At 42.2% G+C, this 132,173-nt stretch overlaps 1 protein-coding gene across 1 annotated transcript; it reads right to left on the reverse strand.

Annotated features, from left to right (window-relative positions):
• Positions 1 to 37,204: 37,204 nt before the first annotated feature.
• LOC129811410 (doublecortin domain-containing protein 2-like) lies at positions 37,205 to 121,408 on the reverse strand. Its single transcript, XM_055862693.1, has 13 exons — positions 120,840 to 121,408; positions 120,633 to 120,681; positions 120,232 to 120,308; positions 119,771 to 119,902; positions 119,305 to 119,457; positions 119,126 to 119,183; positions 113,951 to 114,110; positions 112,196 to 112,296; positions 111,807 to 111,923; positions 110,617 to 110,718; positions 106,161 to 106,239; positions 97,774 to 97,828; positions 37,205 to 42,734 (listed from the first exon to the last, which is right to left on the reverse strand). Exons 1-12 carry the CDS (start codon positions 121,127 to 121,129, stop codon positions 97,812 to 97,814), a joined length of 1,335 nt encoding a protein of 444 aa, XP_055718668.1. The 5' UTR covers positions 121,130 to 121,408; the 3' UTR covers positions 37,205 to 42,734; positions 97,774 to 97,811.
• Positions 121,409 to 132,173: the final 10,765 nt, after the last annotated feature.

Consider the following 132,173-nt stretch of genomic DNA (forward strand, 5'->3'; position numbering starts at 1 on the left):
TAAAAAAAAAGTTGGGAATGAAATTGTGTTGAGGAAAGCGTTGAGTTATTGACTAGACTGGTTGGGTGTGCAGGCAGCTTGGGAAGGCTGGGCGGTCTGACTGAAATGTAATATAGAGGATGTCTTAATAAAGATAATCAAAAGTCTTTGTACTCTATTTGGAAGAGTTGTTCATTTGTTAGGCTATTGGTTAAAGGTCCAACACAATATTGATTATTGAATTATCATTGATCTAGTTTAGTCTTATAAATCACTTAAACATACTGTTGAAGTCGGAAGTTTCAATACACCTTAGCCAAATACATTTAAACTCAATTCTTGACATAAAATTCCCTGTCTTAAGTCAGTTAAGATCACCACTTTATTTTAAGAATGTGAAATGTCAGAATAATAGTAGAGAGAATGATTTATTTCCGCTTTTATTTCTTTCATCACATTCCCAGTGGGTCAGAAGTTTGCATACACTCAATTAGTATTTGGTAGCATTGCCTTTAAATTGTTTAACTTGGGTCCAATGTTTCGGGTAGCCTTCCACAAGCTTCCCACAAAAAGTTGTGTCGATTTTGGCCCATTCCTCCTGACAGAGCTGGTGTAACTTAGTCAGGTTTGTAGGCCTCCTTGCTCGCACACGCTTTTTCATTTCTGCCCACAAGTTCTCTATGGGATTGAGGTCAGGGCTTTGTGATGGTCACTCCAAACCTTGACTTTGTTGTCCTTAAGCCATTTTGCCACAACTTTGGAAGTATGCTTGGGGTCTTGTGTCCATTTGGAAGACTCATTTGTGACCAAGTTTTAACTTCTTGACTTAAGTCTTGAGATGTTTCTTCAATATATCCACATCATTTTCCGTCCTCATAATGCCATCTATTTTGTGAAGTGTACCATTCCCTCCTGCAGCAAAGCACCCCCACAACATGATGCTGCCACCCCCGTACATCACGGTTGGGATGGTGTTCTTTGGCTTGCAAGCCTCCCCCTTTTCCCTCCAAACATAACAATGGTCATTATGGCCTAACAGTTCTATTTTTGTTCCATCAGACCAGAGGACATTTCTCCAAAAAGTATGATATTTGTACCTATGTGCAGTTGCAAACCGTAGTCTGGCTTTTTTATGGCGGTTTTGGAGCAGTGGCTTCTTCCTTGCTGAAACACTGAGCGATTAGATTTGCTTTTAGCCAAATCCTTTTAGTGCAAGCCAAATAATTTCATGTTTTAAAAGTTATCCTAGATCAGGATTCATTGTTGAATGTAAGATGCCAATCATTTCAAAAACGAATACATTCTAAAAGCTTTAACAAGAGCAAGGTATTGCGTTTCATTTGAAAACAGCATAACAGTTTGTAAAAGCAGAATATTTCAGGTCATCAACAAGAAAGCTAAATCATTTTTTGAGATGTTTTTCTGTGATTCTTAATGTAAACATTTAGGGCAGTAGTGTATGTGTACAGACACTCCAGTTATCAGTTCCTTCAGTTTATGTCTAAATAGGACTCGTTTTACTGTGGATATAGATACTTTGTACCCGTTTCCTCCAGCATCTTCACAAGGTCCTTTGCTGTTATTCTGGGATTGATTTGCACATTTCACACCAAAGTACGTTCATCTCTAGGAGACAGAACACGTCTCCTTCCTGAGCGGTATGATGGCTGCCTGGTCCCATGGTGTTCATACTTGCGTACTATTGTTTGTACAGATGAACATGGTACCTTCAGGCATTTGGAAATTGCTCCCAAGGATGAACCAGACTTGTGGAGGTCTACAATTATTTTTATGAGGTCTTGTCTGATTTCTTTTGATTCTCCCATGATGTCAAGCAAAGAGGCACTGAGTTTGAAGATAGGCCTTGAAATACATCCACAGGTACACCTCCAATTGACTCAAATGATGTCAATTAGCCTATCAGAAGCTTCTAAAGCCATGACATCAATTCCTGGAATTTTCCAAGCTGTTTAAAGGCACAGTCAACTTAGTGTATGTAAACTTCTGACCCACTGGAATTGTGATACAGTGAATTATAAGTGAAATAATCTGTCTGTAAACAATTGTTGGAAAAATTACTTGTGTCATGCACTAAGTAGATGTCCTAACCGACTTGCCAAAACTATAGTTTGTTAACAAGAAATTTGTGGAGTGGTTGAAAAACGAGTTTTAATGACTCCAACCTAAGTGTATGTAAACTTCCGACTTCAACTCTATTTAATAACGATCTCTTACCTAGCTTGATGACTGGGAATTGTTGTTCATTTTATGTTGTTCTAAATGAGAGACGGCTAGAATGACCATAGGTCATATTAGATTGTGTAGAAAAGCAGGAAATTGGCTTTAGATGCCCCAAAAATGGGAGGACCCCAACTTCTAAACTTCTAAAACCAAAGTTGTGCCCCTGGTTAACCATTGTGTTCCTCTCTTTCTTTCAACAATCCACATCTCTGCATTCTTGGTTTGACTGTTTCATCTGAAAGTAAAAATGTGAGGGATTTGAGGTTATGAAGTTTTGAGGCAGTCTCAACTTTGGTTTATGGGCCAACATCCTTTTCCCGGAGCAGTTTGTTTCGTGACAAACCGCCACCCTGATGCCCGATGAAATCAAGTTATTTTATGTAAGTGTTTGTCTGGGTTATGAATGAGGTAGCCTAAGTGCAAAGAGGCTAATGTGCATCTGCCTGAAAACCAAATCTGTGACCTCTTCCACCCCCCACCAGTGTTTCATCACAGAGTCAGTATCCTAGTTGGGCCCAAGGTCGCGGATAAGTTGTGATGATTACAGTACGCTGCACTCAGTGAAGACACGCAATAAAGTGAACTTCTCTGCAGAACCATAAAACTGTCACAAAACATCACAGTAGTGCCAGTCGACATACGCTCCCGATCGCTTCAAGAACATTGCTAAAATAAAGAGCAGAGGAGCAGAGACCACTCTCCTCGGAGAGCAATCATCCCTTCCTCTTGGCACAGGCTGAATATTGCATTACATGGATATGTGTTTAGAGGAAGAAGAGAGACTAGGCCCTACATTGATTCCCATGGCTTTCCCCTGGTTCTGCTATTGGGCTTTTCACAGCATTGATCAATTGTTTGCCTTTCTGACTGATACAGTTCCTAGAATTCCTTTCCTTTAACTGGTGACTTAGCAGAATACCAGGAGAGAAAAGGAAGACATTGATTTGATCCTCGACTGGTCTGTCAGGTCCTACTTGGTCCAAAATGTTACTAAAATCTGCCAAACTGGGGATATGTCATTGGTTTTGACTCTGTGGAAACCAGCAACATACAGTTCATGAAACTGGGTTGGGAAATCTTTCTCTTTGCAAATGGAATCAATACAAATAGGTGTCAGCACCTCTGCATGTATAGCCCCTCCGCACTTGAATAGCGCTCACCAACTGAGGCAAATGGAAATGTCAAACACAAAGTAAGAACCCAACTTGATAAGTACTTGGGTGGAATGTTGTGTTAGAGAAAATATTTGCACTCTATAATCAATTATTCTTACTGAAGTAGTGCTTTATAGAATACCAACAAACAAAAAATATGTATTGGCAAGTATGCATTGAGTGGGTATTGCCCTTATGTATGGTCTTACAATAGAAGCATTTGAGTTCTCCTTTGCTTTCCTTAGTTCAAACTCAAGCAAAAGGTACATTGAGCTCTGATTGCACCTGTAGTGATTTAATTTCAAGGTAATTAAGATACTCCAGAAGAAATCAAGTAAGAAGCATACACATTTTTTTTACAAGAAACGATATGGTGATAAAACGTTGGACTTTGCAGTGACACATTTCTACACACAGTTTGAAAGCACCATTTCGAGATGAGGGAAAATCACACCACACAACAGGAGCTGCACAGCAAACAGCACTCTGGTCCAATGTCTAAGCCTCTCTCACCCCCATCTACCAACCCTGAAGAGGGAGGCAGCCAAAATGCACCATCAGCATTGAGCCGCTACATGAGTATTATGTTCCAAATTGTCTCCAGCTGGAGTGGGGAAGGATAACCCTCTGTCTCTTTTGCCTCTCACCAAAATAACAAAAAATTACCTCCACCTCCTCCTCCTCCACTCACTCACCCCTCTCCTCCCTTTATCCCCTCAATCCCCACTTCAATATCTTAGCAATCAGGTGCCTACGAAGTAGCCGATATTTGGGGAGCTTCAGGCAATGCCTTAATTCAGTGGAGAGCGAGAAAGAGAGAGAAAGAGAGAGTGAGAGAGAGCAAAGCGAGCAGAGAGAGAAACAGAGCTCTTGGGTGGGCGATTAGGGGGAGAGTGGACCTGTGTGAGGCGAGAAGAACATCTGGGCGATTAGGGGGAGAGTGGACCTGTGTGAGGCGAGAAGAACCTCTGGGCCTATTACGGCACAACACGACAGAATGGAGCGGAGAAGGGTGTAGGACCGCAGGCTTTCCAACATGAGCTGGGCCTCACCAAACACCACAGGCTGAATTGCATGTCTCATTTTGAGGCTTTCAGCGCCACTCGTCATTAGCATTTGAAAACCCAGGGCCATGAGTGCTGCTCGCCGGGTAACTCGTGGGGTTTGAGTGAGTGACTTAAAGCTTGGAATAGGAGATGCCCAAGTGCCTAGCCACAAAGCCCAGCGGAAGCATCCTACTGTCGTGTACTGCTACTGTACTGCTATACTCTCCTGTGGAATGGTTTGGACTTTTAGGGAAGAAACATTTGCATAATCTGTGTTGATATGAACTGTGTCCTCTAAAACCTGATTAAATCATGTAAAGTAATGTTCCCTGAGGATATACCCAACTGGGACTCTCTAAGTCACATTATTAATATTTTTAACTATCATTTTGAAGCTATCCCTATGGAATTCTCACACCAGTTTGCCACATGAAAGAAATCTGCTATCTGTTATCTAATCAAAATTCACGGCCAAGTGTTTGAGTTTACTTATAAAAGTTGCTTCGTCAGGAATGGGAGAAAAATCTATCCATCGTGAACAATTTGAACAACTGTACCTTTGGAGTGTGTCAAGTTAGTTGAAAAACATGAATGTGAATGGATGGTAACAGCATGAAAAATAAAACACTCAATGGTATGTGGTGCATCAAACTTGTACACTGGATTGCACTCTTTTCAGAAGTGAAGACTCTTGGGATGAGGTATTACTTATTTAAATGGCACAGGCGTGTATATCTGTTTGCTTAAATATTCCAATTCATTCCAAGACTTTAAGTGCCTTGCTGAAGTGAATTATGAATGATAAATCAGTATTCTGAGTTATTAGTTATGACATCATCCAGTTCTGTCTGAGTCAATCAGTCTTGCTCGTAAACAGGTATCATTTGGCGGGTAAGAGGGAGCGATTGGTGATCACTCCAGACCAGAGAAACAAGGCCTAACACCTACATTTACCGTGATGCAATAGGATATGTTTATGAGGGAAAAACTGCATCTCAGACGCAACTTCGATTGCATTTGTGGGGGGACTCAGTGGATCAAAACGAAAATGCTTTTAGGAATACTAACATTTGCTTTGAGGAACTGCACATGTCACAATAATAAATTCAGAATCCACCATAGATAATCTTATTTAACATCCAAGGCGAAACACTATAGAATATTGACTTATTATCATGTCCACTGGACCAGACAGAGCATCAAATGTACTAGACAAACAGAGATTCCTCTCATCCTACAGGGAAGCCATAGTGTTATTGCAGTAGTATTAGTTGCTAACCTCTCTTGTAGTATGGAGGGTCATGAGTTCCCAGTTCCTGGCTACACATCTAAAAATGAAATGACCCTCCTTCCAGTCAGGAGGCCAGTACCCATCACTCCCTCTGCTGATATAGGGGACCCATGATGTGAGAGGAGAACATTCCCCTATCTAACCTCCTACAGTGCTGCCCAGAAGCTCCACGAGGAGGCTAAACTACGTGCTTAGTCGCTCAAACTCAATATTCCCAGAGTTCCTCAATTTGAGGGATGCTCTTCTTCTAAATTCTTCCAATGAATGCCCCTAAATTCTCAAAACGGTTCTATTTATGCTCCCTGAAGACAGGTTTTTCCCACAGTGAGGTGAAATCACTTCAGAATCAGGGGTGGCAGAGACACTCAGCGGAGACAGTGAAATAGTTGACCATTTTTCTTTTACATAAGTACACTTTCCTGATCTTGAGTCAGATGGGTAAAGACATAACAATACATTATGCATGTCGCAGAAGTAATTTTCTCCTATCTGATGAAAGTCTGCATTAGTGAACATTACTGCAGGTGAGTTGAAGAGCAGGTCTTCACGCAACTCTAATCATTCTGTCACGGCTGTTGAAGGAAGAGGACCAAGGTGCAGCATGGTGAGCGTACATATTCCTTTATTATTGGAAATGCCGACAAAAACAATAAACACTACATAACAAACCGTGAAGCTAAAGGCTTTGTGCCCTAAACAAGTCAACTTCCCACAAAGACAGGTGGGAAAAAAGGTTACCTAAGTATGGTTCTCAATCAGAGACAACGATAGACAGCTGTCCCTGATTGAGAACCATACCCGGCCAAAACATAGAAATACAAATAATAGAACATAGAATACCCACCCCAACTCACACCCTGACCAAACCAAAATAGAGACATAAAAAGGATGTCTAAGGTCAGGGCGTGACACATGCATGTTGAAACAGATACATCAACATGGGACTTAGCATTCCCCATTTCCCATTCACATTCCCCATTTCCCATTTCCCATTTACATTTCCCATTCACATTCCCCAGTTCCCATTTCCAATTTACCATTCACATTTCCCAATCCTATTTCCCATACTGGCTTTGTGACTATCTTATAAATCCTTACAAATGAGGTATACTGGACTGATCGGAACATTATCTAGATTCTACTTGATCAATATCTACACATTGTATTGATTTAAGTTGATATGTATTTAAATTATGGGGTTCACGCAAAGTAGATTTACAAACAAAATAAAAGTTACATTATAACTTATCTTGAATATATTAACTAATTCACTTGATTAATCAAATGATACTTTTAAACTGGACGTCCATTTTCAGGTGGTACCTAGTTTCCTTTCTGAATGATGCATGTGAGGACATTGTAAACGAGTTGCATGCAATCTGAAGGTCATCATATCTAATTGTCAACTTGGCCGGCACTTGATTTCCCCATTCAATCCCCAGAGAACAGGAAAGGCAGAAATAAGGAAATTGGTACATTGCTTGAAGTCAGCACATTTCATCATTTACTGAAGATAAAGCAAAAAGGGGTGCACACGGGTCAAGTACTGTAACAGAAAGCCGATGGAATTCAAATATGGTGGCATGCTTATTAATAAAAAAGTCTGCATCAGCTTAGACTATACTATGAAAAGCACTGGAGCACGTTGAGAGAGATAGAGAAAGAAAGGGAGAGAGAGAGACAGAGACAGAGAGAGACAGAGACATAGACAGAGACAGAGAGAGACAGAGACAGAGAGACAGAGACAGAAACAGAGACAGAGACAGAGACAGAGAGAGACAGAGACAGAGACAGAGACAGAGAGACAGAGACAGAGAGAGACAGAGAGAGACAGAGACAGAGAGAGAGAGAGAGAGACAGAGAGAGAGAGAGAGAGAGAGAGAGAGACAGAGACAGAGACAGAGACAGAGACAGAGACAGAGACAGAGACAGAGACAGAGAGAATACATTTTGGGTTAAACGCCTTACTGTAAATAACATAAAACAGTGCATCAGTACAAGCAATGATCAATTTGTGCTGTTGTACACATGCACTCTTTTAAGGCCTCCATTAGAGCAGCAAAGTAGCCAGTGACTCAAATAGTTTGAACAGAGATGATGTCAATGGGATGTCATTGTACTATCGACTTTCAGGAATGTACTGGGGGCCATGGCTGATTTGTTTAATATCAGGATGAGAGGATTTTATGGACTCTCCAATGATGAAAACATATCTCACCAGTTCTGACCTGAAATCCCATGCTGGTGTATTAAAAATGTGCGTGCTCGTGGAGTGTGTGGGTGTGTGTGTTTGTGTGTGTGCGTGCGTGTGTGTGTGTGTGTGCGCGTGCATGCTCATGGAATGTGTGTGTCCATTGAGGACTTATATTGATATGAGCCAAGGCTTAATCCTTTCACTCTGATGGCTTCACTGACAGAGGCTCACCATCAGATAAGAGGTCATTGAACTGCAGCCGCCACCTCTTCCTTCAGAATAAATGGACTGCACAGAAACTATGAGTCACAGTGCTGTTGTCATAATGAAAATCTAATGCATTTTGGGTTCCTGCTTCCATCAACATTGTGGCAGACAGCCCTGATATTGTTGATATTGCTTGAATAACTTGCAAAATGTGTTCTTTGATATGGTACACTGAGAAGCATTTTCAATGTATGAGAATGCCAACTGACTCACAAGCGATGATGATACCTTTTCAAAGAAGGCTATTCCATGCCAAATCCTATCTGTAATTTTTTCTGGACGTTTTTTTCTCACTATATAATAATTCAATTCAACCTGTTTTTGAGCTGTGGCCAGTACAGCTGTCTGCCCATGTTATTACTGCGCTGAACCTCAGCAATGATATTGACTCGTTCTGATTTTTCATATTGCAAACCGACATCTGTTGTTACAGTTCATGTATAAAATTTGAACAATGCAATGGGGAGTCCAAAATATTCCACACCAAAAGAATCCATCAACTTTGGGTTATTTATACATCTCTATCAATGAGGATACACTCTTAGAAAAAAGGTTTCCAAAGGGGTTCTTCCGCTGTCCCCATAGGAGAACCGTTTTTGGTTCCAGGTAGAACACTTGTGTGTTCCATGTAGAAAGGGTTCACATGGAACTCAAAAGGGTTCTACCTGGATCCAAAAGGGTTCTACCTTGAATGAAAAGGGTTTTTCAAAGGGTTATCCTATTGGGACAGCCGAAGAACCCTTTTTGGTTCTAGATAGCACCTTTTTTTTCTCGAAGAGTTTATGATGTAATTTCAATCCTTTTATCAGTATTATCCCAGCATGAACATGTGAGATGACTGATGATCTGTTTTAGTTTTGCTAACCCTGCTAGGTTCAAAGAAACCCAACGTAGCAGCCATAGAAAGACGCCTGAGCGGAGTAATCACATACGTTTTTTAGGGGAAACAGAAGTCAGGTTGAAAATAGTGTATCCCTGAAAATCGGCAACATTTGCTTTCTTCCAACGTGGCTAAGGGTGGGTTGAAAGGGACAGGAGAACAGGTTGACCGGGAGGAGAGTAGTCCTGGTATCCGTCTGACAAGACATGCTTTATTCTATGTCTGTCTCCAATTCCACTGAGGAGACATGAAAGGCAAAGAGAAGCACAGAAAACATTGATTGAGGCACAGTTGAGACATGCTAATATTTTGTTTTCATTTGGCAGGACTTCTGGCTGTGGGGCATCATTTGATTTCTGCATGCATGGAGTCACAGCGCGTGAACCGTCACAACATGTGTTTCTGTCTGCTGAAGCCTGAATAACTGCCTTTCATTGGACAATCATCTGGGGACAACGGTTGGATGTTTATTTTGGCAGAAATCCCATCATGTGTTCATGCCCATTTCCTTTGGTCTGTCTGGTGGCCCCGTGTATCATTGTAAAACCAAATAGAAACAGAATATACTGTAGTGTAGATATTGTAGTGCACGATAGTAAAAACAGAATTAAACCTTGACTCAAAACACAGTACACAATTTGCAGTAAACTGATTATGAACAAATGTTCTTTATCTCTCTCGTATCTAGCTGGTTTTAAGAGCTAGGCCATTAAAACAGCGAGGACTTTTAACACCATCCCGTTAACACATCTTAGCAAAATACTCTGTCCGCCTGTCTTTTCCTCATTTAAATTAAATTACTGTGGAGAAGCAATTTAGACAGCCAGGGGAATAATGAGGAGAGAAAGTGCACAGGAAACATAAAGGTGCCTGCATGGTGACATCTTTTGTTCCGTTTTCCCGGATTGGCAAGATAATGGCGCGAGGAGCCGCGAGGGGGGCAGGGAAAAGTGGCGCCCACCACACAGGTTATCTTTCACACTGTACAGGATAATCATGGTGTAGGGAGGCTGGGAGTAGCAGGAGAGGCATATCTGCTTTGATATCAAGGTCAAAACAACTCACACGGAACAAGGTGGAAATTCCGTTTCAGAAACACTCATAGCCTCCTGAAACCGTATTGATCTAGATTCTAGTTCCTCTTCCCCTCCAGTTCCAAAGTAATTTCACTGATAAACTCAAGTAGAAAAATATATTATTTTCTTGTCATAAGTCCCACAATGGATCACTGTTAAGAATGTACTGTATTGCAGAGGAGAAAGGAGGCTGTAGGGAGGAATTTTAAGAGGCTCATTGTATGAGACGTTTCAAAGAGAAACAGTGACCTACCCATCAAGTGTTCAAAACGCCCTGCATTCCCAAGACCTGAAATTTACATCACTCAAGACTGGAACATGGTAAATTGTCAGTATTTTATTGTGAAATTTCAACACAGACTCGAAATACCCCTGTATTATAGGTTTAAATAAGACACCTGAAAGATGAACGAATGTTGAGCAAATGTTTGTCCAGAACTATTACCATGTGGATTGAAGGAGATTCATTTTTTGGTTTCAAGGCTAGACAGCCGTTAGCCGCTATCCCTGAGAATACACTCCTGCTTTCTACATGCAATCAGTGGGCTGAAACTTTACACACACAGATCAATACCCCCCTAGCATAAGGTCCATTGAGGCGTTGCAGTGAGCTCAGCCCTGAATGCAACCGAGCCAAAAGCACTTTACAACAATGTGAGAGCTACTTTTTCTTATTTATTCATTTGATTTATGCACTTTGCCTGTAAGGCATAGAACCCACATATCGGCAGTCCAACTTTATTTAAGTAATAGAGTTCTCTATCTATATACAGTACTAGTCAAAAGTTTGGACACACCTACTCCTTCAAAAAATTATTACATTGTAGTGAAGACATCAAAACTATGAAATAACACAGATGGAATCATGTAGTAAGCAAAAAAGGTGTTTAACAAATTCTTCAAAGTAGCCACCATTTGCCTGATGACAGCTTTGCACTCTTGGCTTTTTTCTCAACCAGCTTCATGAGGAATGCTTTTCTAACAATCTTGAAGGAGTTCCCACATATGCTAAGCACTTGTTGGCTGCTTTTTCTTCACTCTGCGGTCCAACTCATCCCAAACCATCTCAATTTGGTTGAGGTCAGGTGATATTAGAGGCCAGGTCATCTGATACAGCACTCCATCACTCTCCATGGTCTTATAGCCCTTACACAGTCTGGAGGTGTGTTTTGGGTCATTGTCCTGATGAAAAACAAATGATAGTCCCATTAACCTTTCTAGCCCAGGGGTTCCGCTAGCGGAACACCCACAACATTCCGCTGAAAAGGCAGAGCGCGAAATTCCAAAATATTTTTTTGAAATATGTAACTTTCACACATTAACAAGTCCAATACAGCAAATGAAAGATAAACATCTTGTTAATTACCCATCGTGTCCGATTTTTTAAATGTTTTACAGCGAAAACACAACATATATTTATGTTAGATCACCACCAAATCCCAAAAACACAGCCATTTTTCCCAGCCAAAGATAGAGTCACAAAAGCAGAAATAGAGATAAAAATTAATCACTAACCTTTGATAATCCTCATCAGATGACACTCATAGGACATCATGTTACACAATACATTTATGTTTTGTTCGATAATGTGCATATTTATATCCACAAATCTCGGTTTACATTGGCGCCATGTTCAGAAATGCCTCCAAAATATCCGGAGTAATTACAGAGAGCCACGTCAAATAACAGAAATACTCATCATAAACTTTGATGAAAGATACATGTTTTACATATAATTAAAGATACACGTGTTCTTAATGCAACCTCTGTGTCAGATTTTTTTTTAACTTTAGGAAAAAGCATACCATGCAATAATCTGAGACGGGGCTCAGAAATACACAACATTTCTCCGCCATGTTGGAGTCAACAGAAATACGAAATGACATCATAAATATTCCCTTACCTTTGATGATCTTTCATCAGAATGCAGTGCCAGGAATCCTAGTTCCACAATAAATCGTTGTTTTGTTCGATAATGTCCATTACTAGTGTCCAATTAGCTACTTTTGCTAGCACGTTTAGTTCACATGTCCAAACGCTGGCGCCGGTCCAGGCAAACTCAGACGAAAACTTCAAAAAGTTATATTCCAGGTCGAATAAACTGGTAAAATTAAGCAGAGAATCAATCTTCAGGATGTTGTTATCATATATATCCAATAACGTTCCAACCGGAGCATTCGTTTTTGTCTACAGAGTAATGGAACGCATGGCCATATCATGACTAGCGCGCATGACCAGGAACTAGCATTCTGCCAGACCACTGACTCAAATAGCTGCCATCCGGCCCCACATCACACTAGAGGCTTTATTCCACGTTCTACTGACTGTTGACATCTAGTGGAAGGCGTAGGAAGTGCGAACAGACCCCTGTCTTTGGCTGGGAAAATGACTGTGTTTGTCTGTGATTTTGCGGTGACCTAATATAACCGTTTGTGGTGCTTTCGCTGTAAAGCCTATTTGAAATCGGACACTTTGGTGGGATTAACAACAAGATGACCTTTAAAATGGTATAAGATACATGTATGTTTGAGGAATATTAATTATGAGATTTCTGTTGTTTGAATTTGGCGCCCTGCACTTTCACTGGCTGTTGTCATATCATCCCGTTAACGGGATTGCAGCCATAAGAAGTTGTGTGCCTTGAATTCTAAATTATTCACAGACAGTGTCACCAACAAAGCACCCCCACACCATCACACCTCCTCCTCCATGCTTCACGGTGGGAAACACTAATGCGGAGATCATCCGTTCACCTACTCTGCGTCACACAAAGAAAAAAACAAGGCGGTTTGAACCAAAAATCTCATCAGGCCAAAGGACAGATTTCCACCGGTCTAATGTCCATTGCTTGTGTTTCTTTGCCAAAGCAAGTCTCTTCTTATTATTGGTGTCCTTTAGTAGTGATTTATTTGCAGCATTTTGACCATGAAGACCTGATTCACACATTCTCATCTGAACAGTTGTTGTTGAGATGTGTCTATTACTTGAACTCTGTGAAGCATTTATTTGGGCTGCAATTTCTGAGGCTGGTAACTCTAATGAACTTATCCTCTGCAGCAGAGGTAACTCTGGGTCTTCCTGAGCGCCAGTTTCATCATAGCGCATGATGGGTTTTTGCGACTGCACTTGAAGAAACGTTCAAAGTTCTGGAAATGTTCTGTATTGACAGACCTTCATGTCTTAAAGTAATGATGGACTGCCGTTTCTCTTTGCTTATTAGAGCTGTTCTTGCAATAATTTGAACTTGGTCTTGTACCAAATAGCGTTATCTTCTGTATACCCCCTTACCTTGTCACAACACAACTAATTGGCTCAAACGCATTAAGAAAGAAACAAGGCACACCTGTTCTCTAGCATAGGGTGCAGCATTTTCACGTTTGGATGAAAAGTGTGCCCAGAGTAAACTGCCTCCTACTCAGTCTCAGATGCTAATATATGCATATTATTAGTAGTATTGGATAGGAAACACTCTGAAGTTTATAAAACTGTTTGAATCATGTCTGTGACTATAACAGAACTTATTTGGCAGGCAAAACCCCGAGGACAAACCATTCAGATTTTTTTTCATTGGGAATCCAGATTTCTAAGGGACCTTCCTGCCGTTCCTATCGCTTCCACAGGATGTCAACAGTCTTTAGAAATTGGTTGAGGTTTTTCCTTTGAGAAATGAAGAAGTAGCAATGTTCAGAATGAGGCTCCAGTGAAGTGTACTGTTTGTTAGAGGCGCATGACCAGAAAGCATGCTACACATTGTTTTCCTCCGGTATTGAACACAGATCATCCCGTCTTCAATTTTTATTGATTATTTAAGTTAAAAAATACCTAAAGTTGTATTACAAAAGTAGTTTGAAATGTTTGGACAAAGCTTACAGGTAACTTTTGATATATTTTGTAGTCACGTTGTGCAAGTTGGAACCGGTGTTTTTCTGGACTAACCTGTCTAGGACTGGGGTGCCACTAGCAGCACACCCCCCCCACATACCACTGAAAAGGCAGAGCACGAAATTCAAAAAATATATATTTTTTAAATATTTAACTTTCACACATTAAAGTCCAATACAGCTAATGAAAGACACAGATCGTGTGAATCCAGCCAACATGTCCGATTTTTTAAATGTTTTACAGGGAAGACACAATATGTAAAGATGTAAATCTATTAGCTAAACACATTAGCATAAGACACATCTTTTATTTGTCCACCAACACCAGTAGCTATCACCAATTCGGCTAAACTAAGATATTGATAGCCACTAACCAAGAAAAAAACTCATCAGATGACAGTCTGATAACATATTTATGGTATAGGATAGGTTTTGTTAGAAAAATGTGCATATTTCAGGTAGATGTCATAGTTTACAATTGCACCCACCGTCACAAATGGACTAGAATAAATACATAGAGCAACGTGTTTACCTAATTACTAATCATCAAACATTTCGTAAAAATACACAGCATACACTAATCGAAAGACACAGATCCTGTGAATACAGACAATATTTCAGATTTTCTAAGTGTCTTACAGCGAAAACACAATAAATCGTTATATTAGCATACCACATATGCAAACGTTACCAGAGCATTGATTCTAGCCAAAGAGAGCGATAACGTAAACATTGCCAAAATATATAAAAATTTTCACTAACCTTCTCAGAATTCTTCCGATGACACTCCTGTTACATCATATTACACAATACATATACAGTTTGTTCTAAAATGTGCATATTTAGCCACCAAAATCATGGTTAGACAATGACAAAAGTTGCCCAGCTGGTCAGACAATGTCGTGCGCCATATTAGACAGTGATCTAGCCGTATACATAAATACTCATAAACGTGACTAAAAAATATAGGGTGGACAGCGATTGATAGACAATTTAATTCTTAATAGAATCGCTGATTTACATTTTTTTAATTATCCTTACTTTTCAATACAGTTTGCGCCAAGCGAAGCTACGTCAAACAAGATGGCGTCATAAGCGATTAACATTTCTCGACAGAAACACGATTTATCATAATAAATTGTTCCTACTTTGAGCTGTTCTTCCATCAGAATCTTGGGCAAAGAATCCTTTCTTGGGTCTAATCGTCTTTTGGTCGAAAGCTGTCCTCTTGCCATGTAGAAATGCCCATTGCGTTCGGCATGAACTGGAACCGTGCCCAGAGATTCACAGTGTCTCAGAAATAAATGTCCCAAAATCGCACTAAACGGATATAAATTGCTATAAAACGGTTTAAATTAACTACCTTAACTTACCTTACCTTACCTTATGATGTTTTTAACTCCTATAACGAATAGAAACATGACCGGAGAAATATAACTGGCTACACTAGTGCTTGGAAAAAGAGCAGGTCGGTGTCCACCGCGCGCCCGACGCAGCTGGAAAGGAGTTCCTACCTACACGTGTTTTTGTTTTATAGGGGCTGTGATTGCGCAATCGATACCATTCAAATCGTCATCACGTAAAGGCATCCAGGGGAAGACGTAAGCAGTGTCTGTATGCTCATAGCCTTCACAGTGGCCTTTAAACTGACTCCAGATCAGGGGCCAAAATGTGTGAAATCTGACTCCATGTCAGGGAAATTGCTGTAGAATGAGTTCTGTTCCACTCAGAGACAAAATTTCAACGGCTATAGAAACTAGAGACTGTTTTCTATCCAATAATAATAATAATATGCATATTGTACGATCAAGAATTTAGTAGGAAGCCGTTTAAAAATTACACGATTTCCATAAATAGTGACAACAGCACCCCCTAGCCTCAACAGGTTAAACGCGCCAAATAAATGGACATTTTGGATATATATACGGAATGAATCGAACAAAAGGACCATTTGTGATGTTTATGGGACATATTGGAGTGCCAACAGAAGAAGCTCGTCAAAGGTAAGGCATGAATTATATCTTTATTATATTGCGCCGGGAGGGTTGAAATATGATGGTCTGTGAATGTTAGCTGGGGTGCTATCCTCAGATAATAGCATTGTTTGCTTTCGCCGTAAAGCATTTTTGAAATCTGACACGTTGGCTGGATTCACAACAAGTGTAGCTTTAATTTGGTATATTGAATGTGTGATTTCATGAAAGTTGAATTTTTATAGTAATTTATTTGAATTTGGCGCTCTGCTTTTTCACTGGATGTTGGCCACGTGGGATGCTACCGTCCCACATATCCCAGATAGGTTAATTGAAATGCATTCCAAGTGACTACCTCATGAAGCTGGTTGAGAGAATACCAAGAGTGTGCACAGCTGTAGGCAAAGGGTGGCTACTCGAGGCAAAGGGTGGCTACTTTGAAGAATCTCAAATATAAAATATGTTTTGATTTTTTTAACACTTTTTTGGTTACTACATGCTTCCATATGTGTTATTTCATAGTTTTGATGTCTTCACTATTATTCTACAATGTAGAAAATTGTAAAAATAAAGAAAGACCCTGCAATGAGTAGTCCAAACTTTTGACTAATCTGAAATAAATTAAGTGTTGTCCTCTTTTCTGAGGACTTGATTAAGTCATTTAATTAATTTGTCAATGTCAAGAGTAAGTGGCGCTACTGTGCTGTAGCCTACGTCGTTTTCATTGTTTTTCAGTGGTTAATATATTGACTGAGTGCTTAATTGATTAACTGAAGCCTTTTGTTCAAAGTCACCTCACCTGGATGTTCATGGGGAAACACATCCAATCATCCTCTCATCCACGCATCAGCACCATGGTGGCTTAATCCATTAATTACTCCTGTTAATCAGATGCGGACAGACCTAATCAACTGTTAACGAGATATCTCCACTATAATGACTCTCTAATAGTTGCATTTCAGTACACATTATTGTTGCGTTATCATTTTATTTTAATCCTCCAAAGTATTAAGTACCAATGCTTACTTGTTGTATATTTATATTAATCTCAATAAAATGTGGGACTTTTCTCAAAGTTAACATGAAAACTACATTCAACATGAAAACTCTTCAAAAATAAAGCAGGGCATAAAATAAAATAAAAAGTTATTCAGAAACCAAATGCCCAAAACAGAAAGCAAAGCATTTTGGGGAAGTGAAGCCATGTTGATGAAGCTACCCTGTGTTTGGGCCTGGCTGTGTAGTTTGAAAGAGTCACACATCAATCATTAATAGGAAGAGTCGTGCTGTCTGGCCATCCTGGTAGGGAGTTACAGGAGCTAGACATATACACGCACACTCAAGCCGCTCTCTTCGCTAGGCTAGAATAATTGGCTGTCGCACCATGTCAATGTCTCGTTAGCCCCTGTATTGGCTCCTCTGTAGGTCAGAGCAGTGTCAGTGTCACACTGAGCTGAGCCGAGGGCAGACATAGCCAGGTGCAGCTCTAATATGGGCCAATAGGAAGACACCAAGGCTGTGAATGACGTGAGCTGTGATACTCAGAACCATACTATTATTGAAAGCTATTCAGACAAGATCAGTGACCAGATTTCTGGGATTAAGTCACAAATCCTACCAGGGCAAGACGAGATGTTTAAGCTTTGATTATTCAAAACTTAGCCGAAATGTGATATATAGGCTACAATGTGCATTATCTGTGCTTGATGAATGTTGTTTTTCTTAAAGAGTTTCTCCGGTTAACTTTTTAGCCAGTAGATGTGAAAGTAGCCTTCAAAAGTCAAAATTGGTCCCCGAAAACTGATCTCTCTCTCTCTCTCGCTCTTATGTATGTGCATCTTGCTAGCTGTCACTCAAATGGCGAAGGGCTGAAGCTCATTCGCTAGAACTCAAATTGCTAGGGGGCTGGCCCACGTGGGGAGGGGGGGGGGGGGGGGGGGGGGATTAAGGGAAAATAGCGCCGCACAGCTTCCAGTAAACAGTCGCTTTGAAACTAGGGATTTTGTGGCTAATTGAGGCAAGACAGTAATTCTGCTCATAGATTATGCATGTATGATCTACACATTGACACATCCAGCCCAAAGCAGGAGTTTCAAAAATACTTACTAGTTTCCAAAGTTTCGGGGCATATCTTTAACTTTTCCTGGACATTTAGTTCCCTGTTTTGATTGAACAGGGCTTGTCATGGTCCTTCGAGGATCAATTATCAATGTTGCTGCTATGACAGAGAATAGGGGACAGATAGCACTGAACCACCTTTACTATCCAACTAGTCTATCCTCATCACCCAATGTTACTACTGACAATGTGGGGCAGATAGGTTGCATTGAAGTACTTTTACTAACCAACCATCATTGCAACATACAATGTGCATAGCTCAGAAGTCAGAACACAATAAATGACTGTCGTGAATGAACAACAACGACAATGACATAGCCATATGGAACGTGCTTTACACAGTATTAAAAGTGGCTATCTGCTGACCTTTCAATCACTTCTATACAACATTTCCACCTCTAATTCCACAAGACATTTCTGCCGTAATTGTCCCCTACAAAATACAGGGTATGAAAACCACACGTCACTCGACAGTCTTTTGTATGTTGACTTGAAGATGAGCCTTAACAGCTGTGACATTTACCAGTTCAACGAAATAGGATTTGCAACACAAATTACACATCCTCGCCTGACACGAATCCTCGACTGACCTATTCTAGTCTCAGGAATATATTTTGCAGCCTCGTGTGATTGTTCCTTTGTCCTGTTTTCTCTCTATAAACCGAGTTTGATTCCGTATAAGTATCCCGGTATCCATTTAAGGTTTTTGACAAGCCTGATAACGGTCTTCAGTGGAAGAGGGAAGGGATGAGAACTGACAGGTGATGAGACACAAACAGGAAATTCAGCCGGTGCCCTGTCTACCGTGCACTCTAATACGTCCAGGCATAGACAGAGCTGAGATACAAAACAATATGGCACATTTCTTACAGTCCGCCGACAGTCTTTCATTTTTAGGACTGTGCAGCGGTGCTCAGCAATTGGCGGAACTATTAGCCGAATCACATCAATGTGTTTCTTTTCTCCTCCTCTCGTCAGACAGGTCAGATATTATAAACCTGTATTAATCTGGTTATCCCAGAGATACCGGTGGAAAGGTTACAAAGCCCAATTGAATCTCCTTATCCTTCATCCCCATTCAGCTGTCCTGGCAGACTGAACACAGAGACAGCTAGGCTAGAGCCCGATGGGCTATCTGCGCCACAAGAAGGACTAAAGGAATAGTAATTATCTATCTAGAGTGGTGAGAGAGGCCAGTCAGCGCACATGTCACTGCCTGGAAGCTGGGGGAGTGTATAAATCTTCAATGCTACCCCCCCCCCCAACCCCCCTTTTCCAAACCTTTATCTATTGCCGCCATTACACCCATTTATCAACCAGTAAACAAAACCTGTTACCCCCCCAACAGTTCAACTCTAAAGCAAACCATCAGACAAAGCTAAGTCATTTAAAGGAGAACCGAAGACTGAAGGTCACCGAGGACATTCATTAAAATACTGTAACATGGCTAATTGAAGCCAACTCCTGATAAAGGGGAGAAGAAAATATATATTTTCTGTTGACTGGGCCAGCCGTCATGGCTGAGTGGCCGTCAACGGCACAAAGAGACCCATTATAGCTTTTTCTGGATAAATAGAGGAAAAGTGAGTCTTGGCTAGGGGGTGGGGATAGAGGGAGAGGGAGGTAAGGGAGAGGTGACGGATGAGGCCACTGTGGAGCTGTGGGGAATGGGAGAACACACGCAGTGGCAGCAGAAGGATACTCAATCCGGAATGCCTAGCCTTCATTAGGGGTGCTATTTGTGAATGCAATTACGTCCCCCGCACTACAATCAAATCACATAGAACTTATGTGGTGACTATAGGCCTAGTTTCATTCCATATGCTCTTCACTCATGTGAAAATTTGTGTTTGTAGCCTACCAGTTTGTAGTATACTGTATGTCCCCCCCCCACAAACGTAGACCAAATGTACAGTAACTAGGCTATAGAAATAACATAATCCATACATTATTTACCAAAAGCTCCAAGTGCATTCTACTAAAGTGTATACGTTAGTGCTCGGTTTGTTTAAATTAATGAAAAGACGGCTGACAATTTGTAGCACGTTGCCGGACTGTGTGTTCATGGGTTGAACAGAGTGTAACCTTTACTGAAGTGCACAGTTAATCAAGTCTTTCATCTTGGAGCATTCACTCCCTTTACCAAATTCCAGCCACATAGAACTCGCTGCATTCATCGGATTGGTTGCACCTTCAAGTAAAGTGACAAAGACAAACTCCATTACTATCAATGTACCTTAGGGTTTTCCTGCTTGCGCTCTCCTTCATCCGAACCAAATAATGTTCGACTTTTCAGCTTTGGAAACTTTTAATAGAGTTCATTCCGCAATCAACCTCAGTTGGGAGCAGAGTGAACTGTGACCTCATAGTATTGATCCTCTCATATGTTTTCTGGCCGAGGTCACAAGAATCCGTTTCCCCTTCCAGAGGTCAATAATGTCAATACAGTAAATTAGGTCATTTTGCTGGAAAACATCCCGAGATGGGTCTATTTCCATTATACCAAACTTTATATGCAGGATAGACAATTACGGCCACATTTCAACTTGTCAAGTTGCCACACTTCCTGGTCTGAGAAGAAACCTGCGGTTCGAGATATATCTAAGGAAGATAAACAAGCTACCTATTGTCAGGACCAATGATAAATCACTTGCTCATTGGAGACAGAGGATTAGTGGCATTTAACAATTTTCTCTCCGTTTGAAATGGAGAGCTAGAGAAGCCTGAGAGGATACAACAGCTCCACCACAGGAGGTTGGTGGCTCCTTAAATTAGGAGAAAAGGTTCATGGTAATGACTGGAGTGGACGGGTGGAGGTATCAAATACATCAAAAACATAGTTTCCAGATGTTTGATGCCATTCCATATGCTCCGTTCCGGCCATTATTATGAGCCGTCCTCCCCTCAGCAGCCTGCTGTGACCTCCACAGACGGTTCTATTTGGTCAAATAACCTAGCTACTACTGACTCGTAATTCCACTAAAACATAGGAACGGCTAGTATTTAGGTTAAAATGACTCCCTGAGTAAAGTTTCATCTAGCACATTTAAATCATGGTCAGTATACTTAGAAAAAGGCAGAAGTACTTGTAAGTGTTTTTCTTTTAATATATATCAAAAGGAAGTAGGCCCTAAAGCCCAAATGTTACAATTAAGCTGTAGTGATCTGCTTCAGTCTTTTCCTTGAGGTTGCCTACTTGCAATAATAGGGCATGAAAAAAACTACAAAAGAGCAAAGAAGAAATTGACTAACGCAACAAATCCTTTGAGAGCAAGAATTCATCACTGGAGCTGAACTACTTTTTTTTGCTAATGCCATGCACGATATCCCTCTGGTTTAGGTCAGTGAAGTAAAAAGTAGTAGTAAACAGTTTGTCAAATCGCTCCCCTCATTTTGTTCAGGTTGGAGTGGACGCCAAGGCCTGACCTCCAGTGCATATTGGAAAAGCTCACCGACGGGATAGTGTAATCAATGGGCATGATCGGGGCGGAAAGAGGAGAAAGGAGATATAGATATAGAGAGAAGATATAGGGGAGAGAAGAGAGTAAATATAGGAGAGAGGAGATATAGGGGAGAGGAGACATAGGAGCGAGGAGATATAGGAGAAAGGAGATATAGGGGAGAGAGAAGATTTAGGAGAGGAGAGAGGAAAGAGGAGATAGGAGATATAGGTGAGAGGAGAGGAGATATAGGTGAGAGGAGATACGGGGGAGAGGAGATATAGGTGAGAGGAGATATAGGAGGAGATATGAGAGAGGAGATATAGGAGGAGATATGAGAGAGGAGATATAGTAGAGAGGAGAGAGGAGATATATGGGAGAGGAGATGTAGGAGAGAGATATAGGGGAGAGGAGATGTAGGAGAGAGGAGAGAGGAAAGAGGAAAGAGGAGATATCGGGGAGAGGATAGAGGAGATATAATAGAGGAGAGAGGAAAGAGGAGATAGGAGATATAGGAGAAGATATAGCGGTGAGAAGAGAGGCTTCAGACTTGGCTAAAGGGCTGCAGACAGACAGAGCACCAACTCGGACCACTGAGATGGAGTCCAAATAGACCCTAAATATGCCCCGTGAAACAGGAAATATATTTTATTGGAGAACTAAGGGGGTAGGGCACAATTTAGATTGGATTCCTACTGACGTCAGTGTTATCAATGTGTCTCATAAGTCCACAATGCAGTCTGATGAATGTTCTGGTGCATGGTTGATGTGTTTAATCGATTGGTTGTTTACTGTGTAATCTGCATTGCCATTGGCTAGTTATGACTGGTTAATCACTTCGTTTTTGTCATGATTTGTATTTGTCGTAACAGTACCATGCATTGTGACAAATGCTCAAGGTGCCTAAGTTTTAGAGGTACTTCTGTGTTTTGTTGATGGATTTTAGATAACCTACAGTGCAACTTGAGGTAACCACATTCTACATCACGAGCAATGCTCAAATTCTAATCTAATTGCATCATTATTTGAGAAGGTAACTCAATTTGCCACAGCAGGCAATATAAAACATATGATGGCATACACTTACATGATGATGAACAAGTCAATATGTCAAGTTGTTTCACATTTTATCTCTAACAAAAAAAAAGGTTTGTCACGGTCTTGGAAATGAGCGGACCAAGGCGCAGCGTGAGTATAGTTCCACATATTTATTTTAGTGAAACTAACAAAACAAAATAACAAAACTTACAAAGACCGTGAGGACGTAGTGCCCAAACACACTAACAATCAATCAATATCCCACAAATGCAGGTGGGGAAAAAGCCTACCTAAATATGATCCCCAATTAGAGGCAATGTTGACCAGCTGCCTCTAATTGGGAACCACACAAACCACCAACCTAAAAATCTATGAACTAGATAACCCCCCCAGTCACGCTCTGACCTAAACACCATAAAAAAACGAGGGCTCTCTATGGTCAGGGCGTGACAGTACCCCCACCCCAAACATGTGGACTCCGGCCGCAAAACCTGAAACCAAATGGGGAGGGTAGGGGGGTGACTAGTGTCGGTGGCGGATCCGTTGCGGGTCTTTGCCCCCACCCAGACCACGGGTCCGGCCATGGAGCCGGGTAGAACGCCTTGCCCGGACTGGACATTGGCGCAGAGGAGGACCCTGGCCATGGAGCTGGGTTGGACGCCGCAACCGGACTGGGCACCGGCGCAGAGGAAGACTCTGGCCTTGGAGCGGGACTGGAAGCCGTGCCTGGACTGGACATCGGCGCAGAGGAAGACTCCCGCCCTGGAACAGGACTGGACGCCTTGCCTGGAAGGCAAGTTCACGTTTCACTGTTCACCGTTGCTGGAGGTTCCGGACCGTGGACCGTCGCTGGAGGATCCGGACCGTGGACCGTCGCGGGAGGTTCCCGGACCGTGGACCGTCGCCGGGAGGTTCCGGACCGTGGACCGTCGCCGGGAGGTTCCGCACCGTGAAACGTCGCCGGTAGGTTCCGCACCGTGAAACGTCGCCGGTAGGTTCCGCACCGTGAAACGTCGCCGGAAGCTCTGGACTGGGAACCGTCGCCGGAAGCTCTGGACTGGGAACCGTCGCCGGAAGCTCTGGACTGGGAAACGTCGCCGGAAGCTCTGGACTGGGAAACGTCGCCGGAAGCTCTGGACTGGGAACCGTCGCCGGAAGCTCTGGACTGGGAACCGTCGCCGGAAGCTCTGGACTGGGAACCGTCGTCGGAAGTTCTGGACTGTGAACCGTCGCCGGAAGACCTGGACTGTGAATGCGCACTAGAGGCCTGATGCGTGGAGCCAGCACAGGTGGCACCGGACTGGTGACACGCACTTCAGGGCAAGTGCGAGGAGCAGGCACAGGATATACCGGCCTGGTGACACGCACTTCAGGGCGAGGTCGAGGAGCAGGCACAGGATGTACCGTACTGGGGAGACGCACTGGAGGCCTAGTGCGTGGAGCTGTTACCGGTGGTACCGGCCTGGTGACACGCACTTCAGGGAGAGTGCGGGGAGCGGGCACAGGACGCACCGGACTGGGAAGGCACACTGGAGAGCAGATGCGTGAAACCGGTGCAGATGGCACCGGACTGGTGTCACGCTCTTCAGCACGCCTGTACGGCAGCATTCTCATCGCTACCACCTCTCTCTGGAATCTTTCATCAAATTCCTCCTCTGACTCCCAAACAAGCTCTGGCACTCACCGCTGCTCGACCGCCAGCTCCATGTGCCTCCCCCCAAAACAATCTTGGGGTTTCTGTGGCCGTGGTCCCCGGTGTCGTCGCTGTCCTTCCATGCTCCTTGGCGACCTCCGCCAAGGAAGGGACTCGTGTCCTTTCATGTCCTCCCAAGTCCAAACTTCCTTACCTCATTTTCACAATGCTTGGTCCTTTGTTGGTGGGATATTCTGTCACGCCCTTGGAAATGAGCGGACCAAGGCGCAGCGTGAGTATAGTTCCACATATTTATTTTAGTGAAACTAACAAAACAAAATAACAAAACTTACAAAGGCCGTGAGGACGTACTGCCCAAACACACTAACAAACAATCAATATCCCACAAATGCAGGTGGGGAAAAAACCTACCTAAATATGATCCCCAATTATAGGCAACGATTACCAGCTTTCTCTAATTGGGAACCACACAAACCACCAACCTAGAAATCTATAAACTAGATAACCCCACCGGTCATGCTCTGACCTAAACACAATAGAGAACTGAGGGCTCTCTATGGTCAGGGCGTGACAAGGTTAGAATGTTGCCTTTTGAAATATGTGTATTACTTACAACCTGCATACAAAACATTGTGATGAAAGCCTTTCTTTTAAATATATATACATATATATTTATAATTGCTTTTTCCTCATCAATCTACACACAATACCCCATAATGACAGAGCAAAAAAAAAAATTTTTTTTTTTATTAATTTAAAAAATATATAATAATAATCAGTTACATAAGTACTCAGACCCTTTACTCAGTACTTTGTTGAAGCACCTTTAGCAGTGATTACAGCCTTGAGTCTTCTTGGGTATGATGCTACAAGCTTGGCACACCTGTATTTGGGGAGTTTCTCCCATTTTTTTCTGCAGATCCTCTCAAGCTCTGTCAGGTTGGATGGGGAGCGTTGCAACACAGCTATTGTCAGGTCTCTCCGGAGATGTTCGATCGGGTTCAAGTCCAGGCTCCGGCTGGGCCACTCAAGGAAGTTCAGAGACTTGTCCGGAAGCCTTTCCTGTGTTGTCTTGGCTGTGTTCTTAGGGTCATTGTCCTTTTGAAAGGTGAACCTTGGCCCCAGTCTGAGGTCCTGAGCGCTCTTGAGCAGGTTTTCATCAAGGATCTCTCTGTACTTTGCTTCGTTCATCTTTGCCTCGATCCTGAATAGTCTCCCAGTCCCTGCAGTTGAAAAACATCCCCACAGCATGATGCTGCCACCACCATGCTTCACCGTAGGGATTGTGCCAGGTTTCCTCCAGACATGACGCTTGGCATTTAGGCCTAATAGTTCAATTTTGGTTTCATCAGACTAGAGAATCTTGTTTCTCATGGTCTGAGAGTCTTTAGGTACCTTTTGGCAAACTCCAAGCGGGCTGTCATGTGCCTTTTACTGAGGAGTGGCTTCTGTCTGGCCACTCTACCATAAAGGCCTGATTGGTGGAGTGCTGCAGAGATGGTTGTCCTTCTGGAAGGTTATCCCATCTCCACAGAGGAACTCTTGAGCTCTGTCAGAGTGACCATCGAGTTCTTGGTCACCTCCCTGACCAAGGCCCAATTTAAAAAAATAGCCGAAACATTTCTAAAAAACAGTTTTTCTTTTTCTTTATGGGATTTTGTGTGTAGATTGCTGAGGAAATGTTGTTTATTTAATCAATTTAAGAATAAGGCTGTAGCGTAACAAAATGACATTTTACATACACATTTTACATATACATTTTACATACACATTTTACATATACATTTTACAATCCTGGTACTTTTATATACAGCAATCACATAACAAGAATACATTATCGAACATAAACTCTTTAATCCCAACCCTCAGTCACTCTCAACCCATCCCACCTATCATCATTGGCCACCCTCGTTTGGTTTCCTTGTGCCATATATTTTTCAATTGTGCTGTGACGTTTTACATACATTTTTTACCTTTCTAATCGCATACTATCTACAGATTGCGAGCTAAAAATGAAAACCTTCCCTACAAGTATTATTATATTATTGATTGATTTACTATGGCTTTCCAAATCACCCAACACTGCTATTTGTAAGGTCAATTTGAAGTGAAAGTTGTGATTTTTTAAACTTTTCTCAATAGGGGGTGCTGTTTTCACTTTGTAAAAATTTCGTTCCCAAATTAAACTGCCTCGTACTCAATTCTTGCTCGTACAATATGCATATTATTATTACTATTGGATAGAAAACACTCTCTAGTTTCTAAAACCGTTTGAATTATATCTGTGAGTAAAACAGAACTCAAGTTGGAGCAAACTTCCTGTGAGGAAGTGAGAAATCTGAAATCAGGCAGGCTGTTCTAGGGTCAGTTTATTAATTTGCATGTCTTCTATTGGTCGACATGCACTGCATACGCCTTCCCCTAGATGTCAGAAAATAGTGAGAATTGGAATGGAGTTGCTAGGCAGATCTGAGGCCATATAAATGGTCTGGGTGGGGGGTACACTCTTTTCAACATTCGCCATGACGCAAGACAGACCTCAGGATGGCGTTCTGGAAAGCTCCCGTTATAGGCCTTAGATATATCCGGCTCTGATTTTATTCGATATAGGTTTAAAGACATCATAATGTAGTTTATATCAGTATATTGCGATTTTCGGATATTTCTTTGTGCTGCGTAATAGTGAGTTGGGCACGTCTTCGCCACATGGCTAATGTTTACTGCTAATTCCAAAGTTGAAGGCGACAATCTACAACCGGAGCAACGATTCTTCTGGACAAAGGACAACTTGCCCAAGATTCTGATGGAAGCACATCAAAAAGTAAGAAGTATTTATGATGTTAATGCATGCATGCACTTCTGGTTGGAGCGAGTAGTCGCATCCCGCTTCGCTCCACAGGTAGTATTACATTTAATTTAATTTCATTACAGTACAACGGTTTGATTTGTTTGATCTTAGCTAGCTACATAGCCGTCTTTGTATCAAAGATAATTGTGCAGTTTAGAGTAACTATCGAGGTTCGCTAGCCAGCTATTTTCGTCCTTCTAACGTAACGTAACGTAGTCAACACTGCTAGCTAGCCAGCTAGCCAGCTAGCCACCGAATAGCAGCACTGTAGAAACTATTACATTACAACGGAACAACGGAACGACTTGAATAGTGTAGTGTTAGCTAGCTACATAGTTGTCTTTGCTGTCTTTGTATCAAAGATAATTGTGTAGTTTAGAGTAATTATCGGTTAGCTAGCCAGCTATTTTCGTCCGCCGCGCTGCCGTTCTCCTACCTAGTCAACACTTCTAGCTAGCCAACTTCTACCGAATAGCAGCACTGTAGAAACTATTACATTACAACGGAACGACTTGATTAGTGTAGTGTTAGCTAGCTACATAGTTGTCTTTGCTGTCTTTGTATCTAAGATAATTGTGTAGTTTAGAGTAATTATCGAGTTTACCTAGCCAGCTATCGAGGTTACCTAGCCAGCTACACTTTCAAACAAAGTCAACAACGCAGCCACTGCTAGCTAGCCTACTTCACCAGTCAGCAGTACTGTATCATTTTAATCATTTTAGTCAATACGATTTTTGCAACTTTCTGAACATTCGAGACGTGTAGTCCACTTGTCATTCCAATCTCCTTTGCATTAGCGTAGCCTCTTCTGTAGCCTGTCAACTATGTGTCTGTCTATCCCTGTTCTCTCCTCTCTGCACAGACCATACAAACGCTTCACACTGCGTGGTCGCGGCCACCCTAACCTGGTGGTCCCAGCGCGCACAACCCACGTGGAGTTCCAGGTCTCCGGCAGCCTCTGGAACTGCCGATCTGCGGCCAACAAGGCAGAGTTCATCTCAGCCTATGCTTCCCTCCAGTCCCTCGACTTCTTGGCACTGACGGAAACATGGATCACCACAGATAACACTGTTACTCCTACTGCTCTCTCCTCGTCTGCCCACGTGTTCTCGCACACCCCGAGAGCTTCTGGTCAGCGGGGTGGTGGCACCGGGATCCTCATCTCTCCCAAGTGGTCATTCTCTCGTTCTCCCCTTACCCATCTGTCTATCGCCTCCTTTGAATTCCATGCTGTCACAGTTACCAGCCCTTTCAAGCTTAACATCCTTATCATTTATCGCCCTCCAGGTTCCCTTGGAGAGTTCATCAATGAGCTTGATGCCTTGATAAGCTCCTTTCCTGAGGGCGGCTCACCTCTCACAGTTCTGGGTGACTTTAACCTCCCCACGTCTACCTTTGACTCATTCCTCTCTGCCTCCTTCTTTCCACTCCTCTCCTCTTTTGACCTCACCCTCTCACCTTCCCCCCCTACTCACAAGGCAGGCAATACGCTTGACCTCATCTTTACTAGATGCTGTTCTTCCACTAACCTCATTGCAACTCCCCTCCTAGTCTCCGACCACTCCCTTGTATCCTTTTCCCTCTCGCTCTCATCCAACACTTCCCACACTGCCCCTACTCGGATGGTATCGCGCCGTCCCAACCTTCGCTCTCTCTCCCCCGCTACTCTCTCCTCTTCCATCCTATCATCTCTTCCCTCTGCTCAAACCTTCGCCAACCTATCTCCTGATTCTGCCTCCTCAACCCTCCTCTCCTCCCTTTCTGCATCCTTTGACTCTCTATGTCCCCTATCCTCCAGGCCGGCTTGGTCCTCCCCTCCTGCTCCGTGGCTCGACGACTCATTGCAAGCTCACAGAACAGGGCTCCGGGCAGCCGAGCGGAAATGGAGGAAAACTCGCCTCCCTGCGGACCTGGCATCCTTTCACTCCCTCCTCTCTACATTTTCCTCTTCTGTCTCTGCTGTTAAAGCCACTTTCTACCACTCTAAATTCCAAGCATCTGCCTCTAACCCTAGGAAGCTCTTTGCCACCTTCTCCTCCCTCCTGAATCCCCCCCCCCCTCCCTCTCTGCAGATGACTTCGTCAACCATTTTGAAAAGAAGGTCGACGACATCCGATCCTCGTTTGCTAAGTCAAACGACACCGCTGGTTCTGCTCACACTGCCCTACCCTGTGCTCTGACCTCTTTCTCCCCTCTCTCTCCAGATGAAATCTCGCGTCTTGTGACGGCAGGCCGCCCAACAACCTGCCCGCTTGACCCTATCCCCTCCTCTCTTCTCCAGACCATTTCCGGAGACCTTCTCCCTTACCTCACCTCGCTCATCAACTCATCCTTGACCGCTGGCTACGTCCCTTCCGTCTTCAAGAGAGCGAGAGTTGCACCCCTTCTGAAAAAACCTACAATCGATCCCTCCGATGTCAACAACTACAGACCAGTATCCCTTCTTTCTTTTCTCTCCAAAACTCTTGAACGTGCCGTCCTTGGCCAGCTCTCCCGCTATCTCTCTCAGAATGACCTTCTTGATCCAAATCAGTCAGGTTTCAAGACTAGTCATTCAACTGAGACTGCTCTTCTCTGTGTCACGGAGGCGCTCCGCACTGCTAAAGCTAACTCTCTCTCCTCTGCTCTCATCCTTCTAGACCTATCGGCTGCCTTTGATACTGTGAACCATCAGATCCTCCTCTCCACCCTCTCCGAGTTGGGCATCTCCGGCACGGCCCACGCTTGGATTGCGTCCTACCTGACAGGTCGCTCCTACCAGGTGGCGTGGCGAGAATCTGTCTCCTCACCACGTGCTCTCACCACTGGTGTCCCCCAGGGCTCTGTTCTAGGCCCTCTCCTATTCTCGCTATACACCAAGTCACTTGGCTCTGTCATAACCTCACATGGTCTCTCCTGTCATTGCTATGCAGACGACACACAATTAATCTTCTCCTTTCCCCCTTCTGATAACCAGGTGGCGAATCGCATCTCTGCATGTCTGGCAGACATATCAGTGTGGATGACGGATCACCACCTCAAGCTGAACCTCGGCAAGCGGAGCTGCTCTTCCTCCCGGGGAAGGACTGCCCGTTCCATGATCTCGCCATCACGGTTGACAACTCCATTGTGTCCTCCTCCCAGAGCGCTAAGAACCTTGGCGTGATCCTGGACAACACCCTGTCGTTCTCAACTAACATCAAGGCGGTGGCCCGTTCCTGTAGGTTCATGCTCTACAACATCCGCAGAGTACGACCCTGCCTCACACAGGAAGCGGCGCAGGTCCTAATCCAGGCAATTGTCATCTCCCGTCTAGATTACTGCAACTCGCTGTTGGCTGGGCTCCCTGCCTGTGCCATTAAACCCCTACAACTCATCCAGAACGCCGCAGCCCGACTGGTGTTCAACCTTCCCAAGTTCTCTCACGTCACCCCGCTCCTCTGCTCTCTCCACTGGCTTCCAGTTGAAGCTCGCATCCGCTACAAGACCATGGTGCTTGCCTACGGAGCTGTGAGGGGAACGGCACCTCAGTACCTTCAGGCTCTGATCAGGCCCTACACCCAAACAAGGGCACTGCGTTCATCCACCTCTGGCCTGCTCGCCTCCCTACCACTGAGGAAGTACAGTTCCCGCTCAGCCCAGTCAAAACTGTTCGCTGCTCTGGCACCCCAATTGTGGAACAAACTTCCCCACGACGCCAGGACAGCGGAGTCAATCACCACCTTCCGGAGACACCTGAAACCCCACCTCTTTAAGGAATACCTAGGATAGGATAAAGTAATCCTTCTGATCCCCCCCCCCCCTTAAAAGATTTAGATGCACTATTGTAAAGTGGCTGTTCCACTGGATGTCATAAGGTGAACGCATCAATTTGTAAGTCGCTCTGGATAAGAGCATCTGCTAAATGACTTAAATGTAATGTAAATGTTAATTCGTTGTTCTGTTGAAAAATGTGAAACTACTATTCCGCCATTAATTTTGGTGCGGTCTCGCTTTAACGCACGCTGTATGTCGTAGTAACGTTAATTTTAAAAATCTAACACAGCGGTTGCATTAAGAACTAATGTATCTTTCATTTGCTGTCCAACCTGTATTTTTTAGTCAAGTTTATGATTAGTTACTGATTAGATTAGGTGCCTCTCCCAAGAATTCTCCCGACATTTTGTTGGCAGCTTGGCTACTATTCTCATTGTATAACCACGATTTGTGCCGCTAAATATGCACATTTTCAAACAAACTCTATATGTATTGTGTAATATGATGTTATAGGACTGTCATCTGAAGAAGTTTGAGAAGGTTAGTGAAAAAATGTATATCTTTTGCTGGTTTATTCGTTATCGCTATTGTTGGCTTGAATCAATGCTGTTGTGTGGTTGGCTATTGTAGTAAGCTAATATAATGCTATATTGTGTTTTCGCTGTAAAACACTTAAAGAATCTGAAACATTGGCTGGATTCACAAGATCTTTGTCTTTCATTTGCTGTACGCTGTGTATTTTTCATAAATGTTTTATGATGAGTATTTAGGTAATTCACGTTGGTCTCTGTAGTTATTCTAGTTGCTTTGGCGAGAGTTGTGATGGTGGCTGCAATGTAAAACTATGATTTATACCTGAAATATGCACATTTTTCTAACAAAACATATGCTATACAATAAATATGTTATCAGACTGTCATCTGATGAAGTTGTTTCTTGGTTAGTGACTATTTATATCTTTATTTGGTCGAATTTGTGATAGCTACCTATGCAAAAAAGTTGTGTCTTTTGCTATCGTGGTTAGCTAATAGAAATACATATTGTGTCTTCCCTGTAAAACATTAAAAAAATCAGAAATGATGGCTGGATTCACAAGATGTGTATCTTTCATCTGGTGTCTTGGACTTGTGATTTAATGATATTTAGATGCTAGTATTTACTTGTGGCGCTATGCTAGGCTATGCTAGTCAGCTTTTTTACTGATGAGGGTGCTCCCGGATCCAGGATTGTGACCAAGTAGAAGCCACTCCTGAACCTGTGACCATAAACAAGCTTCATAGGGGCAATACCAGAATAAATGATCTAGTGATTGTCTCTTCGTAGTGCTGAGATTGTTGTATGCCCTATATATAGCATTCTGCTGATGGCAGAATTTTGTATAGTAATTTAAATTGAAGAACTCGAAGTGTTGAATTAAGTGTTGTTTTTTGTATCAGTTCATGTGCCATGGAATCGGTACATCGAAAATCTCTTCCCATTTATTTTGCAACCTGTATGGCGCAGCTGCTAACATTTTTGTCCTCAAATGAAACTGGTATATATTTCTATTTATACCAATTATTTTCAGCCAAGTTCCCTACCTTCTCCCTCTTCCACTTGCCTCCTCCATTTTTGTGGTAATGCTGCAATCAGTCAGTTGTACGTCTGGATTGAGCAGACGTTCACATATATTTTCAATAGCTGCATATGTGATATAACTCCACCGTTTCTATTCATAATATCTTTAATAAATATAATACCTTTTTTTTTTATTCCCCATTTTTTTAATGAATGATTATATTTATAGTTTTTTGTGATATTTCTTCTATCTTTTCTGGTGGAAAACCCGCTTTGTAACCCGCTTTGTATGGCTTGCTTAAGAAAAGATGGTACTTTAAACAAAGTTTCATCTTCAATTAGTCGGAAATTAGACTTTCTAATCTGTATAAAGGCAAAAATACACATTTTTAACAAAGGATGAACCTTTCTTAATAATCTTAATAAAGGCCTTTCTTTAAAGCTGGACCTAACCCCTGCCTCTCCAAGTCCCATGTCACGTGTGTCCCTCTCCGGCCTCTAGGTCACCAGGCTGCTCGTTAGGGTGCACACCTGTCACCAGCGGTATGCGCATAACAACACTCACCTGGACTCCATCACCTCCTTGATTACCTGCCCTTTATTTGTCACTCCCTTTGGTTTCTTCCCCAGTTGTCATTGTTCCTGTTTCATGTCGGTGCGCTGTTTGTGTATCTTGTTTTGTTCATTTATTTATTAAATGTATTCACTCCCTGAACTTGCTTCCCGACTCTCAGCGTACAACGTTACACCCCAGGACTCGCCTCTAATCTGTAGCAGCACCCCACTCCAAATGTTATCATACAGACACTTTATCACTCCAAGTTCAGGTTGAAAAACTTACTGAGGGAGTGCAAACTGTTTTCCATCAACTTTCTTTCTCCCTCCCTAGCAATTAAACATTTGGGTCTAACCCAAATAACCTCTACATTTCAGCCGCTCATTAATCTAGAGAATTTCATTTGGATACACTACAGTAGCACAACCGTCACCTTAGATCAATTTCACGACCCAGTCCCTAGCCATTTATATGACAATAAATAGGAGTGAAATGGTAAGTGAAATGGTAGTTAGTAAACAATGTAAATGAACATCTGTGAACAGTGTGTATTGATCTTGTTTTCATTTGAATGTTGGCTCATACCCTTCATTTGTCTGTTTCGCCTCCTCCATCAGGTATAATGAAAGTGTTTTATTGAATTTAGCATCTGGTATGCTAACTAGCAATATCTGAACCCAATTTGGCCTGTAATAACATTGGCAAGCAAACAGCATTCATGTCAGGTTCTCTCCAACATGGTATGGTGTTGTTGACTGTAGCCTTGGGGATTCTCTGTTCTTTTAGATGTTTTAGCTAAAGGTGTGGTTCAAATGGCTATAGCATGAAGTCATTGATACAATATAATATATGATATAAAAGTATGTTAAAACGATCCATAAGAGTACATACAGGCAAGGGAACAGCTAAAGGGATGAGAGTGCATGCAGGCAAGGGAACAGCTAAAGGGATGAGAGTGCATGCAGGCAAGGGAACAGCTAAAGGGATGAGAGTGCATGCAGGCAAGGGAACAGCTAAAGGGATGAGAGTGCATGCAGGCAAGGGAACAGCTAAAGGGATCAGAGTGCATGCAGGCAAGGGAACAGCTAAAGGGATCAGAGTGCATGCAGGCAAGTGAACAGCTAAAGGGATGAGAGTGCATGCAGGCAAGGGAACAGCTAAAGGGATGAGAGTGCATGCAGGCAAGGGAACAGCTAAAGGGATCAGAGTGCATGCAGGCAAGGGAACAGCTAAAGGGATCAGAGTGCATGCAGGCAAGTGAAAAGCTAAAGGGATGAGAGTGCATATAGGCAAGGGAACAGCTAAAGGGATGAGAGTGCATGCAGGCAAGAGAACAGCTAAAGGGATGAGAGTTCACGCAGGCAAGGGACCAGCTAAAGGGATGAGAGTGCATGCAGGCAAGGGAACAGCTAAAGGGATGAGAGTGCATGCAGGTAAGGGAACAGCTAAAGGGATGAGAGTACATGCAGGCAAGGGACCAGCTAAAGGGATGAGAGTGCATGCAGGCAAGGGAACAGCTAAAGGGATAAGAGTGCATGCAGGCAAGTGAACAGCTAAAGGGATGAGAGTGCACGCAGGCAAGAGAACAGCTAAAGGGATGAGAGTTCACGCAGGCAAGAGAACAGCTAAAGGGATGAGAGTGCATGCAGGCAAGAGAACAGCTAAAGGGATGAGAGTGCATGCAGGCAAGGGAACAGCTAAAGGGATGAGAGTGCACGCAGGCAAGAGAACAGCTAAAGAGATGAGAGTTCACGCAGGCAAGAGAACAGCTAAAGGGATGAGAGTGCATGCAGGCAAGAGAACAGCTAAAGGGATGAGAGTGCATGCAGGCAAGGGAACAGCTAAAGGGATAAGAGTGCATGCAGGCAAGGGAACAGCTAAAGGGATGAGAGTTCATGCAGGCAAGTGAACAGCTAAAGGGATGAGAGTGCATGCAGGCAAGGGAACAGCTAAAGGGATGAGAGTTCATGCAGGCAAGTGAACAGCTAAAGCGCAAATACATTACTTGATATGCATTTCCTACTGTATATTAAACTTTCAGGTATGAATTTTTTGTTTACCTGTGTTTTGGCACAATTTCAAAGTAATGTTTTCTCACCCTCACCTACTAATCTCTACATGTTCATAATTTTGATTGGGTGTTGGTTTTGACATTGAAAATACTTAGAATATCCTCTTATGTGGAGATCAAGAGGGATACTTTTTAATGTGGCCCACTCTAAGATAGCTCAATGCCAAATACCATCAAAACCAGCCTTTGATGCCCGAGCCAAAGATATTAAACATTGTGGAATGTGGTAGTGGAGTGCAAGTGCCAGGTGTATACCACAGTATAATTAGGTCTGAATTGAATTAAAGCAACATATAAAATACAATGTCACTTACTTGTTAGGTTCATCTTTACGGTCGGTATTGGTATACGTTAAGGTTTGGGTTATTATAGCTGATATAGTTTATGGTCAGGTGTAAATCAGGATTTTTTGAAATAATTTTTCTCCACATCAAAGGATTTCCTATGAGACACATAGTTCATGAGGTATGTATGTGAGTAGGTGTTTCAAGTTTCAAGTTTTTATTGTCACGTGCACTAGTACAGTCTTTCTTGCTTGCTCTTTCCCAACAATGCAGTAATCAATATCAGTAGTACTATAAAAAAAAATCATTAAAAGTAGAACAAAAACAGACGAGAAATAGAAATAAGAAGAACACAAGAAAGTAATTAAGCTATATGCAGGGTCAGTTCCAGGGCAAGTGCTAATAACATATTTACAATTAGCAAAGTTTGGTCGGAGCTCGCAAGATGGCAGCCATACAGTACAGCGCCAACTTTGTCTTAAGGTGTCAAGAATCTGTCGTATTAAGGTTGAAGAATGTCAACCTTATAATGACCTAATGAGGGAAGTGAATGCTTATGCAGGGATCAAAGATAAAGTCTTCAAAAACACACTCACACTCATTGGCTTACTCTGACATTGTAACTTACTCTCCCTGCCCACTCATTTTCAAAAATATTTGAAATATGTATTTACTGCATGTAGGAGTTTCACAGTATTGCATGCCTCTATTGTGTATGGATGTGAGGATGAGAAGAAGGAGATACAGTGCATTTGGAAAGTATTCAGACCCTTTGACTTTTTCTACATTTTGTTACGTTACAGCCTTATTCTAAAATGGATTAAGTAAAAACATTTCCTCATCAACCTACAAACAATACCTCATAATGAAAAAGCGAAAACAGGTTTTTAGAATTTTTTTGCAAATGGGGAGAAGGCCCTTGGTCAGGGAGGTGACCAAGAACATTATGGTCACTCTGACAGAGCTCCAGAGTTCCTCTGTAGAGATGGGAGAACCTTCCAGAAGAAGGACAACCATCTGTGCAGCACTCCACCAATCAGGCCTTTATGGTAGAGTGGCCAGACGGAAGCCACTCCTCAGTAAAAGGCACATGACAGCCTGCTTAGAGTTTGCCAAAAGGCACCTAAAGGACTCTCAGACCATGAGAAACAAGATTCTCTAGTCTGATGAAACCAAGATTGAACTCTTTGGCCTGAATGCCAAGCGTCACGTCTGGAGGAAACCTGGCACCATCCCTACGGTAAAGCATGATGGTGGCAGCATCATGTGATGGTGGCAGCATCATGCTGTGGGGATTTTTTTCAGTGGCAGGGACTTGGAGACTAGTCGGGATCGAGGGAAAGATGAACGGAGCAAAGTAAAGAGAGATCCTTGATGAAATCCTGCTCCAGAGCGCTCAGGGCCTTAGACTGGGGCAAAGATTCACCTTCCAACAGAACAACGACCCTAAGCAGACAGCCAAGACAACACAGGAGTGGGTTCGGGACAAGTCTCTGAATTTCCTTGAGTGGTCCAGCCAGAGCCCAAACTTGAACCCGATCTAACATCTCTGGAGAGACCTGAAAATAGCTGTGCAGTGATGCTCCCCATCCAACCTGACAGAGCTTGAGAGGATCTGCAGAGAAGAATGGGAGAAACTCCCCAAATACAAGTGTGCCAAGCTTGTAGCGTCATACCCAAGAAGACTCAAGGCTGTAATTGCTGCCAAAGGTGCTTCAACAAAGTACTGAGTAAAGGGACTGAACACTTATGTAAATGTAATATTTCATATATTTTTTATTTTATTTGCAAAAATTGTCTAAATAACAGTTTTTGCTTTGTCATTATGGGGAATTGTGTGTAGATTGATGAGGATTTTTATTTAATCCATTTTAGAATAAGACTGTAACGTAACAAAATGTGGGAAAGGTTAAGGGGTCTGAATACTTTCTGAATTCATTGTAGTTGCAGCCTAACTCCTGATAGCAGAGTATTCAACCTTGACATTGCCTCTCCTCTCAATACATAGCTGTGCAATGCTTGATGTCGATAGCAAACAACCTATTGAATCCCGCCGCTAAAAGCAATCAAATGAAGTATGTAATTGTGAAGTCAAGCGTTAATCGCCAGCATAACTATAATACCAGAATAATGAAGGGTGTTAGTTTTCTTAAGGATTGGCGCACAATTATTATACCTCTCATCACAGTGGCATACAGAGACATTAAATAGAAGAGATGCATGCTAATAACAATAACGACAGGGACAATAGAATTCAAACATGGCTATGAGTGATACAATACAGTACTAATGGAGTACTGCTGCAAGGCTGTATCCAAGAGGGTTGCCATGTCTCCAAAGTCAATTTGCATGCCTATTATGTCCAATAATAATTTTTAGGTTTGCATTCTAGTCTTCACACATAAATTAAATCATAACAAATGAGATCCATCTAGAAACAGTGTTAAACAGAAATGTGAGGTCCATTATATTTTGTTTACCGAGGTAGCTTGTTTGTATTTGTATGCAGGTCATAAATGCCACCTACTCAGTCGTTCTGATGAAGAAAATAATCACCATGGCTGATATGGGTGTCTTTCCATTCCCTTCTCTACCAACTAAGATGTGTTTCCCTATGTCACCCTGACAGTTAACTAGTTGCAATGTCAATAGCTATAGCAGTGGATTTTGTGGTAAGTAATTCAATTTAAGTCAAATTATTCATAATTTCAAAATGGAAATCCCCAAGGCTGCTATATGTTGAGCTCCATTCTCAGAGGGGTGCAAATAACTAGCACCAAACATCCCTAAACAACTAGCACAAAACTTCCCTAAACAACTAGCACCAAACAACCCTAAACAACTAGCACCAAACATTCCTAAACAACTACCACCAAACATTCCTAAACAACTACCACCAAACATCCCTAAATAACTAGCACCAAACATCCCTAAATAACTAGCACCAAACATCCCTAAACAACTAGCACCAAACATCCCTAAACAACTACCACCAATCACCCCTAAACAACTACAACCAATCATCCAAAAACAACTACCACCAAACATCCCTAAACAACTACAACCAATCATCCAAAAACAACTACCACCAAACATCCCTAAACAACTAGCACCAAACATCCCTAAACAACTACCACCAATCACCCCTAAACAACTACAACCAATCATCCAAAAACAACTACCACCAAACATCCCTAAACAACTACAACCAATCATCCAAAAACAACTACCACCAATCACCCCTAAACAACTACAACCAATCATCCAAAAACAACTACCACCAAACATCCCTAAACAACTAGCACCAAACATCCCTAAACAACTACCACCAATCACCCCTAAACAACTACAACCAAACATCCCTAAACTACCACCAAACATCCCTAAACAACTAGCACCAAACATCCCTAAAAAACTACCACCAAACATCCCTAAACAACTACTTTACCACCAAACATCCATAAACAAATATCACCAATCATCCCTAAACAACTCACCAAACATCCCTAAACAACTTCTACCAAACACCCCTAAACAAATATCACCAAACATCCCTAAAAAACTACCACCAAACATCCCTAAACAACTACTTTACCACCAAATATCCATAAACAAATATCACCAAACACACCTAAACAAATATCACCAAACATCCCTAAACAACTACTGTACCACCAAACATCCATAAACAAATATCACTAATCATCCCTAAACAACTATCACCTAACATCCCTAAACAACTACAACCAAACACCCCTAAACAAATATCACCAAACATCCCTAACAGCTACATGTCTAACAAGCTACTACCTTCTCATCCCCAACCAGCTGTCCTGCACGTAATATAGGCTTGTGTTAGAAACACTGGGAATGTTTATCCTAAAGAAGGCCTATGTAATTTAGTCAAGAGGCCCCAAGTCATGCTTTAACCATCACAGAGTGCTAATTAGCAAAACCGAAAGTACAGATATTCTGTCTTGTAATTCAATGTGTAATGTAAATGGGAATTGTGAGGATCTGTGTTTATTGCACTATAACCCAATACTATATCACATGTGATATAATATTAGCAACTGTTAGCCTGGGCGCCTGGGTGTCTGTGTGTGTGTGCTGAAAGTAACATTGTGCCCCAGATAGTGTGCTCAGAAGCTGTGGTTAACCTTGAGCGAGAACAGTATGCTTTCTATGCAGGTGCAAATAGCTCAAACAATGTTACAGAACTGTCTGACCTCAGTCTCCAGGGTTTGGGAGCGTAATCTACACAGCAACAGCGCCGGACACCAAGGAGTGCCAAGAGGCTGGGACCAGCCTGAGCGCCGGCGATAGGCTGAGCAAGTTTAAACCACGCTCAGCCTCTACTGTGATAGGCCAACAGGCGGGTTGGAACTACGTCTATCACAGTATAAGAACAGCTGTTTACTTACATCCTGCCAGTTCTCTGTTCTGCCCTGCGAGGTGATACAGAGAACCCTTATATACGAAAATTGCATTTACCATTTATCGATTGAGTTTAATAAAAATACTTAAAGTATATTCGGTGACTCTGAATCACATTATGTCCTGATACCAGATTTGAATTGACGCAAATCCTTAATAGAATATTATGAGACCCAGAAAGTGCCCCGTTAGCCAAACATTTAGGAACTATTTCTTGGGCCAATGGTCTTTGGCCTGACACATCTTAATAACAAGTTGATGATAATTTGAATAGTACTCTCACATCAAAAAGTTACACTTTTTAGTCTTGTGTTAACTTTGACTGTATGCAGCGCCTGCCAGTTTTAAATATGAATGGAGAGAATGGTTAGCCTGTCACACCCTGATCTGTTTCACCTGTCTTTGTGCTTGTCTCCACCTCTTTCCAGGTGTCACCCATCTTTCTCATTATCCCCAGTGTATTTACAGCTGTGTTCTCTGTTTGTCTGTTCCCAGTTTGTTTTGTTTCGTCAAGCCTATCAACGTTTTTCCCTTGCTCCTGTCTTTCTCTAGTTCCTGTTTTCTAGCTTTCCCAGTTTTGATTATTCTGCCTGCCCTGACCCTGAGCATGCCTGCCGTCCTGTACCTTTCTGATTCTGCTCTGGATTACTGACCTCTGCCTGCCCTTGACCTGTTCGTTGCCTGCCCTCCAGTTTTTGTAATAAACGTTTGTCACTTTGAAACTGTCTGCATCTGGGTCTTCTCCTGAGGCGTGATATAGGCTTAAAATGTCTTAAAAGCAATAATAAATATTTATGCATTTACTTGCAATGTAATCACCTAAAGCAATCACAACCCTGTTTAGAAAGAAATATGAATAAATCAGTTTAGCCACACACACAATCCCTGAAGTGCTATACAAATATTTTTTTAACACCAAAGTGGCTCCGTTGTCTTGTTGTATTTACATAAGTGTATTAAAAATAATAAATTGCACTTAAGTGAAAAACAAACAGTGTGCCATTACACAAGTATCAGGAGCTCTTCAACACTCTTAGAAACACTCCTAGCTTGGATGGTAATACAGCTGTTGTAGCATCCTTCTCACACCCCCTCCTCTGGTCAGAGGAAGATCCAGCATAAGGGACCCGCTGTGCCTCTATCAAGATGCCATTCTCTGAGGTCACCAAAGGTCACCGAGGTGCCCAGAGTTCATGTGCACTTTTAAGTAACGTGAAACTCTACTCAGGCTCCTTATCAACTTTCTAATTGGATTAGAGCTCAAAGCAGAGGCCCTCTTTTGACTCTTTTGTCTGCTTCATTGACGAATGGAGTTTAAGGGCCATGCTGCTCCAAGGTTCCAAGGAGCCGACCGACTCAGGGATTAGGTGAGGTGTCTCGACCAATTAAATCCAGGGGCCAGGTATCATGCTGATTTGACAGGGGAAATTGAGATTTCTCTCCACATCTGTCAATTGTACCCCTTGTTAGCCCACAACCGCTTGTTTGAGGGTTTGAGAGAGACAAATGCCTTTTTTTTCAAACCTTTCTCATTCTCTTCTTCTTCCAAGGTAATCCGAGCTGCCATGCTTTGACCCCGTCTCCAACGCCTCTTCCATAGAGAACTAATCAGATTCACTTGGAGGTTCCCAGCGGCAAGCAGGCAGAGCGCCCAGTCAGAAACCGCTGATCCTGGTTGATCCCATGGGCAAACTGGCGGGCGTCGCCTCCCCTCGCACCCACCAGGCCCCTGACTCAGGATCAGGGATGGAGGGATGGAGGGATTTTCCAACAAGTAGTTCATTGGGCCCAGAGTGAGATCACCTATGATAAGGAGGTGAATATAGGGGAGGATAGGAGCTTCTCTCCACTCATGCACAACAACAGCAGGTGTATAGGATTTGGATCAGGCCATCAGGAAGGAAACATTACCCAAGGCACTCCCTTACAGACTACGTACCCGCCCAGAAGGCTGTAGGAACACCAGGCACATCAGAAAACTCAATTTACTGTAGGAACTGCAGATCCTGTACTGTTGCAAGCAACATGGCAATACATCAAAGGAAATCATTATTCCCATGTCCCATCTACTCTACTCTGCCCGACAACAAGCCAACTGTGTGCAAAGGTATGGGGCACAATTGTTCAATCAGTGCCATGTCTCATTTAAACAGACATACTGTACATAATACATGTTGCCATGATCCTTTTAGACATAAAAAAAGCAATAATGATAAAAGCTTTTCCCTGATATGCGGAATTAAATTATTATAATATAGCCAAAGGCCACCAGTAATGGAAACGGTGACATTCGCATTCAGTCCTTTATAAATTGTTAAACATTGATCTATGGTTTAATATTTGCTTCCCAACAGCGTTGACAATGTGATATTACCTTGACAGAGGGCCATAATGTGTTCCGACGTGCAAGTGATTATTTAAGTAAGCTGTGACAGTAAATATAGCTATATATGACCTGAGAAATCAGACTTACGGCTAGCGTGTAGCGTTACAGAGGGAGGAGAAATGAGTAATATGACTACGGTATTAGACAATGCGCTCATTATCATTATAAGGTTACACACAAGGTGATTTAGTACAAGATCACAGTCGAAAATGAATGCATCGCAGTAGCCAATAAATATTGTTTTCTGCATGAAATAAAGGGAGCATCAGTAAAGGGAGAAGGTAATAATTGCATCATCCTAGGGGCTGATGAATGACTTAAACCTGTGTGACCACATTAACGGAGATTGAACAGCCCACAATGGTTGTTGGTGTGCCCCTGAACCAAGCCCCTACATTACTTCATCCCTGTTGCTTACATTAAGTATACTGACTCCATAGCATGGCCTCCTCTTCTACAGTATGCAATATATTTCAATGTATTTATTTACTGTAAGGATGCAGCACTATTCCCCGAAGAGACCAAAGACAATGAGTGGCTTCAGCTGAAAACATATACGACTCTCCATATGCTGGATTTGGTGAGAGAGTTGGTGCAAAGAGCATGACAGCATCATCTCCATCTGGATCTGAAGAGAGAGGAAGAAGAGCGATAGAGACAGAAGAAAAACAGAGAGAGAAGAGAGAAAGAGAAGAAAGAGAGAGAGATAATCAACTATTAAAGTATACCAGAACCCACTGGATTCTCCAATTACATTGAATGAACTACAGGACAAAATACAAACCCTCCAACCTAAAAAGGCCTGTGTTGTTGATGGTATCCTCAATGAAATGATAAAATATACAAACAACAAATTGCAATTGGCTATACTTAAACTCTTTAACATCATCCTTAGCTCTGGCATCTTCCCCAAAATTTGGAACCAAGGACTGATCCCCCCCCAATCCACAAAAGTGGAGACAAATTTGACCCCAATAACAACCATGGGATATGCGTCAACAGCAACCTTGGGAAAATCCTCTGCATTATCATTAACAGCAGACACTCAGTGAAAACAATGTACTGAGCAAATGTCAAATTGGCTTTTTACCAAATCACCGTACGACAGACCACGTATTCACCCTGCACACCCTAATTGACAAACAAACAAACCAAAACAAAGGCAAAGTCCTCTCATGCTTTGTTGATTTCAAAAAAGCCTTTGACTCAATTTGGCATGAGAGTCTGCTATACAAATTGATGGAAAGTGGTGTTGGGGGGAAAACGTACAACATTAAAAAATGAATTTACACAAACAACAAATGTGTGGTTAAAATTGACAAAAAACACACACATTTCATTTCACAGAGCTGTGGAAAGAGGGATGCAGCTTAAGCCCCACCGTCTTCAATATACAGTTGAAGTCGGAAGTTTACAATCACTTAGGTTGGAGTCATTAAAACTCGTTTTTCAACCACTCCACAAAATTCTTGTCAACAAACTATAGTTTTGGCAAGTCGGTTAGACATCAGCATGACACAAGTAATTTTTCCAACAATTGTTTACAGACAGATTATTTCACTTATAATCTGTAATTCACTGTAATTCCAGTGGTTCAGAAGTTTACAAACAATAAATTGACTGTTCCTTTAAACAGCTTGGAAAATTCCAGAAAATGATGTCATGGCTTTAGAAGCTTCTGTTGACATCATTTGAGTCACTTGGAGGTGTACCTGTGCATGTATTTCAAGGCCTACCTTCAAACGCAGTGCCTCTTTGCTTGACATCATGGGAAAATCAAAATAAATCAGCCAAGAACTTAGAAAAAAAAATGTAGACCTCCACAAGTCTGCTTCATCCTTGGGAGTACTTTCCAAACGCCTGAAGGTACCACGTTCATCTGTACAAACAATAGTACACAAGTATAAACAACATGGGACCACGCAGCCATCATACCGCTCAGGATGATGAACATACTTTGATGTGAAAAGTGCAAATCAATCCCAGAACAACAGCAAAGGACCTTGTGAAGATGCTGGAGGAAACAGGTACAAAAGTATCTATATCCACAGTAAAACGAGTCCTATATCAACATAACCTGAAAGGCAGCTCAGCAAGGAAGAAGCCACTGCTCCAAAACCGCCATAAAACAGCCAGACTACGGTTTGCAACAGCACATGGGGACAAAGATATTTTTGGAGAAATATCCTCTGGTCTGATGAAACAAAAATAGAACTGTTTGGCCAAAATGAACATCGTTATGTTTGGAGGAAAAAATGGGAGGCTTGCAAGCTGAAGAACACCATGCCAGCAGCATACCACCCTGCATACCACCGCTGGCTTGCTTCTGAAGCTAAGCAGGGTTGGTCCTGGTCAGTCCCTGGATGGGAGTCCAGATGCTGCTGGAAGTGGTGTTGGAGGGCCAGTAGGAGGCACTCTTTCCTCTGGTCTAAAAAAAAAAAAAATATCCCAATGCCCCAGGGCAGTGATTGGGGACACTGCCCTGTGTAGGGTGCCGTCTTTCGGATGGGACGTTAAACGGGTGTCCTGACTCTCTGAGGTCATTAAAGATCCCATGGCACTTATCGTAAGAGTACGGGTGTTAACCCCGGTGTCCTGGCTAAATTCCCAATCTGGCCCTCACACCATCATGGTCACCTAATAATCCCCAGTTTACAATTGGCGCATTCATCCCCCTCCTCTCCCCTGTAACTATTCCCCAGGTCGTTGCTGCAAATGAGAACGTGTTCTCAGTCAACTTACCTGGTAAAATAACGGTAAAATAAAAATAAAATAACCGTAAAGCACAGGGGTGGCAGCATCATGTTGTGGGGGTCCTTTGCTGCAGGAGGAACTGGTTCACTTCACAAAATAGCTGGCATCATGAGGTAGAAAATGATGTGGATATATTGAAGCAACATCTCAAGACATCATTCAGGAAGTTAAAGCTTGGTCGCAAATGGGTCTTCCAAATGGACAATGACCCCAAGCATACTTCCAAAGTTGTGGCGAAATGGCTTAAGGACAACAAAGTCAAGGTATTGGAGTGGACATCACAAAGCCCTGACCTCAATCCCATAGAAAATGTGTGGGCAGAACTGAAAAAGCGTGTGCGAGCAGGGAGGCCTACAAACCTGACTCAGTTACACCAGCTCTGTCAGGAGGAATGGGCCAAAATTTATCCAACTTATTGTGGGAAGCTTGTGGAAGGCTACCCGAAATGTTTGACCCAAGTTAAACAATTTAAAGGCAGTGTTACCAAATACTAATTGAGTGTATGTAAACGTCTGACCCACTGGGAATGTGATGAAATAAAAAAAGGCTGAAATAAATCATTCACTCTACCATTATTCTGACATTTCACATTCTTAAAATAAAGTGGTGATCCTAACTGAACTAAGACAGGGAATTTTTACTAGGATTAAATGTCAGGAATTGTGAAAAACTGAGTTTAAATGTATTTGGCTAAGGTGTATACAAACTTCCGAATTCAACATATATATCAACGAATTGGCGCGGGCACTAGAACAGTCTGCAGCACCCGGCCTCACCCTACTAGAATCTGAAGGCAAATGTCTACTGTTTGCTGATGACCTGGTGCTTCTGTCACCAACCAAGGAGGGCCTACAGTAGCACCTAGATCTTCTGCACAGATTCTGCCAGACCTGGGCCCTGACAGTAAATCTGACTAAGACAAAAATAATGCTGTTCCAAAAAAGGTCAATTCGCCAGGACCACAAATACAAATTCCATCTAGGCACCGTTGCCCTAGAGCAGACAACAAAAACATATATACCAGGAAACTTCCACAAAGCTGTGAACGAGCTGAGAGACAAGGCAAGAAGGGCCTTCTCTGCCATCAAAAGGAACATAAAATTTGACATACCAGTGAGGATCTGGCTAAAAATACTTGAATCAGTTATAGAACCCATTTCCCTTTATGGTTGTGTGGTCTGTACAATGTAAAACCCCAAAGAATGCATGCAGAGCAGAATTAGCTAATTATCAAAATCCAGATAAGAGCCGCTAAATTCTACAATCACCAAAAAGGAAGCGATTCCCAAATCTTCCATAACAAAGCCATCATCAACAGAGAGATGAACCTGGAGAAGAGTCCCCTAAGCAAGCTGGTCCTGGGGCTCTGTTCACAAACACAAACACACCCCACAGAGCCCCAGGACAGAAACACAATTAGACCCAACCAAATCATGAGAAAACAAAAATATAATTACTTGGCACATTGGAAAGAATTAACAAACAAACAAATCAAACTTGAATGCTATTTGGCCCTAAACAGAGAGTACACAATGGCAGTATACCTGACCACTGTGACTGACCCAAACTTAAGGAAAGCTTTGACTATGTACAGACTCAGTGAGCATAGCCTTGCTATTGAGAAAGGCCGCCGTAGGCAGACCTGGCTCTCAAGAGAAGACAGGCTATGTGCACACTGCCCACAAAATGAGGTGGAAACTGAGCTGCACTTCCTAACCTCCTTCCAAATGTATGACCATATTAGAGAGACATATTTCCCTCAGATTACACAGATCTAAAACGAATTTGAAAACAAACCCAATATTGAGAAACTCCGATATCTACTGGGTGAAATACCACAGTGTGCCATCATAGCAACAAGATTTGTGATCTGTTGCCACAAGAAAAGGGCAACCAGTGAATAACAAACACCATTGTAAATACAACCCATATTTTTTATTTTTTTATATTCCCTTTTGTACTATTTGCACATCGTTACAACCCTGTACATAGACATAATATGACATTTGAAATGTCTTTATTCTTTTGGAACTTCTGTGAGTGTAATGTTTCCGGTTCATTTTTATTGTTTATTTCACTTTTGTTTATTATTTACTTCACTTGCTTTGGCAATGTAAACATATGTTTCCCATGCCAATAAAGTCCTTAAATTGAATTGAATTGAGAGGAAGAGAGAGAAGCAAGAAAAAAACTGCTGCCAGGCTGGGACGCCCACACCCACCTGTTTCTCCTCCTGAGCAGCTTCAGACTGTTGTTTTGTCATGGTGCCATCTTAGTTAGACCCTGCCTGCTCTAATGAGATGAGATGGCCCCGAAATGAGCCCGGCGGTGGGGAGAGTCAACTGTGAAAAGATGCTATTAACAAACAAATTATTTACGGGAGCTGTGGTATTTTTGTGGGCCCCCCGAGGGATTCCACCATCTCTCTCTCACCGTCCTTTTCTTAATGAGCGGCAGAGTATGGAAGTGATATTCAGACGCTGTAAAAATGTATAAGGTGGATGATATTGATTTGGAGGCATGGATTCAATTTAAACGCAGATGCTGAGTGTTTTTTAAGTCGTAAGTACACAAATTAAGTGACGTGATTCTAAACTCTTGAAATATGATTAAAAAGTTTTATGTAGGAGAGGGAATTAGGTGGGCATGTGAGTTTTCAGCTAATTGAGATGCAGTTGCACATGCAAGCATGTTGTTGCTGAAACACAGTGTAAACCATTCCAATAACTGTTTTTTTATCTACAGAACCTCTACCAGATGCCCCAATGGTGGAGCTCGTACAGGCCAGAAAGGGTATGCATGAAGGGTGGATTTAGCTGCCGGCCTTAATAATGTGCTGACATGAAGTCATACATGTTTAACGAGGTAATAGGAGTGGATAAATTAATGATCAATATCGGCTTTTAAGACAAACTGTTAATCTCTGGCTTCCCTTTCAAATCAAATCAAACCCTTTTCCCCTTTTCCTGTGTCATTTTCTTTGGACTCGGGTTAAAACAGATTGACCTTCCTTCAAAATGAAATGTATTGTTTCTGGTGCTCATTTTATTTGTTGTGAAAAAATATGCTGATGAAATGTTTACCCAGGTGTCAGCGTTTTCCTTTATTGGCACACACCTAAATATATGCATTTTTATTCCGTAAGGGTTTTATATTATGTGTAATACCCTGTTAACCAGTGATATTTCATTTCAGCAGTATCTCGGAGATGTAATCAACATGCAATTTGCTAAGTGCACAAAACTATCATTTTTGTTAACATTGCATATTTGCTTGGGAAATATTGCCCCGCCAGAGTGTATTAATAAAAGGGCCCCCAATACATCTTCCCATCAGACCTGCGAGATTCTTGTCATCACTATCTCCCCTAATCTGTTTAATACTGTTGATGTCCGCCCGAATTGCAGATACTCTTGGGAATTACTAATGTCATTCTTCTCATCATTTAGTCATAGCACCGTTCCTAGGGTCCCTTACATGGGCGGGTTGTACTGTCAAATAGAGCACGCCTCCTCTGTCCTCCCTTTACTCACCCCATGACCAATCACCCAATCCCATCTCCCTATTATACCTGGGTCTGCCATACTAAAGAGAAGACAATAAGGGTGTGATCTGGAACCTGTGTGTGCCATGTCCAGGCAGCCCATCCCTATGGATGATCTCATTGACCTCCTGCTGTGAAGGAGACAGGTTGTCCCAGCCTGAGACTTCTTCTACTGTTCACTTAGGGAACTTTGACTTATGAGGTGCACCGCATTTAGCCCAGCTAATGCAAGTGAGGGCTTTGCCATTAACCTCGGGTGGGGAGGGGAAAGGGAGTTTGATGCATTCAGATTGGCAGAGGAGAATATTTCACCATGACAGGCATTACCAATGAATAATTAAGTGTTTAATATAATGATCTCGGGGATAGGGAGAGAAAGAAAGAGAAAGAGAGAGTGAATGAGAAAGAAAGGGAAGGGATCGGAAGAAAATGATAATTCCACAATTCATTGCTCTTAAACCCTATCCGGTATTATTACCCAGTATTGCATTGGGGGGAAACTGGGTTTTTGTTGAAACAAATAGGTTTTTGATGGCTCTGCCAGAATAGTTACGGTTATTAGGTTCGAGAACTCTTTCATGATGGAAGTGGCATCCTGCAGTGCGGAGATCATGAAATTTTAAGTGGGGAATTTACGCCAGAAAGACTGTGGGACAGTGCAGTCTGGGGCATGCCGGGGGACACATGTGTTTTCATTGGGCGTAATGCTAGGCTAATGTCACTGGAAATAAATAGTTAACAAGACGGGGATATTTGTGCTACAGTAGCCTGGTGTGGTAGCTAGATATGTTTTTCTTCAAGCATTCAGAATCTGATGAGACACGTTTAGCAATGAGCCAATTGAAAAAAACCCTGTGCCCTGACACAAGGCTATGATTCAGTCAAGTAGTTTTGCAATGTTTGCAGCAGTTGTTGTACACCAGTAATGCAAACCAATAGTCTGTGGCAAATAAGAGTCTCAGCTTGAATGCTCAGAGAAAAATGTAATAATGCCTATCCACAATAGGGAGAAAAAAACCAGAACAGTGTTATTTGAGGAACATTTACGTGATCGTTTGTTATTCCTGCAACACTCAAAATATGCCGTTTAGAGTAAATTGTACAAATTCAACGCAGGGACAGTCTTATCCAACCTTTGAGGTGTCCATTGTCAAAATCGGTCAATGTGCCCTTGAGCAAGGCACGTAATCCTAATTTGATCCAGGGACGCCATAATACTATGGCTGACCCGGCAAAACAACATTTCAGTGTACACTTATTCGGTGTATGTGACAATACAATATATATACATACTTTATATATCATCTTTTTTTATTATATACTACCGGTTTGCTACTTTTTCCGATATAACAAAGATGCTTCCTCGAACTCTCAGCAAAATCATAAGTGGTAAAATTTCTCAATCAATGTTGTCCTCCAAAAGTGAGTCAAGGACTACATTTCCATGATTCTCAGTCCACCCACGCGTACTGATGCCTGCCCAGCAGAGAGCCACTTCCCGCCTCACATTAGTGACCTATGGCATCATATACGTCCCGCTTGTTGTCTGTATGACAGATTCACATGCATATTCATGCATACATATGGTTAGCCAGAATGAAGCGTGACTCTTCCCTGTAGCCTCTCCCATGTCCAGCTGCATGAAGTCAGTTCATTAAACTGCAGGTTCTAAAACCGGTCCGGTCGAACCCTAAGGAGTTGTGTGTGCATTTGTGCATGTTTGTGTGTGTGTGTGTGTTTGCGTGTATGCCAGCATGAGTGTGTGTCAGTGTGCGCGCCTGTATATGTGCGCGTGTGTGTGCATGCCGTGTGTGCCAGTGTGGTTTTCAGTGTGTGAGGTGAGAACAGAGAGTCCCACAACAGGCCTCCACCTTCTCTTGCTCCATCTGCCTGTTTCACTCAGTCCTCCATAAATTAACAACATTGTACATCTGCTTTGGGCTACATTGTTACTTGTGTGCATTTGGTGGTTCCTCTGTTTATGAAAAATGAAACACTTTTTTAATTTAACTAGGCAAGTCAGTTAAGAACAAATTCTTATTTACAATGACAGCCTACCAGGGGGTTAATTGCCTTGTTCAGGGGCAGAACAACAGATTCTTACCTTTTGAGCTCGGGGATTCGATCCAGCAACCTTTCAGTTACTAGCCCAACACTCTAACCGCTAGGCTACCTGCTGTCCCAAATAATAGGCCTGTAGGGGCCCTCTGCACACATCGACAATAGTCACCCACGAAGCTCAACAGAAGCCGCAGCACTTTGCTGCATTTCATTATTTCTCTCCCCCCGAAACCCCCTCTGCAACAATTTTTTTGTTGGATGTCCCACTGATTCATTGTTGGAATAATGCAACAAAAGTCAGTTTTTGTTTGATTTTGGTTGTTTTGAATACTTTCAAGTCCAGGGGTGTCAAACTCATTCCATGGAGGGCCTATTGTCTGAAGGTTTTTGTTTTTTCCTTTCAATTAAGACCTAGACAACCAGGATGGGGAGTTCCTTACCAGTTATTGACCTTAATTCATCAATCAAGTACAAGGGAGGAGCGAAAACAAACAGAAACTCAGCCCTCCTTGGAATTAGTTTGAAACCCTTTACTTTAATGTAATGTAAAACTATTGTATTATTAGTTCAGGAAAACAGTTAATTTCCAAGGATATTTTGACATTTAACTAGCATACCCAATTTGAAAACGCCTGCTCGAAGTTCCCTGACCTGAGTGTTGCAGCTGCCTTGGCCCATTCAACATAACATGCTACAGATACATGAATCAGGCTGGTTTAAACACAGAATAATTAGCTAGTTAGTATAAGTTTGTCATTTCCAATCAACAATGTAGTTATGAATACAAGTGGGTCGGATTTAGATTTTGTCTACAAGTAGTCGAACACCGGAGCTAACGAGTAACGTTCATAAAAGGTTCATATTCCTTCCGATGTTGCTTGATCAGTGGGTATGCCTATTAGCTGGCCAAAATGACATGAAAAGTGATCAAAATATATGAACAGTATTGCAGTAATTTCTCCAGTTCAGAATTGTTTTGATTTTAGAAAGCAAAGCAATCGATATCCTATCCTAAACTTGCATCCCATTACTTGCTAGCCCTGGCCACTCGCATTCACTCCGCTCAAAGATGTAAAAACATTGGGTAGGTATAGATGAATTGTTCGGTGAAGTGTTGCTTTAGCTTTTATTTTTTTATTTGTTTTGCTGTTCATGTGAGCAATCTTTGTTGGAAGGGAGTTCCATGCAATCATGGCTCTATATAATACTGTACGTTTTCTTGAATTTGTTTTGGATTTTGAGACTGTGAAAAGTGTAATTTGACAATGCAAACAATTTCGCATTTTCAACACTAATGTTTCTTACAAAAACAAGAAGTGATGCAGTCAGTCTCCCCTCTGCTTTTAGCCAAGAGAGACGAGCATGCATTATAATGATATTAGCCCTCTGATTACAGTGAAGTGCAAGACATGCAGATGTGCCAGCTGTAGTATCTCTAGGTCCTTCTTTGCAGTACCTGACCATATGACACGACAATAATCAAGATAAGATCAAACTAGAGCCTGCAGGACTTGCCTTGTGGAGTGTGGTGTCAAATAATCTGAGCATCTCTTTATCACGGACAGACCTCCCCCCATCTTCACAACCATTGAATCAATATGTTTTGACCATTAAAGTTTACAATCCAAGGTAACACCAAGTAATTTAGTCACCTCAACTTGCTCAACAGCCACATTATTCATTATCCAACATCTAGAACTTGGGGAATGATTTGTACCAAATGCAATGCTCATAGTTTTACAGATGTTCAGGACTAGTTTATTACTAGCCTCCCATTCTAAAACTGTCAAACTCTGTTTAGGGTTGCAGTGATTTCACTAGCTGTGGTTTAATCATAAGGGTTGAATCATCAGCATACACAGACTTTGTTTATTGCCAGGGGCAGGTCATTGGTAAAAATAGAAAAAAGTAGATGGCCAAAAGAGCTGCCCTGCGGTACACCACACTTTATATGTTTAACATTAGAGAAGCTTCCATTAAATTAAACCCTCTGTGTTCTATTAGATAGATAGCTCTAAATCCTTGATTTGGCAGAGGTTGAAAGGCTATAATAAATATATTCTTTCAACAACATATTATGGTCAATAATATCATAGGCTGCACAGAAATATAACAGTACAGCTCCCACAATCTTCTTATTATCAATTTACTTCAACCTATCATCGATTTCTTTCAACTCAACATGATAAGAGGCCCACGCATTACCCTCGCTGTGCAGGCAGACCAGCCAGGCATATAGCTAGCTACATACTGTGGATGCGAGATGTGAGATGAAGGGAGTGTAGATTAACCTCTTCGGCAGAATGGAGGCTGTGTGTGCAGTCTAGAAATGCAATTCGTCATGAGTATGATGCTCTATTTCCACTGCAGTAATCATCCGCAGCGCAAAACTGTTCGATAAACATTGGCACAAGACAGAGCTAGGCTAGCTAATTGTGTTAGGGTAGTTTCAGGGGTTTGGGTGTGGTGGTAGACTAGAGGACATGCAGTTCAGTCATCATCGTCATCTATTTATCCACAGATCGGGTGATTGTACGTTTGAGAGCCAAGAAACTAAACATCATGATGATTGTCTTAGCCGGGAAACGTGAACCAATTGCAATCAACAGAATTTATAGACCAAGATTACAGTTTTATGGGGTCCACTGTACCTTTAGACACCACAAGACATTCCTCCACATTTTATTTAACCTGTAATTAACCAGGAAGTGCCATTGAGTTCAGAAGAAGTCTTTCTCAAGGGAGACCTGTTCAAGAAGGGCAGCTTTGCAAAACAAAAATCTGTAGACATAATAGCACCAATGGCCACTTCTTGTAATTGGACAACAGTTCCTCCGGTGCATGCCCCCTAGAACAGCCCAGTCCCAGTTGAAATAATGACCATGCTCAGAGGTTGTGTTCACACCGTTGCCCAATACAAAACAAACAGTGTGTGTGTGTTTGTCTTTGACATTATTGCACTGGGCTCGGGCGGTCATATTCTGTAACTGGGAGCTTCCTAGTAGAACAGGTGTTGTGGGCCGACCAGACCATCAATCTCCCCGTGACCCGTTTCTGTTGGATTCAGGGTTAATTATCGTCAAATAACCCACGAAAGAGAGTGATGAAAATGGAGGAGTTGGAATGCTAACCTTCGCAAAAGAGCTAGCTAGCGCTGATGTGGTTTGAATAGTGAGGCATCACTGGATATATTCTTGGGACTACTGTGTAGTTGGGACTACTGTGTGGTTGGGACTACTGTGTGGTTGGGACTACTGTGTAGTTGGGACTACTGTGTGGTTGGGACTACTGTGTGGTTGGGACTACTGTGTAGTTGGGACTACTGTGTGGTTGGGACTACTGTGTAGTTGGGACTATTGTGTGGTTGGGACTACTGTGTAGTTGGGACTATTGTGTGATGGATAAAGAGTGAGTGAAAAGAGGCAAAGAGGTGTTGAAACAGCAATTCACATTCAAATAAAATAACTTTCTAAAAAGCAGCTAATTTTATGAAGCAATGTCTTTTCCTGATCTTAATCTATATTACTGCATGAATGCCATTAGGGTTTCTCTTAATTCCGTTAACATATTAATTGACATTCGACTGTATGTGAGATCATACAGTAAATTGGATCCAGAGGAGTCAGCGACACCTGACCTATTGGAGATTTCACAGTGTGCTTATACCTTCATTTATCCACCCAACGTGCCCATGAATATTTAAGATGGCCAATTAAACCCCAGGCTGCTGTCACACCGCGACCACACACACACGTGCATGCACACACACTGACACAACCCATATCTGACAGACACATCACACACACATAGAGGCACACACACTTTCTCTCTCTCACACACACGCACACGCACACACACACAACGTGACAGTGACATTGTCCAAGTCTGACAGTCACGTCACACGTGTCATGTTTATGAGGGCATCTACAGCCTGGGTTTGTGTTTTCTTTATGTAAATGTCTTTGGAGGGTCAAAGTCAATGGATGTCAGTATGCTCATTCACCTTGCTGGGGCAATATAGAACACTGGGGAATCAGACGCCACTGTGCAACTATGGATATCTCTTATACATGGCAACGGCAGTCTAACAGATGTTTACCACAAAGAATATATGGCACTTCTAAGATATTATTCCTTCCAATTATATATACTTAATAGTGATTAAAAAGAGAGGATATGTGTTACTTAACATAAGACGCTTGTGACATATCTTGCCTGCTGAATATTTCAAAATATCCAAATTAAGTGAATGATCTCATAAATGCTTAAAAGGAGAAGTGATGTGTTAGCTACTTAGCTAATGTAAAGACTATATTGAAAGTGACGGAACTTAACATGTCTAATGCATGGGGTTCAACCAACGTCACTCCGCTGTCAAACACAGATGATATTTTATGTGATTCCCTTCTAAAAGCATGCCATTTTATTTGACAGATATACAGTATACAGTCAGTACATAATACACATTACGCAAGATTGACTGGGCTGATCTAAGATATCTAAGAAGAAAATGTTCATACTGTCGCCCATATTTGATCCCTAAGCTTTTATTAGTGCAAATGTATTAAGTAAATGGGTTAGACCTATACATTTTCAGGCACTCGACATCAATGATTCTTTTGAAATTAAGCATTTGGACTAAAAAGATTCTATTGAAGTAGGCCGGTTTGGTTCTATCAGCCATTGTGAACTACTGTATGGGTCAGATTACTATTTCATATGCTATATGAAATAGTAATGAACAAAAGGCTTGTTCCTACCTAATCAGATTCTTGTGTATCTATCACCATTGTGTAATGGAGGTGGAATGACTTCCTATGCTAATCACATTACTATACCCTGAGGTTAACCCCACTATTACAGATGTCTATAAAAAAACAGTTTTTCAATGTACTAGAAAACGTATGATCCAATGTATAAGCATCTACTTCACATGTCCAATCAAATGAGCTAGTGATAATGTGTAGCCTAATTAAAATCCATCCATTTGTGTCAAATAAACATCAACTTTTAAATAAAGCTGCCAGAAACTACTCTAACTACTTTGCAGTAGTCAGTCATTGTTTTTGCAGTACTCAATCATTGTCTTTGCAGTAGTCAGTCATTGTCTTTGCCGTAGTCAGTCATTGTCTTTGCAGTAGTCAATCATTGTCTTTGCAGTAGTCAGTCATTGTCTTTGCCGTAGTCAGTCATTGTCTTTGCAGTAGTCAGTCATAGTGACCTTATTCATTTAAAACATCTATGAGTTGCCTTGAAGCGCCCAATGCATCCATGCAGCAATTTAGAATAAAGCGTCTCTAAATTGTCCGAGAAATCATACCATATGGATGCCTTCTCTCATAAGGGGCTCCCAAGTGGCGCAGCAGTCTAAGACACTGCATCTGAGTGCTAGAGGCATCACTACAGACCATGGTTTGATTCCAGCCTGCATCACAACCGGCCTTGATTTGGAGTCCCATAGGTCAGCACACAATTAGCCCAGAGTCATCTGGGTTAGGGTTTGGCTGGTGTAGGCCATCATTGTAAATAAGAATTTGTTCTTAACTGACTTGCCTACTTAAATAAAAAATAAATCCAAGGTTCCATTTATGAAAAAATGGCAAATAGTACTCTGTCATTCTTTCGCTGTTGTATCGTTTCTTTGTAGAATGCATCACTAAAGGCCTCTGCACTGGTATTAAAACAATATATATATATAATTTCACTCAGACGGGCAATCTGCCTCTAGTAGTAGTAGGGCACGTCTGCATTTGGGAATAGGAACCAGACACCTGTCGGTCGCAGGGGGACTCTTTACAGCGTAACACGCTGGAAGCAGACAGGCATAACAAAGCAGTGGAGAGTGAAAACGCATCCCGGAATGAGATAAAGGGAACATATCATACCTTCCAGGCTTTTGGGACTAATAATCGTCATGCTCTTCTTTGTGGTTTTCATCACTACTGACATTTGACTGGGACAGTAATCACACCTTAAATGTGATCGCTGGGGCCGATGACAACTTTAAGATGGATAATTTCTCAAAATATCCTGATATCACAGTGTATTAGGGGGATAGGACGGCAGTTTGACGTTGATGTTTTCTTTGTCTGGTAGGCAGTGTGGCAGTCAGTGAGGTTACAGTATAGTCAGCTTGGATGTTCGTCTGCCAAATAAGTCCCTGGAGGATCATTAAAACGTCTGATTTCAAGTCCTAGGGGAAATAACATCAGTCTTACTGCTGTGTGCCAAATTGACGATGTGCCTGATGTTTGCACTATAGGCAACTGTAAGACATGAATGTGTTATGAGAGGAGGAAAACTGAATGGTGCTATCGGGGCAGACTGAACATGATATTGGATTTAAAATAGATTTAAAATCAAATACAATTTTATTTGTCACATACGCCGAATACAACAGGTATTCACCTTACACGGAAATACTTTAAATAAAAATAAAATTGTTCAACGGACACTAAAGTACTACTGGCAGAATCCTAAGCCAACCACTTAAGTAATGCTTATTGATTGTCACAACTCGGAGTGTATAATTGTCTTATTGACTTTAATAGTGGGCACATGAACATTGAGCAAGGATTCATACACTCCATGCCATAATATGCTGTATGTAAAAACACATATAGAACAGCGGGATTTTTCTTTCGAAATCTCCAGTCCAATGCATTCCTTCAAATAAGTGTTTTTCATCATCTAACACCCTTTAAGACTGTGTTGTAGTCAAGTCACTAATCCTCCAGTCCGAGTCGAGTCTCAAGTCCTTAGTGTTCGAGTCCAAGTCCCAGTCCTTTATACTTGAGTCACGAGTCAAGTCACAAGTCCCTAGTGCTCGAGTCCAAGTCTCAGTCCTTTATACTAGAGTCACGAGTCAAGTCACAAGTCCCTAGTGCTCGAGTCCAAGTCCCAGTCCTTTATACTAGAGTCACGAGTCAAGTCACAAGTCCCTTGGTAGGGGAGAGTGGGGTATGTTGAGCCATTTGTTACATTCAGCATCACTGCGTCAAGGAAATATAGTATTCTTTCTAACAAAGATATCTACATATATTTCAGGATGTTGTGTATCCCTGGAAATAATCAGAAATCATGTTAACAGTTTTTAAAACATTGCTTGTCCAAAAAAAGTGGTCACTTGGCACAACTTACCCCGGATATGGTATAAATTGAGCATAAGGATAGGGTAAGTTGAGCCACCTTGGGGTAAGTGGGTGATGGTGTCCTGTGACAGTGGGGGATGGTGCTGGTCGGCCAAAGTTGAATTCATGGCAGAGGAGGCTGGTGGGAGGAGCTATAGTAGGACGAGCCAGGGATATTGAATGGATGTGCCAATTTGTAGGCACCTTCTCTGCATTTGAGACTACTAAGCCCATTAAACTGGTCCGCGAGATTCTTGATATGTTTATCAAGCTCAGACTCCAACTCATCAGAAAATATGTTGTGTTCCTCTGCTACTCTATCATAGCCTCTCTTTCGCACAGGTACATGGTCGCTTTATTTTTAACAGTGTACCTCTTCAGTGTCATTCAGTCGATTATTTCCTCCCTTGCTGCTGCTCAAATGGACTTCTTCCCTTCTCTCACTGCCTTGGCTGCTCTCTAAAGAACCTCGAGGGGGGCTAGACCCCTGCTTGTTTTACATTGGTATACATGGGGCATGATGATGTCTGCTCTGTAACAATAAAAATGGACTAACTTGAGTTCATATGCATGACACATTGTATACCCCAAGGCAAACATTATGACTATATTAGTCTACACAGCTACAAGGATGCACTTTCATGCTTGGTTTAGGACCTCATATTGTAGCTTATTGAGACCCCAAATGATGAACAAAACAATGTACGTTGGTTTATTTACAAGCACAATTAATCATTTGACTTTGTGAAAATCTGTTTTCGGACCTAGCTTGCCACTTTTTCCATGTGAGTTCTTCCTTCACAGACTCCATGAAATGATGACCTCTTCCTAAATATTTGGTCACATGATTCATCTTGTTGATGGTTTACTAGAAACAAGGGGTGGCTCAATCAACTTACCCCACTCTTCCCTAGTGCTTAAAGTTGCTGTCCAACCATTGAATAAGCTACATTTAATTAGTGTTGCACATTTGTAAGGCTAAATAGATTATACAGATTAATAACATTTGTTGTTGTACAAAGTATATTAAATTATGCAAAAGATAGTCACAAGTGGTCAAGTCCGAGTCCGAGTCACCACTGATATAGTCCGAGTCGAGTCACTAGTCATGAGTCTGAGCCAAGTCCGAGTCCTGTACTAGAGTACTACAACACTGCTTTGAGATATTATATTTTATTAATCAGTGATTTTATCCATCTGGAGTGGGCTTAATTTCTAGTTACTTCCTACTACTGTACTCTTTAATCAACCTTTTTCAGGGAGGAGCAGACGCTCAATGTGTATCTTGCCATCTAGTAGAGGATGAGTGTAATTGGATTGCAAACTACTTATCTTGAACAGATGCTGTTAACATCCCCCATGCACTGTTTTTCATAAATATGAGTACATCAAGCTCTACCATACCAGACCCTTCGAGAGGGGAAACTAAATGGGTAGTGTACTTCTCACAGTAATTTCTCAATGTATCCGAGGGCCTTTTAGACTTCATTTTTAAGTATCCCACTATTATACATATTATAAAAAATGTTTATAAGATTCCCCATAAATTACAGCAAAGAGCCGGAGTGCGGTAGGTATCCAGATGGATACCCTGAAATCTGTCTTCAATTGCTCTCAACTAATTTCGTATTCCAGTCGAATTCTGATTAGCTGATCTAGCAATTTAGTGAGCTGCATGGTGCTACAGAGCACTTGTTCCCTCTCTTGAGTGCAACCTCAAATCAAAATCAAATACAATTGTATTTCTCACATGCTTCGTAAACAACAGGTGTAGACTAACAGTGAAATTCTTACAGGCCTTTCCCAACAATGCAGAGAAAAAAATAAATAATAATAGAACAATTAAAATACGAGGAATAAATGCACAATGAGTAACGATAACGTGGCTCTATATACAGGGTACCAGTACCGAGTCGATGTGTTGTGGTACTAGGTAATTGAGGTAGATACACGATATGTGGACACCTGCTCGTTAAACATCTCATTCCCAAATCATGGGCATTAATATGGAGTTGATCCACCTATGTTGCTATAACAGCCTCCACTCTTCTGGGAAGGCTTTCCACTAGATGTTGGAACATTGCTGCGAGGGCTTGCTTCCATTCAGCCACAAGAGCATTAGTGAGGTTGGGCACGGATGTTGGGCAACAAGGCTTGGCTCAGAGTAGGCATTCCAATTAATTCCAAAGGTGTTCGATGAGTTTGGGTTCAGGGCTCTGTGAAGGCCAGTCAAGTTCTTCCACACTGACCTGGACAAACCATTTCTGTATGGACCTCACTTTGTGCACGGAGGAATGTTCATGCTGAAACAGGAAAGGGCCTTCACCAAACTGTTGCTGCAAAGTTGGAAGCACAGAATCATCTATAATGTCATTGTATGCTGTAGCATTAAGATTTTCCTTCAGTTGAACTAAGGGAAGAACCTAGTTCGAACCATAAAAAATAGCCCCAAACCAATATCCCTCCTACAGTTGGCACTATGCATTGGGGAAGGTAGTGTTCTCCTGGCATCCGACAAAACCAGATTCGTCCATCAGACTGCCATATGGTGCTCGTCTGTGGAGATGGCATCGCTGTGTGCATTGCTTATACACCTGTCTGCAACGGGTGTGGCTGAAATCGGTGAATCAACTAATTTGAAGGGAAGCCCACATACTTTTGTATGTACAGTACAGTTGAGGTCGGAAGTTTACATACACCTTAGCCAAATACATTTAAACTCAGTTTTTCACAATTCCTGACTTTAAAAAAATTCCATGTCTTAGGTCAGTTAGGATCACCACTTTATTTTAAGAATGTGAAATGTCAGAATAATACTAGAGAGAATGATTTATTTCAGCTTTTATTTCTTTCATCACATTCCCAGTGTGTCAGAAGTTTACATACACTCAATTAGTACTTGGTAGCATTGCCTTTAAATTGTTTAACTTGGGTCAAACATTTCGTTAGCCTTCCACACGCTTTCCCCAATAAGTTGGGTGAATGTTGGCCCATTCTTCCTGACAGAGCTGGTGTAACTCAGTCTGGTTTGTAGACCTCCTTGCTCGCACATGCTTTTTCAGTTCTGCCCACACATTTTCTATAGGATTGAGGTCAGGGCTTTGTGATGTCCACTCCAATACCTTGACTTTGTTGTCCTTAAGCCATTTCGCCACAACTTTGGAAGTATGCTTGGGGTCATTGTCCATTTGGAAGACCCATTTGCGAACAAGCTTTAACTTCCTGACTGATGTCTTGAGATGTTGCTTCAATATATACACATAATTTTCCGTCCTCATGATGCCATCTATTTTGTGAAGTGAACCAGTCCCTCCTGCAGCAAAGCACCCTCACAACATTATGCTGTCACCCCTGTGCTTCACGGTTGGGATGGTGTTCTTTGGCTTGCAATACTCCCCATTTTTCCACCAACCATAACAATGGTCATTATGGCCAAACAGTTCTATTTTTGTTCCATCTGACCAGAGGACATTTCTCCAAAAAGTATGATCTTTGTCCCCATGTGCAGTTGCAAATCGTAGTCTGGCTTTTTATGGCGGTTTTGGAGCAGTGGCTTCTTCCTTGCTGAACAGTCTTTCAGGTTATGTCAAAATAGGACTCGTTTTACTGTGAATATAGATACTTTTGTACCTGTTTCCTCCAGCAGCTTCCTTTGCAAAGGTCCTTTGCTGTTATTCTGGGATTGATTTGTACTTTTCACACCAAAATACGTTCATCTCTAGGAGACAGAACGCGTATCCTTCCTGAGCGGTATGACGGCTGTGTGGTCCCATGGTGTTTATACTTGCGTACTATTGTTTGTACAGATGAACGTGGTACATTCAGGCATTTGGAAATTGCTCCCAAGAATGAATCAGACTTGTGGAGGTCTACAATTGTTTTCTGAGGTCTTGGCTAATTTCTTTTGATTCTCCCATGATGTCAAGCAAAGAGGCACTGAGTTTGAAGGTAGGCCTTGAAATACATCCACAGGTACATCTCAAATTGACTCAAATAATGTCAATTAGCCTATCAGAAGCTTCTAAAGCCATGACATCATTTTCTGGAATTTTCCAAGCTGTTTAAAGGCACAGTCAACTTAGTGTATGTAAACTTCTGACCCACTGGAATTGTGATACAGTGTATATTAAGTGAAATAATCTGTCTGTAAACAATTGTTGGAAAAATGACTTGTGTCATGCACAAAGTAGATGTCCTAACCGACTTGCCAAAATTATAGTTTGTTAACAAGAATTTTGTGGAGTGGTTGAAAAACGAGTTTTAATGACTCCAACATAAGTGTATGTAAAATTCTGAGCACTTGTTGGATTCTTTTCCTTCACTCTGCAGTTCAAATCATCCCAAACCATCTCAATTGGGTTGAGGTCGGGTGATTGTGGAGGCCAGGTCATCTTGGTCAAATAGCCCTTACACAGCCTGGAGGTGTGTTGGGTCATTGTCCTATTCGAAAAACAAATGATAGTCCCAATAAGCGCAAACCATATGGGATGGCGTATTGCTGCAGAATGCTGTGGTAGCCATGCTGGTTAAGTATGCATTCAATTCTAAATAAATCACTGTCACCAGCAAAGCACCCCCACACCATCACACCTCCTCCTCCATGCTTCACGGTGAGAACTACACATGCAGAGATTATACCTTCACCTACTCTGCGTCTCACAAAAACACAGCAGTTGCAACCAAAAATCTGAAATTTGAACTCATCAGACCAAAGGACAGATTTCCACCAGTCTAATGTCCATTGCTCGTGATTCTTTGCCCAAGCAAGTCTCTATTTCTTATTGGTGCCTTTTAGTAGTGGTTTCTTTGCAGCAATTCCACCATGAAGGCTTGATTCACGCAGTCTCCTCTGAACAGATTATGTTGAGATGTGTATGTTACTTGAACTCTGAAGCATTTATTTGGGCTGCAATTTCTGAGGGTGGTAACTCAAATTAACTTGTGGTTTTTGTGACTGCGCTTGAAGAAGCTTTCATAGTTCTTGAAATTTTCCGTATTGACTGACTTTCATGTCTTAAAATAATGATGTACTGTTGTTTCTCTTTGCTTATTTGAGCTGTTCTTGCCATAATATGAACTTGGTCTTTTACCATCTGTATACCTCCCCTACCTTGTCATAACACAACTGATTGGCTCAAACACATTAAGAAGGAAAGAAATTCCACAAATTAACTTCTAACTTCTCTGGGATATGTTGGATGCTAGCGTCCCAATTGGCCAACATCCAGTGAAAACGCAGAACACCAAACGTGACTACAAAATATTTCAAAAGTTACCTGTAAGCTTTGTCCAAACATTTCAAACTACTTTTGTAATACAACTTTAGTTATTTTTTTTACGTAAATAATTTATAAAATTGAAGACGGGATGATCTGTGTTCAATACCGGAGGAAAACAACGTGTAGCGAGCCTCTGTGTAACGCGCCTGTAACAAAGAATAAACTTCCCTCGAGCCTCATTCTGAACAGTGTTACTTCTTCATTTCTCAAAGGAAAAACCTCAACCAATTTCTAAAGACTGTTGACATCCAGTGGAAGCGATAGGAACTGCAAGAAGGTCCCTTAGAAATCTGGATTTCCAATGAAAATCCATTGAAAAAAGAGTGACCTCAACAACAACAAAACATCTGAATGGTTTGTCCTCTGGGTTTTGCCTGCCAAATAAGTTATGTTATAGTCACAGACATGATTCAAATTCTATCCAAATCTACTAATAATATGCATATCTTCGTTTCTGGGCATGAGTAGCAGGCAGTTTATTTGGGCTCTCATTTCATCCAAAATTCCAAATGCTGCCCCCTATCCTAGAGAAGTTAATTGTTAATTGAAATGCATTCCAGGTGAATACCACATGAAGCTGGTTGAGAGAATGCCAAGAGTGTGCAAAGCTGTCATTAAGTCAAAGGGTGTCTACTTTGAAGAATCTAATTTTGATTTGTTTAATACTTTTTTGTTTACTACATGATTCCATATGTGTTATTTCATAGGTTTGATGTCTTCACTATTATTCTACAATGTAGAAAACAGTTTTGAAAAAAATTGAATACGTAGGTGTGTGTAACGAGCGTTGTTGGAAGGATCGTCGGACCAAGATGCAGCGTGGGGTAGGTTAATAATGTATTATTTATGATAACCGGCACAAAACAAGAAAGCGTAACCAACGAAACGCACAGCCTTGTAGGGCTAAAAAGCAACAATACAAAATCAAGATCCCACACACAACAGGTGGAAAAAAAGCCTGCCTAAATATGATCCCCAATCAGAAACAACGATAGACAGCTGCCTCTGATTGGGAACCATACCAGGTCAACATAGAAATACACAAACTAGAGTACCCACCCTAGTCACACCCTGACCTAACCAAAATAGAGAATAAAAAGGCTCTCTAAGGTCAGGGTGTGACAGTGTCCAAACTTTTGACTGGTACTGTAGGTAGGGATAAAGTGACTAGGCAACAGGATAGATAATAAACAGTAGCAGCAGCGTATGTGATGAGTGAAAAGAGTTAGTGCAAAAAGGTTACACCTGAGTAATGTGAAACTTTGATCAGGATCCTTATTAACTATAAAAGCCCAGGCCATCCAGTGTTGCATTGCCTTTTTCCATCTATAGTGCTTTCCCCCATCTATATTAGACATGATAGACTTAAAGGAGACACACAAAAAACTCAGTAATCATAAAGAGAAGTGAAATGAATGATAATGTATTTCTTCCTCTGTAACCCCTTGGTGGGCTGCTTTGTCTGGCCTTGGCCCATCCTCTGTGTTGCTACTCCCCTCTAGTGGTCACTCTGCAATCCATGCTGTGTGTGTGTGCCAAATTTTCTGCTTAGGTCAACATCTTGAATGTTGGTCAGGCACTTTGTAAAGCATTAAAAATGAAGTTTTAACGTTTATATTACATTAGCTCTACAAACTCTCACAAGAGACACACAGACCACTAAGCAGTCTCTTCTCTTCCCCTCTCTCTCTCTCCATAGAATGTATAGCACCAGGGAACTCTAACCCTCATCACCATTAACATATAGAGTCTTTATTTAAATCCCATTCTATTTCCCATCCATTTAGAAGAGTGATGCCAGTGGGCTGCAGAGATTGCGAGGAGCGCGAGCCTGATTGAGCTTCAATTTGATCGTTTGATCTGATTGTGGGGTAAACAGTGGCCTGATGGATACGATCTCATTACAATTGGAAAGTGAGGGTTTAATTTCCTGTTCTATCTTTGTTAACGTCAGGGACAGCAGGTCGTCAATTGCATTAAGCAGTTAAATGTAACTAAATGTAATCTAAAATGTAATCTACGTCATCTCCAAAAGTATTTATTTATCATGAGAGGGCCATAAACAATAACTAGTAATTCTGCATACTTCAAGAAAGGTTCAAATCTCACCTTCTGGTAAAAATAGTTATTAATTGCTGAGGTGTAGTCACTTTGAGGACACAAGCTCAAGTACACAGTACAAATATGATACAAATATGAAAATATGAATATTCCTATTCAACAAAACTGTATAAATAAGATTTGAAATTATATGCTTTCTAAATATAGTATAACCAAACTATAAAACAATTTCACCTTCCATATAACTGTACGTTTAGTGTTAGAGACTATTTGCATATTTGCTAAAGGTCTCTCTTGACACTGGCATAACGCAATTTCTCTGGACCCCCGCAAAGTCTGGACCCCCCCTCCTTCCCTGCCATAAAAAATAAAAAAAATGCGTATTTAATGCATCAGCCACTCACAAAGTGTCCATGGTTCTGAAATTGAGACGTCAATAGGCTATCAGATCATGTGGTGCTAGTGCTTGTAGAAGCCTATATCTTTGCTTTATTGGATACATGTTTGTATTTATTATGGATCGCTATTAGTTCCTGCCAAGGCAGCAACTACTCTTCCTGGGGTCCAGCAAAAATAAAGGCAGTAATATACATTATAATAAACATTTGAAACATTTCACAACACATTAAGTGTGTTCCCTCCATCCACTACTACAACACAGAATCCAGGCGTGCGTGTGTATAGTGTGTATGTTACAGTATTTTGATTTGACAATGCGAAACGTTCTGGATCTTTGAACTAAGTGCCAGGTTTAAATTAGGGAATGTATTGTTCTCCGTTCCTGTAACAGACATGTGGTTGATTTTGTTCTTCTCCATTTTTTTGGTAACAAGATTAGTAACATGAGTTCATGTGTAAATAGTTTGTGTTTTCCTTTTATGATATAGCATTTTCATTATGCCACAATTGTCTTGATTATCTTTGCATCTTGCATGGTTGTTTTTTGTGTTTTTTCCCCAAGTTTTTTCCTTTATCAACTACATATGGTAAAGATTTGAGTCACTTCCTGTGAGAGTTGGGATTGACACCTGTTTGTCCACTATTCTTTGTTGTCACCATGATGAAGGTTGTTGTAGCCGCAACTCTTCTGTGTTTTTGTTATTCTTGCCATGCATAAGCCGTAAAACAATAAAGGATTTTTCATTTTTCAACTACATGAGAGTTCCTTGATTACTTCTGGAAGTTTGTTTTGCACAAAGGCTTTTCCTGCATTGTTCACTATCCAGTATCAACACATTTTTGTTCTAGAGCAGTTCATCCCAAGATCAAAGAGCACCTCATGGATTAACTACAAACCAAATAAGTGCTCTTCTCCTGTGTCTCGGAAATTCAAACATTGCAGATTGTAAAATTAATTTTCAATGCAACAGCATACTACTCAGTAACCAATAACTTTGTATTATATATACAGTATACTTCGGAAAGTATTCAGACCCCTTGACATTTTCCACATTTTGTTACATTATTGCATTAATCTAAAATGAATTAAATAGTTTTTCACCTCCCTGACCAAGGCCCTTCTCCCCTGATTACTCAGTTGGGCCAGGCGGCCAGTTCTAGTCTTGGTGGTTCCAAACTTCTTCCATTTAAGAATGATGGAGGCCACTCTGTTCTTTGGGACCTTCAATGCTGCAGAAATGTTTTGGTACCCTTCCACAGATCTGTGCCTCGACACAATCCTGTATCGGAGCTCTACGGACAATTCCGTCAACCTAAAGGCTTGTTTTTTTTCTCTGACAGGCACTGTAAACTGTGGGACCTTATATAGACAGGTGTGTGCCTTTCCAAATCATGTCCAATTCATTGAATTTACCACAGGTGGACTCCAATCAAGTTGTAGAAACATCTTAAGGATGATCAATGGACATAGGATGCACCTGAGCTCAATTTCGAGTTTTATAGCGAAAGGTCTGAATACGTACAGTTCAAGTCGGAAGTTTACATACACTTATGTTGGAGTCATTAAAACTAATTTTACAACCACTTCACAAAGTTCTTGTTAACAAACTATAGTTTTGGCAAGTCGGTTAGGACATCTAATTTGTGCATGACACAAGTCATTTCTACAACAATTGTTTACAGACAATAACTAAATCTAATCTTATTTCACTTATAATTCACTGTATCACAATTACATTGGGTCAGAATTTTACATACACTATGTTGACTGTGCCTTTAAACAGCTTGGAAAATTCCAGAAAATGATGTCATGGCTTTAGAAGCTTCTGATAGGCTAATTGACATCATTTGAGTCAATTGGAGTTGTACCTGTGGATGTATTTCAAGGCCTACCTTCAAACTCAGTGCCTCTGATTGACATCATGGGAAAATCAAAAGAAATCAGCCAAGACCTCAGAAAAAAAATTGTAGACCTCCACAAGTCTGCTTCATCCTTGGGAGCAATTTCCAAATGCCTGAAGGTACCATGTTCATCTGTACAAACAATAGTCCGCAAGTATAAACACCATGGGACCACGCAGCCGTCATACCGCTCAGGAAGGAGACACGCTCTGTCTCCTAGAGATGAACGTACCTTGGTGTGAAAAGTACAAATCAATCCCAGAACAACAGCAAAGGACCTTGTGAAGATGCTGGAGGAAACAGGTACAAAAGTATCTATATCCACAGTAAAACGAGTCCTATATCGACATAACCTGAAAGGCCACTCAGCAAGGAAGAAGCCACTGCTCCAAAACCGCCATAAAAAAGACAGACTACAGTTTGCACATGGGGACAAAGATCATACTTTTTGGAGAAATGTCCTCTGGTATGATGAAACAAAAATAGAACTGTTTGGCCATAATGAACATTGTTATGTTTGGAGGAAAAAGGGGGGTGCTTGCAAGCTGAAGAACACCATCCCAACCGTGAAGCACAGGGGTGGCAGCATGGCTTAAGGACAACAAAGGCAAGGTATTGGAGTGGCCATCACAAAGCCCATACCTCAATCCTAATGAAAATGTGTGGGCAGAACTGAAAAAGCGTGTGCGAGCAAGGAGGCCTGCAAACCTGACTCAGTTACACCAGCTCTGTCAGGAGGAATGGGCCAAAAATTCACCCTTATTGTGGGAAGCTTGTGGAAGGCTACCTGAAACGTTTGAACCAAGTTAAACAATTTAAAGGCAATGCTACCAAATACTAATTGAGTGTAGGTAAACTTCTGACCCACTGGGAATGTGATGAAAGAAATAAAAGCTGAAATAAATCATTATCTTGTGACGATCCTCCCACTCTGTCTCTTTGCTCTTGTTTTCCTTAATAGGATGTTGGTGGGCGGAGCCAGGAGTGTCGTCAGCGAAATGGGACACACCTGGGCTCGGTTGGCTCCCAGGATAAATGCACCACTTCCCCATTCATTGAGGAGACTCTCTCCATGCAGACACTGATAGATTTTGGTTGTGGCATTTTTGTGGCTGTTTTTGTTTGTTTGCGTCGGCAACTTTCAACACCCCTCATTATCACATTTATGCACGCAATCACTCACTTACACTACTGATTACTGACTGACTATTTAGTTTACTTTAGTTAATAAATATATTTTGTTATTCCTTATCTCCACGTCGTCTCCCTTTTTGTTACGGGCTCCGAGCTGGTTCGTTACACTCTCTACTATTATTCCACATTCTTAAAATAAAGTGATGATCCTAACTGACCTAAAACAGGGAATTTGTACTAGGATTAAATGTCAGAAAGTGTGAAAAACTGAGTTTAAATGTATTTGGCTAAGGTGTATGTAAACTTCTGACTTCAAATGTAAATAAGGTATTTATGTTTTTATGTTTTAATAAATGTTTTAATGTCTAAAAACCTGCTTTCACTTTGTCATTATGGGGTATTGTGTGTAGATTGATGAGGATTTTATTTTATTTTCATACATTTTAGAAAAAGGCTGTGGAAAAAGTCAAAAGGTCAAAATTTTCCGAATGCACTGTACAACTGTACTGTAGGTCTACCTTAGCAGGCTTAGCAGTCCTCCCGCTCTCTCAAGCTTGGGAAAAAACAGTCTATTAATGCCAAATAATACAACCAGTCCACTATCAAAACAACAGCTCACTAGGGATTATTTAATAATGCAGACAATGCAGATAGCCTACTAGCCTATCTATAGCTATATACAGTATTTAGCTGGTAGCCTAGTTATATTACACATTGAAACTCGGACTTCACGCTGTCGGGGCTATTCGTCTCATCTTTTTACCAGTGTTCACAGAAGGGGGGGGGCGCTCTCATGAGCGCCGCTGGGTATCTGGCAGTCAGCAGCTTGGTTTTCTGGGAGAGGAGGAGGAGTGGAAGGAGGGCCGAAAATCTCACTAGAGCAACTGTCTCTATTCTCGAGGGGAGGAAGAAGAGGAGGAGCAGGGCCACTGTCATTGCCGGGCCTGGTAGTGAGGTCTCAGTCGGGACTGGAAGGCTGCTAGAGCCCGCTTCTGCATAAGGCCTACTAGCTTCCAGCTGCCATGGTGTTTCATCAGTCGAAGGACGATGTAGTAGCTTTACTGATGTTGTTATCTTCGGTAATTTGACACAAGCTTGATCAGATAAAACATTTTGGGGGCGTTTTTGTGCACCACTTGCTCTTGCCTTTTGTTTATCGATCTTGAACAACTCACTCACTCTCCATCCCAGTCCCAGATGATTAAACATTTTTTAAATTGATAGCCAATTAGGTGAGGAGGCCGAGGCGAGCTACTGCCGGCACCGCTGAGTAATAAACTAACTAGATGCATGCCAACTATATCGTCTGTCTGAGTCACCTACTACCATGTAGATTGGACAACACAAACACTTTGCTTGCTACATGTGAAAAAAAGTGTTTTTTTGTTTAAAATCTATGATATATTTTAGATTACTTTGATAAAGTTGGCAATAAATTGATCTTTGATTGTGCTAGAGTGATGAAACCACTCTCACCTGCTACACTTCAAAGTAAGGATTCCAGTTATGTGCTTTGTCAGGGGCTCTGACATATGATTCAGCCAGGAGTTGATGGACAGTCGGAAAGACGAATGAAATGGTAGGAGGGACATACCAGCTTCAAATGGTGTCAGATTTCACATCCTACTTCAGACAGGTGGAAGAGATATACAGTACTCCTGTGTCCATGAGAACCAGGGCTACCGCTCAATCCAAGCCATTTCTACAATTTTAAAGCTGAAATGTTGGTCGGAACCGGTACCAGAACCACGTAAGGGGACTTTACATGTAAGAGGTTTTAACTTCTTGAGAATACAGGGGGTGCTGTTTCGCATTAGCATAATTGCCTCTACAGACTAAACTGCCTCTTATTCAATTATTGCTGTTACTATATGCATATAACCATATAGCATTGGATAGAAAACAAGCTATGGTTTCTAAAACCGTTCCAATTGAGTCTCTGAGTCAAACACAGGTCATTTCACAGCACTTTCCCTGAGCCAGAAGAAGATTGCAAGATGTGTATGCTCGCTTCAACGCTCTGCCTATATATGGTCACGCCACCTATGACCCGAATGACACTTCCTTCTTCTTCCTCTGGGTGTCTGGAAGACGTCAGAGGAGAAATTTTTTGTTTATCTTGTACTGACGTGAAATAAGACCTATTTCTTTAGCGTGACCGACAACTTCCGGTTTCTGAAATGCGCGTTTTCAGAGGTGGCATTGTCTTTTGTTATGCTGACGTTACGGATGAAAACTATCTCCGTGTCGAAGTTTGTTTGATACATGTGACCATATCACCGTAATGTATGTTTTTTCAATATAGTTTAATCAGATTATTAGAATTTTTTCGGGAGTTTTGCCGTGTTCCGTTCTTTGAGTTTTTTAACTTTGGACATGGACCGTGCCAGTCGACCAGTACCCAGGCTAAATGAAGAGGGGAAGTTGCCATTGTGAATGGATTGAACGACTCATCAGGACTAAGGACACCTTGATCAACATTCTGATGAAAGACCAGCAATAGTAAGACCCAATTTACGATGTTATTTCATATATCTGTCGTGCATGTGAACTGGTCGGGCGCGTCCAGCTGGTTTTGGCTGGCCTGGTTATGCTAATTAGCTAGTTATGCTAATTTCGCTATAAAACATTTAAAAAATCTGAAATATTGTTTGGATTCACCAGATGTTGGGCTTTCAATGTCTGTACGCTGTGTATTTTTTCTGAAATGTTTTAAGACAAGTAATTAGTTATATAACGTTGGTCTCTGTAATTGTTCTAGCTGCATCAGCACTATATCAGATTGCAGCTGCAATGTAGAACTGTGATTTATACCTGAAAAATGCACATTTAAAAAAAAAAAACTATGCTATACCATAAATATGTTATCAGACTGTCATCTTAAGAATTTTTTTGTTGGTTAGTGGCTATCAATATCTTAGTTTAGCCGAATTGGTGATAGCACCTGATGGAGTAAGAAACTGTTGGAGTAAGAAAATGGTGTCATTTTGCTAACGTGTTTAGCTAATAGATTTACATATTGTGTCTTCCCTGTAAAACATTTAAAAAATCTGAAATGGTGGTTTTATTCACAAGATCTGTGTCTTTCATTGGGTGTCTTGGACTTGTGATTTAATGATATTTAGATGCTACTATTTAATTGTGACGCTATGCTAGCGATGCTAATCAGTGTGGGGGGTGTGGGGGGTGCTCCCGGATCCGGGTTAGGTACTCTGTAGAGGTTTTAAGGGCCTTCACTTCCTGGCTAGGCATTCGGCCTTTGGCTCACTGGTCTAACGGAATTAGTCTTGACACAAATCTGCAGCCAATTTGGGTTCTTGGGAGCTGTAAATGTGCCTAGCCATTGTAAATGTACACTGACTTAATGGTTAATGGATATAAAGTAGATTCGAATGAGGTCAGGGGTTGTAACGCATCTAGCTAACTACTAACGTAATTCACTTATTTTCTTGTGTCGTTATCGAAATAAATGAATCCACTAGGAAAACTAGCTAAATGATTCACAGAATAGAACAGCAGATGTTTGTGATGTGTTGGTATCCATCATGTATGAAATATGGAAAAACACTGAGGATTCCATGTTCTGACTACATATCCATCCATACTAAGAAACCCACAATAATAACCCTGTCAACACTGGCGACTGAACCCAGGAGCCACTGCTGTCTCTCTCTCACACACACATACACTGAGTGATAGTCATCACAGTCCATCTCCTCAGAGACCGCATCTCATCTGTCCATCACTCAGACACATACACACACACACGCACGCACATGCACACGCACACACACACCTTAACGCATTGACTTTGTCCCATTTACATGCTTAACACAAGCTAATGTCCTCTTGTTGCCTTCTCTAGGTCTAAGGAGGAACACACACTCACAGGCACTTCCATTTACAAATGGTGCTGTCTCTAAACAGCCTTGTTTGTCTGTGTGTGCTCCGTTAGTAATCCCCAGTAGAGGCATATAGTGAAGCAGAACAGAGCTCCGTTAGTAATCCCCAGTAGAGGCATATAGTGAAGCAGAACAGAGCCCTACACCCTGAAAAAAAGGTGCTATCTTAGAACCCTAAAGGGTTATTTGGATGTCCCCATAGGAGAACCCTTTTGAAGAACCCTTTTTGGTTTACAGGTAGAATCCTTTTGTTTCAAGGTAGAACCCTTTTGAGTTCCATGTAGAACCTTTTCTACAGAGGGTTCTAAACTCAGCAAAAAAAGAAATGTCCCTTTTCAGGACCCGGTCTTTAAAAAATTATTCATAAAAATTCAAATAACTTCACAGATCTTAATTGTAAAGGGTTTAAACACTGTTTCCCATGTTTGTTCAATGAACCATAAACAATTAATGAACATGCACCTGTGGAACGGTCGTTAAGACACTAACAGCTTACAGACGGTAGGCAATTAAGGTCACAGTTATGAAAACTAAGGACACTAAAGAGGCCTTTCTACTGACTCTGAAAAACATCAAAAGAAAGATGCCCAGGGTCCCTGCTCATCTGTGTGAACGTGCCTTAGGCATGCTGCAAGGAGGCATGAGGACTGCAGATGTGGCCAGGGCAATAAATTGCAATGTCCGTATTGTGAGACGCCTAAGACAGCGCTACAGGGAGACAGGACGGACGGCTGATCGTCCTCGCAGTGGCAGACCACGTGTAACAACACCTGCACAGGATCGGTACATCCGAACATCACACCTGTGGGACAGGTACAGGATGGCAACAACAACTGCCCGAGTTACACCAGGAACGCACAATCTCTCCATCAGTGCTCAGACTGTCCGCAATAGGCTGAGAGAGGCTGGACTGAGGGCTTGAAGGCCTGTTGTAAGGCAGGTCCTCACCAGACATCACAGGCAACAACGTCGTCTACGAGTACAAACCCACCGTCGCTGGACCAGACAGGACTGGCAAAAAGTGCTCTTCACTGACGAGTCGCGGTTTTGTCTCACCAGTGGTGATGGTCGGATTTGCGTTTATCGTCGAAGGAATGAGCATTACACCGAGGCCTGTACTCTGGAGCGGGATTGATTAGGAGGTGGAGGGTCTGTCATGGTCTGGGGCTGTGTGTCACAGCATCATCGGACTGAGCTTGTTGTCATTGCAGGCAATCTCAACGCTGTGTGTTACAGGGAAGACATCCTCCTCCCTCATGTGGTACCCTTCCTGCAGGCTCATCCTGACATGAACCTCCAGCATGACAATGCCACCAGCCATACTGCTCGTTGTATGTGTAATTTCCTGCAAAACAGGAATGTCAGTGTTCTGTCATGGCCAGCGAAGAGCCCGGATCTCAATCCCATTGAGCACGTCTGGGACCTGTTGGATCGGAGGGTGAGGGCTAGGGCCATTCCCTCCAGAAATGTCCAGGAACTTGCAGGTGCCTTGGTGGAAGAGTGGGGTAACATCTCACAGCAAGAACTGGCAAACCTGGTGCAGTCCATGAGGAGGAGATGAACTGCAGTACTTAATGCAGCTGGTGGCCACACCAGATGCTGACTGTTACTTTTGATTTTGACCCCCCCTTTGTTCAGGGACACATTATTCCATTTCTGTTAGTCACATGTCTGTGGAACTTGTTAAGTTCATGTCTCAGTTGTTGAATCTTGTTATGTTCATACAAATATTTACACATTTTCCTGAAAATAAACGCAGTTGACAGTGAGAGGACATTTACATGGAACCCAAAAGGGTTCTACCTGGAATTAAAAAGGTTTCTCCTATGGGTGACAACTAAAGAACCATTTTTGAAACTTTTTTCCTAAAAGTGTAGTTGTGTGTGTCCGTCAGACACAGGAATGGCATCTTTAATACAACAAATAAAAAAATAACTCCTCTTCAAGACAATGGATGGAGACACTCAGTCCAAAAACTTGCCATGGGGCAAAGAGTTTTATAGCTAATCTCGTGCTATTCTACACATTTTGCAATGAGGCTGAGAGAATTTTGCATTTGTAAAGCAAATTTCCGGCTATTCTACACATTTTGCCATGAGGCTGAGAGAATTTTGCATTTTTAAAGCTAATTTCATGCTATTCTACATATTTTGCCATGAGACTGAGAGAAAATGTTGCAGTTTCCTGTCATTCTAAACATGTTTTTGGTATTGGGATATGCTATCTGTGGAGGTTGGTGACAGATGTTTTGGGGTGGAAAGGGGTGTTTTTGGGGGCCCCCTTGCAGGGGCTGTGGGGGGGTTTGTGGTATGTCAGTGCCTCTGAGCCTGTTGGGATTGTGTAGTCTCCTACCGCAGAAGTTTGTACCAGGAGAAGAGGCAGGGCACTGGAGAGTTATACCCCCAGTGCATGATCATTACCATGCTAAATTTATATTGATTGCTGTAGCTTAAGAGCTAAATGTGAGTTATTCCCCGGGCGCTGTGGCCGTGTACATGTGCAATACCGCGGTAGAGCTGGTAATCCAACTGCTAAATGTCCAACGAGTTTGGCATAGATATGGGTGTAGATATGGGTGTATTATAGTACCGGTATGAACCTGTTCCCCTCACCCATCCCCCACATTGGCCTTCCAGCAGTGATTGTAAGTGGATGATTTGCCATAGTACATCATCCTCACACATGAGAGTGGTAGTACAGTAGCAGAGTGGAGAAGGGAGGGTGGTTGTGGAAAATGGGGGAGGAGGAGGTGGAGAAGGGGTAGGTGGAGGAGGTGGGGTGGAGAAAGGGGTTTGGAGGAGGTGGAGGAGTTAATACAAGATGTTTCCAAGCTTGTCCCAGGATGCGCTCGCTGGGCTCCCCTATCCTCCTGCGGGCAACTCTCATCACACATATGCATATTTGCTTGCCCTTGACATTATCATCAGCAGATGTGCTGAGGCCCCGAGGTAAGGTTGAAATACTGCTGAGGCTTTAGAGACCGAGTGGCCTGCTTCAGAGAGTGTCCGAGGGCTAAATACGCGCCGAGAGACAGAGGAGAGGGAGGAGAAGAAGAGGGAAACCTCCGAAACCGAACCCAGCTGAGCTCCTCCGGGGATGGCAGTAATTAAACAGTGATTAAATGAAGGGGCGACGCGGGCAAAACGCTGGTTGATTGACAGACAGCCTGCCTCTACTCTCTCTCTGTGGTCTAGGATTCAATGGTCTAGGGTCTGTGGTCTAGGGTTCTGTGGTCTAGGGTCTATGGTCTAGAGTCTGTGGTTTAGGGTTCTGTGGTCTAGGGTTCTGTGGTCTAAGCTTCTGTGTTCTAGGGTTCTGTGGTCTAGGGTTCTGTGGTCTAGGGTCTGTGGTCTAGGGTCTGTGGTCTAGGGTCTATGGTCTAGGGTCTGTGGTCTAGGGTCTGTGGTCTAGAGTTCTGTGGTCTAGGGTTCGGTGGTCTAGTGTCTGTGGTCTAAGGTTCTGTGGTCTAGGGTTCTGTGGTCTAGGGTTTGTGGTCTAGGGTTCTGTAGTGGAGCCTTCTGTGGTCTAGGGTTCTGTGGTCTAGGGTTCTGTGGACTAGGCTTCTGTGGTCTAGGCTTCTGTGGTCTAGGCTTCTGTGGTCTAGGCTTCTGTGGTCTAGGGTTTTGTGGTGGAGGCAGAGCAACTCACCAATGACTATTGGAGCATTCGTTTCCAATGACCTCCAATTACTCTTCCATTCAGATTTAAACTATCTATTCTGGAAAACAGTTTTCTTTAACTGTGTCGGGTCGACGGATCAGTGAACATCTGATACTGCAGAGACCGCTGTGTTGTAGGGAACTGAGAGTACATTGAAAACAAAATATTATTTTAAACAGAATGTATACAGGCCTTGTGTCTCCAATGCTATCAGTGCTCTTCAGATAAACTCACAAACTACACAGAACAATCACTTGGAAGAATGCCTTTACAGAATTCGCCTTGAGAATACGATTAGTGCTTACTTCAGATAAACTCACAGAGTACAATCACAAGCCATTGCCAGTGATGTTGGAGTGCAGTGCACTCACTCAGAATCCAAAATGACCACCGGACTCGTTGCTTTCTCTGCAGTCTGGAGTAGGTCAGTTTTAGAAACGCCTTATAAACACTTTCCTCCACGAGGAAAATGCCAGAAATGATTGTCGACTCCTTAAACTCAAAACAAATAGACAGACGAGCTGGAGAAAAACACCAATAAAAAACGCTTTTACAAAACAATCAGAAAAATCGAGACACTGAAATTGCCTTTGGGTGGGAGGACTAGGTGCGAGAACTAGGATTCTCCACACGTCCTCTTTCCTCTGTCACCAGGCTGCCTCAGGACCTCAGGCAGTGTATAGATTTTTATAAAGCAGGTCTGGTGCTTATGAAACTACATACTGAAGGTCCTTAAACAATCCTTTAAGTTGTCTGATGGTAAAGAAGGTCCTCTTAACGTGTAATACAAATTCAAATAGCTCTATATGGAGACGGATTATGGGGCAGGCTGAGAACGGGGTCTACTTTGAAGGATGACTTGGAGATGACAGCTATTGATTAAGTGTCCAATGAGAGTCCCGCATACGAAAGGCTAGCCAGCACACAGCTCATGAAAGAATCCTATGCAGGCTCAGTAAACAGATAAAGCCTGGCTCGAGCAGCTACCTTATGAAAAGGTGCCAGCATGTTAATGTGCAATAGTGAGGATAAACACTTCTTCAGATTTTTCTGTATTCTTTCTTTGAAAGTAACTTGTAGTTTTATGTTTACTGACAGCACAATTTAGATCATGTTGAAGTTGCACAATATTGTATGCAACTCTAGGTCCATTGTTTAGAAGATAGTGCCATAGCTGCCACAAAAACTTGAAAAACAAAGAATCTTATCATTTTCTGAATGTTTTGTCGAGTCCATCGTTTCAGAAGCCCTCATCTAGCCACAAAGTAAAACATTTTGTACCATTTTCTAAAGCCCGAGTCCATTTCTAATTGCTTTAACAGTAGCACAGTGGGGCACCTGACCCTTACCTACTCCGACGCTGGCATCAGGGTGATGAGGGAGGATGTTCTCAAAGATAACATGTGAATCTAATTTCCAGGTGAAACACAGCGGGACTCGGAGAGAAGCAAGTCTCTGAAGCATGCATTATTGGGTCTCACTGCGGTTCTCAGAGTTTGTGATGATGCCATGCGAGGCCAACTGCTGTCTTAATAGCAACAGCGCTGCCAGCCTGACCGACCTCATCATCCTTGACATTTACCACAGTGCTGAGCTGCACTCCCTCTCTCTCTGTCTCTTTCTGTCTCGCTTTCTCTGTCTCTCTCTCTCTCTTTTCACAGTCAAAAATTTCTATCAGTTGTGTAACGGCGCCCCAGAAGAAGAACCTAAGAGCCGAGGGGGACTTTCTTTCAGGAAAAAAACGATCTGTGCAGACTGCTGTCTAACAAAGGTATCTGAGACTAATCTCAAAGGAAAGCTGTCAAGTCCTTGCACATAATCACCTGATGAAAGCTTTCATAGATATGCAATTGCTGGGGCTAATAGCCATTGCTAAAAACCTGGCTCAGCTCTCATTATCCATAGGATCCGCTGGCAAGCTGTTGCGTGAAAAGGATGCAGGGGAATAAGTCAAATCCGTACATTAGCCTCCGAAGACTACAGCCCTTCTGAGAGCACTATCTTTGATCAGGTGGTCGTGAAATCAGTGGGATATTCAAAACATGGGTCAAGCTACTGTGTTGTGCTGGGTAAATCTTTAAATCAAGAGATGTTCATCTCATCTTATTTCATCTCAAATGTGCATCTCATGTTTAGCTCAGGTGAAATGTACTTAAAAAACATGAATGAAAAATGGTGTAATAATCTACACAGACTAGCTAGCTATATGATGGATAACAAAGATGTAGGATTGTTGCAAAGCAAACTTGAGCAAAACTTGCAAGGATCTGAAACATAGGAAAATGGGGATAATGCTTTGAATACGCAGTTTCTCATATGGGAATAGCATTGATAAAGGTGCTATTTGACGTGATTAGTTCTTGATATTTCTATTTGTGAGTGAAGGCGGTGCTAGATAACCACGTTGACACAATGTAAATAAAGAAATATGTATAAATATGCTTATTTATCCCTGGGCTCAGATAAATACATATGGGCAGAGGAAATGCCTGAATGGACAATGTCTCCACACAGGGCCCAGCCTGCTGGTAAGAACCTGACAGCAACATCAACATAACCTTCACTATCGCCGAGAAATGCTCATCATAACGGCTGTATTTTTCCATAAAACCCAAAGTCTCACACACAATGAGAACTGGGGGAGATGAGGTGCGGGAGACCATTTCTCTTGACATTCACGACGGAAAACTCATCAGTCATGCTGTCAGAGGCAGTGGACTGGGCTACTTTGGGATTTATGAGGAATAATGATAGGTTGGACATGGCTGTAAGCCTGTGCCTTTACCTTTGGTACAGAGCTATTGGGAGAGTTGTGTATTGAGGCACACGGTCTGGGTAAAACCCCATTTCTTTTGTCAGTGACCCTTGCACTGATTTCTCATCCCACCTCTCTCCACGTTTTGGTGTTTGGATGTTCTCTGTTGGAGTTGTGGCTGTAAAAAAATAAAAATAAAATATATTTCCGCCTCACATGATAAAGTAGTAAAGTGCTGATAAGTATATTCAAAATAGAAAGGGGATCGCTTTATTCTTTCTTTTGATGCATGTTCAGGTTTTGCATTTATTTGATATTTTTTTATCTTACATTTATTGTCTACAAAACAGATGATTATTGTTGGTAACCATTGACGCTAATCTCTTCTTTTTTATAACAGAAAAACCAACAGCATTTCACAAACTCTGATAAGAGCTTTTTTCAAATTTCCTTCAAGGACGTGACTGTCAATGAGAGATGGCTCTAGTGAAATTGGAAACATTGTTAACATTTACGGACAAACTACCATCCATGTAACGATTAACCATTGTGATAATATGAGTACGGTCAAGATAAAATACTAACTCCATGTAACGGCGGTCCTCCTCCTCTTCTACCGAAAAGGAGGAGTAGTGATCGAACCAAGGCGCAATGGAGTTTGAACACATCATTTATTAAAGAAAACACGAACTTGACTAAACTAACAAAAACAACAAACGGTGTAGACAGACCTAGACGACGAACTTACATAAAACAAGAAGAACGCACGAATAGGAAACATAGGCTACACAAACCGAACAAACCGTAAACAGTCCCGCGTGGTGTACAGACACAGACACGGAAGACAATCACCCACAACGAACACTGTGACAACGCCTACCTAAATATGACTCTTAATTAGAGGAACGCCAAACACCTGCCTCTAATTAAGAGTCATACCAGGCAACCCAATAAACCAACACAGAAACAGAAAACATAGAATGCCCACCCAAACTCACGTCCTGACCAACTAACACATATAACAAACTAACACAAAATAGGTCAGGAACGTGACATAACCCCCCCCATAAGGTGCGAACTCCGGACGCACCAGCACAAAGTCTAGGGGAGGGTCTCGACGCTCATGGCAGGCTGAGGGATCTCGACGCTCATGGCAGGCTGACGGCTCTCGACGCTCATGGCAGGCTGACGGCTCTCGACGCTCATGGCAGGCTGACGGCTCTCGACGCTCATGGCTCTCTGACGGCTCTGGCTGCTCATGGCTCGCTGGCGGCTCTGGCAGATCCTGTCTGGCTGGCGGCTCTGGCAGATCCTGTCTGGTTGGCGGCTCTGGCAGATCCTGTCTGGTTGGCGGCTCTGGCAGATCCTGTCTGGTTGGCGCCTCTGGCAGATCCTGTCTGACGGATGGCTCTAGCGGCTCCTGTCTGGCGGGCGGCTCTAGCGGCTCCTGTCTGGCGGACGGCTCTGTAGGCTCATGGCAGACGGGCGGCTTTGCAGGCTCATGGCAGACGGGCGGCTTTGCAGGCTCATTGCAGACGGATGGCTCAGACGGCGCTGGGGAGACGGATGGCTCAGATGGCGCTGGGGAGACGGATGGCTCAGATGGCGCTGGGGAGACGGATGGCTCAGATGGCGCTGGGGAGACGGATGGCTCTGGCCGGATAAGGCGCACTGTAGACCTGGTGCGTGGTGCCGGAACTGGAGGCACCGGGCTAAGGACACGCACCTTCATACTAGTGCGGGGAGCAGGGACAGGGCACACTGGACTCTCAAAGCCCACTCTATACCTGGTGCGTGGTACCGGCACTGGTGACACCGGGCTGAGGGCAAGCACATCAGGATTAGTAGGGGGAGAAGAAACAGTGTGTACAGGGCTCTGGAGACGCACAGGAGGCTTAGTGCGTGGTGCCGGAACTGGAGGCACCGAACTGGATACGCACTACAGGGAGAGTGCGTGGAGGAGGAACAGGGCTCAGGAGACGCACTGGTAGCCTAGTGCGTAGTGTAGGCACTGTAGGTACTAGGCTGGGGCGGGGAGGTGGCGCCGGAAATACCGGACCGTGCAGGCGTACTGGCTCTCTTGAGCATTGAGCCTGCCCAACCTCACCTGGTTGAATGCTCCCGGTCGCCCGACCAGTGCAGGGAGGTGGAATAACCCGCACCGGCCTATGTAGGCGAACCGGGGAAACCATGCGTAAGGCAGGTGCCATGTATGCCGGCCCGAGGAGACGCACTGGAGACCAGACGCGTTGAGCCGGCCTCATGACACCTGGCTCAATGCCCAATCTAGCCCTACCAGTGCGGGGAGGTGGACTAACCCGCACTGGGCTATGCACTCGTACAGGAGACACCGTGCGCTCTACTGCGTAACACGGCGCCTGCCCGTACTCCCGCTCTCCACGGTAAGCCTGGGAAGTGGGCGCAGGTCTCCTACCTGCCCTTGGCCCCATACCTCTTAGCCCCCCCCCCCAATAAATTTTTGGGTGTTACTCACGGGCTTTTTGGGCTTCCGTGCAAGACGCGTCCCCTCATAACTCCGGTTCCTCTCTCTCTTTTCCTCCACTCTCCGAGCTGCCTCCAGCTGTTCCCATGGACGGTGATTCACTTTAGCCCATGGTCCTTCTCCGTTAAATATTTGCTCCCAATTCCACAAGTCCTGTATACTTGCCCGTTGCTCAAAATTACGCTGCTTGGTTCTGGATTTTTGGTGGGTGATTCTGTAACGGCAGTCCTCCTCCTCTTCATCTGAAGAGGAGGAGTATTGAGGGAACCAAGGCGCAGCGTAGTGAAAAGACATATTTTATTAACGAAACACGAACTTGATTAAACTAACAAAAACAACAAACGGTGTAGACAGACCTAGACGACGAACTTACATAAAACAAGAAGAACGCACGAATAGGAAACATAGGCTACACAAACCGAACAAACCGTACACAGTCCTGCGTGGTGTACAGACACAGACACGGAAGACAATCACCCACAACGAACACTGTGACAACGCCTACCTAAATATGACTCTTAATTAGAGGAACGCCAAACACCTGCCTCTAATTAAGAGCCATACCAGGCAACCCAATAAACCAACACAGAAACAGAAAACATAGAATGCCCACCCAAACTCACGTCCTGACCAACTAACACATATAACAAACTAACAGAAAATAGGTCAGGAACGTGACACTCCAATGTCATTTGAAAGTGGATTTCAATATTGTTGTGAGAGGGATAACATGGCCAAACTGTACAAATGGCACGACTATATGTTAAGGATTTATTGAAGAAGGCCCTCATGGGGTCCCTATGGAACCCTAATGCGGGGATGTCCTCCAGCACCACATTATTAGTCCATTTCAGGATACTCTGAATTATCAGGTTTGTTAATTACTATTCTTAATATATCTTCCAAGTGTGCCAGAACATATAGCCTAACTACCTAGTTCATCCTAATGAAATGTTCGACATACATTTGCATCCTATATATAACTGTTTTATTGGATTGTCTGAGTGCAGGGTTGGGGTTTTATGTGGTATTTTACAGTGGCTACAGGTATTTCTAAGTGTTGTGAAATTAGTGGGCAGAGAGGTTGGGGCAATTTCAAAACAAGTGCATCAGTGAGGCCCCTTGAAGCTCAAGGGTGCTTTTATCAGAGGGGAATGAAGCCATAGACTTGTTACATAGGAGAGAAAATGGTGGCTAGACAGTGACATTATTACCTTAAAACGCAGATGAACACTTGATCACTTCTGTCTCATTCTGCTCTGGGAACTAGAAAGGCAGTAACAGCAAATTTCTAATTTTGATCAGAGGGAAAAGCAGAGTTATTGTCAAGTATAGGCTAATTTAAGGAGATACTTTTGAGATGGGGTTTAGTCAAATAAAAACAAGTGCCTCTGTAGTGTTTTGGTTAATGGGTAGCTACTCAAACCAATATTATTTAAGACTGAGCATATTCATTGTCCTATTTTACATGTCAATGATTTAAAAAAAAAAAAAAAATCCTCATTATATTATAATGTTTTGTCTAAATTTACCCCTCATACTTTGACTAACTTTAATAATGTCACTTTACTTACAGTATATGTATATACTGTATTCTATACTATTCTACTGTATCTTAATCTATGCCTCTCTGACATTGCTCGTCCATATATTTATATATTCTTAATTCCATTCCTTTACTTAGATTTGTGTGTATTGAGTATATGTTGTGAAATTGTTAGATATTATGTAACGAATGTTCTCCTCCTCGTCTGAGGAGGAGCAGGGATCGGACCAAAACGCAGCTTGTGGAGAATACATGATTTAATTATTTTAAAGGAGACGAAACGACGAACACTGACAAACTATACAAAACAACGTCAACAGACCTGAACATGAGAACTTACATATAACGAAGAACGCACGAACAGGTACAGACTAAACAAAACGAAACAGTCCCGTGTGGTACAAACACTGACACGGAAGACAATCACCCACAAACAAACGGTGTGAACAGCCTACCTTAATATGGTTCTCAATCAGAGGAAACGTAAAACACCTGCCCCTGATTGAGAACCATATCAGGCTAATTAACAATGGACCTAAACATAGAAACACATAACATAGAATGCCCACCCAGCTCACGTCCTGACCATACTAAACAAAGACAAAATAAAGGAAATAAGGTCAGGAACGTGACATATTACTTGTTACCGATATTGCTGCACTGTCGGAACTAGAAGCACAAGCATTTCGCTACACCATCTGGTACATTACATTACTTGCTGTGCAGTAAATGCAAAAGTTGGAGCAATTTTAAAACAAATAATAGGCTAGGCCTTTTCCTTATGTTGACAATACATTTCTCAATTGTACCTGTATGCACTGCTGTGAGAACCCTGTCCTCTAAAAGCCCATATGTTGTTTTTGTTGTTGTTTTCCTCTTGTTGTTTTGAGCCAGGGTTCAGTGACACCATATTGCTTTGGCCCAGTGCTAACTTTGAGCAAAGTCAGCAAATTTCAGCACTGCGAGCACGTACACACACACACACAGACAGACAGACAGACAGACAGACACACACACACACACACACAACCAACCCATTGCTTTTTCAGCTGGAAGTACACAGGAGAGCAAGGCATTTTTCAATGCATTTAGATGAGACCTTTAACAAAGGTCTCTAATGCAGATATGAGTGATCCCGGGGAGAAGCTATTGGGGCGAAACTGGCTGACGGGAGGATGTCACTCTGTGCATGAAAAATGATGGATCCCATTTGTAAAGCTGTTCTTCTCCAGCCCCCGTCGCTGGGCTTTCACAGAACTGTGCCAGTGGTCATTAAAACAGGAAGCACCCCAATAACTTTGCTGGCGAATAACAAGTGAACTGGTTAAATTGGCACTTTGTCATTTCATCTGCGAATTCACAGAGGACAGATAATTCAATGACGACAACACAGATTAATATCGTGGCCTTTTTTGTTTCATCTATCATTAATTTGTTTTATTCCCCAAAGGAGAAAAAAAAAGATATGCAACCAATATCAGACAAGACTGCAGCCTTTCAAGGATCTTTGACAATATGGTGTGCTTAGAGCTGTCGGTTTAGGGGTGCAAGTGACGCTACTGTAGTGTTTGTCCATGTTACGATGACCGTAGAACAAAAATCCTAAACCAATACACACAAATTCACTACACTCTCCATAGGGCCAGAAGACATCAGTATTACATTACAGAACATACTCTCCTGCAGTAGCTACAGTATATAGAACTAGCCTGAGCTCCAACTTGTGCTGCAGTTCCTTAAGTTTGTTATCGGTTATTTGGTTGATATAACACATTTATCACAGGGTTAAGCTGTTGTGAATGGAGAACAAAACAAAGAGCTGTAGCTACACGTCCAAAACAATATTGCTGAGACCTTAGGAAATGTTCCTAAAACTTCAGGTCCAATGTCCAGCAGCAGCTCTTATACACAGATGCAGGATCCTAATTTGAGGCAGTTTTTTTTACAACAGGAAAATAATCCTGCAGCAACAGGAAATGGGAATTATTATGTGGATTAAAATTTATATATATTTTATGTAGGAGTTGATACCTTTTTCGTTAGGGCAAATCAATTCTGATATTTTAAAATGGAAATTACAAACTTTAGAAGCCTTTTTAAATCTTGAATACACTCCAGTTTATATTTCCTGCTGTGCAGGAAAAGGTTCAGCAACAAAAGATTGATCCAATTAAAATCCTACAGTAGGCCTACATGCTGACACTGTGGTGTGTATGATGGAGTGACTTTGGGACGCCTCTTGGTCTGCTACTGTTTAACGCTGTGCCCTTGAGGAGAAGAGGTACATTTTCTAAGTTAATTACATAATGAGGCCAATTAAACATTAGAGGGCTCAGGTGAAATGAGAGCCACCTCAGAGCTTGCAGCTAAATTAGCCTGATTTCCCCCTCTGGCCAGGGAGACTGCCCAATCTCAGCTGCCTGTCACAACCTCCACTAATCACTGCGAAACTAAAACTGTCAAACATACCTGTATGGATACTGACATACTGTTGATCTTATTAATGTATATATCCTAGAATATAAATGCTGTTGCCGTAGTTTATAGGTGTAAATGTAAAGATTATTATCGTGGCTGATCCGGATTAACGCCCGTAATGTTTAAGAACCATCTTAAAAACCTTGACCATGTTTTTGACCTTGGTCATAACCAATGCTTAAATCCATAATAGTTTTAGACACTTTCACAAGACGTGTCATAAACAACCACTTGACTGAATAATTATCCCAAGAGGCACCTATTTTTTAAAGAAACCCCTTCAAGGGTATAGCCTCCTCATATCATTTGGGGTTTTGCTGACAAGAGTGGCTCTCTGGTAGAGTGCACTCGGAGGGCCTACAGGTGCATAAATCACTTCAGCTGCACTTATGGACAACCCCCTAACGAGAAGGACTCTGGAAGGGCCAAGGTGAGAGATGGTCAGGGTTACACACTGAAGGAGAGGACCATGGGTAAGATATGTAATATATCCACATTGTCCTGCTGTCAACCACTCCTCTTGGATAAAGGAGCACTAAAACAGACTGGATGGATAAAGTGGGAGGCCACTATTTTGAAAACACTTCTGTTCTACCCTGTCCTTATCATTTGACAACAACCCCCTAAGAGGCAATTAAGGAAGCGAGCACAGCATTACATTAAAATATGAATACACCAAAGAGATATAGGGCCGGAAAGAAAGGATATTTCATCACCATCATCAGGGCTTTATAAAAAGTTCATTGCCCACTTTGTGTATCCGTTAATCTGGATATTATGGATTTATGAAGCGTAAGATGGACAAGGAAAATGACAGAGGACACATTTTACCAGATCATATTGCAATGATTTGTTAATCAAATGCACGGAGACAGTGGGAAATGTAACGCAGGGACAAAACCATCACTGTGATTTACACTTAATCCTTCATTATTGCGCCTTTGAAGTGACCTCGCCGGGCATGTTCCCACAGTGACCCAGAAGCACTCTCGCCGTTTGCTCATTAAACAGGATGAAATAGAGCCGGCGCGTGGAGTGCTGCACGACTTTGATGTCTCCACACGTCCAGCACCCAGCCAAGGCGAAAACATTGTGGTTTTTAATCAATTATGGCATTCACCTTTGGGGCAATACATTCATTAGATCTGTTAGGAATAGCTAAGGGACGATATTCCGATTGCATGCTGAGATTGAAATGAAGGTAATGGTGGTAGTGGTTGGGGGTAGGCATTCTAGACAAAGATGGCAATTTCACAGAGCATAGCATATCATATGACCGCCTGGGGCTGGCTAAATTTACATATGCACCCCACAAAGGAAATATAGCTGGGGACTTGGGATATCATTTATATATGCTGTGTGATTTATAGGCCTTAGATCATCGCCGAAAATCTAGCGTAGATCTCCTAAAGAGGTCTACACATGCTGCAGGTAAATGGTAGCTGTTATAAAAGTTTATCACAGTGATTCAATGAAATGAATCTATCAAAAACACATTATGCAAAATGGTAGCCAATCAGAGGTATTATTGGGAGGGAGTGAAAGTGTTAACTGCATGCTGAGCAAGGCAACAGTCTAACCCTTATGGTGAAAATCAGTCAAAATGATCACATAATTAGGAGGACATCATGCAACATTCTACATGTCAACACCAAATAGAATATATAAACATGTGTTATATAGCATAACAAGTACAGTTCATAGTACTAGAGGTTTTAAATCAATCCATTTGTCTACGCATTTTAAATCCACCTCTCAACCTGCCTTTTGCACAATAACTTTTCTATTGGATCTGTAAGAGAATCCATCAGTGAACTATCATGTGTTTGAGCACTGCATGTCCTATACAGCCTACTATAGCCAACTAAACTATCTCCCCCCCAAAAGGAGTGACCACTCCTGCAGTTAGTTACTAACACTGCACAGATGCAATGACGTGGTAGACTAAGGCTACTGTACTGTCCCCCAGGCCCAGCAATGTCAATCAGCTCTGACAAGCAGGCTGGATGTTAATATAGTCTATATGTGTACTGGAAGACACACAGAGGAACAATAACCACCATCTACCCTTGGAACACCGGCATCAATGCATCTTACTAAGGACAGTAACTCTGAGATACCCTGCCCTGAGTTGAGAAAAAGGAAGGAAGAAGAGGAGACAGAGAGAGCGAGAGAGAGAGACAGAGAGAGAGAGAGAGAGGGAGAGGGAGGGAGGTCATTTGGACCAGTGGCTCCCTCTGCAGACTTTAATTGTCCCCCACAATGAAATAGGGGAGGGGACTATGGATCTGTCTTCGTCCGTTCGTTTGTACGTTTGTTCATACGTTTGTTCGTACGTTTGTTCGTACGCTAGTCACACAATATTGTCACACATGATAAACAAAATGTCAAGATTCATCATATAGACTGGTTGGTTGTATAGCAACAAAACCGATGCATGCACAACTATGGGGCAAAACAGACAAGGTTGGATTAGATTATTGACAACATGTAAACTATATTTCGTCTACAATGTTTATTGAAAGCATAAATACATTTGCACAATGAGCACTTGTTGTCTCTCAAATACATTGTTACAGTTTTTGGTTAGCTAGCTAGTTTTAGCCATATACAGAACCAGTCAAATGATTGGACACACCTACTCATTCAAGGTTTTTATTTAAATTTTAGTTTGACTATTTTCTACATTGTAGACTAATAGTGAAGACATCAAAACTATGAAATAACAAATATGGAATCATGTATTAATCAAAAAGTGATACAAATATATTTTATATTTGAGATTATTCAAAGTAGCCACCCTTTGCCCTGAGGACAGCTTTGCACACTCTTGGCATTCTCTCAACCAGCTTCATGAGGTAGTCACCTGGAATGCACTTCATTTAACAGGTGTGCCTTGTTAAAAGTTAATTTGTGGAATTTCTTTCCTTCTTAATGCATTTGAGCCAATCAGTTGTGTTGTGACAAGGTAGGGGTGGTACACAAAGATAGCCGTATTTGGTTAAAAAAAACAAGTCCATATTATGGCAAGAACAGCTCAAATAAGCAAAGAGAAATGACAGTCCATCATTGCTTTAAGACATGAAGGTAAATCAATAGGGAAAATGTCAAGAACTTTGAAAGTTTCTTCAAGTGCTGTCACAAAAACCATCAAGAGCTATGATGAAACTGGCTCTCATGAGGAACATCACAGGAAAGAAAGAAGCAGATTTACCTCTGTTGCAGAGGATAAGTTCATTAGAGTTACCAGCCTCAGAAATTGCAGCCCAAATAAATGCTTCACAGGGTTCAAGTAACAGACACATCTCAACATCGACTGTTCAGAGGAGACTGTGTGAATCAGGCCTTCATGGTCAAATTGCTGCAAAGAAACCACTACTAAAAGGCACCATTAAGAAATAGAGACTTGCATGGGCCAAGAACCACGAGCAATGGCCATTAGACTGGTGGAAATCTGTCCTTTGGTCTGATGAGTCCAAATTTCTGATTTTTGGTTCCAACCGACATGTCTTTGTGAGACGCAGAGGTGAACGGATGATCTCCGCATGCGTGGGTTTCACCGTGAAGCATGGAGGAGGAGTTGTGATGGTGTGGGGGTGCTAAGCTGGTGACATTGTCACTGATTCATTTAGAATTCAGCCCAATTGACATGGTTTGGACCGCAGAGTAAAGGAAAAGCAGCCAACAAGTGCTCAGCATATGTGAGAACTCCTTCAAGACTGTTGGAAAAGCATTCCTCATGAAGCTGGTTGAGAGAATTCCAAGAGTGTGCAAAGCTATCATCAAGGCAAATGGTGGCTACTTTGAAGAATTTGTTTAACACTTTTTTTGCTTACTACATGATTCCATCTGTGTTATTTCATAGTTTTGATGTATTCACTATTATTCTACAAGGTAGAAAATAGTAAAATAAATAAAGATAAACCCTTGAATGAGTAGGTGTGTCCAAACTTTTGACTGGTACTATAAGAATTGACAAGAAATCAGTCAAAACACCTCAAATGCCACGCCCTGACCTTAGAGAGCTTTTTATGTCTCTCTTTTGGTTTGGTCACGGTGTGATTTGGGTGGACATTCTATGTTCTTTTTTCTATGTTTTGTATTTCTTTGTTTTGGCCGGGTATGGTTCTCAATCAAGGACAGCTGACTATCGTTGTCTCTGATTGGGAACCATACTTAGGTAGCTTTTCCCCACCGATGCTTGGTGGGTAGTTATTTTCTGTTTAGTGTTTTTCTGCACCTCACAGGACTGTTTCGGTTCTCACTTTGTTATTTTGTTCTAGTGTTCAGTGTAAATAAAACTCATGAACAGTTACCACGCTGCGCTTTGGTCCGATCCTTCTTCATGCAACGAAGACCGTTACATCAAAACAAGACATGGTACCAAGAACAAGATGAAACCATATAGCCGAAACGAATCACTTACGATTCCCCACATGGCAGTTTTTTGTCATTGTTGGTAGCTATCTGGCCATCAAAAACCACAACAACTGCCCCATTGAAGCGTGCTCATAACTTTCGTGACGTTGTCAGCAAACCAACGGTGGCACTATAACAGGCATATGTTTATATCTGTTTGACTGAAATAGCGCTGAAATATGACACACATGCTCAGGGATATGAGTCTAGCTTATCCACGTAACATCTCAAACACCACTGGCCTGATTTTGATGAAACTTGGTTCAATGATAGAGATATTCTTCTGATAGAGATGCAGCATTTACAAAATTACACTGATTGGCCCAAGGGGGGCGCTGCATCATTCGTAGGGGAATACATATTTACTGTTGCCTTGTTTGGACCAGTGTCTCCCTCTGCAGACATCATTAGAAGCTGAGCAAGACAAATGAGAGGAGGGGGGGGGGGGGGCATGTAGTACACCTGTGAATATCTACGTCTTCAAGACCACCACTCTCCTGGCAAAATGTACCGTCTAAGAACCCTAAAGGCAAACGTTTATCGAACCTCACCTGTTTGAACTTGATTGCCATTTAGGAGGTGCACGCGGCCCACCACCCACATTGATTGGACCACATACTTTGGTGGCATTCAGCAGGACACAATGTTTAGGAATATTCAGATATAAATGTGCTATTTAAAACAAACATGCATCTCTGACATGTAGAATAAGGAATCACGTTGGCTCTATTTGTGGTATTTCTATCTGCAACGTCAAGAATGTTTTCGTACTGAACATGGCCCTGGTTTGCTACAGGTGGAACTTCAAAAGGATCATCATAAATTTAGGAGGGTTACTGTCTCATGTATATATTGTGATGTATATTTGTCGCCTATTGTCAAAACACTTTCTATGGATAGGTGGAATGTCCTTGAAAGATCTGATTATATTTATTACAATACTACCTCCCATGATTCCCAATGCTACTAACTAGCCATACTAACACCAGTTTTAACTAAGTTATTTGAGGAAGCAGAGAAGTCGCCGTCTCCCTACACACCCCTCCCTCTCTCCCGTCGCTGTACTCAGCAATCTGGGGATGATATCATCTAGCCTTTTTCCATTTGGGTTTATTTATAGACCATTTCCTCATCACAGAATAATCAGTACATACTGTAGCTGGCCCAATGATACTGTCTCTCTCTCAGACTCACATCTTATCACACTGGGGGCTTTTAGCTGAGCCTCCAGCCATTAGCAGTAGCTCGCCGAATGAAAGAGAGCGATGGAAAAAAGAAGTGGCTCCTGGTGGCTCTGGATGATGTCAGTTGACTGGGACAGTAAGACCGTACGGCCGCCTGCTAGGAGGATCACTTTAGGCCTTTCAGAGAGCTACTGTAAGACTGTAAGACCGCATGCTAGGAGGACCACTTTAGGCCCTTCAGAGAGCTACTGTAAGACTGTAAGACCGCATGCTAGGAGGACCACTTTAGGCCCTTCAGAGAGCTACTGTAAGACTGTAAGACCGCATGCTAGGAGGACCACTTTAGGCCCTTCAGAGAGCTACTGTAAAACCGTGACAGTAAGACAACCTGCTAGGAGGACCACTTTAGGCCCTTCAGAGAGCTACTGTAAAACTGTAAGAGCGCCTGCTAGGAAAACCACTTAAGGCCCTTCAGAGAGCTACTGTAAAACACATGCGCGTGTCACAAACACACTGTAGGTTTCTTTCTAAATGTAATCCATTACAGTTACTAGTTACTTGTCCAAAATTGTAATCAGGAAGGTCATTTTTGGATTACCCAAACTCAGTAAAGTAATCTGATTAATTTATGAGTACTTTCCCCTTAAGAGGTATTAGAAGAAGACTCACTCAGGTGGAACAAACTTAAACTTGCGCTTTTTTTCAATGCTGAATTGAATGTCATTGAGAAAACCGAAATGTGTCATAATGTATTTTTTTCTAAACATTCTTTCTGAATTTTAAAGTAATCCAAGAAGTAATTGTCCAGCTTTTCAAAAGTACCTGTAATCTGCTGGTAACGTAACTGATTCCAGTTATATTTTTTTTTGGTAATTGATTACATGTAATCATTTACTCCCCAACCATGCACGCAAGTACTACAACTACAGTGGGGCAAAAAAGTATTTAGTCAGCCACCAATTGTGCAAGTTCTCCCACTTAAAAAGATGAGAGAGGCCTGTAATTTTCATCATAGGTACACTTCAACTATGACAGACAAAATGAGAAAAAAGAATCCAGAAAATCACATTGTAGGATTTTTTATGAATTTATTTGCAAATTATGGTGGAAAATAAGTATTTGGTCAGTAACAAAAGTTTATCTCAATACTTTGTTATATACCCTTTGTTGGCAATGACAGAGGTCAAACGTTTTCTGTAAGTCTTCACAAGGTTTTCACACACTGTTGCTGGTATTTTGGCCCATTCCTCCATGCAGATCTCCTCTAGAGCAGTGATGTTTTGGGGCTGTTGCTGGGCAACACGGACTTTCAACTCCCTCCAAAGATATTCTATGGCGTTGAGATCTGGAGACTGGCTAGGCCACTCCAGGACCTTGAAATGCTTCTTACGAAGCCACTCCTTCGTTGCCCGGGCGGTGTGTTTGGGATCATTGTCATGCTGAAAGACCCAGCCACATTTCATCTTCAATGCCCTTGCTGATGGAAGGAGGTTTTCACTCAAAATCTCACGATACATGGCCCCATTCATTCTTTCCTTTACACGGATCAGTCGTCCTGGTCCCTTTGCAGAAAAACAGCCCCAAAGCATGATGTTTCCACCCCCATGCTTCACAGTAGGTATGGTGTTCTTTGGATGCAACTCAGCATTCTTTGTCCTCCAAACACGACGAGTTTAGTTTACCAAAAAGTTATATTTTGGTTTCATCTGACCATATGACATTCTCCCAATCTTCTTCTGGATCATCCAAATGCTCTCTAGCAAACTTCAGACGGGCCTGGACATGTACTGGCTTAAGCAGGGGGACACGTCTGGCACTGCAGGATTTGAGTAGTGTGTTACTGATGGTAGGCTTTGTTACTTTGGTCCCAGCTCTCTGCAGGTCATTCACTAGGTCCTCCCCTGGGATTTTTGCTCACCGTTCTTGTGATCATTTTGACCCCACGGGGTGAGATCTTGCGTGGAGCCCCAGATCGAGGGAGATTATCAGTGGTCTTGTATGTCTTCCAATTCCTAATAATTGCTCCCACAGTTGATTTCTTCAAACCAAGCTGCTTACCTATTGCAGATTCAGTCTTCCCAGCCTTGTGCAGGTCAACAATTTTGTTTCTGGTGTCCTTTGACAGCTCTTTGGTCTTGGCCATAGTGGAGTTTGGAGTGTGACTGTTTGAGGTTGTGGACAGGTGTCTTTTATACTGATAACAAGTTCAAACAGGTGCCATTAATACAGGTAAGGAGTGGAGGACAGAGGAGCCTTTTAAAGAAGAAGTTACAGGTCTGTGAGAGACAGAAATCGTGCTTGTTTGTAGGTGACCAAATACTTATTTTCCACCATAATTTGCAAATTAATTAATTAAAAATCCTACAATGTGATTTTCTGGATTTCTTTTTCTCATTTTGTCTGTCATAGTTGAAGTGTACCTATGATGAAAATTACAGGCCTCTCTCATCTTTTTAAGTGGGAGACCTTGCACAATTGGTGGCTGACTAAATACTTTTTTGCCCCACTGAATATCTTGATCCATAATTTTTGTCAATCTTGATACTGGTTTATCCTTTGTTGCTTTCTAAAATGTCAATGCTGCTAGTTAGTGGACCTACGCATTGAGTGAAGCCAGAGAAAGTAGGATATTGATGCATAGCTGCGGGAAATAGGGGATTGAAAAAAGTATTTATATATATATTTTTTTACTTATTTATATATGTATATACGTATTTATAAACTGGGTGGTTCCAGCCCTGAATGCTGATTGGCTGATGACAGCTGTGGTATATCAGACCGTATACCACGGGTTGTAAGGTTCTGTATTTATTTTCTTAGTCAACCTTGTGTTCTGTTTCGTTGTGTTCTTGAACGTAGCCCTGTCTTTCATTTTTGTTCATTGATTTCACCTGTGTTAGTTACTGACCTGGTCTCATCAGCTCCTTATTTAGTTCAGTTCATTCTGTTTGTGCCTTTGTAAGGTATTGTTGGTTTTGACTCTACTAAACCTTTTCCTAGCTCGTTCCTGAGAACCAGTTGTAGCCTTCAGTCCTCGTTTTGAGTCACCTGTCTGTTTGCCTACCTGTGTATGACCCTTGCCTGCGACCACGATTCCTGCCTTCTGTGAAGGTGAAATAAACATCTGCCGCGCTCTGAGCGTGAATCTATACCTTTTTCTCCCTGAGTATTCATTACATGGGTATGACAAAACAGTTATTTTTACTGCTCTAATTCTGTTGGTAACCAGTTTATAACAGCAATAAGGCACCTCGGGAGTTTGATATATGGCCAATATACTACAGCTAAGGGCTGTACCCAGGCACTCCGCATTAGGTAGTTGTTGGGGAATTGTTAGATTACTTGTTAGATATTACTGCACTGGCAACTAGAAGCATTTTGCTACACTCACATTAACATCTGCTAACCATGTGTATGTAACCAATAAAACTTGATTTGATTGTCGTGCCTAAGAACAGCCCTTAGCCGTGGTGTATTGGCGATATACCACACCCCCTCGTGCCTTATTGCTTAAATATATATACAAAACAACCCACAAAATGAGAGAACTAGGCCTTTATTACTCCTGTATGAGCGGATAAAGAAACTTGACGAAAGCACGACCAATCCAAAATATCTTCCCGCAGGCGGCCATGTATTGATGAGTGAATCAGTCACCCAGTGATCTGTTTAAGTAAAAGCCTTGGTTAGATGTTGACTTTAACAAATGTGTTGCCCTTAGTTTTTTGTCACAATTCTATTTCTTGTTATCCTGCTCCAAAATCCCTTTCAGGTCAAACCTGAAAACAACAACCAAACATTCTGTCAGGATGTCTTCAAACTGTTCCCTACGGAGCAGTTCCTTGACTTACTGGATCAACTCAAACAAGGCCTTGATCCCTGTCACAGAATAGTTGGTTGTCCAAAAACACACACAGGAAGTGGATAGCTACAGTAGGTGATGTCTTGCATGTCTAGGTACCCTGTAGATTATAAGAAGACTGACACGTCATTGACAGACAGGGTATAGGAGAGTTAGCCACACCACACACTGCTTGACACTCAAAGTAATCCTCCCATTGATCCTGATCAATTATTCATCTATTTGTGCTGGTCTTGCAAAAAGAAGCTTGACTGGAGTGCGAGACTGCAATGCATTTTGCAGGAGCTCTTTGATCCATTACTCAGAGTTTGAAGCTATTGTAGTGTTCACAGTGCCGTAGCTTGAAGTAGCTTGTTGTGGATAGACTGTGTGGCACTGAGTATTACGGGTCAGCTGTCAACATGATTCTTATTTTATAGTCATAAGAGATATGCTTTAAAGTTGCAACATGAGCTAACTGTGAAAAAAGGGGCTCTCAAAACAGCAGTCATCTCAAATTTGACCTCCATTATAGTTCAATGTGGCTTCTATTTATTTTGTATTTGATGACAGAGTGAAAAGGCTAATGGATGCTCAAAAGGGACTTTAGATGGGCTCTTCCAGTTCACAAAAAAGTGAAGACTTGAAAATAAGTAATGCCTTACCTCCAACCACTGCGGACATAAGGAATAGAACAACCCCTGCACAGTACGTTACTCATTTGGGACGGGAAATAGTGTAAGTCAGTACAAAATACAAAATTACCACAGGAGTCTTCATTTCATGTGTAGAGAAATCTACAGCTTTTACCACGTTGGTGTTGGAAAATTGCTCGAAGGTGGTTTCCTTTCTCTGTCCTTGATTGCTAAGTATTGCTCAGGACAGTGTCAGGAAATACATTATATTTACAACATATACTGGGGTGTACAAAATATTATGAACACCTGCTCACTCCATGACATAGACTGACCAGCTGAAAGCTATGATCCCTTAATGATGTCACTAATTACATCCACATCAGTCAGTGTAGATGAAGGGGAGGAAACAGATTGAACATTTTTGCTTAAGCCTTGAGACAATTGAAACATGGATTATATATATGTGCCATTCAGAGGGTGAACTGCCAAGACAAAAGATTTAAGTGCCTTTGAACGGGGTATGGTAGTAGGTGCCAGGCGTGTCAAGAATGGTCCACCAACCAAAGGACATCCAGCCAACTTGACCCAACTGTGGGAAGCACTGGAGTCAACATGGGCCAGCATGCCTGTGGAACGATTTCGACACCTTGTAGAGTCCATGTGCCCCGACAAATTGAGGCTGTTCTGAGGGCAAAAGGGGGAGTGCTACTCAATATAAGGAAGGTGTTCATGTTTTGTGCACTCAGTGTAGGTTACTCTGCACTCAGGCAAACACCACTGTTTCTATTTCTCTCCCATGTTACATGGACAAATTAAACCAGTGCCCTGAGGGTCAATACCAGCAGCTCTTATTCTCCCCATCAAGGTGTCTCTGTATTTTACTAGCCTTGACTGAGAGGAATGAAATTTGCTTGATCCCCTCGACCACTTCAATATCATTAGTTTTTAGTTGATTCCACCGGATTTTAATCAGCAAAGTAATTCCTCTCCACAGGAGGCTAAGTCTCTCTCAAGAGCGGTTACACTGTCCACTAGACCTGCTGAGGCACCAGCCGAAAAATAATTAATCAGAAAAAACACAAAAAATAATTGATCAAAAGTGCTTCTGTGTAACCCGCCAAGGACCTTTGCTTCTTAATAATTAAACTCTGCAATTAGGCATTTTACCATGCGCTCAGTGTGAGGCGCCATGCAATATTCATAGACCATACATAATTATGCAATACAGTCCGTGGAATAAGAGGCCATATATATCCACGGTGGGGCTGTCAAGACGCAAACATTTTTATTTGGTTTATAACACTTTTTAATCTCATACGTGGGGGTCTCGTAAGGGGTACGCTGTCCTCGACCGCTCCTGTTACTACAGGACTCTCTGATTCTGGCTCTTAGAATTCTGTATAGGGCAAGAGAAAACAGAGAACTGATACATTCAGAACCACTGGATCCGCCCACATCAAAGCGCATCCAAAAACACAACCAAGCCATACGTTGTTACAATAGGTTTACCACAGTCTGTCAACAGGAGAAATCAAAAATGGCATTCAATTAAAATGAAGGAACAGAGCTGGGGCTGATGTCGGAGATTCATTGTATGATACATTATACATAATGCTCATCGCAGCATGGTAGCTAAAGTCTTGAAGGCCCTTGATGGCGCCTGGAGACAATTCAAAAGAATATAATGTATATATATTGAATCTTTATTTAACTAGGCAAGTCAGTTAAGAACAAATTCTTATTTACAATGACGGCTTACCAAAAGGCAAAAAGCCTCCTGCGGGGACGGAGGCCAGTTCTTTTGCAATAAAGAGCTATAACAGTAGACACAATGGATGGACACACTGGACAAGGTTGGCTTTCATCTCGAGATGCGGTTCAAAGCGGACCGTGAACAGAGCAAACTGGCAATCAAAGTTAACGTGTAACTGGCCAGTGGTGCACTTCACAGGGACCCGTCATCACAATGGTAGCTGAGGTCACACTCAGACATCCCCTCTCTCCTCCTCACATCACAATGGTAGCTGAGGTCACACTCAGACATCCCCTCTCTCCTCCTCACATCACAATGGCAGATTCTCCACACACGGTCTTCGGAACTATTTATTTTTCCATGTTGAAAACATACTGCTAGTGGAGCTGCTTTGAAGGGCCTTTCATGCCATGTATATGATGAATGGGAAGAAGTATTCAATTCCATAGGGATATTATTTGCTCTGAGCATAAACCAGTACTCAACTTGGATGAATGAGTATAAAAAGGCATATTGTGAAATGGACTGTGTGTTCAAATACCCATGGAACATGCAATTACCAGTGTGTCACAAATAACATGAACTCTGTTGTGGAATGGCTTCACAACAATTTGATATATTCGCTGGATATTTTACATATGAATGGCACCAACAATATGTCTGTAAATGTAATGCATACTGGAATTAATAACATATAAAATGCCAACATAAGCACACAACCTACCTCTGACTGAATAAATGGCATTTTGGTCTGGGAGCTGGTCACTTTTTGCTTTTTTCTGTAGAAAAATTATGAAGGGAAAAAGGACTCATTAACAGAAAACATGTTTTTATACTGTAAAATGTTATACTGTAAAAAACAAAATGTTTTTGTCTCAAATAAACAGTACCATCATGACCTTCGATGAATATGACACCCTGAACAACACCGATTTACATAAATACGAGTAAAAGTCAAATAGGCGTAAAGGTCGTCATTCGAGACTACTCACGGGTCCAGACAAATGATTTACTACACATTCATTTGGTTGTATGGAATAACTTATCTGTGACACACAACTGCATGTAGTGTGTGCATGCAAGGGAGACAATATACCATGACTGCACACATCTCATATCGCCAATCAATCACAATGCTTTACAACTTCTGTCAGAAGCTCTAATAATCACCATCCATAGACAGACCATTGTTCATGTTGCCAATAACTTTTGAAGGAGAATCTCCAGCAAAATGAACACTGTAGTGTCTACTGTTATACACGGAAACCCAGGACAGAATGCCCTAGTATAGAGGGCATATACCTAATCCAACCCGGAAGCAAATAAGAAAAAGCACTTTGAAGGTATATTTACATTTGCTGAATAAGGTTTCCTATTTAGGTCATTCTTGAATTGCGGTGGACTTGCGTCCCTTGACTTTGCAACCATGAAAAACACTTTAAAATGACAAATAGTTCAAATCAAATTGTTTTAGTCACATGCGCCGAATACAACAGGTGTAGTAGACCTTACAGTGAAATGCTTACTTACGAGCCCCTAAACAACAGTGCAGTTAAAAAAAAATACGGATAAGAATAAGAGATGAAAGTAACAAGTAAATAAATAGCAGCAGCAAAAAATAACAATATATACAGGGGGGGTGCCGGTACAGAGTTACACATCGTACATGTTTTGGCTTATATTGATAAAACATAATGCAAGTCCTTTATACTGAAAAATTGTATGCTTATGCATTGTTTAAAGTACTTAGGGTAAGCAAATTGGCTTGTCCCTGTAGTGATGTGTAAAGTTGTAGAGACATGTTTTAGGCATTTAGAGATATCTATATATAATTTTTTATATTAGAAATTGAACAAAATAATGTAATAATAATTTTAAAAAATACAAAATATACTATGTTTTAAGTGAGAAGAAGTAGCTATTTGTTTGAAGCTGAAAAATAAAGGAAATTCACATGAATTTCCCCAATGCCTACTCCACCAATACTCTACCAAAGTTTTCCAGCACACAGCTTTGACCTACTACAGTAGCTATGCTGGTCTATTACTTAACACAATGGGTATGCAGGTTGCTTAGGAGTCAAACATTCTCAAACAGCCTAATTTATACTCTTAAAGGAAGTGCACCCACAATAATGTGATTTCTACCGCATACATTCTTCACGCACCATACTAATCCCATTCCGCTACCCTTTTCAATATATTTTTTTATTATTATATGAAAACAAGCTTTACCTTTATACTTATGAGACCATCATGCTTTTTTATTATTGTAGTAATGTAGTGCCTGCCTTTATTTCCTTTAACCTTTTTGATTTAGCAATACATGTCAGTATATTTGATCTTTTTGGGGTCAGTAGGTGCCCAACATAACACCAGGTGATGGTGGGTTGGACACAGTCACTCTTATATAGAGGTCTACAGAGCCTGTCTGCATTCCTGATTTCTGTCACCGCTAGCTGACCCGTGTAATATTGAGTTTATTAACTCTGTTAAATTAATATGTAGCTTACAGTTGTGTGTATTTGTATTTATTTTTGCAAAAAGATGGTGAGGCTACAATAATACTTATTTACATAAGTATTCAGACTCTGAGCTCAGGTGCATCCTGTTTCCATTGATCATCCTTGAGATGTTTCTACAACTTCATTGGAGTCCAACTGTGGTCAATTCAATTTATTTGGACACGATTTGGCACACACCTGTTTATATAAGGTCCCACAGTTGACAGTGAATGTCAGAGTAAAAACCAAGCCAAATCAAAAACCACCGAGACAGGATTGTGAAGGGTACCAACACATTTCTGCATCATTGAAGGTCCCCAAGAACACAGTGGCCTCCATCATTCTTAAATGGAAGAAGTTTAGAACCACCAAGACTCTTCCTAGAGCTGGTAGCCTGGCCAAACTGAGCAATCGGGGGAGAAGGGCCTTGGTCAGGGAGGTGACCAAGAACCCGATGGTCACTCTGACAGAGCACAAAAGTCCCTCTGTGGAGATGGGAGAACCAACTCTGCAGCACTCCAGCAATCAGGCCTTTATGGTAGAGTGGCCAAACGGAAACCACTCCTCAGTAAAAGGCACATGACAGTCTGCTTGGAGTTTGCCAAAAGGCACCTAAAGACTCTCAGACCATGACAAACAAGATTCTCTGGTCTGATGAAACCAAGATTGAACTCTTTGGCCTGAATGCAAAATGTCACGTCTGGAGGAAACCTGGTACCATTCCTACGGTGAAGCATTGTGGTGGCAGCAACATGCTGTGAGGATGTTTTTCAGGGAAAGATGAACGGAGCAAAGTACAGAGAGATCCTTGATGAAAACCTGCTCTAGAGCGCTCAGGACCTCAGACTGGGGCGAAGGTTCACTTTCCAACAGGACATCGACCCTAAGCACACAGCCAAGACTCTGAATGTCCTTGAGAGGCCCAGCCAGAGCCCGCGACTTGAACCCGATCAAACATCTCTGGAGACGTAAAAATAGCTGTGCAACGACTCTCTCTATCCAACCTGACAAAGCTTGAGAGGATCTGCAGAGAAGAATTAGAGAACCTACCCAAATACAGCTGTGCCAAGCTGTATACCCAAGAAGACTCGAGGCTGTAATCGCTGCCAAAGCTGCTTCAACAAATTACTGAGTAAAGGGTCTGAATATTTATGTAAATGTGATATCAGTTATTTTTACTGCCAAAATGTTTAAAAAAAAATGTTTTTGCTTTGTCATTATGGGGTATTAAGTGTAGATTGATGAGGGGGGAAATTATTGTATCAGATTTAGAATAAGGCTGTAACGTAACGTGGAATATGTCAAGGGGTCTGAATACTTTACGAATGCACTGACTGTCACATTAGGTGGCTTGGAGAGCAAGGCTGCTCGGTGTTCTAGCAAGGCTGCTCGGTGTTCTAGTCATCCACCTTGGTGGAAATTACATGGGATACACTAAGGGGACGGCACTGGTGCAGCAGATGCGAGGATGTTTCCCGGGACAATGGTCTTCTCTGATATCACGCAGAGGAGTAGCTGGATGTTCCAGTGTGTTGAGAAGATAAGTGCATAGAGAGGGCCCGGCGCTCTCTGTCAATCAGTTGGTGTACGCATTTCAGGGAACACAATCCGCCACCCTGTCATGAAGCATTGTGTCCCTGGGATGGACCATAGGGGTGGAATGCATCAGACGGATGAGGGCAAAGACGTATTCCTTGAGAGTTGGTCTCTCCTGTCTCCACTGTTCTCTCCTCCGTAGTAGCAAGTTGGAGAAGGGCACTGGGTAAACAAATGTGAGCATAAAATCTGAGAGAAATACGATTTTTGTGCATATGGAACATTTCAGGGATATTTTATTTCAGCTCATGAAACATGGGACCAACACTTTTCACTTTACAAAGAAAGCTATATTTTCAATTTTTTTACTAGTATGTCTGTCCCTTGGTTTTGTCATTAGTGTTACCGACTTGAAAATGACTCATTACAAAGATATACAAGGACCTTAAGCATTCCCTCCAGTGGCAAACTGTTATAGGTATCAAGTATCAAGGTAAGACCCAGATGCAGACACGTCGAATAATCAATGGTTTAATAATCCAACAGGGGCAGGTCAAGGCAGTCAGGGGTCAGTAAACAAGAGGTGGGGCAATGGTACCGGACGGCAGGCAGGCTCAGGGTAGGTAGAGGTCAATAATCCAGAGGTGGGGCAAAGGTACAGGTCGGCTGGTAGGCTCGGGGTCAGGCAGAGTGGTCAGGCAAGCGGGCTCAGAGTCAGGACAGGCAAGGGTCAAAACCAGGAGGGTGAGAAAAAGAGAGACTGGAAAAAGCAGGAGCTGAGAACAAAAACGCTGGTTGACTTGACAAACAAGACAAACTGGCAACAGACAAACAGAGAACACAGGTATAAATACACAGGGGATAATGGGGAAGATGGGTGACACCTGGAGGGGGGTGGAGACAATCACAAAGACAGGTGAAACAGACCAGGGTGTGACAATAATGGGAAGGAGTCTATATGTATGTCATACGATTGAGGATTCCATTGACAATTTGGTGTCACTTGGTGTTAGTCCATTTAAATTAACAGAAATTACATTGTGAGCAAAATTATTCATCATATCAATTTAGTAAATCATTTTTAAAGGGTTAATGATTTCAGCATCATTTAAGAAAAACCTCAACCAAACATTTCTCAGATGTTGCATCATTCGTGTTACACCTACTGGTGGCACAATGTTATCATAATGGTAAACATTATTTAAAGTCATTAAGATGTTATTAGTTGATGTAGGGAAGATGTAACCAAATACATTTAAATAAAGAAAATGAGAAAAAATCTGTATATTTTTCCCAAAATGCCATGCCCAAATGCCACCGCATTTCCAGAACAACCAATTTCTACCAACTGAAAAATTCCCATTGAGGACAAATATTTGCAGACAGACAGACTTATAGTTTTTGATACAAAGCAGTCAAGCAGTGTTGGATTTCCCTTACTGTTACAATAGATCCCATGTATTTCCTGTATTTAAAAATTACCCTTCACTGCACTTCAGCTCTGAAGTGGTTGTGGCATAGAGCTACTGAACAGATCTGTTGATGTTGTGAATATTGGGCATACAGTAGACTATAGCTGAGCCATTCCGCCCCATTGAGAAATAAGGACAATAAACAGCAATGTGCATACGTATAATAAGGACGAGTCTAGAGTTCACAATGCCAATGATGAGAAGTCACGATTCCAAGGACCCCTAATGGGAATATCTCCATTCCAAACAGAGAGACAAACTTAACAGGACATAATTTCCATCAATTTGCTGAAATTCCCATCTCTCTCATCATGCCAGACCTCCAGTCCAGTCAATATAAAACAAACGTGAATATAAAGAAAATATTTGAGATAAATGGGGATGAGATTGCTTCTGTAAATTGCCTTGTGTGCTGACAGCGCGGCTACATGTGAGTGAGATGGGCGCCTGCTGTTAGCAACACAGGATGTAGTGAAGTTCTTGGTACCCGTGACAACCTGTACTACCTCAGATCAGGGACAGAAAATAACCATATCGAAGGACCCAGACTTTCTCTCTTTCTCCCTTTAGCCACTTAAGGAATTCTCACGGGACGATGGCAAATGCTGGAACATATCTGGACCACTGAATGGTCTTGCTCCTACAGCCTATGGTTTGTGGCCAATTAGAGAAAGTTATTTGAACTGGGAATGAGGCACATCCACCGACATAGGAGAGTTTCATGTTCTGTCATGGTACCGCTAGGTACCGTTAGGTCTCGTTCTGCCGTGGTACCGTTAGGTCTCGTTCTGCCGTGGTACCGTTAGGTCTCGTTCTACCGTGGTACCGTTAGGTCTCGTTCTGCCGTGGTACCGTTAGGTCTCTTTCTATTGTGGAAACGTTAGGTCTCTTTCTATCGTGGAACCGTTAGGTCTCTTTCTATCGCGGAAGCGTTAGGTCTCTTTCTACCGTGGAACCGTTAGGTCTCTTTCTACCATGGAACCGTTAGGTCTCTTTCTATCATGGAACCGTTAGGTCTCTTTCTATCATGGAACCGTTAGGTCTCTTTCTATCATGGAACCGTTAGGTCTCTTTCTACCATGGAACCGTTAGGTCTCTTTCTATCATGGAATCGTTAGGTCTCTTTCTATCATGGAACCGTTAGGTCTCTTTCTATCATGGAACCGTTAGGTCTCTTTCTATCATGGAACCGTTAGGTCTCTTTCTATCATGGAACCGTTAGGTCTCTTTCTATTGTGGAACCGTTAGGTCTCTTTCTATCGTGGAACCGTTAGGTCTCTTTCTATCATGGAACCGTTAGGTCTCTTTCTATCATGGAACCGTTAGGTCTCTTTCTATCATGGAACCGTTAGGTCTCTTTCTATCATGGAATCGTTAGGTCTCTTTCTATCATGGAACCGTTAGGTCTCTTTCTATCATGGAACCGTTAGGTCTCTTTCTATCATGGAACCGTTAGGTCTCTTTCTATCATGGAACCGTTAGGTCTCTTTCTATCATGGAACAGTTAGGTCTCTTTCTATCATGGAACCGTTAGGTCTCTTTCTATCATGGAACCGTTAGGTCTCTTTCTATCATGGAACCGTTAGGTCTCGTTCTGTCATGGTATATCTTTCTAATCATAAATTGTGTTTATACACATGAATTGAAGTCATATTCAAGAATAAAGTTATTTACATTTTTGCTCGATAGATGGATAGATAGATACTCTACTCATTTTAAAATACTGTATCCAAAATGCAATAATTGAGAAGATACAGTCATATTAAACTAAGACCAGTCTTATATTCCCACCTATCAAAATATCTGTCAGGGTAGACATGATTACCTAGGACATGGGTAAAAGTAAAACGTATGTGAATAATCTACGTTTAAAGTGGCAATATGTAACTTTTTGGGCGAACCGACCAAATTCACATACAATTGTGAGTTATAGATCTATCCTTCTACTTGAAAGCAAATCTAAGAAGCTTTCAAGTAGAAGCCGCCCCTTAAAATGAGTGGATTCGCTATTTCAGCCACACACGTTGCTGACAGGTGTAAAAAAAAAATGCACACAGACATGCAATCTCCCTAGGTAAACATTGGCAGTAGAATGGCCTTACTGATAAGCTCAGTGACTTTCAATGTGACACCGTCATAGGATGCCACCTTTGCAACGAGTCAGTTCATCAAATTTCTGCCCTGCAAGAGCCGCCCTGGTTATCTGTAAGTGCTGTTATTGTGAAGTGGAAACGTCTAGGAGCAACAGCGGCTCAGCCACGAACTGGTAGGCCACACAAGCTCACGGAACGGGACCGCCAAGTGCTAAAATCTCCTTTCTTTAGTTGCAACACTCACTATTGAGTTCCAAACTGCCTCTGGAAGCAACTTCAGCAAACTAACTGTTCTTCGGGAGCTTCATGAAATGGGTTTCCATGACCGAGCAGCCGCACACAAGTCTAAGATTAACATGCGCAATGCCAAGCGTGGTGTAAAGCATTGGACTCTGGAGCAGTGGAAATGCGTTCTCTTGTGTGATGAATCACGCTTTTGGCAGTCCGACACCATTTGGCAGTCCGACGGATGAATCTGGGTTTGGCGGATGCCAGGAGAACGCTACCTGCCCAAATGCATAGTGCCAACTATAAATATTGGTGGAGGATAAATAATGGTCTAGTGTTTTTTTTCTCTTGGTTCGGGATAAGCGTCTGAGTTCCAGTGAAGGGAAATCTTACAGCATACAATGACATTCTAAACGATTCTGCGCTTCCAACTTTGTGGCAACAGTTTGGAGAAGGCCCTTTCCTGTTTCAGCATGACAATGCCCCCGTACACAAAGCGAGTTCCATACAGAAATGGTTTGTCGAGATCAGTGTCGAAGAACTTGACTGGCCTGCACAGAGCCCTGACATCAATCCCATCGAACACCTTTGGGATGAATTAGAATGCCGACTGCGAGCCAGGCCTAATCGCCCAACATCAGTGCCCAACCTCACTAATGCTCTTGTGGCTGAATGGAAGCAAGTCCCTGCAGCAACATTCCAACATCTAGTGGAAAGCCTTCCCAGAAGAGTGGAGGCTGTTATAGCAGCAAAGGGGGGACCAACTCCATATTAACGCCCATGATTTTGGAAGGAGATGTTTCGATCAGCAGGTGTCCACATACTTTTGCTCATGTAGTGTATGTTCTATGTGTGCTATTTCTATGCTTCCCGTTCTTAAGTTTTGTTTTAGCGTCTTTTACTTTTGTTTTTGTACACCAGCTTCAAACAGCTGAAACAACAACATTTTTGTTTTTAGGCAAACTATTAGAGTTTTAGCAAACAGGAATTTGCAGAGCGATTTCTGTAGAGTGCAACTTTAATACTAAAATAAGTAATGTGATATGGGGGAGCGCAACTTCAACTTCTCGACCACAAGGTAAACATAAAGTACGGTAGCTCTCCCAGATGTGCAGAGCTGCAGTTGAGGATTAGGTGACATGCCAATGGGGAAACCGGGTAACTCCGAGACTATTAGTTGTCTCTTTATGGTTTCTTATGGTCACATTATGTTCAATTGTGTTGTGGAGGAAACGTGGGGTGATTAGCTTGTGGTGCTACTATGCTTTGATTAACCTACCCTTGAAGAACTTGGACATCCGTGACCGTATTCCGCACAGATTTGAGGACGACACCGCCTCCACCTCCTCTTTAGCCTCCTGGAACACAGGCACATAAATCAGTTCCTCATATAATATCCAGTCAGATTCAATGCATATGGGCCGCATTCACTAAATCTGTCAAGTTACTACTCCAAATGATCTATTTGACTCCTAATACTGCGGCATATCTCTAGCACGCTCTGTTTATTAATCTAACATTCCGAGACTGTAGGGTGGAGAACTTTAAAACAGACATATCGAGTGGGAATCCCAGAGTGTCTTCTTTGTGCTCCTACAGTATCTCAGAACAGGAAACAAGGATAAACAGCCAGTGTTTTTCCTCCCTGGTTCAATGGCCCTTTGAAGAATAGCAGAACATCTCAGTTTGATTAATGGCTGTACACTGTCTAATGAACAGTAATTGAATGGTAGAATGCAGCGGGCCCTAAGAGCCCCAAAGGAATACCCTGGTTGCTGCAGAAGCCAGTGACATTGTCTGGGGTTGATTATAGTTGACCTTGCATGGGAGGAGCTTTACAAATAGCGAACCTAAGAAGCTAGGGGAATAGTAGGCAGGAAAACAGGACAAGACAAATGAAAAGGAATTGCATTGGTAAAGAATAGTGGAGGTCGATGGCAAGATCAATAACTATTTGATTTCTTATCACAAAATTCTTAAGAGGAAGACGACTGATAAAACATGCCTAGTCCTATTGGCATTTCTAACAATATTAATTAAGAAAGAATGCTTAGCTGACCGGCTGATAAATCAGCCAATATCATTAAATCAAAACAAACGATTGTTAAAAACAGACAATTACACCAGCTCATTCAACTCTACCTTTGTTCAACATGCATGAACATTCAGCGAACCATAACCATTTCTACATTGTTCCTAGGCTAAAGGAAAACTGTATATAAATAAGGAGAACACATTCGACAGTATGTTCAACTGAAGGTGTTCCAAAAGACCCATCAGGAAACAACTCATGTCAATTTAATGCAATGATCATGTTTGAGATCGACTTCATTGCAGTCGGCGTCTGCACAATGACTGATCTACAAATCACCTTGGATTCTAAATAACTGCTCGTTATTATTTGTAGATCAGTCAGTCGGCTCAGTCTGTGATCGGCTCAAGCTCGCAAACATGAACAAACTACTTTAGTAGTTAGGCCGTCATTGTAAATAAGAATTTGTTCTTAACTGATTTGCCTAGTTAAATAAAGGTTAAATAAAAAAAATAAAAAGAAGATGGTTGCCCTGTTCTGGCCTTCGCATCAGCCTATTGCAGAAGTCTGTTGTCATGCCCAGGAGACATTGTGTGTCACCATTTGGCAGACAGACAAACATGCTGATTCTAATAACTCTTTATGTTGTCTAGCGGAGGTCCTTCAAATATTACCTCTACCTTGCCACTGTAACTATTCACTATTCAAATCCAATGCAATGAATCATTTAAACTGAGGGGGAAGAGGTTTTGGCTGAGAATGCAATCATGTAATTGAATTTGGTCATCAATATATATGGCATGAGAGGTATTTCACAAGCGTGGCCAGACTGGGATGTAATCTATTTCAAACTCAGCTCAACTATGAGTCATAGCCATAGTGTTTTATTATCATTCATACTAGATGATGAAGAAGCAGGACAGACTGAAACACTCTGCTTATCTTCATAAGGAGACTGGAAGAGAGAAAGGGAGAGAAGTAAGTAATATTAATATGTTGTTTGGCCAGAATATCAGCTCTGAGTTTGACCTGCTATCAAAGCTTCCATAAATAATATTGATATTATAATCTCCAATAAAAATCTCAGCCCATAAAATGTAGCTACAAAACACATTAAATATATTCACCAGGGGTGACATTAATATGCTCGGGTTTTCTCTAATTACGACAATAAACTTCATGAAGTCAAACCTTGCTTTTAAAGCAGCAATTCCCTGTGCTAACACTAATAAAATAAAGTATATTTTTTTACTGCTATAGTTCATTTCATCCAACCCTATTTCAAACCACTCACTGTAGATGTATCTATTGAATTTTGGACAGAAGTGTAAATACCCCAATTAGACTGACTTCTTGTCAGCTGCAGCAAGTCAAGTCAAACATTGTTTGGTGGAGTGGTGGTGAGATAACTCTACAAATTAGCTGAGTCCAGATATCATTATTCCCCATTATCTAATGGTCATTCCCGGAATCTATAACCATTCTGATTCAGCAATATTCATTCATGAGTAAATGCGATAAGTAATGAACAAAGCTAGTGATCTTTAACAGGGTCCTTAACAGGGTAATAACTCCCCCGAAGTCAATAATGATTTTGATAAGAATATCTTTATTACAAAAGTGCATACCACTGCAAGAATCATCATCACACCAAAACATCTCTCTAAAGTGTGATTACGATAGGCTGAAATTATCGTTTTCATTAAACAAAATGTTCACTGTTATTGATTGCCTAAATAAGACTCAATATCTTCTCATTTCCAGAGCTGAATGCAATTGCATGGAATAGTAATATCGCCCAAGTATTGTGTACGTTCATCACTGTTATGAGGCTCCCCATTTTAATTCCTTTAAAGATTATAAGACCAGAATGCGTGTATTAAAATCAGTACAATTTCTAGAAACAATACGATACCAGGCCAAGTATCACGATACCGAGTAGTATCGCAATACCATGGGCATTTTTTGTTGTTGTGGCCTAGCATCCTGTTCGCCCTGTTCCCCGGACGCTTGCTCACGTTTTCTAAACACTCTACAAAAACCTGTCACTGAAATTCATACTTCTACTCAATACAACACATTTAATTCAACTTCACACTGTTCAGTGTATAACAGAATACTGCATAGAATGGCTGATTTTCTCATATTTGAAAAGGCCTACCTGTGATTTCAAATCAAATCAAGCTTTATTTATACAGCACATTTCAGACATGGAATGCAACACAATGTAAATCATAGGGAAAAAACTAATAAAAACAATGAAAATAAAAACTGAAATATTTAGTACACAACAAGCATCAGAGGATAAAAAACTAAAGAATAACAATAAAAACTGAACGACTAAAAAACTCCCTAAGGAAAATTTGGCTGGAGGATTGGAAGGATGAATATACATGCATAATGATCTGCATATCATTGTCATTAAGGGGAAAACACTGCATGAAACCTTTACTCTTCAGTTAACATTGACACACTGTTTCCCTCACTCTCATGAAAACACACCAATCTCTCTCTTCCACAAACACAAACACTGCTCCCTACTTTTAAAATGTTGGGCACCAAACAGAATTGAAGGAGCAGCAGAAAGAAATAGATTTTTGATATAGTTTAGGCTTCCATTAGGCCTATATGAATCCTACCTTTTGAAGCACATCTCATGAGTAGCAGACCCTTTTCCTTTCTTCCTGTATAAATCAAATGTGCCTAAACCTACTGTCAAGTTACCAGGTTGTTAGCTAGCTAGGTAACATGACTGAACAACGTTGTTCGTTATCAACCAATAATTAGTGACCCAGGATTAGTTTTAAACAGCCTGCGACATGGTTTGTGAAATTATATCAAATGCGTGCGACTCCCGATAGAAAGAAAAGAAGGCCTCTCAGGTAATATAGGTCATGTTTTAACCTCTCTGAGGGGATGCTTACAGAAGCAGGTGAGTGAGGGCTGGTAGGGGATGCTGAGGGAAGCAGGTGAGTGAGGGCTGGTAGGGGATGATGAGGAAAGCAGGTGAGTGAGGGCTGGTAGGGGATGATGAGGGAAGCAGGTGAGTGAGGACTGGTAGGGGATGATGAGGAAAGCAGGTGAGTGAGGGCTGGTAGGGGATGCTGAGGGAAGCAGGTGAGTGAGGGCTGGTTGATTACAGTTGCCACGTGATGTGCGCATGAAAGTGAAGTGGATATTATTAGACCTGCTCATACAACAGACTAGTGGCTGTTGCTTCAATTCTATTGAATCTATAAACAAGACTTTATAAAACATGTTCTAACAGGCGCCAGCAGGTTCTTTCAATCGGTAGGGATGAAAAAGTTGGTTGTATCATATGAAACGGTACTACGGCATTTAAAAATGTTGGTATCATAATGTTTTGGTACCGTGATATTACCGTGGTACCGATATACCGTGTGACACTAAACCACACATCCATGCAGAAACATCTGTATACACAGCGCTCTAACTGTTGTTTATGACCTACATAATAACTAGAATATGCCAGGGACAAGGATCTAACACAAGTTATATAAGAAGATTTTAGGCTGGGTTTCTGTACAGCACTCCGAGATATTAGCTGATGTACGAAGGGCTATATAAAATAAACTTGATTGATTGATTGAAGATGGGCCAACGCTGCATTTCCCCAGTCTAGTAGGCATCACTCTGTTCATTCTGCTAGCAGGAGATAAGCTCAGTGTGTGTGTGTGTGTACCTGTGGCTCAGGTTCCAGAGGTGACTTTAGTCCTCCGTCTCTGGAGCTGGTCAGACCAGTGCCTCTACCTGACTCCCCACGACCAGACGAGGGTGCCGAGGCCTGGAACACACACACACACACACACACACACACACACACACACACACACACACACACACACCACACACACACACACACACACACACACACACACACACACACACACACACACACACACACAGAGAAAACTCTTGTTAAACCCGTATCAACACTACCATTCAAAAGTTTGGGGTCACTTGGAAATGTCCTTGTTTCTGAGAGAAAAGCACATTTTTGGTCCATTAAAACAACATCAAATTGATCAGAAATACAGTGCTAATGTTGTAAATGACTATTGTAGCTGGAAACCGCAGATTTTTTATGGAATATCTACATGGGTGTACAGAGGCCCAAAATCAGCAACCATCACTCACTACTGTGTTCCAACGGCACGTTGTGCTAGCTAATCCAAGTGTATCATTTTAAAAGGCTAATTGATCATTAGAAAACCCTTTTTCAATTATGTTAGCACAGCTGAAAACTGTTGTTCTGATCAAATAAGCAGACTAGCTAAGTATAGCTAGACTAGCTGAGTATCTGGAGCATCAGCATTTGTGGGTTCGATTACAGGCTCAAAATGGCCAGAAACAGAGACTCTTTCTTCTGAAACTTGTCAGTCTATTCTTGTTCTGAGAAATGAAGGCTATTCCATGAGAGAAATTGCCAAGAAAATGAAGATCTCGTACAGCGCTGTGTACTACTCCCTTTACAGAAGAGCGCAAACTGTCTCTAACCATAATAGAAAGAGGAGTGGGAGGCCCCGGTGCACAACTGAGCAAGAGGACAAGTACATTAGAGTGTCTAGTTTGAGAAACAGTCTCAACGTCAGTCTCAACACCAGTCTCAACGTCAACAGTGAAGAGGCAACTCCGGGATGCTGGCTTTCTAGGCAGAGTTCCTCTGTCCAGTGTCTGTGTTCTTTTGCCCATTTTAATCTTTTCTTTTTATTGGCCAGTCTGAGATATGGCTTTTTCTTTGCAACTCTGCCTAGAAGGCCAGCATCCCGGGGTCGCCTCTTCAATTCCATGCATTAATTTATGAATTAATTAATTTATTCCCTTCATTCCAAAATGCCATGCACTGTCCATGTGGCAGTCCAGTCCACTGACCTTCCTGGATGCATCAGAGCCTTGGAGGAAGGCTTTGTAGGGACTCTGGGTTTCACCGGCCGGCCTGGAATTCCTCCGGACATACTGCTCTTCCTCCTGGACTACCTTGGCCTCAACCTGGGCAGGGAAAGGAAGGGGAACCCTCTCTTAGCTAATTACCGCTCAACACACAGTTGCCCGATACATCTGTATTACTGGTTTTGTCGTCTGTTGATGGTCAGTTACAACTAGCCTTGTCTCAGATCTGTCTGTTTGACCATATGAGTTTTGACCAAGACAGCAACAACAGATCTGACCCCAGGCTACAGCACAACCACTTTGGGCAGTCATTGCATAAGTTTCATGCCCATATACTACAGGTATTGCAGATCATGAAGGTTGGTTTTTACCTGGTCAATTGGCAGGTCCACCGTCACTCTACCATCTTCCTGGACCTCAGCTGCTCCCACAGTTTCACTTCTTTTGTCTTTCGCACGGAACACACTGCCTTCTAAGAAAAGTGATTGATCACAATTACCTCTTCTCTTTCTCCTTCTCTTTCCCATTTCTCCTTCACATCAGAAGTGATCATGTCAAACAATTTATTTAGAGTGCAAGCCAAGGGTAAGCCAAGACTTCTCCGCTACAAGTTTGTCCTCCCTGCGTGAGGATATGTTCCTACAGTAGTTTCTGACAGTGACTCTAGATGCATTTGAGTAATGCACACCACACTGTCCTTTGGTAGTAAATAAATAGAATTGTGTCTGTGTTTAAAATAACATATGGACCAAGAGCCATTTGAACTTTGTTCAGTAACTGTTTGTTCGTCGTAGACAATCACTCTGTTCATTTGTGAGCAAATAATGAAACAAAAGGTTGGACTTTGCCACCAGCTACAGTAGGACGTCACCAAATTGAAGCATGTTGCACGGTGTGACGGTGTTCGATTTCACAGAGTGCAGCACGGATCAATCCTTCCATATCAAGTTCAGAAGAAAAGCCAGTGATGAAAATCTGCTGCCGAAAGCTTTGCCTCCTCTCTTGCGATTGACAGCGAAAGCTTGCCAACAGTGCTCCGAGCCACTGCTTGATAGGTCCTGATTGTCCCTGTGCGGTAAGAGTGATGTATGTGTGTGTTTGCATGCATGCATGCTTTTGTGTGTGAGGCCAGATTGATGTAGTTAAGAGGAAGCCTATGGATTTTTTTCAACCATTAGTAATGAGTTAATGAGGAGGAGGGTTCTTGCCCCCAGGGGATGATCAAGTGTCCAAAAAGTGGCCAGAGACTTGTGAGAGGAGCTCTCTCATAACCAGGTCTGCAGGGGATGTAGACAGCCAGTCAGGCGCTAATGCGCCGACCCAACGTGATTGGAGGAAAGGAAATTCAACTCCATCACATAGGATACTGCTGGCTCAGCTGTAATGTGTGATGTGAAATGATGGCAGGATGCTAAAACGGTGGCAATTACTCATTGTATGATGTCATGGTATATCTCTGGTCCGGACACTGTAAAGAGACACCGGCATAATAACTATTGAACAGTTGAGCGTCTAAGGCCACTGGTGCAATTACTATGTATCGTATAGCTTACGTATCACAATCAAACTGTGTAATTGCCGCAATGCTAAATACCATCAATCTAACAGAGGATTTTGTCAGCTTTATGATCTCTCCGCTATATTATTGTGATGAATAACTTATGATTGTTTTGATTCCCCCATCAAGAGAAAATATGAAGCATTTTGTTTTCCTAGCCTAGTTAGCAAGGCTTTTCTGGATACATTTTCAACAAAATGGCCTGATTGAATGAATCTATGATTTAGCGCACTGGATGGTGTTTGAAGTTTTGTACGGTTTAATATTCACAGCGTAAAGAGTTACATTCTTCCTAAGGCTGAAAACCTGTTCTGTTCCCCTGATGTACGAAGTCGATTTTGGAGAGCAGGTTGGGAATTCAAAGAAAGCTATTCACACTTCCACATGCCTCTGCTTTCTCTGTATATACACATGCACACGCCGAGTGCTAAGAAAATCTTCCCTTCAACAAAAACAACAGGTTCAATTGATATCACAGAGAGCGAGGAACAGAGAAGGGGAGCGTAGCGAAACAGTGGTACACACATGAAACATTGGAAGACATTTCTATAGGAAATGCTCTACTTACCGCCCGTTGTGTAAAGAAGTGGGAGTCTGGACACCTGCCTCTGTTGTTTGGCTGTCTCTCTCTCTTTCTCTGGCTTGGCGTAGAAGTAAGACTCTGTGGCGTTCTTGGGATGGCCCCTGGCTGTGTGCTCAAGGTCATCTCCAGAGCCTGTGTGAGCAAACTACACAAAGCAAAGACCATGGATCGAATCTGAACCGAAGCCCACAGAAGTTTATTTTCTCACTGAGATGTATCTATTTCTTGTTATTTTCAAAGACTAAAACATGTTGTGTTACACGTCTAATGTGCTTTAGTACAAAACGTGTACCCCTTTCCTTTCTTCCCCTCTTTGTTTTTTACATTTTCCATTGACCTCAATGTTTCATGAGCTGATATGCTTTGTGGCTCCCCAGTGACTCCCACTGTATTGAATTCATTTGGTTCCAATACATCCCATGCAGAACCTATCAATCACTGGGGAGCACAGCAAACTAATAATTTATTGATGAAACAGGGCAGCCATGAATTTCTAACGGCATTCATCTTATTTATCAAGCCAGATCAAACAATGAAAATCCCAACAAGCTTAAAGGGAAAGGGAGTTGCAGGGAATAACTTATTCTTAGAGAAGACGGCAGACGGTTATTGATTAAAAAAAGGGCTGGGGAGCTGGGTGGGAGAGGAGAGGGAAGTACGGGGGGAGGGAGAGAGACAGAGGAGAGAGAGGGGGGGGTGTGAGTGGGAAGCTGAGTTCAGAGTGATGCTTGAGACAGTAGGCTGCTCAGACTCTTTGTAGGTAGCAAGGTGAGCTCTGTCTCCCTCTGAGAGGAAAAGGAAGAGCAGACATCATTTTTTCAGATTTGTTTTTGTTCAGCCTCGATCCCAAGGCTGGTTGGAGGGCCAGTGTACTGAGCTCAAGCTTCCACACAAGAACACACTCTGGGCAACGGTGTTTGCTGGTACCCACTCAGCCCCTCACTCCATCCATCCCTCCATCCCTGTGAGTGGTACCCACTCGGCCCCTCACTCCTTCCATCCCTCCCTCCCTGTGAGTGGTACCCACTCAGCCCCTCCCTCCATCCCTGTGAGTGGTACCCACTCGGCCCCTCACTCCTTCCATCCCTCCCTCCATCCCTGTGAGTGGTACCCACTCGGCCCCTCACTCCTTCCATCCCTCCCTCCCTGTGAGTGGTACCCACTCGGCCCCTCACTCCTTCCATCCCTCCCTCCATCCCTGTGAGTGGTACCCACTCGGCCCCTCACTCCTTCCATCCCTCCCTCCATCCCTGTGAGTGGTACCCACTCGGCCCCTCACTCCTTCCATCCCTCCATCCCTGTGAGTGGTACCCACTCGGCCCCTCACTCCTTCCATCCCTCCCTCCCTGTGAGTGGTACCCACTCAGCCCCTCACTCCTTCCATCCCTCCCTCCATCCCTGTGAGTGGTACCCACTCAGCCCCTGCCCTTCACAGCCCACTCCCTTGGCCCCTCACTCCTTCCTTCCCTCCCTCCTTCCTTCCCTCCTTCCCTCCCTTCATTGGGCTCCCGTTAACATGTGGTTTGGGGAATAGCGAGGCTGTGTTGTTTCTACTTGTTTGCTTTCTTTAATGCAAAGGCCAAGTTTGTGTTGATGTTGTTTTGAATTTATACAGCTGTTGGTGGGCTAGAGACAAAAATAAAACAACATGAAAAGACTGCAGTTTGCCTGGGATATTCAGTTAAGGAAAGTTCAAAGAGTGATGTACTGTAGCTTGTATTGAAAAGACCACAACCAAATCTTACAACCCATCTGAAATATAAAAAAAGGTAAACACTTTTATCTTTAAAGCCTTGTGGAGAAAAATGCCAAATCTTTAAATCAGCAGAAAAAGAGCCCTTCTCAAGGAGAGAGAGGATGGGCACTCCAGTGCAGTTAAGAGCTCTTGGAGTACAGTACAGTACAACTGCAAAATTCAACAATGTAAAAAGCTGCTGAAGTCATTGCTGCTGCTTCTTTTTCCGCTGGCATTACACATCTGCTATGTCCTGTGGGGCGACAGTGTCTATCGAGCCCCGCCGAGACCTGAGTCGTGTGGAATCAATGTTGAGTAGGACCCAAGAGGGCGGCTAGCGTGTAATCTCTGGCCCTCTCAAGAAGCAGAGTGGAGGAGTCAACGGGAGGACAGTACGATATGATAGCGGGTGCCGGCATGAGAGAGAGCCAGCAGCAGCCAACCTCCAACCACTGTATAGGATCAGAGCCAGAGCCACTCCCAGTGCCTGGTCCTCTGTGGGAAGACAGATTAACAGCAGGCGACTAGGGTGTAACGCTTCCCGCTGGGCATCACCACTTCCTCTGAATCAGGTCACATTGGATGGGAACGATACAGTTGGAAAGGGGTGATGATGTCACCTGATGATGTCAGGGGAGCACTCTAGCTCCTCTCTCCCTGAGTAGTCCGCTGAGTTCTTCTCATATGGCCAGGTGACTGAGTCTACTGGCGCCGGTGTGACGTCACTTATGTTACTGTGCTCAATGGACCTCAAATGCAGGAAATACATTTTTCCAACCAATCCTGTTTTCTGGTCATCATCACACATAGACAACTAGCTCAGCCTCTAGGCTGCCAACGGGGACACACTGTACTGTCAATGCCACATGCTGCAAGCAGAGCCTTCAGTGCAGACTTCAGTGACTACTCAGTGCTCCAGCTGCCCATGTACAGTACTAAATGATCGAGACGCTCTGCTGGTGCAGACAGACACCATGCTCCATGCTCACAAAGCAAGGTTGCAAAACCCCGAGAAAGGTTACATTTTACACCAGCCCACAACGGGATGTTACAGAGATTTTACAGGCATTTCAAATCAGGTCGCTTGTCGCTTTGTGAGGTCAAACCAAAATGAATGAGGAACACAACCCTATAAACGTATGTGTATCAGTAAGCTAAACAGCTGACAGATCTAACTACAGCGGACAATTTCTCTGCCAATAATCTTGTTTCTGAAACGTCCTCATTAACTGGTCAAATCATATTTACGAATTCATGAGGGGTAAGGTGATGAGGGAGCATAAAAGTATGGTAGCGTTTCCAGTCAATGAGTAATAATGGATGAGCTGGCTGATGGTCGTCACTAGTTACCACAGCCTGCCTATTTCTAAAATGTATCTTCTTAAAATTAACCGTAACCACACTGACAACCGAAAAGCATTCATGAAATTTTACAATAGACAATTTTGACTTTGTGGCTGTGGTAACTGGTGACAACACTGGCTGAGGGATAGAGAGGACATAACGCTGTCTCTGCCTCCCCCTTCTGGTGTATAATAAAAGGACATGCTCCCTCTGTGTAGGTCAATGAAATATGGCAGATAATTCCACCAACAGAATTACACTGGTTGGTGGAATGAACAGTGCAAACTGCTCTTTGTGGATTCCATCCTGCATTGAAAAACTGACACAAGGCCTCCCGAGTGGCGCAGCAGTCTAAAGGCACTGCATCAGGGTGCTTGAGGCGTCACTACAGCAGGGTGCTTGAGGCGTCACTACAGATCCGGGTTCGATTCCAGGCTGTCGCAGCCGGTCACGTCTGGGAGACCCATGAGGCAGCGCACAATTACGGGAGGGTTTGGCCGCCTGGGATATTCTTGTCCATCGCGCTCTAGCAACTCCTGTGGCGGGCCGGGCGCATGCACGCTGACACGGTCGCCAGGTGTACGGTGTTTCCTCCGACACATTGGTGTGGCTGGCTTCCAGGTTAAGCGAGCAGTGTGTCAAGAAGCAGTGCGGCCTGGTTGGGTCGTGTTCCGGAGGACACATGGATCTCGACCTTCGCCTATCCCGAGTACGGGAGTTGCAGCGATGGTACAAGACTGTAACTACCAATTGGGGAGAAAAAGGGATAAAAAAATACATAAATTGACACAATTATGCAGGACCACTTATGTTGTTTCCAAAACAAAAATGGCAAAAGGAGCTCTGGTAACTCAATTCACATTTCTGCTGTTACTAACCTTTTTTTCTTGCCATTTCAATCACATTGATAAAGCATTATTATAGTTTGAAAACAAGACATTAATTCAAGTGTTAAAGCTGCAATATGGGAGACCTGACCTGACCTTTTGGGAGACCTGACAAAATACATAGAAATGTGACTTCTAGATCTGTCATTCTCATTGAAAGCAAGTCCAAGAAGCGGTAGATCTGTTCTATGTGAGCTATTTCTATGCATTCCATTTTTAAGTTTAGTTTTTGAGTCTTTTACTGTCGGTTTTGTACACCAGCTTCAAACAGCTTAAAATACAATATTTGTGGTTATAGAAAATATATTTCACAGCGGTTTAGATGGTACAATGATTCTCTACACTATGCTTGCTTGTTTTGTCATATAAACGGAAATTAGGCAAACTATAAAAACATTGCAACCAGGAAATGGCAGAGCAATTTCTGCATAGTGTATCTTTAATTTTGTTTTGCTTTTCTATAGCAGAAAAAAAATTACACATGCCATGCTGTTACTGTCACCTTTCTTAGTTAGAAAAATCAGTTGTCAGATATCTCCCCATATAGCCTGATCTCTAACTGTCCGCTGAGTGTGCATGTTCTCTTCTTCTTCACATGTTTGTATGTACGTGGCGCCCTTCTTGGGCCCTCTGCATTTCTCATATCACTGCAATGCGTTTCAACGCCTACTAATCAGCATACAAATTGTCCCGGTTCAGGAGGAATTACATTTTTTCCGATTTTTTGTCAGCATGGTCCATTGGTTAATATGTTCAGTCTATGAGACTGGCTGTTACTTGATCAAACGGCCAGGCTCGTTCTGTTACCTATCAAAGTGGAAGGCAATGGTAACTCAATGCCTCCCCCACACGGCAAGGCTCATGAACAACACATGCTGGAAATGTTAATTGAAATGCTGTACGCAACAGAAAACGTTTACATTGTTCACTGTTCTAAGCGTGAAGACAATTTTCAGTCACACTGTACAGTATGTCCTTGAAATAAAATGATTGTAGGATAAACTGTGATCACAGCTGTTTCCTACTTCAGGGTGATGAAACATGATATTTTTCAAATGGAACTCTTTAGTGGAAGTCTTTCTTTCTCGCTTCTCCTGGACTGAAACTAATGATTTCATGGGGGGAGGTTAATACAAGCATGTACTGTATGTGGTGTATACTAGTATACTTTTGCTGCACAGTAGGCCTACTTACTTTTGCATGTTTGCCTTTCCTTGTGGGAACAGGGACTGGGAGACTGTCATTGTTGACTCTAAGGAAAATCTACTAATTAGTAAGAAGAACACCATAATCTGAATGAAACCAACAGAACATAAACTTCCATGAACTTGAATTCTTTCTTTTTCTGGAGAGGAATACATTGTTTTTCTTACGCATGATGGCTGTTGTCCTGGATGATTCCTCTGCTGGGGACCCACTGGAAGTATGGCAAGAAGCGGAACTTCTCAGCTCCCACAGCAACATAGTACTGGTTGTTCTCTAGCTCCACTGGCCCAAGTAAAGTAGTCCCATCTAATGTGCACAGTCTAGTTATCAAAGAAAAAGTATCATTAACATGTATTTGTATTTATTATGGATCGCCAAGACAGCAGCTACTCTTTCTGGGGTCCAGCAAAATTAGGGCAGTTATACATTTTAAAAACATTACAATACATTCATAACATATTTCACAACATATTAAGTGTGTGCCCTTTCAATATTTAAATGGTACGAAAAGCAACACTAATTATGTGATTATGTAAATCATAAATGAGGTCAACGCTACAAGTTGGATGACTTTTTATTTAATTGAAAAACATGATGATCTATAACATAGAGCTATTATTAGTTATTTCCTACCTGTACACAGCACCAGTGCGCAGATGTACCCTCTCGGTCACCATGGCCAAGACACTTTCCCAGTTTGTGAGAGTATACTTTGGTATCAGTATCCGAGCTGGAGGAACCAACACATCTCCATTGGTAAAAACACTACAAAATACAAAAACACATGAAACTCAGTACCATTTTATGGGCTTACGATTTCAACATGGTTATGATCATTGACATTTTCAACATCAGAAATGTTGTAGGACTAGCCTACATAAATCAATTGAATCTAACAAAGTAGAATAAATAACATCTCCTTAAGTATTATGTGACACAAGAAACATTTCGGCCTACTTAGTTTTGGCATTTATAGAATGACAAGACAAGTGAAAAGAGTTAATGCCTATTTTGTATTCCCTACATCCCATTGCAAACAATAATGTTTGCAACAGCACAATATCATTGTAGGACACTTGAAAACCCAAACTCACTTGATAGTGCATGACTCGTTTATTATTTTCCTCCAGCGAGCAGAAACAACTATTCTACTGTGAACTACAGGTCGGATCTGTAATTTCAAACAACAAAAATAAAAATGGTTATTGTATTACATGGTTATTACCAAGAATCTTGCAATCCTGTAAAATTATTGTGTGAATGTAACATTGATAGCCTAGGCCTATCTTTCAGAGGTGCACATGCATTCCTTTACTGACAAATAATTGGTGGGGCCAGTATGGTATCAAATATCAGTTCCATTGTTCAGTTAAGGTCGAAAGCAATTAGGCTAATTAGTCATTTGCAACAAACATACACATGGATGATTTTCAAAAAGCTTTGTGATAAAACATTTAAAAAGGCAAAAAGATGAGGGTATAGTTAGTGGCCTTACCTGTTCATTCTTCTTTTTCTGTGGTTTCTTCGTTGTTATATGGTAATAACTAGAATTAAAAACAGTAGATTACATTACAAATTACATGCATTTTGGTTTAGCTAGTCATTAAACATGATTATTTATGGCTGGCTGCACCAGCAACAACAAGGGCTGTCTAACAATAACATCAGCCTTCTAATTCCCGGCTAATTACAGTGTACCTACTCAAGCTTTTTGAAACGCTCTCCTCCAGCTGCAACATATCTCTCCCCGTGCTGCAAGTTGACGAGGTCATGGATTTTGTGCCCTTCCCTTGGAGTGTAAACATTTCGGACCGCTCCAAAAGGGGCCTCAACCCCACGCGTGACATAACTCAAAAAGCTGTCAAACGTTGACATCTGTCGTTGATTTATAACAAACTTTCGTCCAGGAAAGAAAGCATCCCCATTCCTGTAGACAACAATAGTTTTTGTTGGAGGTTGAGGGAGCACCGCTCTACCTGAAGTCCCAGACATGGTAATGTGATCACAACCGTGGCAGACAACGTTCCAGAACCGAGGTCAAAATGGCAAGAGTTAGCTAGTAGTTAGCCAGCTAACGTTAGCTAGAGAATTAGATTTTCCTCGCAAAGAAATAGATATCTGAAGATGAGACAGACGTCCACTTGGGTACGCATCCTATCAAGAAGCCTATCCTTCGTTACAGATGTTTCTGGTCAACAAACGTGCTGTTGTTCCTCGTTAACCGTGTTGTTTCTGTTTTCAAAAGCTGTCTAGCCTTGTGGCTACCACCAATCTAATTTATGTTGTTGGATGTGTTTCCAAGGAAACCTGTGGGGGGAAAGCGCGCGTTCTCCAGAAATGCTTGATGACCCATGGGCCACATATAATGATACAGTATATCAAGTAGGATCCCGCAAAGGGGACCACATCAAGCACAACAAGCGTTTGCTTCAGTATTCATCCTATCTATTCATTTTGTTAATCTTAAATTCCAAGTTGCATTTCTAAAGTTATTCTTGAAAATGCTCAATGACATTTAAAGGTGAGAAGAAACTATGTGTGACAGATCATTTCTCCATAATATAAACCATGCCATGATGGCACATTGGGCCCTCAACTTCTGTAGGCACTTGAAACACTCATGTGTGTTCAGTTCATAATGTGGTCAAATGTGGTCATTGCTATTACTTTGGTCTTTCAGATCAACCAAAGTGTTAACTGTATACTACATTTCACCAATCAGATGTAGCAGTAGGACTATCTGCCTGAAATCACAAAATGTCTGACCAAATAGCCTACCAGTTTGAATTGCATTATAGATTACAAACGTATGCAATCTTAACTGTTAAACTTCTTGCAGACTTTTGATTGCCTTTTTTAAATGATTGCATGTGGATGGAATCCATAATTACATTAATAGGTGGGAGTTTTTCCACAAAGCATCAGCCATGGACATGGTTGCCACTTTTTCCACCCGAATAACCTGGCAATGTTTCCCTCCCCTCAGTCAGTGCTGTCCAAATTGTTTACTGCAGAGGTAACCAGAGATTTCACCACTACAACAGCAGCTAATTGGTTTTTGCCAGACACTCTCCTGGTCAATGGGATGCATAATTCATCATCTCTGTGTTCATTATTCATGGCTTAAGGGACAACTCATACTGTGCTTTATCAAAGAACTGTGCCATGCATATACAACATTGTTCTGAATTTGTGTTTGGTTTACAATATGATTTCATTTTAGATGCCCTGTTGAATCTTTAAAATAGTGTTGTTGAGACGATCTCGATTTAAACACTGATAAACCTAAACCTGGATTCTAGAAGTTAAATGGATAAGAGTATCAACGTTCAAGACTTCAAGGAGAGATAGAAACTAGGTGCAGTTGAAGTCGGAGGTTTACATACACTTAGGTTGGAGTCAACATTCCACAAATTTCTTGATAACAAACTATAGTTTTGGCAAGTCGGTTAGGACATCTACTTTGTGCATGACACAAGTAATATTTCCAACAATTGTTTACAGACAGATTATTTCACTGTATCACAATTCCAGTGGGTCAGAAGTTTACATACACTAAGTTGACTGTGCCTTTAAACAGCTTGGAAAATTACAGAAAAGGATGTCATGGCTTGAGAAGCTTCTGATAGGCTAATTGACATAATGTGAGTCAATTGGAGGTGTACCTGTGGATGTATTTCAAGGCCTACCTTCAAACTCAGTGCCTCTTTGCTTGACATCATGGGAAAATCAAAAGAATTCAGCCAAGACCTAAGAAAAACAATTGTAGACCTCCACAAGTCTGGTTCATCCTTGGGAGCAATTTCCAAACACCTGAAGATACCACGTTCATCTGTACAAACAATAGTATGCAAGTATAAACACCATGGGACCACGCAGCCGTCATACCGCTCAGGAAGGAGACGCGTTCTGTCTCCTAGAGATGAACGTGCAAAAAGTGCAAATCAATCCCAGAACAACATCAAAGGACATTGTGAAGATGCTGGAGGAAACAGGTATAACAGTATCTAAACTCAGCAAAAAAGGAAGGGCCCCTTTTTCAGGATCCTGTCTTTCAAAGATCATTCATAAAAATCCAAATAACTTCACAGATCTTCATTGTAAAGGGTTTAAACACTGTTTCCCATGCTTGTTCAATGAACCATGAACATGCACCTGTGGAACGGTCGTTAAGACGCTAACAGCTTACAGACGGTAGGCAATTAAGGTCAAAGTTATGAAAACTTATGACACTAAAGAGGCCTTTCTGCTGACTCTGAAAAACACCAAAAGAAAGATGCCCAGGGTCCCTGCGCATCTGTGTGAACGTGCCTTAGGCATGCCGCAAGGAGGCATGAGGACTGCAGATGTGGCCAGGGCAATAAATTGCAATGTCCGTACTGTGAGATGCCTAAGACAGCGCTACAGAGAGACAGGACGAACAGCTGATCGTCCTCGCAGTGGCAGACCACGTGTAACAACACCTGCACAGGATCGGTACATCCGAACATCACACCTGCGGGGCAGGTACAGGATGGCAACAACAACTGCCCGAGTTACACCAGGAACGCACAATCCCTCCATCAATGCTCAGACTGTCCGCAATAGGCTGAGAGAGGCTGGACTGAGGGCTTGTAGGCCTGTTGTAAGGCAGGTCCTCACCAGATATCACAGGCAACAACGTTGCCTATGGGCACAACCCCACCGTCGCTGGACCAGACAGGACTGGCAAAAAGTGCTCTTCACTGACGAGTCAAGGTTTTGTCTCACCAGGGGTGATGAATGAGCGTTACACCGAGGCCTGTACTCTGGAGCGAAATCGATTTGGAGGTGGAGGGTCCGTCATGGTCTGGGGCGATGTGTCACAGCATCATCGGACTGAGCTTGTTGTCATTGCAAGCAATCTCAACGCTGTGAGTTACAGGGAAGACATCCTCCTCCCTCATGTGGTACCGTTCCTGCAGGCTCATCCTGACATGACCCTCCAGCATGACAATGCCACCAGCCATACTGCTCGTTCTGCAAGACAGGAATGTAAGTGTTCTGCATTGGCCAGCGAAGAGCCCAGATCTCAATCCCATTGAGCACGTCTGGGACCTGTTGGATCGGAGGGTGAGGGCTAGGGCCATTCCCTCCAGAAATGTCCAGGAACTTGCAGGTGCCTTGGTGGACGAGAGGGGTAACATCTCACAGCAAGAATTGGCAAATCTGGTGCAGTCCATGATGAGGATATGCACTGCAGTACTTTATGCAGCTGGTGGTCACACCAGACACTGACTGTTACTTTTGATTTTGATCCCACCCTTTGTTCAGGGACATATTATTAAATTTATATTAGTCACATGTCTGTGGAACTTGTTCAGTTTGTCTCAGTTGTTGAATCTTATGTTCATACAAATATTTACACATGTTAAGTTTACAGAAAAAATAAACGCAGTTGACAGTGATAGGATATTTATTTTTTTGCTGAGTTTATATCCACAGTAAAACGAGTCCTATATCGACATAACCTGAAAGGCCACTCAGCAAGGAAGAAGCCACTGCTCCAAAACCGCCATAAAAAAAGCCAGACTACGGTGTGCAACTGCACATGGGGACAAAAAAATTGTACTTTTTGGAGAAATGTCCTCTGGTCTGATGAACAAAAATAGAACTGTTGGCCATAATGACCATCGTTATGTTTGGAGGAAAAACGGGGAGGCTTGCAAGCTGAAGAACACCATCCCAACCGTGAAGCACGGGGGTGGCAGCATCATGTTGTGGTGGTGCTTTTCTGCAGGAGAGACTGGTGCACTTCACAAAATAGATGCCATCATGAAGAGGAAAATTATGTGGATATATTGAAGCAACATCTCAAGACATCAGTCATGAAGTTAAAGCTTGGTCGCAAATGGGTCTTCCAAATGGACAATGACCCCAAGCATACTTCCAAAGTTGTGGCAAAATGGCTTAAGGACAACAAAGTCAAAATATTGGAGTGGCCATCACAAAGCCCTGACCTCAATCCTATAGAAAATGTGTGTGGGCAGAACTGAAAAAGCGTGTGCGAGCAAGGAGGCCTACAAACCTGACTCAGTTACACCAGCTCTGTCAGGAGGAATGGGCCAACATTTACCCAACTTATTGTGGGAAGCTTGTAGAAGGCTACCCGAAACATTTGATCCAAGTTAAACAATTTAAAGGCAATGCTACCAAATACTAATTGAGTGTATGTAAACTTCTGACCCACTGGGAATGTGATGAAAGAAATAAAATCAAAATAAACCATTCTCTCTACTATTGTTCTGACATTTCACATTCTTAAAGTAAAGTGGTGATCCTAAGTGACCTAAAACAGGGAATATTTACTAGGATTAAATGTCAGGAATTGTGAAAAACTGAGTTTAAATGTATTTGGCTAAGGTGTATGTAAACTTCCAACTTCAACTGTATGAGCAGATTACTCCAATGCTGTATTTGGTGACCTTGTCTGGAGTCAGTTCCATCACATATAGTCTGCACTCAGCTCTATTGAGACTGAGTAGCCTACCTGTCAGTCTGAATTCTGGACCGTCCGTGACAATCCGGTAACCTTCCTCCAGTCAGGATCCTTCTGGATAGTGCTATCCGGAAACCTTGAGACGTCCCTACACTAAACCTAACCATAACCCTAACTCTTACCCTAAAGCAGCAATCAACAGTAGAAGCAATAACACATACTCCCTGTTTGTTTCAGTAAAAGCTGAGAGATGGGGATGGAGAAATGTAACCACTCTCAAATAAACAGAGCAATGGATGCAAGGACTGACCATCCATGATATCAAAATTATAGTTTTAACCATGTTTTGAGGCTATATAGTGTTTGTTTATATTTACTTTGTTTACAGACATTGGAGTAAATCAAGCTCATATTTTGGGTTCTGATGGTGTACGACAGTTGAACTCAGCTCATGAGGCATTTATAAGTTACATTCTTCAAGAATCAATGGGTGCATATAATCCATTTATAAGTCCAAAAATAGATGTAGCAGTTGCTGATTAAGACACTGCGGAGCCAGCGCAAGATATGGGTTGGAAAACATAAATCAATGCAGGGATGTGGGATATGCCACTGTACTCCAAATGTTACCTTAATCCTCACTGATACAGTGCCCGTGTAAAAAGTATTCAGACCCCTTGTTTTTTTCTACATTTTGTCACGTTCCAGCCCAATTCTAAAATACCGTATTTACATAATTATTCAGACCTTTTGCTTTGAGACTCGAAATTGAGTTCAGGTGCTGTCACGTGACTGGGGTGTTCTAGTCTATTATTTCTATGTGGTGTTCTTGTTTGTTATTTCTATATGGCATTCTAGTTTTCATATTTCTATGTCGGTGTGCTTGATATGGTTCCCAATTAGAGGCAGCTGGTAATCGTTGTCTCTAATTGGGGATCATATTTAGGTAGCCTTTTTTCCACCTGTGTTTTGTGGGATTTTGAATTTTGTATTTTGACTAAGTGTATGTAGCACCTCTGTAGTCACGGTTCGTTGTTCATTTATTGTTTATTGTTTTTGTTGAGTTTCACTATTAATAAATTATGTGGAACTGTAATCACGCTGCGCCTTGGTCCGTTTTTACAAACGATCGTGACAGAATATCCCATCACAACGGGACCAAGCAGCGTGCCCGGGAGGAAATGGGATCCTGTTCTTTGGAGGAGGTCAGGGAGAAAATAAGTTGGACCTGGGAGGAAATATGGGAAGGACAAGAAATCCTTCCTTGACAGGAGTCACAGAAGACGCAAGGAGAGAAGGGAGAACAGCGACGACGCCGGGATTCGCGGCCACAGAGAAAGCCCAAAAAACAGCCCAAATTTTTTGGGGGGGAGGCACACGGGGTGGTCGGGGTGTGAACCAGTGACAACATGAGAGGAGGTAGAGAGGTGGTCGGTCGACCCAGGGAGAGTGCCAGAGCCCGCCTGGGAGTCAATGGAACAGTGCGAGGAGGGATACCGTAGAATGGAGTTGGCGAGGAGTATGCGGCAACGCAGGCGTTTGGAGGAGCGTGTTAACAGTCCAGTGCAATCTGTGCCGGTCCCACGCATCAGGCCTCCAGTGCGCCTCCCCAGTCCGGTACGTCCTGTGCCTGCTCCTCGCACTCACCCAGATGTGGGGTGGGTGCTTAGTCCCCTCCTGTACTCCCTGTTCACCCACGACTGCATGGCCAAGTACGACTCCAACACCGTCATTAAGTTTGCTGACGACACAACGGTGGTACGCCTGATCACCGACAATGATGAGACAGCCAATAGGGAGGAGGTCAGAGACCTGGCAGTGTGGTGCCAGGAGAACAACCTCTCCCTCAACATGAGCAAGACAAAGGAGATGATCGTGGACTACAGGAAAAGGAGGGCCGAGCACACCCCCAGTAACAGTAACGGAGCTGTAGTGGAGAGGGTCAAGAATTCAGTTCCTTCGTATCCACATCACCAACAAACAATCATGGTTCATGGTCCAAACACACCAAGAAAGTCATGAAGAGGGCACGACAACGCCTTTTCCCCCTCAGGAGACTGAAAACATTTGTCATGGGTCCCCAGATCCTCAAAAAGTTCCACAGCTACGCGGTGGTATTTACGGTGGTGGAAGAAGTATCCAATTGTCATACTTGAGTAAAAGTAAAGATACCTTAATAGAAAATTACTCAAGTAAGTCACCCAGTAAAACACTACTTGAGTAAAATTCTAAAAGTATTTTGTTGGAAATATACTTAAGTATCAAATGTTAAAGTCTAACTCATTTCAAATTTTTACGGTTAGCCAGGGGAACGCTCCAACACTCAAAGATAATTTTAAAATTAAGCATTTGTGTGTAGTGAGTCCGCCAAATCAGAGGCAATAGGGATGACCAGGCATGTTGTCTTGCTAAGCATTCAAAATGTAACGAGTACTTTTTGGTGTATGGATGTATGGAGTAAAAAGCATATTATTTTCTGTAGGAATGAAGTGTAGTAAAAGTTGCAAAAGTATAAATAGTAAAATGAAGTACAGAATCCCCCAAAAACTACTCAAGTAGAACTTTCAAGTATTTTTTTCTTTAACTGCTTCCACCCTGAGACATTAAAAAGAGGACTTCCAAGAAGCCATTTTTTTAGACTGCACAGTATATACCACTCCACAGAAGATTATCTAGAAAAAGCAGCGGAGATGCGCATGAGGTTTCTAACACGGAACCCAAACCGGCTGCGTGCGTGCACCATCGTGTGCTATTGTGCATAAATGTATTTTGCCCCCCCACACCAAACGCGATCACGACACGCAGGTTAAAATATCAAAACAAACTCTGAACCAATGACATTAATTTGGGGTCAGGTCGAAAAGCATTAAACATGTATGGCAATTTAGCTAGTTAGCTTGCACCTGCTAGCTAACGTTAATGTGTCCTATTTAGCTAGCTTGCTGTTGCTAGCTAATTTGTTCTGGGATATAAACATTGAGTTGTTATTTTACCTGAAATGCACAAGGACCTCTACTCCGCCAATTAATCCACACATAAAACGGCCAACCGAATCGTTTCTAGTCATCTCTCCTCCTTCCAGGCTTTTTCATCGTTTAACTTATATGGTGATCGCATCTAAACTTTCATTTTATTATCACGACTACCGGCAAAACAATTAATCTTTCATTCACCCACGTGGGTCTAACCAATGAGGAGATGGCACGTGGGTACCTGCTTCTATAAACCAATGAGGAGATGGCACGTGGGTACCTGCTTCTATAAACCAATGAGGAGATGGGAGAGGCAGAACTTGCAGCGCAATCTGTGTCAGAAATGGGAACATCATCTATTTTAGCCCTTGGTGTCGCAGACGCTCCTTGACGCGCGCAAGCAGTGTGGGTGCAATAATTGAATAACATGGATTTCTACATTTATTTTGCGACGCTCGGGCACGCGACGTGTCCGGTCTGGTCAGCATGTAAGAAGAGGCTATTCGTCACAATGTGTGGATGAAGCTCATCATTTGGCATTGGAAAAACACAAGATGAACTGCTACAAAAAAGACCCGCTAAGCTAAAGAACACTCTGTAATGTTCACAACTACATATACTTTGAATTCGCGAAAAGTGGGAGGTGTGGTCAAGAAACACTGGCATATTTTAATCATGGACCCAGCTTTGCCGGATGAATTTAAATATCCACCACATATTGTGTATAGGAGAGGTCGCAATTAACGCGATAAATTGGTTCATGCCAACTGCTAGCCACAAAAGAAAATCAGCAAAGCTCTTTTACGCCCTCTACCAAATGATAGCTATAAATGCAGAGGATGCGCACAGTGCAACAAAATGATGAAGTGTGAATATTTCTGCCACCCTCACACAGGAAAACGGTTCCTAATAAATGACATTACGTGTTCCACCACCCATGTTATTTACATTATTAAATGTCCATATGGGCTCTGTTATGTCGGTAAAACCACCTGCTCTCTCAAACAGAGAATTAGTGAACATAAAAATTAAATCAGGAGAAGCGTCAGGGATTATCCAGTCGCTGTACATTTCAATGACCTGAAGCATGACATTTCCACCTTTAGATTTTGTGTCATAAAGAAAGTTAAGATATCAGACAGGGGAGGAGATATTAATAATACTCTGAGTGGGGCCTCCGGGTGGCGCAGTGGTCTAGGGCACTGCATCGCAGTGCTAACTGCGCCACCAGAGTCTCTGGGTTAGCGCCCAGGCTCTGTCGCAGCCGGCCGCGACCGGGAGGTCCGTGGGGCGACGCACAATTGGCATAGCGTAGTCCGGGGTAGGGAGGGTTTGGCCGGTAGGGATATCCTTGTCTCATTGCGCTCCAGCGACTCCTGTGGCAGGCCGGGCGCAGTGCGAGCCAGCCAAGGGGGCCAGGTACACGGTGTTTCCTCCGACACATTGGTGCGGCTGGCTTCCGGGTTGGAGGCGCGCTGTGTTAAGAAGCAGTATGGCTGGTTGGGTTGTGCTTCGGAGGACGCATGGCTTTCGACCTTCGTCTCTCCCGAGCCCGTACGGGAGTTGTAGCAAAGAGACAAGGTAATAATTACTAGCGATTGGATACCATGAAAATTGGGGAGAAAATGGGATAAAATTTTTTAAAATAAATAAATAAAAATAATAATACTCTGAGTAAAAGAGAATGTTTTGGGATTTTCACCCTCCAGACATTATTTCCTAAAGGACTTAATGATGAAATGCCCATGTATGTTATGTTGTGAATTTGAACATGAAATATGTGTCTATTGTAGATTATTCAGATGTTTTTCATCCGATGTACCCAATGACTAATGAAAACTTGCTATGTCCTCAGAGGTTTTCCAGACGTGCTCAATACCCCTTATTTATACACTTTTGTCATATTTATGAAATGCATATTGTTATATTTGGTAGCACTTATGTTTTTCCTTTGCCTCCAACCCCCTTCAATGTGTAGAACAGATGTGGGTGGGTCCAGGTCTACATAAGGGTGCAAAAAAAAATTCAATCACAAAAGCTCTGACAAAGGCCTATACGTAAGCTTATTAAATATCGGTGATACTATCAAGGGCAGTGTGCGGTTTCCTTTTTCCTTCATCTTAAGTGCTTTACACCACTGACTATATTTGCATTGACACCCCCCTCCTCCCCACCTTTGTTTTTACACTACTGGTTTATCTATGCAGTCACTTTACCCCTACCTACATGTAAAAATTACCTCGACTAACCTGTACAGCGCACATTGACTCGGTACCGGTACCCCCTGTATGTAGCCTCATTCTGTTCTTTTTTTAAACTTTAGTTTATTTAGTAAATATTTTAACTGCATTTAAAAAAAAAATGTAAGTAAGTATTTCACAGTAAGGTCTACATCAGTTGTATTCGGCACGTGACAAATAAAAATTGATTTGGATAAGAGTGTCTGCTAAAATGACAAAATTGAAATACTGCTAGTCTTTCCAGAAAACTGCCCTTTTCATCCTCATGCTAGCTAGCAGTAGCCATTATGGAATAGCACATCGCATTGAACTACTAAGGAGCTGATTGGCTGACACTGACATTCCAAAATGGCTGTGGTGACTAGCTTGCTTGAGAACAAAAAGGGCAGTTTTCCAATCTCAATGTTTCAGTGTGGATAAAGGTAACATTTGGAGTACAGTGGCATATTCCATCCCTGCATTGAAGTACATTTTCCAACCCATATCTAGCACCAGTTCCACAGTGCCTTAATGTAACCATCATTGTGTTCAGACCTCAGTGCAGCTCAGTGTAAACACACGTAAGAGTAGGGTCAGAATCTTCTGGCAACATCTCCTCCAGTGTACCCCCACAGAGACACGGGACCACAGGTATGACCACACCTTTATTTTTCACAGGCTGGAACTCAAAAATTAACAGGTGCTGGATTGGCAGAACTCCTAAACCTTTTACTGTTAAAAAGGAATACAAATTATTACAAACTGATCTACTTGTGTACTTACATTACCAACATCACACCAGCCCTATTCCTCAATCAAATTCAAATCCACATAAGGCCTTGGAAAGAACCATGGAGGAACATTCCCCAGTGCCACAGATGGTCCGATTATTAGATCCCTGAGATCCTACTCCGCTACCTTGTTTCCAATTCGCCAGCCAAAAACCCTCTGAGACAGTTACACTTGTAAGGTATCAACAGGCACAGTCTTAAAAGCACTATTACACAGCCTATTGGAACCTATCAAGCAGCAATCTTTGCTGCAGCACAAAGCATCCTTAATCAATTGACGACCTGATGAAAACCAACCTGTGCTAGCCTAAAAACTTTTGATTCAGATTGAGCTCAGGTGTAATCATTTAGCAAACGATTTACTATGCCCACAAAATGAGTTCCTGTTAGGCCCATACATGGAGTTCCTGCAAAGACACCATTCCAACATACATTTTTAGATGAGACAGCAATGCCCATATATGGAGTTCCAGTCAGGGGCACCATTCCAACATGAATATTCCCCTATTAAGACACCAATGCTGCTCACTCATAATCTATCACAATAAGGTGATTTGTTGTTAGATGGAACTACAGTATAATAGATTTTGGATCTGA

This window comes from Salvelinus fontinalis, chromosome 15 (genome assembly GCF_029448725.1).
Source record: "Salvelinus fontinalis isolate EN_2023a chromosome 15, ASM2944872v1, whole genome shotgun sequence".
In the NCBI taxonomy this organism is placed as follows: domain Eukaryota; kingdom Metazoa; phylum Chordata; class Actinopteri; order Salmoniformes; family Salmonidae; genus Salvelinus; species Salvelinus fontinalis.

Coding starts and splice junctions, on each gene's coding strand:
- LOC129811410 (XM_055862693.1), bottom strand. CDS start 121,129: ATGTCTGGGACTTCAGGTAGAGCGGTGCTCCCTCAACCTCCAACAAAA. Junction 119,903..120,231: donor AACGAGTCATGCACTATCAA/GTGAGTTTGGGT, acceptor TGTATTTTGTAG/TGTTTTTACCAATGGAGATG. Junction 114,111..119,125: donor GGAAAGGCAAACATGCAAAA/GTAAGTAGGCCT, acceptor TGCTTTGTGTAG/TTTGCTCACACAGGCTCTGG.